Consider the following 139,113-nt stretch of genomic DNA (forward strand, 5'->3'; position numbering starts at 1 on the left):
AAAGGGGGGAAAAGAGAGAGAGAGAGAAAAGGAAAAAAAGAAAATAGCAGCTCTAGAATACAGGCCAGGGCTGGGGAGACAGCTCAGCTGGTAGAGTGCTTGCCTCGCAAGCACAAGGGCCTGAGTTCGATCCCCAGTACCGCAAAAAAATAAAAAATAAAAAATAAAAAAATAGAATACAGGCCACTGTTGGAGGAGGTAGGATCCGCTCTGCTATATTCACACTGGAAAATCGGTGTGTGGTTTGTCAAAGTCCATTTTAGAATAGTGTAACCAGTGATATTTTATGCGTCATTAAAATGATATTTTTTAAACATAAACAGTCATCCCTGGGTATCTTGGATTGGTTGCGGGACACCCCATAACCAAAATCTGCACATGCGCAAGTCTCTTGTATGACATGGTGTAGCATTTGCCTATAACCTAAGCATATATCTTTGCAAACAGTTTTTGGAGGTGCTGGGGATCCCACCCAGGGCCTTGTGCATGCTACAAAGGGCTCTCCCTCAGAGCTGCACCCCTAGTCTTCCCATAGACTTTAAATCATCTCTAGGTGACGTATAACACCCAAGGCAGTGTAAATGCTGTATAAACAGCTGTCATTCTGTATTGTCCAGGGAATAATGACCAGAAAGAAAGTCTGTGCACACTCAGCACAGATGTGACTTTTTCTCCCAAGTGTGTTTGATCCCGGTTGGCTGAATCTGCAGCTGCGGACCCTGTGGTTACAGAGGACTATACTTACCTGCATGGACATTCGCACGCACACTCTGGAATACTGTGTTCTAGCAGGAAAGGGCCGGCATTAGGAAAGATGTCGAGAGAAGTACTAAGGGGACGTCCTGGGTTCTTACTATGAATTCTTCTGATTGTTTTGTGACAACGTGTTCATGAATCAAGGAAAGTGAACTGGGAGTGGATTCTGAGACTGCCTTTTTCAGGGGGCAACCCGGTCCTGCCACCTGGGGTCTGGACACAGACTCTGTTCCTTTCTCTCCTCTGCTTCTCTTTTCCTTTGCTCTTCATGTTTTCCCGGGCAGTTCTGCGCCTGCCCAGTGTCTCCAAGGCTGGAATTCTCCTAACAGCTGTGAACAGCCAGAACAGTAACTGCTCCACTTTGTGCTTTGAATGGAGCCCTTAGTGCTCTGCTCTGTGACTTTTGGGTATCCGGGATTGACACAGGGGAACTCAACCACTGAGTCACATCCCCAGCCCGATTTTGCATTTTATTTAGAGACAGGGTCTCATCAAGTTGCTTAGGGCCTCGCTAAATTGATGAGGCTGGTTTTGAACTTGCGATCCTCCTGCCTCAGCCTCCACGGGGATGACAGGTGTGTGTCTCCGCCCCCTAGTGGAGAAGCTAACTCTTAAAGGAATCAGAGTTTGTATTTGTTTTAAAGTCTTTTAAATGATTACTTCATTGAACTGAAGTTTATGTGCCTTTACCTGCAAGATGACCAATAAGTGCTCTCTTTTATACATTGTGTCTGACACAGAAGGGCCACACTGCCACTCGAATACCTGTTTTCTTTGACTAAGTCAATTTCCGATCACTAACACCGTTTCCTTGAGGTATAAGAGATTTAAGGCTCTCCTTTGATGTTCGCTGTTCTGCTAACCCACGCAGACCTGGGATTATTGTCACCGCACACTATGCTTTCTCGATTTTAATTCAAAAGTCAAACTGAGTTAACACAAGGATGTCTGTGTAATTGTGACACATCACTGACTTCTTTGTATATTAGATGTATTCATGTTCAAGAATACAAGCTTTTTAAAAGATAAAGCTCAGGAGAGCATTTTACCGATTTGGTATCCTCCAAACTAAAATTATCTGTAGCAATAATCACCTTCAGATTTCTATAAAAGTAACAAATTCAGTTGGTATTTATTCATTTGGGGTACTGGGGATTGAACTCAGGGGCACTCAACCACTGAGCCACCTCCCCAGCCCTATTTTGTATTTTATTTAGAGACAGGGTCTCACTGAGTTGCTCAGGGCCTCGTTGTGGCTGAGGCTGGCTTTGAACTCACGATCCTCCTGCCTCAGCCTCCCGAGCTGCTGGGGTGACAGGCGTGCGCCACCGTACCCAGCATTGGTTGGTATTTATTTATGTCACTTAATGTTTTATGACTGGATAAAGGTAATCTGTTGTGAATAAGTTACATATAAAATTCTGTTACTCTTTACTCTGGGATGGGAATTTAAATGTAGTTTTGGGAGGTAAGAAGAAAAGCTCGATTTGTTCAAAGTTCAGCAACGTGGGCTGTGAAAGCATTCCGCCACCTTTTCCACAAAAAGGAAGATGAGCGCTCTCCTGTTCCCCATGTGACGCTGTGTTGCTAGCTGACGCTCAGACACTCAGGAAATAACGCGAGATCTTTGTAGAATGATATTTTTTTAAAGGGGCCAAGATCAGATTCAGAAATAAAACACTTTCAGTTCTGTTCGAAAGGTAAGATTTTCGTTGTAAAGAGTTCCCAAGAGTGATCGCTGACAATCTCAGCAGACTCCAACGGTGGAGAGAGAAAAAGGTCAGTTTTGACCAACTGGGACTTCAACACCTGGCAGGAGAGTAGGACCAAAACGCAGCAGTACCCAGACGTTTACAGGATAAGATGAAGCCGGGTGCAGCGGCCACGCCTGTTGTCCCAGTGACTAGGGAGGCTGAGGCAGGAGGATCGCAAATCCAAAGCCAGCCTCAGCAACAGCGAGGCCCAGAGCAACTCAGTGAGACTCTGTCTCTAAATAAAATACAAAATGGGGCTGGGGCTGGGGCTCAGTGGCTGAGCGCCCCTGAGTTCAATCCCCACCCCCCAAAAAAAGATAAAAACGATAGACAGTGGTCCTTTTACTGACGTTTGTGTCAGTCTTCCTGAAAGTCAGTAAAACTGTCAGCTATGAAGAAGGGATTTTTATACAGGAGTGCCCGATAAACCTCACAGAAAGCTCTGCCAGGGTCGCAGGCTCCTTCTGATCCACCTGAGGCCCCTGGGTGCCCCTTTTCTTCTGCGGGTCTGATTATTATGGACTGCTGCTCAGACTCCCCTTCTGGAGGCTGCAGTTCATCACGTCCATTTGGGCGACTTGACTTTATCAAGACCTGGAAAGAAGATGAGCCCCATCGGAGCCGGAAGGGACCTGAGCAGGTGCTCCTGATCCCCTGGACGGCCACCCGAGCTGCTAAGAAGGGGATCACCCATGACCCTGGGCGACTTCCCCCTCAGAAAGTCAGGTTAGCTAGGATGGATGGCAGTACCAAAGGGCGCAGGCAAAAATAAACCCGAAAGGTATAAAAGCAAAAGCGGGGGTGGGGGGCGCTTAGGAGAAATAGAAAGTCCCAGGGTCCATTTCCAGAGTGTCGGGTTTAACCTTGACTGGGATCTGAACACCCAGTCGTAGCCACTTTGAGCTCTAGTCCTTCCCTCTGCCCATCCCGGTATTTTTATTTGTTCTTATTATTTCTACCTGAAAGGTTGTGCAAGATAATATCCCTGCCATGTAGCCCCCAAAGAAAAATGGAGAGGGGGCGGCCCCAGAGGAGGGGTGGGAAACTAGCCAAGGAACAATGAGCCCTGGGGAAAGAAAGGGGAGGATACTGAATGTGGTCTCTAAACCTGGCCTTCACCCAGGGCGAATTAGTCCTGAACCAAATCACAGCGAACACCAGTGGGCGAGATCCGAGTGCTCAGCCCTGGGACCTGGATGCTCATCAACCCCGACGACACTGAGTTTCCACCTTTTCACAACCACCTTCCTCAATTAAAGTCTTAACCTGTACAAGGAGCCCCCGTTCAACGAGTCAAGCCTGCACACACACAGCTCCCAGCGTAAAACCCCGTGAAACCAACGTCCCCTCCGTAACTGGGGGCCATTTTCCCATCTGGAAAGTGTGCCCCGCGGCGCCCGCGTCGGTGAGGGAAGCGAGGCCTCTCTGAACCCGCTAAGCCTGCCTGTCCTGCGCTCACCGTGCCGACAGGAGGGTGCATTCTGACGGGGTGCGCACCCTGGAATGTCAGGCCTCATCTTCTGCTTGGCCACCGTGTTACAGGGGTTGTGGGACCAGGTGGTGACGGTGGTCCGCGTCACCTCTGAGGCTTATTTTTAAAAGGGACCCGTTTTCCTTTTCCTCCCCTCCGTCTCCTGATGGTGAGGAACCTGATTACCCTGAGTTGTCTGCCAGAGGATCCAGGAAGTGACTGTCCCCAATGAGACAAGGCATCACAGGAATTGCTAGAGTTGTGTGTTGTGCAGTAATAATAAGCTGTATTTGATATTTGCCTGGACTTGTAAAACTAAAATAAAGGCGCCGGGTGACAAACTTGCTGTGTGGCGGATGACACTCCTGAGCAACGCGGAAATGAGCCTTGATCTGTGACTTGAGTGGGGGCTCCGAGTCTAGTCGTGTTCTGGTCTTTATCAATGGAGACCCGAGTGCGACTGGGCTGGAGATTTCTACTTAAACCCCCGGACTTCGGGAGCAAACACTCAGCACACCGTGACCACAGGACTCCACGTCTCTGTCTCTTCACTGGCGCGGCTGCTGTCCACTCCATCACTGATCGCCGATCGGCCATTGTCACCGAGGCCAGATGACTGACCACCTCTCCTGCGGCGACAACTGCCACCCAGCCTCTGGCTTATGGGACACCCAAGGACATCCGAAGACATCCGCGGAGCTGAGAGAGGCTACGGCTGAGAAGGGTCCCCGTGGTCTTGCTGGCTGACTTCTTGGCTAAGAGACGTTGCATGGACTGAGTCCGTGGGGTTGGACTCTAGGTGAACGAGGGAGCGAACCTTCAATGTACTTGTGACTTGCTGTTATCAGGAATGTCAGGTTGAGTGTGCACAGCTTGAATACAACCCACCGGTTGGCACCAAACCTGATTCCTCTCTTACTCGCTGCTCACGACACTATCTCCCGAATTAACAAGTGAGTCCTAACACACTATCAGGGACCCAGGCCCACTGCCAGGGAACACCCAGAATGGAGCCTTCGAAGAGCTCCTTTAAAATCTCCCTGCTCCTCGGGATGGGCAGAATCACGGCCCCTGGGACAGGAGTACCCTGTGCGTCTCCTTTGCTAGCAAAGCAATTAAACAACTTTTTCCTTTTTCTCAAAACTGGCACAAGGACCGAGCTTTCGGTCACAATATGTGCACGTAGGAGAGTCGCGTCCGGTTCATCTGTTCTCCCAATCCCATTTCCCCTCGTCTCATCCCGTGAATGTCCACCTTCCCCACCGGTTCCCCCTTTATTGTGTCAGCATCTGCACATCAGAGAGAACAGTCGGTTGGCTTTGGGGGGTTGGCTTCTTTCACTTAGCGTGATAGTCTCCAGCTCACCCCAATCTTAACATCCGCTGATGGCAGACACGGGGACCCTGAGCTCCTATCAGGACAGGGACAGCGCCACAGTAGGGGTGAGGGCAGGCACTGGCTTCTGCGAGGAACAGGAAGTCCAGGGCCCGTTTCCAGAATCGAGTGTCTCGCTTTCAATGTGAACGGGTTTGGGACGTGACAAGGGCGTCCAGGAGGAAGGGGAGAAGGAAGGGGGACCTGAGCGACAGATCCACTGTGTGCGCCACAAGGCACTGGACCAAGGGCCACAAGGCACTGGACCAAGGGCCTTCCCGCCACCACAGAAGGGAGGTGGTTTCTTTAAACAGCCCAGCAGGAGATGGTAGACCTGGGCCCCAGAGCACTCAGCCATGAGGAACCCAGAGGGGTCTCGCACTCCAGGGGTAAAACACCCTGGGGGGCCCTGACCACCGGGCACCTGATCTTGCAAGACGTCCCCAGAGCCTTGCTTTCTGCTTTCTTGTGGCTCAGTCCCTCCTCTGGGCTTGGACAGGTAAGAAGTCTCGTCCCGCCCAGGTGCACTTGTTGGCTGGCCGCAGCCAGTACTTCAACTCAGTCGGGAGCCCAGACTCCGGGGCTCCGGTTGTTCCGGGCTGGGGCCTTCCGGCATCGGAGGTAGCACCAGTCAAATCGCAGTTCTTGCAGTCGAGTTAGATTTCAGACACGTGACTCCGAGTGACCAGCAGGAGTGGACTGAAGGGACAGGGAAACAGGGGGACACTCAAGGGAGAGGAGGGTCCTCTCGGAGAGGAGAGGGACAGCGTGCCTCTCCTGCTTTCCAGTTTTCTTGGGGATCCCAGAGAAGTTTCCAGGGAGTCCCACCCAGGCCCACCTTTTGACTCCTGACTGACAGCAAGATGACATCAGACTTTCAAGTCCCCTCCGCCATGACAACTCTAGGTCATTTTGGCTCATGCTGATCAGTTCTAATTGGATTTTTCTTTTTTTTTTTTTTTTTTTTTTTTTGCTACCAGGGATTGAACCCAAGGGCTTTTTATTTTGAAACAGGGTCTCGCTAAGTTGCTGAGGCTGGCCTCCAAATTGCTATCCTCCTGCCTCAGCCTCCTGAGTTGCTGGGATCACAGGCATAAGCCACCAGGCTTATAATTGGATTCTTAACCATAAATTCTTACAGACTTTTATTGCTAGGAGGAATTATCCTTATCTTTCCGAGTTTCGGGGATCTGGTCTGCGAATAGGGACACAAAAGTCCTCCTCCCCCTTCAGGGTACCCTGGCATGCATTTCTCCTGCAGATAACGGGAGTCTGCTGAGGACTGTGACATCATTCTGTCACTTAGGCCAGACAGGGCTGCAGGGTGAATTGCTTCTTGGAGAAGAAAGCATGTGGGGATCAGCCCAGTGGGTCCCTTTTAGAGAATGAGTCCTTTGACCTTGGGTTCCCGCCACTGTCCTCTGTCCCCTCTCTGGGCGAGCGCCCTGACTGGCAATGTTTCTCCCTGCTGTCAAGCGTCCCTGCAGGGACAATGAAGCAGGTGGCCCATCAGGACCCTCAGGGAGGAGGCGCGCGGCCTGGCCTCTGCTCTGTGGCCTTTCCTGTTCCCCAGGGCTCCTCTGGTGTCACAGTAACAACCACGAATAGGACAGTTCCTCTGAGTCCCCGCAAATCACTAGCCCTGAGCCTGGTCTCGGGGTACCGGACATGGGGATAGAGCTGTACCTTGTGCGGGCGTGTCCTCTGGCGTCTGCTTGTCACCAATCCACGTGACAACTTGACCTGGGCACAAAACCTATTCACTCAGGGAAGTAGGGCAGCGACGAAGGAGACTCTGTTCACTTTATTCAAATAATTCTTTTTCTCTGTTAAACGGAGTCGAAGTGGGGAGAAATCAAAGAAAGCCTCATATATTAAATTCTTAAATAGATTCTTTGAATTCAAAGTTAGGGTCCAAAGGAAGAGGCACAGATTGTGGACCTTGTCCCAGCCAACAAAGCCACCGAGGCCGTCCCGCAAATGACGGAGGACCACGGCAGATCCATTTCTTTAAAAAAGGGGGAAAATATAAAACACCTAAGTTCCAAAAGCCGGACCACGCCCACACTGGCTCTGGACGTCCAGGGGGGGCAGGAGGCGGCTGGAATGATCCCGGTTTTTGCAAACATATGCAAATACATTCTCAGGAGGGTCCTTTTTGGTGACTGATACAGCAAGCAATATGCTTGGATTAGAGGTCCGATTTCCACTCGGATGCGGCTGCTTCTTCTCTTGTCAACAAAGCCATTTGCAGAGATCTGAAAGGGAAGACCGTGTTGAGTCCAGAGTAACAATTCCGAAATCGAGATTTTATATTTACAAATGCCGAGTGCGGAACGCGTGGCCTTCATCCACGGGCGTGAGCGTGCCAGGGCTTACACACGCATCCCAGCCAGCAGGACAGGATACTAAACCATTCCGTGGGTTCTCGCCCGCGTCCCAACCCGCATCCATCTGACCTCCAAGATCCACTTTTCTTATTTATTTATTTGGTACCGGGGATTGAACCTAAGGGTGCTTTAACCACTGAGCCGCCTTCCCAGCCCTTTTTAAATAAATTGTGTTTAGAGACAGGGTCTTGCTAAGTTGCTGAGGCTGGCCTGGAGCTCACAATCCTCCTGCCTCAGCCTCCGGAGCTGCTGGGATGATGGGCATGCGCCATCACGCCTGGCTATTTTTCTTATTTATAAAGACCAAACGGCAGTGATTATGGGATAGGGCTCCATGAAGAGGCCGGGGAATGATTAGCATTTGTTCAAGGTGAACTCTGCCTGGGATTAGCTACTGCCCTGTGCATATAGCATCTCATTTAACAGCAAATTAAAGAATAAACCTGGTTTTGTAAAAAAGGATGGGAATTCTACTAACGAATCTACAGAAAGTTGGCAAAGAGGAAAAGAGCTAGGGAAAGCATGGAGGGGAGCAGTTTTCCATGGGAGGGTTCTTTTCTGTGGAATTAAACTCTGGGATCTCAGCACAACTCGAGATGGGACGCCTGGGGATGGAGGGCAGAGCCTCGGTGTCCCCAGCCTGGCAGGCTGGTGTGAAGTAGCCTCAAAGACAAACTCATAAATATTCTGATTATTTAAAAGTAAGAGAAGGATAGTAAAAACAGGCCCAGGCTAGAAGCTCTGCTTCAATTTAAAGTAACAGGGAGGGATGGGCTGCAGCTCAGTGGTAAAGCACTTACCCAACACTGTTAAAAATAATAATAAAGGAGAGTAAAAATTGGCCTGTTCTCTGTGGGGTTCCTCTCGCTTCCCTTGAGCCACCCTGGGGGTGTCAGGAGGCCAGCTCACTTGCTGCAGCCTTAACTCCAGGCCCAGGTCAGCACTGCCACCTGGGTCAGCTCCCCTGTCCCTCAGGTGGGTGTCGATGAACCCTCACCCTCCAGAGATGAAAAGGAAGGTGGATGGACCTTAAACCTGGAGTTCTTACATGCCGGAATTTCCAAGTTCAAAATCCCTACCCCTTAGCAAGATATGGATGGGTGACCATTTGGTGGCTGTGTGGCCTTGGGTAAGTCAAAGGCCCTCTCTGTGCTTTGGTTTTCTCCTTAGTCAAATGGCAGAACTGTGTCCCCTGCCTCCTAGGGACACTGAGGTGAACGTTCAATGAGGAACACAAAGATGTACCTGGCCCAATGCCTTGGGTGTTATTCTGAGAATAGAACTGCTTGTGACTATTATTAGGTCATTAATTGCTTTGGGCCAAACCTGATGCTGTTTCTGGAAGTCCACAGGCGGCATTTTGTGCGGAAATGGTTCCAGAAGCCCCATCCAGTGGTCCTTCCTAGCCCTCCCCAGGGCTGGGGAACCTTCTGGTCGGTTCAGCATGGCTCCCTGCCCCCATCCAGAGCTGAGAGGAAGCCTCCCTTCTATAAATAGCTCCCTTCACCCATCACCATGGAAACCTGGATGGGCTGGGTCAGCCCACCTGAGTGGACACTGCTCCCCAGGGAGGTTCTGGAAGGACAGGCATTTCGGGACGGTGGCTCCCGCTCTCAGCAGCTGCAGGAGCCCCAGGAAGTGGGCAGGTTTACCTGGAAATCACGAGCTTCCCAGGTGGGCGGAGGTGCTGTTCTGGTTCACCTGGGGGAGACAACGGGCAGAGCGGGGGTCAGGCCACTGTGAGGTCCACCCTTCCGCGCGCACACACACACACGCACACACACACGCACACGCACGCACACACGCGCGCACACACACGCACACACACGCATACACGCACACACACGCACACACACACAAACGCACACACGCACACACACACACGCACGCACACACACACGCACACGCACGCACAAACGCACACACACGCACACACACATGCACACACGCACGCATGCACACACAGACACACACACGCACAAACGCGCACACACACGCACGCACACACACACACACACTGACTAGGGGCCAGGGCTTGTTAGGGACACAATCCTGTCCTTGCGGGGCACAGGGTGCCTCTGGCAGGGGACAGTCCCTCAGTCACACACATTTGTAGGACAATGCCAAGCCCAGGCAACACCAGGGGCGAGGGGCTCTGCCGAAGGACATCTGACCTGGGGAGGTAAGTGTGGGTCTTTGTCCCTGTTCCTCGTCCCTGGCACACTGCTTAGGGTCTACCTCCTCTATAACAAGAGGGTCTTTTTTACGCTAATGGACGCCTGGTGCTGGGCCCTCAGAAGCCTTCAGCCTGAGGGTGGTCACCAGAAAGACCAGCAGGATCAGGGGCTGGGACGCTCAGCTGATCCCGGCTCCCAGGAGGTCAGAGGGCAGGAGACCAATGGTTTTATCAACCCAGCCCAGGAAAGGGAATCGCCTCCACAACCCAAGTGACAGGTCTGGGGCTTCCTAGCTGGTGACTGACAGTGGCCTGGAAGCTTGGTGGCCTGCCACCTCCCCCTGTGGACGGCTTCCCTCTGGCTGTTCCTGAGTTGTGACCCTCCTGATGAACAGGCTGGGCTCCCACACAAAGGGGTCGCAACTGACACCAAGATGCTTAGGCAGGTGAGCAAACAGAGGGTCTCCAGCTTAAGCAGCTGCAAAGATGGGGAGATTCAGGCTGGTGTGACCCCCCACCTCTGCTTTGGTTCCTCGTTCTTGCTTTCCCTTCTTTTTTTTTTTTTTCTTGGTACTGGCCATTTAACCCAGGGGTGCTTAACCTCTGAGCCACCTCCACAGCCCTTTTTATTTTTATTTAGAGACAGGGTCTTGCTGAGTTGCTAAGTCGCTGAGGCTGGCCTCCAACTTGCAATCCTCCTGCCTCAGCCTCCCAAGATGCCACGATTACAGGCTCACTTCATTTTTTAGGTTAAAAGAAATAGCACATGGGGCTGGGGATATAGCTCATTTGGCAGAGTGCTTGCCTCACAAGCACAAGGCCTTGGGTTCAAATCCCCAGCACTAGAAAAAAAAAAAAAAAAAAGAGCTGATTTTGGCCACATTTTCTAGCCGTAGCAACTTTGGATCTGTGACTCTCACAGAGTGGGTGCAGACCCCCTCCCCAAACACCCAGGAAGTGCTCAGACTGTGGTGGTCCCCCGGGGCACTCGGACTCATTCACTTGATAATTGAAATGGGGACCGCCATTGGGCGGGCTATTCTTTATTTTGCCCAATTAACTAAAACACACACACAAATGAAAACTACTAATTTTAGCAACACTCCCTCATCTAAGAGGAGTTATTTTCACCAATAAATTATAAGCCTGAGATTCTGCAGGAAGGCGCAGCTAGTGGCTAACGAGACGCCTTTGTTTGGCACACACTCCAAATCGCTTACATCTCCCTAATGAAGCTATTTAGGCAGCTGGTATTTTTTTTTTTCTTTCTTAATTTTTTTCAATCGTTTTAAAAAATTTTTTTAGTTTTTTTTTTTTTAAATTGTTGGTGGACCTTTATTTTTATCTGTTTACATGTGGGCCTCACACGTGCTAGGCGAGCGCTCCACCACTGAGCCACAACCCCAGCCGCATCTGATGGTCTCAAACGAAACGTCAATCAAACGCTGTGCTCTGTATGTGACGCACTGTTAAGATCTGAGCAGTGCTTGGTGACTCAGAGGCTAAGATTTCCCAGGCTTTCTGAGTTGCTAAATGCATTTCACATAACAAAGCGATCGTGGTGGCAAAACCCCACGGGCTAGCGCGGAGCTCCGCCCTATGCCCTGTGCATTCTGCGATTCTGAGATCACAGAGGCCTCGTGTCAAACACAGGTTTAGTGTGTATTTTTAAGCGACTCTACGACAACTGGACTTCGTGGAGACCAGGGCAGCCCGTGTGGACGGGTAAAGATCTGTCAACCCCACTGGGCTCCTAAGACCCGCCGGGTGACACCAAGCCACACCTGGAGAGACCGAGGTTAACAGGGGTCAAAGAGGCGTGGCTTTCCACACCGGCACCTCCAGTGCTGGCCACCGTCCCTGCGTGTGCCCAGGCCTGTCCCTTACCCACAGTGACAGGGCGCACGGGCCACCCTGTGGACACGCCCTGCGGGCTTGGGAGGCAGTCAAGGGACACGCAGGGCTGCGGGAGCGGCCTGTCTGCGTTTGCGCACACACGGGCCTCCGGGACCCCGCGCCCCTCCCCCCTCGGGAGGGGGCATGGCTGGGGACCCCCCTGGGCCTTTGGAACGCCCACCAGCAGGTCGCTGACCCGCCAGCTGCACTCACCCCAGGAGACCGGGGGTGGCCGGACCGGGAGAGTTGCTGATGGGCCCCAGCTGGTCAGACCCTCGGCCGACCCTCCAAGTTTGTGATGGGGGAATGTCAGCGTGGAGCAGTGACGCGTCCACAGGTAGACATCGCGCTAGTGGCACTGCCAGGGAAAACAACGTGGAATGCCCCTTGGGGTTTCTGACCTGAAAATGTCCCTTCAGATTGGCTGGTGTTTTATAGTCCCCTTTCAGGACCTAGGAAGAGAAGAAAATGTCACCGCGGTGGGAATGACCAGAGAACACCATCTGGTGACCTGGCGCGTCACCCCGTCCATCCGTCCACCCTCTGCCCATCATCCCCAGCCGTCCATCCGCCCACCGATCAATGTGCCGTCCCTCTCTACTCCTGCCCCCTCCTTCCCCGCTCCATCCGTCTGTCTGTCCATCCGTCTGTCCATCCGTCTGCTCCTCCAACAGTCATTGAGCTCCTCTATCCCAGGCACGGGGCGAGTATGTCCAACCAGAGAGTCAAGCTCTTGTTCTCCGGGAACTCCCACTGCAGGGGTGCTGTTGCCAGGTGACACACAATGACACTCGACACACACAAGGACACGTGGAGCTGCGGGAGCAACGAGTGACCAGGGACTCTTTTTTTTTTTTTGGTAGCAGGGATTGAACTCAGGGGCACTCAACTGCTGAGCCACCTCCCCAGCCTTATGTTGTATTTATTTAGAGACAGGGTCTCACTGAGTGGCTTAGGGCCTCGCTAAGTTGCTGAGGCTGGCTTTGAACTCGCCATCCTCCTGCCTCAGCCTCCCAAGCTGCTGAGATCACAGGCTTGGGCCACCGCACCAGGCTGTGTGGTTCTATTTTAAGGAAGGGCCTAGGGACAGTGATTTATAGAGACTAAAAGTAGATCAGGGGTTGCCTACAGCTGGGGGTAGGGGTGGGCGTTAACTGTGAAGGGTCTACAGGGGGTGTTTTGGGGTGACTGAGATGTCCTAAAACTGTACTGCACACAACTTTATAAATCTACTAAAAACAGTCGTACCCTATGATCAGTGAATCTTATGGTACTTTATTTATGCCTCAAAAGAAAAAAGAGAGGAAGAAGTATAAAGTGAATCAACTATGGAACTTTACACTTTCCTTCTCCTCCTCTCTCATTTTTCCCTCTGACTGTGGCTAAGCCCAGCGAGCTCCATCCCCGGCTTATCTATGTATCTATCTATTTATTTATTTTTGCAGTGCGGGGAATTGAACCCAGGGCCTTGTGCTTGACAGGCAAGCACCCTATGAACTGAGCTACATGCCCAGCCCACCCCTTTGTATTTTGAGACAAGGTCTCGGTGTGTTGTCCAGGCTGGTTCTGAACTTGTAACTCTCCCTCCTCAGCCATGCCTGACACCACCTGAAGTTTTCTAGTGGCCACAGGAACCCATTCCGTCTCAGATATGGAACACCTGCAAAACCTTAAATTAAGCGCCAACTGTACTACTTACGGGAACTTTGAAATCACATATGAAGCTGGTGAGGTGGCACACGCCTGTCATCCCAGCGGCTCGGGAGGCTGAGGCAGGAGGATCGTGAGTTCAAAACCGGCCTCAGCAAAAGTGAGGCCTAAGCAACTCAGTGAGACCCTGTCTCTAAATCAAATACAAAATAGGGCTGGGGAGGTGGCTCAGTGGTCGAGTGCCCCTGAGTTCAATCCCTGGTACCAAAAAGAAAAAAAAAAATCACATTTGAACACTCATTATGCTCGCAGAATTGAAATCCTGGGACTGACTGGGTTAAAACATATGATGAATGCTAGTGACGTCTTTTATTTAACCTGATGTATTAAAAATATGACATACCCTACAACAGAGGCGTGCTCCCTCACATGCCCCTGTTAATGAGGGGACTCAACTTCATGGTCACAGCAAAGCCACCCTGAAGATACCCTGGGTGTCTGGCCCTTGTTGGGACTTGCAGACCCCAGAGAAGCAACCTCTGTGCAGAAATCCAGGGACATTCGGTATTTTAAACAGAAAAGCTCCCAAGAGCTAATCTTAGCCACCAGTGCTCATTAGAGTTATTTATATCTTATAAAGTACACAAAGTCCAGCCTCCTCCAGGGGTTTCTGGCACAGTTGGGACCAAGCCAGACCAGGGGCCGCTTCCCCCCACCCCCAGTACCAGGGATTGAACCCAGGGACACTTAACCACTGAGCCACCTCCCCAGCCCTTTCAAAATAGTTTACTTAGAGAAAGAATCTCGATGACTTGCTTAAGGCCTCACTAAGTTGCTGAGGCTGGCTTTGAACTCCAATCCTCCTGCCTCAGCCTCCCGAGTCACTGGGATGACAGGCGTGCGCCATGCACCTAGCAAGGGACTCCACCTTTTAAAGAGACCCCAGAGGAGCTGCTGCTTTCTCCGGCTCCAGTCCCCATCTCTAGGGAAGCACTGGGGGTCTGAATTTCAAGATCACCACCACACTCTTCTTTATAACCCAGTCAATACTTGCTACCTTGGCAAAACGGCACCTCGCTGGATGTACGTGTGTTTTCTGTGGCGCTGGGGATGAAGCCCTGGGTAAGGCCCCCCTGAGCTGCACCCCAGCCCGTTTTAGTTTAACTGGTATCTGCGAGTATGTACTTGTGGAGCCCACTCTGATGTTCTGGCGGTGACGTTTTTATTGTGAAGTAGAGCGAGTGTATGGAAAAGGGCAGAGAAACCTAAGTAGACTTTAAATAACTCCTAATCAAAGAAGAGTAATACGATAAAAATCCAAAACCAAAATAAAATAAAAGTCAATAAGTATTTATAACAAGAAAATAATAACAAAACCCCACGTCCGGAGGTGAAAGCCCCCCATACCAGTGCAGGCTGGCTGTGTTCACCGGATCTCTGAGCGTCTCTGTGACTGTTTTGCAAAGTCAACTGAAGGTCAGGGGGAGAAGGAGCGCACGAGCCCCAGAGATGGGTTTATACCTGGGTCACAAGGGCAGAGCCTGTGCAGGTGAGTGTCAGTGAACTGCCCCTTGTTACAAACGGAAATTAAGCCGTTAATTAATGTGGTGGGGCACACCGGGAACAGCAGCAGCTCGGGAGGCTGAGGCAGGAGGATCGCAAGTTGGAGGCCAGCCTCAGCAACTTAGTGAGGCCCTAAGCAACTCAGCGAGATCCTGTCTCTAAATAAAAAATAAAAAGGGCTGTGGGTGTGATTGACCCGTGGGGTCAATCCCTGCTACCAAAGGGGGAAAGAAAAAGAGGGAGCGGGCGAGAGAGAGAGACAGAGGGAGAGAGAGAGAGATCAGCAAGTGTTGAGACTTTGAAGCCTACTCTGAGGGCAAGCTGGGCCAGGTGGTGCACCTGTAGTTCCAGGTACCTGGGAGGCTGAGGCTGGAGGATTGCAAGAGCCCAGGAGTTCAAGGCCAGCCTGGGCAACTGAGCAAGACCCAATCGATATAAAATTTACAAAAGGACTGGAAGAGTGGTTCAGGGGAAGAGCACATGCCTAGCAAGCACAAGGTCGAGGCCGAATCCTCCGTACTGCCAAAAAAAAAAAGGAATTTAAGCAGCTCTGATCACCCGGGTGTTGAAAACTCAACACTAGAGCTTATGGGACAACAAAGACTTGAAGTGCTACACAGCCAGCCAGCCAGTCAGGGCAACAGGAAAGGAAGGGTCCCGAAGAGCGGAGAAACGAGAGGAAAAGGGCACACAGATGCGCAGCTCCGCGCCCAGAGCCGGCAAGGGCTGCCAGTTGGGGTTTGGGTGGTTGCTTTTTGGAACTGGGGATTGAACCCAGGGGTGCCTAACCACTGAGCCACACTCCCAGCCCTTTTATTTTTTATTTAGAGACAGGGTCTTGCTGAGTGGCTGAGGCTGGCTTTGAACTCCAATCCTCCTGCCTCAGCCTCCCTAGTCACTGGGATTAGAGGACTGAGCCACCGTGCCTGGCTTCACCCATTGGTTTTGAGCTTCCCAGCAGCCCAAGCCAAAATGGAAATACAAGCAGTCATGAATTTACCTCCTCCCTCAACAGAAACGAACCAGAGGCTCAGGAATCAAGAGCGGAAACGTTTCCTCGGGGGACTGGAGCCCCGACTCCTGCAGAAGCCCGGGAGCGCGTCTCGTGCACACTCACCCGCTGCGTGTTGTTGATGACGATCGGATCGGGGTTGCCGTAGTTGGGGGGGTTGGCATAGGGGTCGTAGCCCAGCCGAGCCAGCATGGGGGCGATCCGGGCCATGTCCCTCACCACGTCCCCGGGGATGTGCCCGGTCCACTTGGAGAGCGCCTCCAGGTTCACAGGCTTGATGACCTGGTCCGTGGACCGCTCGATCCTGGGGAGAGGACAGTCGGGTCAGGGCGGGGGCAGGCTCCCCGCTCAGCCACGCCGGGGCAGCAGGACAGGCAGAGGACCCGGCTGCTGGCCGGCTCTGCCCCTCGCTGGGGTCTGCGGGAGAGCCTTCGCCTCGCACCTCTCTGTGCAGGGCCAGGGCGTGTGGCCGGAGGGCGGGAGAGAACAGCAGCGCATACTGTTGGCGCATAAATCCTGCTTCCTTGACTTCTCTAACACTTATTTGCTTGTTTTTGCAATGCTGACTCGGGGTGCCTCTCACACGCCGGGCAAACACGACCCCTGAGACATGATCCCCGCCCTTCTCGACTTCTGAGAAATCACTGTTTATGTCTGTGACGAACAAGAAATTTTGTCCTTAAACAAACAAACCAAAAAGATCAAACGCTGAAGTCCCCACAGTCGGATCCTCACACGGGGGGCCGGTCTTAGCAATCTGGAGCACACCCTTCCCACTCTTTCTCTGCACTTTTAAATAAAAGAGTAGGTAAGAGCTGACTCCGGAGCCAGACCTCTGAGTTCAAGTGCCAGCTGTATCAACACTAGCTGTGTGGCCTTGGCAGAGTTACCTCGCCTCTCTGAGCCTCAATTTCCTCATCCACAAATGGGAATGATCATAGTACCGGCCTCGTTAGACTGTTCTGAAGAATAAATGAATGAATACAAGGAAAGTTCTTAATAGAGTATATGGTTATCAATGCAGGTTAGCTCTCTGACACACACAGGGGAAATTTATGGTTGTTTGCTGTTTTTAAAATAGAAATTACACAGCACGTGCAGTGGTCTTTGACTTTTTTTTTTTCACACAATGCTTCATTCTTTTTACTGGCTGAGTAGCATTCCACAATGGGAACAAGTCCCAGCTTATTCTGTCCATTCCCCTGAAGAGGGACACTTAGGTTGTTCTCAATTTTTTGCCCTTATAACAGCGCTACCATCATCTTCCACTCCTGGTGACAGGTTACCAAGTCTGCAGAACCACAAAGATCTCACCAGTTACACTTCCATCCGTGTGGGATGAGAGGTGGAGAACCCCTACGATCAAAGGCACATTTCTAGATGCTTCCACCCCACCTAAGAGATGCTGGAGGAAGAGGAACAGAAAGATGTAGCAAAAGGAAGCAGCGGGAAATGAGGAAGGTGAGGGTGTGGGGTGGGAAGAACCTTCCTTCAGCCTGTGGACCTCCATCTGAATGGCAACTGAACTCGGTATGTCAAAGACCTCCAATATGTACACGGCTTTTGCCTGGACCTTTATGTCTGCAGGACTTCACAGCAGGGAAACAACATGGCTACATCCCAGAACAGAATGGGAATGATGCTGGTAACATCAATAAGATCGGGACTAACCAAGGTGCCCAACAGCAGGGGATCACACAGCCCATGGTCATCTATAGTGGAATATTACTCAGCCGTTCAACATGATGGCACAGCAGAATTCTGGGTGCCATGGGCAAGTGGTCCCATATACAAGGTGGAAAAGAAGAACGTGTTCAACATGATTCTAGTTTTCTGCCCCCAAAAGGAACAACGCATAAAAGAAAATCTGAGCAGAGGGATCGGATGTGGTTTCTCAGTTACAGTTTGTTGCGTAGTCCTGATTTTCTACAGTAAAGATGTATTCCTTTGGCGATCTGATTTTCTTGTCCTATCACCTACAAAACCCTGGCTCTGGGTCCACCTAGCCAGAGTCCCTGGAGCCCAGGTACCCCACTGATCTTTGAGCTGGAAGCTGGGCTCAAGGCCCCAGAGTCGTGGGGATGGAGCCCGGCAGGCACTGGCCAGCAGACCTGGGCTCCAAACCGAGCACACATGTCCTTAGCTGTGTGGTCTCAGGCCTGTGACCTCTTGCTGTGATTTACTTTAGATGGGGATCAGAGCAGTTCCCAGGTCCTGCTCTTGGGGATCGAAGGTCATCATGTCTGCTGGGGGCTTCATGAATACCTGACGCACAGCAGGCCTCATACAACGGGGGTGACGGTGAGGCTAACAACAGTGTCTAACCCGCATTAACCTACGGGATGCTCTCGGGTAACTGTAAGATAGATATACTGCCCTGTTACAGGGGAGTAAGCAGAAGCACAGAGAGGTTGAGTCACTTGTCCAAGGTCACACAGCCAGGAGGTGCCAGAGCTGGGGTCTGAACCCAGACTGCCTGGCCTTTTCCTCTAGTGCCCTAGTACAAAGCCTCATCAAAGTTTGCTGATTCGCCTAGAAAAAAGGGGTGGCTGTCCCCCACACTCCCTCCCTCACTCGTTTTGAGAATGAAAAGGGCCTACGCGGTGTCACAGAGCGCTGAGGTGGGGGATCTGGGGCGGGGCTCTCCCCCATTATAACAGGGGCTGAGGCTCGAGGAGGAACGGAGACCCGCCCCAGCCACACGGCTCGGGAGGGGCCCCGATCCCGCGCAAGCCTGGGAGGCAAGGGCGCACTCACTTGGACAGGGAGACGCCGCCGGGCTTGCCAATGAGGTCCTCGTGGTGCAGCACCGCGTCGCTCCAGGCGATGCCCAGGAAGTCCAGGATGAGCTTGAGCGAGCGGCGCGGGTGCAGCACCAGCTGCTCGTAGTAGACGGGCAGGCACTTGTCGGCGCCCACCTCCAGGCACTGCGCGTACATCACCTCGATGGCCTTGTTCCACTTGGTGAGGCAGTCCCGGTAGCTGCTGAGGTCGAAGCCCGCGATGGTGACCTTGCGCGTGATCATGGAGTGCACGGACGCGCGGCCGTCGCGCACCATGAGCAGGAACTTGGAGTTGGGGAAGAGGCGCGACAGGTAGACGGAGGACTTGAGCGTGAAGGGGTCCTTGTTGCACAGGACGCGCGCCGGCTCCCCGTGCTTGGCGATCACCTCCAGGATGAAGGCCTGCATGGCGGCGTCTAGCACCTCGTCCGTCACGCCCGCCTCATCCAGCCGCAGCTTCTCGCGGCCGGACTTGGACCAGGACTGGCGCATGGCCAGCACGCGGGGGATGATGCGCGTCTCCTCGCCGCAGCGCACCTCGGGGTGTGCGTCCAGCATGGCGCGCATCAGCGTGGTGCCGCTGCGGGGCACGCCGCCCACGAAGATGAGCGGCATGGCCTGGCTGTAGCGGTACTGCACGTGGTCGGCGCCCACCATCACCAGGTCCTCCTGCTCCCGCCTCATGGCCCGCCGGGGGCTGCGCCGACCCGCCAGCACCGCGCGGCACTCCAGCGCCTGCTGGCCCAGCTGGACCGCCAGCACCAGGGCGAGCGCGCAGCCCGCCGCCAGCAGCGCCCGGCGCACCGACAGGCGCATGCTGGGCCGCGGGCGGGGCAGGCCCAGCCTGGGGGGCCGCTTCAGCGACAGGTCGGCCGGTGGCGCGCTGGGCTCACATCTGGGGAGAGAGGGCACACGCGTCAGGGAGGCCCTTGACTCTCAAGGTGGCGCTGGAGACCGGAGGGACAGCAGGATTCACAAGCTTCGGCTACCCCACTCATGGGAAGAACTGTCACTCCAAGGGGCTTCCGGGACCCTCAGGGACTCAGGCCTGACTGCCTGGATTCAGATCCTCTCTTCTCTACTTCCTAATGTTCCAGCCGTCTGGATTCGCAGTAGAGAGTGAGGATCACTGTAAAACCTACTATCAAAATTGGCACATTTACTATCAGAACGTGATTGACAGATCCCCAGGGCACTGGGCTGAGGTCCTGGAGTGTTCAGAGTTGGGGGCACCTAGGCTAGAATCCCAGCTGGGCACTTCCTGGCTGTGTGAGCTGGGGCAACGGACTTAACCTCTCTGAGCCTCACCTATAACATGGGCCTCAAAGTGTCAACCTGAGAGGGCTGTTGAGGACAGTCACACCCTCCACACGGCAAGTATCTAAGAAGGCACCGGCACAGAAGCAGCCTTCCAGAGACTGCTCATGGCTTCTACCATGACCACTGGTTATTCAGTTATTCCAGCATTTAATGAGCACCTCTTTGTGCCGGAAGTTGGGCGATAGAGCTGAGAAATGCAGGCTCAGGGGCCTGGGGGTATAGCTCAGTCGGTAGAGTACTTGCCTCACGTGCACACGGCCCTGGGTTCAAATCCCCGGCACCAAAAAATAAATAAAAATAAAAAAAGAAATACAGTCTCAGCCTTCCGGGTCTGCCGGCACCACAGCTGGAATGACAGGTCCCTGAGCAGTGACGGAGGCCCTCTGCAGGAGGCTGGCCTCGCCCTGAGCTCTGACCAGTGCCAAGGGAGCAGGTAGGTGGAGAAGAAAGGAGGCTGTAACTGGCAGAGGCAAGAGCCACCGCGAAGGCACAGGAAGGAAAGTCGCAGCTAAGCGACGCTGGAGGGTCTGGTGAGCCAGAGGGGAGGAGCATTTTTTTTGGGACACGAGGTTCAACTCCAAAGCCAAAAGCACCAAAGCCTGGTGCCCGCAGCTGGGCAGGCTACCCACAGGGCGCGGGCGCCTGCGCCTTCTTGGCTGCTGGGAGTGGAACAGGAACACCGGAGCAGGGGCACCGCAGTCCCAGGCCTGGGGTGGAACCTGCTGGAAGGCTGGGCTCATCCCAGCCACGGGCTCTGGGAGAGGCACTTCCCCACTCGGAACCACAGGCTCTTCGGCTACAAAACAGGATGGAGGATCCGCAGAGCTCGGCGGCTGGGAGGGGTCCAGAAGTGGCTGACCCCTCAGGGCCTCTCCCTCTGCTCCGGAAAATGTGGCTACCGCTTCCATCTTGCTGATGATGTCAGGGGTTCACTGGTGGCCTCGACTCAAGGTCCACAACAGGGACAGCTAACTCCCGGGCAGCTTGCCAGCGGGGAGGGAGGCGGGACGGGAGGCCACAGAGAAGTCCCTCCAAGGGCCCGCAGCCTCTTCAAGTGCTCACCGAAACTCCCCCGAGGCCTGAGGCGGAAATTCTGCCCAGGAGGAGGATTTTGGTGCTGATATTCCCGGGAGCTGCCAATCATCCCTAGCTTGAATTTAGAACAGTCACTCTTTTGGGTGAACAGATGGAGATGGAGGGTAATCTGGAGACTGAAAGTTGTTTCCAGAAAGGGTTATAAGCGCGCATGTGTGTGTGTGTGTGTGTGTGTGTGTGTGTGTGTGTGTGTTTACTCAGGAGCCTATTTCGGGGCTGGCGATTTAGACAGTGCACTGCAAGGGAGAAGCCCTGGAGGAAGGGAGACCCAGGATGAGGAGAACGTGACCAGCTGGCCACGGTGGCTTCCCGCACATCATCTGGCTTCCACGTTTCCCATCTGGTAAAGGCCCCGAGCTGTGCTTTTCCTTTGGCAGAGTGCGCACGCTGCCTGAGAGTTTTCCACGCACGCTCGGAGCTCAGAGAGGGAAGCGAGTTGCCCACGGTCACACAGCCAGAGCGGCAGCCGTGACGGGACAGATCGTGCTGCCTTCCAGGAGAAAACAGCCCCAGGAGGGCAGGCTGGACGTGACAGGAGGCGGCAGGGAGCGGCAGGCGGCTCCAGCAGCCACTGGGGTCCCAGCAGGGAGGGTTCCAGGCTCAGAGTCCTGCGGCCCCAGGTTTGAATCCCACCTCTGCCTCTCGCCAGCTGTGACCTGCCCTAGGGACTCATCTCTCTGAGTTTCTGTTTCTTCCTCCCAAGAAAAAGGAATAGTGAGGATCTGTTCTCGAGAGGGGAGGGTGGCCGGGCCCCGATGGCCCTGCTGGGTTGTCCCCTCCCCGGACACATGGCCTCCTCTCTCCCTCTTTTTCTCACACTGGATTTCTGGCCCGCTGGCTGGACAGAGAAGGGGCAGGTCGGGACTGTGCTTGGTCGGTGACAGCGGAGGCCGGGCGAGGAGGAGGCTGGGAGGGTCTCCCTCGGGCGCCTTCAGATCACTTACCTCCCCTGGGCGCTCTCATCTTTGGGGTGCAGCCCTCGTGCCTGCTCACCAGGGCTCCCTGCCGGCAGCGCCCTGCAGAGGCAAAGGAGACGTCACGTCAGGGAAGGTGCCGTGGAGCAGGGCCGCGCCCTTGGAGAGGCAGAGGGGCTTTTGGGCTCCCTGAGGCCTCTGCAGGTGACATTTGTGGGAAGGACGCTGGGAAGATGCTGCACCCAGGATCTGACGTCACCTGCTCCTACAGAGAATGAACTAGCTTACTTCCAGAGCAGAGGCGTGCGAACCAAGAGGACAGGACTCGGAGGGCCCCGGGTCTCTGCGGGTAGGCCTCTTCCCTCCCCTTTGGAGTCTGGAGTTCAGGAAAAGTAAATAGAGTGATAAGCAACAACTGTCAGCACTATGTCCCTATCACCACCTGGGACTCGTGGGTACGGCTGATCAGGCTGTGCACTGCTCAACTCCAGATACCAGGTACCCAGTCTGTGATAAATATGGCGCCCCCTGGGGTTGGGCAAAGTCCTGCCACTACCACCTAACACTAACCAAACGCCTACTAAAGAGTACCTTGTGGCATCTTAACCCCCAAAAGAGGCCACAGATGAATAAACAGCACCATGAGGACAAGCAATTGACAGAGGAACTGACAGACCAGCGACTCCACCCTGAGCCGAGACCCCAGGACCCAGCTCTCAGCCACATCACAGGAACAGGCTGTGTCCACAGAGAACATGTACAGCACAGGCAGACGCTGGCCCTCATGGGACCAAGGGGACCTGGTGGCTTGCGAGCAGAGTACATGCATCGCAGTGCTGCATACCGACCCCTCAGGATGGGAGAATTTTTAGTCCAATTCTCTCCCACCCCCAGTGAACAGACGGGCCAGGAGGGAAATCTCTTTCCAGACTGAGTCTGGGGTTCAAGTTCTGCCCTCAGTTCTGTTCTGGGGGCGGGGTGATTTCCAGCTGGACGGCTCCTGGACTGAGCAGATTATGCCTCCTCAGAGCCTCCGCTTTTCTATTCTGTAAAAGGGCTCTTGGGAAGCTCAGGTGAGATAGTAGCAAGCACTTACAAACATCAGCAAGGATGATGAGAAAAGTGTCTTAACAGAAATAAATAGGCTGAAGCCCTGCACGGAGGCACATCCTGGAATCCCAGTGGCTCAGGAGGCCGAGGCAGGAGGATGGCAACTTGGAGGCCAACCTCAGCAAAAGCAAGGTGCTAAGCAACTAGGTGAGACTCTGTCTCTAAATAAAATACAAAATAGGGCTGGGGAGGTGGCTCAGGGGTCGAGTGCCCCTGGGTTCAACCCCTCGTACCCCCGCCAGGAGAAACTGGAAGTCACTCTTGGCACCTCCCTGTCCTCCCTCTGTCCTAGCTGTCATTTCCCCTATTCCTGAAGCACCAGCTCAGTGAGTACATTTAGCACCAACAGAGAAGGGGATTCCCGCAGAGCCACCAGCCCCTGCCCCTCCGCGCCCGCTACAGAGGCTCAGGCCAGGCCCTCCGCCCTGGGATCCCGGCCTGCCCTCCGGGAACAAAGAAAACCAACCAGGGCTGCGCACCTGAGGCTCTTCCGGGGCGAGGGCACAGGCCCTTGAGATGCCGGGAGCCACAGTGCCTGCCAGCGGGGGTTCCTACGGCCACCACCCTCCCCCGATGGCTGGCCCAGAGCCGGGGACCTTCAGGGATGCGGAGCCCCAGGTCCCCCCAGCAGCCCTGAGGAACTGAAATCCAGGTCCCGCCGGAAGGAGCAGAAGGTCGCCTCGGCTGCTGGCTTGCCCGGGCCACGTTCCGGTGGCCAGAGCCGCGGTGGCAGTGGCCACTCCACAGGACTGCACAGGGCTGGAGTGGGTGTCCCCCACCAGGTGCCCAAGCCGCAGCCAGCCAAGCGTGGTCTGCAGTCAGCGCCCCAGTGGCGGGTTCCGCATCCCCAGACTCAACCGACCCTGGTGGAGAACTGGAAGAACGGATCGGGCCTGCAGGAGCACGGCGGGGTCCCCTAGGAAGGCAGCGTGGGGTGTGGCCTGGCTTTGATGGCCCGTGTCCGAAGTGGCGGAGAGGTGGCTCCGGGGTGTGCCCAGGGGCGCAGGAGCCTGACTGAGCCCCGGCAGGCGCGGGCATCGACGGCGACGGCGAGGCGGGTGTCCTGGAACCAGGGCCCCACGGTGCCCAGGGACAGCCAGACGCTTTGTCACGGGGAGGGGAGGGAGGCAGAGGGAGCAGAGGAGACTGCAGTCGCAGCCTGGAAGCAAACCATCCAGAGCCACAACCCAAGAGTCACGTAGGGCATTTAGAGGCTGCTGACCTGGCTCTGGGGTGTCCCCGTCACTGCAGGTTCTGTTGGACAGTGCTCACACAGGACGAGTGACAGGCAGGGCTGGGGGCCAACGAGCCCTCCTCTTCTGATAGGACATCAGTAATAGCGGCCAGCATTTATTAAGCACCGCTGTGTATTTCGCACCAAATCTTGGTCTCTAGCTGTGTGTCCCTGGCACATGTCTTAACCTCTCTGAGCCTGTTTCCTCATCTGTGACATGGGGATGACGATACCTCCTAGGAGGTGTACACGTGGCTTCAGGGCACTAACGTGGCCAGTGCCAGGAGGAGCTCGGCTCCCGGGGGTGCTGGGAGAGGAGAAGGCGGGGCCACACAGGAGCGCTGTCCATGCAGGAGCCTGCGACGCGCACAGGTTCATCCCCGTTTGACAAGTGAGGAGGTCAACTCCAGGGGATGATGGATGTGATTAGAAGAAGCCCTGCCTCCGAGAGGCCATCCGTGATTTGGCGTCACTGTTCTGGGTGGGGGACAGCAGGGGAGGGTGGGGGCCCTGGAGATGGCGGAGGCGAGAGGCTCCTGGAGGCCGAGACCCCGAGGCGCCCCTCCCACAGCGCTGGCGGAACGCCCACGACGTGCCGCCTCTGCTCCTGCTGGTGGGACAGGCCAGGGGGCGGCTCCCTGCAGGCGCCCCCACTCCAGGGGCGGCGGGGCTCGGAGGACATGCGCACGGGAGCGCGCACTCCCCGGGGGCGAAGGGGCGCAAGGACTCGCTGGAACTCACTGCGACTTTCTGAGTTGCTACCGCTGGCCCCAGGGCCCAGGGCCCGCTGAGAACGCAGGCCACCGCTGCCCAAAACGCCCGGCCCGCAGCCCCGCCCCCCGGGCTCCCAAACTTCCCATTGCCATGGTGACGCCACGGCCTCCCACCCGCCGGCCCCCAGCCTCGGTGCAGGGCGGGGACGCCCCTGAGCACCGGAGACCTCTGACTCCAAGGGTGCGGGAGGAAGGGGACAGTGATCCCGAGGTCTGGGGAATGGGGGAGGGGGCGGCCCGTCTGCTGCCAAAGGTCTTAGCTCACTTCTGAGCACCGGCTGCATGCCGGGTGCTGACCAGGGGTTCCCCTCCATCATTATAGTTTTTCCTTAACCCCCCCCCCCCCATGACTTCATCTGACCCTCCCTCATTAACCATCCACTTCCTGGAGCTCAGAGAGGTAAGACAACCTGCCCAAGGCCACACAGCAGCCTGGTTGGGAAGCCAGGGAGAGAGCCCTCCTCCTGAACCTGACTCTCCCCCATGGCTCTGCACGGTTCAAAGCAGGTCCCAGTGCCACCCGCCTCCCTCTGGGGGCATGAGGAGCAGATCACACCTGGGCTCCTTCACTCAGGCTGCATCTGGGGAGTCTGGGGCGCCCAGCCTCCACCTCTCCCCCAGCAACGCTTCCTCGGGCCTGGCAGGGTCCACGCACAACAGTGTCGGCATCTGACCTCCCGGCGTCACACAGGCGAGGACTGGAGGGGACACCTGCTCCACCCTCCACTCGGCACACGTGGGGCTGCGTTCCAGGGAAGCGACTCCACCCCAGAGGGCTGTCACTGGTCAACTCCCCAGGCCGCGGCGGCGTGGACAGCCATTGGCAACACAGGCCCAGCGCAGGCTGACGCGGGAGCTGGGACTGAGATCTGGGTGGGTCTCAGAAGGACCAGCAGGAGGATTCAGGCGGCCAGCTTTGAGTGAATAAGAATCAGGGAGAATTCCAGAAAACAAGCCCACACACGCACAGGGGGCTCTCCGACACCCTGTCCTCTGTCGCTAAGTCCGCTGGGAAGTCTTGCATGTTTCGGTGCTGACGAAACCACAGGGCACACTGAGGCTCAGAGAGGTGAAGCACTTTGTCAGAGGTCACACAGCTGCTAAGGGCTCTGCCTGGTACCGGGGCCCAAGCTCCGAGGCGCGTCCCCAGCCCCCCACCCCACGCAGATGCAGATGCTGTTTGCCCCGGGCAGGGGCTGCCTCAGGCCCCCAGCTTTGCCTAGTGCCTGGACGGCCCCCATGGGGCTTCCCAGAGAGGAACAGGACTCTTCTGCCTAGGGAACTAGGCAAGCGGGAAACGGCCAGGGCGTCCTGTGCCCCACCTCCCGCCGCGGGACCCTATCTCCACTCCACGCCAGGGAGCGGGTACTGAGCCCTGGAGGAGCCCCACACCTGGCCTGCGTCCTGGCTCTGGAGCAGCCCCGTGCCAGGTCCTGTCTGGAATGCCAGGGGACACCCTGAGCGCATGGTGCCCGACCACCCCATGGAGTGCCGTTAGGTGGCACTGGTCCCTTCCCTCTAAGGGGATTCTGACGTGTCACTGTGCTTCGGGGGCCCCGGATGGCAGAGAGGCCGATTCCCCGCGCCTGCCCCAAATACAAGGGCATTTCGGTCCACAACGGAGTTCAGAGACCCAACAGCAGAGCACAGACGCGGCGGAGTGGTCTGTGAGCCCAGGGGGGAGCCGAGTTCATCGGCCACCCGTCCTGGCCACTGCAACGTCACAGCATGTGATCCCAGCGACTCGGGAGGCTGAGGCAGGAGGATGACGAGTTTGAGGCCAAGAGCAGGACACTGTCTCGAAAATTTTTAAAAGGCTGGGGTGCAGCTCAGTGGTTCAATTCCCAGTGCCAAAATAAAATACAGTAACAAACTAAAACAAAAGCGTGGCCCATAAACTCACGCACAGCGCATGATGCTTGATGATGCTGACAAGTGATCGACTGTGATCCCAGCTTACGTCTCCCCTGCTAGGCGTCTGACCATGATTTTGATGGAGTCCTTCTGCTTACTAAAACCAAGTTTGGGGTGAAACAGTGTGCAGGCTTCCTCCAGCGCTTCCTCTCTCTTTTTTCGGCACCAGGGGTTGAACTCAGGGACTCTTGACCACTGAGCCACATCCCAGCCCTATTTCATATTTTATTTAGAGACAGGGTCTCACTGAGTTGCTCAGGGCTTCGCTGTTGCTGAGGCTGGCCTTGAACTCGCCATCCTCCTGCTTCAGCCTCCCAAGTTGCTGGGTTGACCAGGCACTGGTCTTGACCGCACGGTGAGGTGAGACCACGTTGACAGACTGACCCACCCCACACCACGCAGGTCAGTACAAGCAGCTCTTTGATCTGTGCACGACAAATAAGTCAGCAGTCCTCTTACCAAAACACGCCCCACCATTACGTGCGACAGTGTTCTGATTTAGAAGACCGAGGTGGGACCAGGGGTCTGTGGGTGCGCCCTTCCCCTCCCGTATGACGTGCCTCTCAGGGACCTGAACCCGGCATTCGAGGTCTACTCACCTGGCACCCCCAAGGCTGGCCTTGGGAAAGGCTACTGCCCTGTCTTAGGAGGGTCAAGAGTACGCGTCCCAACCTTGGACAGACTCGGTGTGTCCTTGGCTTGACTGTCCACTGGCTGTGTGACCCTGAGCCAGTGACTTCCCCTCTCTGAGCCTGTTCCAAGATGAGTGTGAAGACAGCAGCTGCCTGGTCAAGCCCTCAGGAGGCTGGCCCCAGCACGAGCCCAGTGACGTCAGCTACCACTGAGTACAGAGCTCGCCCTGACGGTCCTGCCCCCGGGGAGCGAGCAGAGCGGGGCGGGCGTGTGGGTGGTGGGGGGTGGGGGACACAGAGCAGCACTGCCAAGTCCTGTCCAGAGCACCAGGTGACACCCGGCGGACAGACAGACCGCTGCACGGCTCACCTCCCCCACCAGGTCACCAGTAAGAGACCCAGAGCCAGAGCCGGAGCTGGGGGCAGCCCGAGGCTCCCGAGGGGCACCTGCGCCCGAGCCTAAAGATTCTGTGACCTTTGGTGCCACAGAGCGTCTGGCTGCCTGGGACACCCGCAGGCTCCTTCCCTGAGTCCATCTTTAAATGAAGGAGGAGGAGGGAGTCAGCGGAGCGGACTGGCTGAGGACAGAGCCACAGGAAAGGCTGGGGACAGCGGCCCACAGGCCCTCCATTGAAGCAGCAAAGACCAAGGTCTGGGGCAAGTCCAGGAACTGCAGCAATGGAGACGCGGCACAGGGGACACAGGGGTCGGCCTGCCACTGCCATGGGCCACCTACAGTGAAGGTGCGACTTTCCCTGCCCTCGTTCCTGGGCCCCTGATTAGCAACCCCTGCAGGGACCCAATTCCACTGTGGACGCAAGGCCTGCAGCCTCCCTTGGGGTCAGGAGCTGTGGCCCAGCCTCGTCTGCCAGCCCACTACTGCTCTTCCCAACCCCCACCACACACTCAAGAGTGGTAGGGGCTCCAGAGGCTGAGGCAGGAGGATCGCAAGTTGGAGGCCAGCCTCAGCAGCTTAGCGAGGCGCTACGCAACTCAGTGAGACCCTGTCTCTCAATGAAATATAAACAAGGCTGGGACGTGGCTCCGGGGCTAAGCGCCCTGGGTTCCATCCCGGGACAGAAACAAGAAAGTGGTAGGATTGGCGTGGAGTGCCGGGTGGCGGACTGAGCTGGCCCAGCTTTACTGTAGAAGCCAATGTAGCTGGTGACAGCGATCGTGCAGGGCACACCCGGCCACCCAAGCTCTGTCGCACGCCAGCAAGTGGCCCTGGGTGTTCACAGGACAGCAGGGACCACAGTGAGGGTGACCTTGGCCACAGATCCCATATACACGGCCCCTGGGGAAGCGGAAGGAGGCTCCACGTCTCAACCCGTCAACAGTGGACAGAGCCCGGGTGGGGGTCAGCGGCTTGGGTGTGCTCCTGCCTCTGCCCCAGGACCCCTGCAGTACCACGTCCACCCTGGGTCTCAGTGACTCGACTGCTGGGTGAACAGCTCAGCCCCTCTGGGGTGGACCGCGCCGGCCTGTCAATGGGCAGATGCCCTCAAGTGGGGAAGGGACAGAATGGCCAGGGAGAGGAAGGAGCTGGGCTGGGGGCACAAGGAGCTGTCCTGGAGCAGGAGACTTAAGGGGGCGTGGGTAAACTCAGGAACCAAGATCAATCATGTTTAATGGGATCTTTTTAGATTAGTGCCAAAAGTCCCATGATAAAGAGAAAAATCCAATTTTTTTTGTGGGAGGGACTGAAACCAGGGTGCTTAGCTCCTGAGCTGCATCCCCAGCCCTTTTTTATGTTTTATTTAGAGACAGGGTCTCATTGAGCTGCCTAGGGCCTCACTAAGTTGTGGAGGCTGGCCTCCGACTTGCAATCCTCTTGCCTCAGCCTCCCGAGCCGCTGGGATTACAGGGGTGTGCCAAGGTACCCCAGGGAAATTCTGCCTTTCCAGAGAACATATGGCGGTGCGGTGCCAAGCTCTGAGTCTCCTGTAGAAGGGAGAGGGACCAGGCCCGCTGCTCCTGCCGGTATCTGACATGCTGCTGCATGGCTCATCATGGAGATTTGTGTACAGTTCACTTGTTCTGTATGAACTCAGTCTTGAGGTATGATTGACATGCGACCTGCCACAAGCCCCGCAGCCCCGACAGCAGGGGCTCCTGGGGGCCTCCTGGGCACGAGGTCCACATAGGAGACCCACGTGGCTCGACAGAAGCAGGTTCCTTCGCTGTCAGCCATTCTGCCTGGACGGGCCCAGGGCAACCCCACTGCAGCTTCTACTTTGCGATGAGCATTTACTGAGCACTGACTGTATACACCAGGCATCACCTCCCCACAGAGCTCCATTTGAAGCACCCACTGAGGCAGGTGGTGAGGAGGGAGTGAGCACAGGGAGAGTCGGGGGCCGTGGAGTGGGTCCGTCTCTGCTGCTCCTGGCTGTGCAGCTGACACGGCTTTCAGGGGAGCCTGGCTCCATCTCCCCTCAGGGTCGCGCCCACCTCAGCAGCTAGAACCGTCTCTGGTTTGACACCTGAACTGCCCCCCACCCCCGCGCGCACGCGCCTGAGGTGCTAGGATGGAGCCCAGGGCCGAGCATGCGGGGTAAGCGCTCCAGCCCTCAGCCTCGCCCCCGGCCCCAGGCTGTCCAGGGAGGGCCACCCCCCAGAGCATGGCCTCTTGCTGACAGGAGGATGGAGGTGGCACGACCCCATGTCCCAAGTGCGCAGGAGGTCCTGGCCACACCACGTCCCCGACAGGTGTGGCCTGGTGCTCCCACACGCCCGCTGCCCGGGACTCCCGAGATGCAGGTGACCCCATGCTGGAAGCAGTGTGGCCCCTGGAAACGGAATCCACTTCACACAGCTATTCACTGGGCTTGGTGGCTCAGGTTGGCAGCTGCGGGCAGCTACATACCCTGTCCCCAGTGTCCCCAGCACCCCAGTGTCCCACTGTGCCCTTCCCCCTGGAGAGGACTCGGGACCACCTGGCTGAGTCAGTCTGGACTCCCCCTGGGCGGTTCCAGCAAAATCCTGCAGGCGGAGCTCCTCAGCCACACGGCCTGGCGCCTGGGGGCACAGGTCAAGGGCTGAGAAGTGGCCAGGAGGGTTCCGCCAGTGGACTCCAGCAGCCTCGGTTTTCCCGTCTGTAAAACGGGCTAACCCGCCTGCCTCTGAGGTTGGCGGCGTGGCCCGAGCCAGGGCAGGGCGGGGCTTGGCAGAGGAGGCCGGGTAGCTGCCAGCTCCTAACCCTCCTCTCCCCTAATTAGCCGCTGCTTACACGTTCCGCCTGCGACTCTGACGGAACCAGATAGGACCATGAGATGAAAGGAGCCGTAACCGCAAGATGCCAGGATAAGGCGCCAGGTGGCAAGCGGCTCTGGTCCCGTTACTCATGTGGGGACCAAAAGCCCAGGAGAAGCACCTACAGGCCCGGGAGAAGCACCTACAGGCCCGGGAGAAGCACCTACAGGCCCGGGAGAAGCACCTGCAGGCCCGGGAGAAGCACCTGCAGGCCCGGGAGAAGCACCTACAGGCCCGGGAGAAGCACCCACAGGCCCGGGAGAAGCACCTACAGGCACGCCAGGGCTTCCTGCCGCGCCCGCCTGGGCCCTCGGTCTCCTGCCCATTCACAGGCGAGACAAGGTGTGAAATCAAAGAACCGGCAAAGAAATGGAGGTGCTTCTAGAAGGGCCGCGCGGCTCCAGGGCCTGGAGGGGGAGCCGGCAAGGCCACAGGCCCGGGGTCCTCCTGTCACCGACAGTGCACTGGCTGACGCTCCTGACCAGCTCAGGCAGCACGTGCTGGACAGTCACCACAGATCCTGCTGGGCGGCGAGCAAGGGGACCCTGGAAGGGACCTTGACCTCTGCGGGCCTCGGTTTTCTCATCTGTGAAATGGGAACCAGCAGCAGCAGCAGCAGCGCCGTGTGGCTTTGGTAAGGCCGGAATAGACATCCTGGCCGGCAGAGCTGCCCGGACTGCCAGGCGAATGGGCGGCACCCTGTCCTGTCACCTTCGTCACGGTCACTACTGCCAGCCCAGGCGGAAGGTCCCTGATACAACCTGACCATCAGTCACAGGAAACCTGGGCCCTGACCCGGGGTAGGGAGTTCTGAGTTTTGGGGCATTTCGAGTTCTGGCTCGGGGTGCTCAACCACTAGGGCCTCGGCAAACATTCCCAAATCAGCGCGTGTGGTGAGGGAGGGTGAACTGTGCTTAGATTCAGCTCTCGAGGACTGTCCTTCGTAGGACAGACAAGGCCAACCCAGAGGCACGAGGAGGAAGGTCGAGATTCGGGTACGGGGGAGCCGAGGCCGCCACAGGCGCTTGGGCAGCAGCGGAGCGCCATGAGGCTGGTAGCCAGGGCCCACCTACGCGCAGCTCTGCCAAGGCCTCCCTCGCGGCTCCCGGTCCCTGGCCTTCCTCCCAGTGCCGCTGGGCACAGCCGCAGCTCCACCCCCGCCTGCTGCTTCTTGGGTGCCAGGCTGTGAATGCCAAGCAGGCAACAAGCTGGGGCGACCAGGAGGCCCAGGAGCCTGGAAGGGGCCACAGGGCGGAAGAGGCAGAGTCATGAAGACTAACTTCAAGCCTGGCTTCTAGTTTGCTGTGTGGCCTTGGGAAAGTCCCTGCAGTCTCTGAGCTCCAGTCTGCTCATATGCAAAGAGGGTCTTCACTGCCTCTAGGCTTCGGGGCTGCTGGAAAGATGCACCCCGATAAAATAGCAATGGCTTCTCGGAGTTGAGTGGCCCAGGAGCCAGGCCTGCGCTGAACGCCAGGGGGTCGCTGCACCAACTCCTCTGGAAACCAGTCCTCCCACGGCTGCTCGTCCAAAACTGTACCTCGGTCGATCAACCCCGTTACAAGAACCGTCCATCTAAGAAGAGCGAGGGACCGAAGGCCCGCGTCTCATCGCAGCGACGTCTCTGCAGAGTGGGCGGGGCCCCACTCCTGCTTCTCCAGGGGTTCAAGGCCGCAGCACGCGCGCACACGAGTGCTCCTTGCTTAGGACCCTCTTGCCACCCCCACCCTTCTGCAGGGCTCCACTGGTGGGGATCTGTCCCTTTCCAAGCCAGCACCCCTGCCCCGTTAGGCAGCACACACCGCCAAGCACCTACTCGGTGTCGCTGACCCCAGGCCAGGCAGAGCCCTGTGCCCAGAGGGTACTGGCGCGCATGCGCGCCCTCGCTCCGCAGCTCTGCTTCCCGGCACCTCCGCAGGGACGCGCGCGCTTCACCTAGACAGAGCTTCCCAAAGGACACCTGCGCTTTCACCTTTGGCGCAAGGACACGCCTGTCACCTCTCTTGCCCCGGGTGACAGATGCCCTGGGCCTTGCCCCTGTGCAGCAGGTGACAGTCGCTTCAGGGATTGCCAGGTTCGTCCTGGAAGCGCTAGAAAGATTCGGCACCCCCGCACCCGTGGCCCCTTCTGCAGAGCCATGGGACATGTCCCCTGGCACTTGGGGCCCTGCCAGCGCGCACACCCGCCCAGTCCCTCCGGCGGCAGTGCGTGAGCCCCGGGCACCCACTTGGCGTGGTCTGGGGTTGCTGCGCCCGCCAGGCTGGCGTCTCCTCTCATTTTCCCGAGGTGGAGGTGCAGGCTGCGCGCCGCGTCTGGGCAGCCAGCGCCAAGGGCCAGGGACCTCGAAGGCCGCCCCCGCGCCGCGTCTCCCTGCCACTTCCTGCCCGGCTCCTCCGCAGCCAGAGCCGCTTGGGGCCAGGAGGTGGAAAGGGGCAGCTCCCTGGCCAGGGAAGGAGGGCCTGCCATTGCCCTGGCCGCCCCCTGCCTGCTCGTGTCCAGTCAAGCAGGAAGAAGGCCCGGCTGGGCACAGGGACGCAGCCAGGCCCCACAGTCCGCTGCGGGGACGGGGCTCCCAGCCAGGGGCAGGCATGCCGTCGCGGCTGCACACCCGAGCCTCAGTCTCCTCTCCTGGAAAATGCCCCTGGTACTCCTGCAGAGGACAGAAGTGCCAACTCACACGTGGCTCAGTCGACGGATCGCCTGGCTCATGTTCTGCAGCCTCACAGGGAGGCTGGATCAGCACACAGATGAGGAAACTGAGGCTCATAGAGGCTCCCGGGATCTGGCTATGACTAACCTGCAGAGACGTGGCTGTGGGACGGGTGGCCTCAGAACCACCAGTCAGCGTAACTCATCTGACCTCTGCCGCAGAGCTGTGTGACCCTGGGCAAGCTGCCTCACCTCTCTGAGCCTCAGCTTCCTCAGCAATGAAACTGGGACACAGAAATTAGAGAGGGGAAGTCCCTGCACACTGAAAGTAGCACATGCTTTCCCACAGCTGGGCTCCATCACGCTTCCCCGAAAGCAAAACCCAGCCCGGAAACACCTGGTACCTGTGGCTCTTTCCAAGCACCACAAGCAACATGGGAGAAGGCCCAGCAAACCCCCAGAGAGGGAAAGACCCTTGTTCAAGGTCACACAGCTGGGAAGTAACTGAGAGCAGGCCTGGACAGGAAGAGGGCACTTGAACCTAAGTAGGGAGCAGCAGCGGGTTCAAGCTGGGCAGTCTGGAAGCTGGCAGTGCCCAAGTTCTCCCCCGTTGGCTGCTGACTATGAGGACATTTTAAAGGACAGGCCAGCCTGTGCTGAGCTGCCAAAGGCAAAGTCTCCTCCTTCCCCCAGGCGCTGGTGGGCTGCTCACCGAGGGAGCAGCAGGAATTTTCTCAGTGGCCACTGCTCAGACTTTCTGGGTCACCCTCTCTCCTATGACCCGACGAGCCCCACCTACCAGAGACCCTACTATGACCTTCCCTGCCAGAACCTTCCATGAGGTCCTAGCTCCTTCCCCAGCTGCAAAAGCACCAGGCAACAGAAATCCACCACAGGTCTCGACTTGCCAGCAGCTACATGAAAGCAGTCGACCTAACTTTGGGTTTTGAACCCAACACACAAAATTACTATCATTTATCAGCCAGGCCCGGTGGCGCACGCCTGTCTTCCTAGCAGCTCAGGAGGCTGAGGCAGGAGGATCGCCAGTTCAAAGCCAGCCTCAGCAACAGCGAGGCCCTGAGCAACTCAGTGAGACCCTGTCTCTAAATAAAATACAAAATAGGGCTGGGGGGGTGGCTCAGCGGTCGAGTGCCCCTGAGTTCAACCTCTGGTACCCCCCAATATATATATATTTATTATCACTAATCAAATATTATTGAGCTATCTTACTTTTAAAGTTTTTAAGTACAGCTTTGAAATCTGAGCTAGAGCTGCTCTCTGCACATCTCAGTTTGGAGGCTGAGTCTTTGGTGGAAACACCTGATGGATTCTTAGATGCCTGAGGACTTGGTTCAAAGTGTCCTCAGTCACTCACATGGTCCCATGCTTGCTTAAAAGGCTTCCAAGAATGGACCCGAGTCTCTGTTTCAAACTTTAAGGTTTTAAACTCAGTTCCTCAGTCCCTGGCCACTCTGCAAGGCCTTGTGGGTAGTGGGGGCTCCTGCAGGACAGGCAGGGCTCCCCGTGACCTCGTTGACCATCTCAGGGTTCCTGAGCCTCTGCACCAGACAGCTGGGCTGGCTCATCCTTGGAGGCAGAGATGATCCCACGCAGGACAATGAGTCCAGCAGCATCTTAGGCTCCCACCCACCAGTGGTCAGCAGCCCCTCCCCGGATGCAAGAGCCAAAAATGTCCCCAGGCAATGCCAAGTGTGTACTGGTCACCATCAGCCCTGCCAGGATCCACTGATAGGCGGGCAGGGAGGTAGGCCCATCTCTCACCTGCAGGTGCCCACCCAGTGCATGATGCACAGGGATGCCCGAGCCCGTGCCCGGCAGAAGAGTGCTGCCCCACTGTGCGCCAGCTCCCCAGGGAGCCTTCTTCATGCCCTGCCTGGTCGGGGCTTCCCCTGGGCTCCCAGAGCACCTGCACCCATCCTGGTACAGCTCCCTTCAAGCGTAGGAACTACTGGATGCTCAAAGCCTAGCTTCAACACAGGTATACAGCAGGTACTTAATAGATCTTCGCAGAATTGACCTGAGAAACAGGAATGGCAGATTGAACAGCTGCCTGGGGCCAGTTGTGTCCATCTTTAGTTCAAGGCTTTCTCATATCAGCAAAGGTGCTAATAAATGTGGCAGGTCTGTTTACACTCCAGGCAATGGGCTAGCACCCTGTGGGGTTTCGAGGGAAACTGAGGCCCACACAGGAGAGGGGCTTGCCTTGTGTTCCAGTCAGTCATTCTGCAGTTCAAAATCCCTAGTTCCTTCTTTTAATGATCATAATGAAATGCCACAGGAAAAAGGATATACACAGTACATATCTAACAAGGTATTTGTGTCCACAATATATAAAGAGTTCTGTGGAATCAATAAAAAGGGCAGGCAGGGCACTATACAATTGGGCTATTCTGAAGAAATTCTTCCTAAAGGAGGTTATCCAAATGGTCAATAAGCATGAGAAAGGGTGTCTGATCTCATTATCCACCAGGGAAATAAATCAGAAGCACCTGGTGGGATCTATACATCTGAATAACTAAAACAATATAAAATATCACAATAGCAATTGCTGGCAAGGGGTGATGAAACCAGAACTTTCAAGCTTTGCTGGCGGGAGGGTAAAACCTGGCACGATCCCTTTGGAAAATTCTTTGGCAAACGCCGAACGTGCAGATGCTCAATGATCCAGTGATTGCACCCAAAGGCACGTGCAGAAATGTCTCAGCAGCACTGGAGGCAGTAACCCCCACTGGAGGCCGCCCGCACCCCCATCTTACCCCCCCAGCCCTGGTCCCTGGCCACTGACTCCTCACTGGCCTCCCTGATTCTCCCCGAATCCTCAGTGAGCAGCCGGCGTGGGTGACCTCGTGAACACCAGTCATGTCCTCCGTGGCTCCCGCCCCCTCAGGACCGTCCCGTCCCTGCAGGCCCCACAGGGAGCTGCCCGTGTGGCTTGTTAGGGCCCAGGACCACGGCGTGTGCGCAGCCTGAGGACCTGCTCCAAGCCTCCAGCTCTTCCTACCCTGCCCTCAGTCCACTCTGGACTCCAGGTGACCTGGGCCTGGCCAAGCAGGCCCTCCATCCCTGGCTCAGGAGGGCTGTGTACGGCCTGAAGGCCTGTGGGGTGGCGGAGAAGGTGACAGAACTGGAGACGTAGGGCCAGCTCCAATCAGCACCTGCAGCTCCAGCCTCAGAACAAAGCCAGGCCAGGAGGCAGAGCCGGGAGACGGAGACAGAAACCCCGATGCTGGCTGGGCCTCTGGATCCAGCCATGCCTGACACAGTCCCCGGATGTTTTAATACGGGAACCAACAAATGAGCTGAGTTCCACGGAAGCTGGGTTTCCATCTCTGCCAATCAGGAGTCCCAATGAGCTGTACATACCCTCCCCCCAGCCTTATCTCGGGGTGCCTGCTGTCTCCTCAAGCCTCATCTTCTTCAGGAAGCCTCCCGTGACCCCAGCTAGATCAAGCAACCCTGCCGGAGTCTCGGTCCCCCGTGCCTGCCCTTGGCTTCCCTTGACCGCAAGTCTCATGGGCCGTGGGCTGTGCGGTCCCTTTGCTCGTGTTCCTTCCTTTGGACGCCCACGGGCACTCATCTTGTACTTTCTGAGTCTGCCTCACTGATTCATAGCTTCCTTGCATGAGGGCGAGGGGAAAAGAGAATAGGTTTTATGGAAAAAGAGACCTGAGATTGAATTCCCCACCTGAGCTTTGTGACCTTAGGCAAAACACTTAACCTCTCTGGGCCTCATTTTCCTTGTCGGTGCCATGGGAGAGCAGCTGAATACACCGAAACCCGTGACAGCACATTGGAGTGGGACAAAGCCTTCGTCGGTGCCAGCTCCTGCCGCTGCCGTCTGCGCCAGAGAAGAAAGCCGGCCTGGTTCTTCGTTCCTACCACCAATGCTGTGGGCCTCTGCCAATCTGCTGTGGAGGACACGCTCTCCAGTCCCCGTGACCAGAAGGTTGACCCCGTGCCCCGGGGCAGTGGCTGAGGCCTGGCTGGTTAGAGGGTTCAGACATTCACAGATGAGCACAAGACTCCTAGTGGAGAGATGTAAGTCCCAGAATTTTCAAGAAAGGCTGAGAAAATGGCTCTCCTCCAGCTGAGACTGCTAAACTATAAGCCCACAGCTTCTCGCTGGGGAGAGCATTCCTGAGAATGAAACCACCACCAAAAACAGCCCAGCTGAGACAGTTATACACTGGAGCACCTGGATACAGCTATACCTGAAGGTGATCTGTTTTTGGACTTTCCATTTCTCTGAACTAATAAGCTGTTTCCTTTTCTACCTTAAGTTGTTTTGACTTAGGATACCTCTACTCACAGCCTGACTCATCCAGGCACATAGTAGGCTCTTACTGACTTGAGGTCTTCTCCCAGGCCTCAGCCTGATTTTCACAAACATCGGTCCTGACAAAACTAAGCAAAATTGATTTTCAGTCTTGTTTGAAGAATCGGGGCAATGGCTGGGGTCAGCTAACTGCTGCTACTCCTGCCCCAAGGAAGTGGATCTGAGTCTCAACACAGGAAGCTGACTCCAGAATATTTTTTACAAAAGGGTCAGAAGGTTATCAGATATTCTTTGGCTTAGGAAATCTCTGGCTAGCTTCCTCCTCCCCCCAGGTTGTGGCTTTCTGGATCACATGACCGCCCACTTCACTGCTGTGGGTGTTTTCATGGCCAAAGGCCAAGAGCTTGGCCAAGAACAGGGCGGAGTGCCATTCAGTGGCTGGGTGCAGTGCTCCCGTGCCAGAGCATTAGGTTTCCACCCTCTGATGTTCTGGGCCTACTGCTGCGGGGCGGGACTCAGGTGGGGTCTAAGAGGTGAGCTGTCAGCCCCGGGGCCCCCAGGTTCCTGCGGCATGCATCTCCCCTCCGGACCAACCAGCGGACCCTCTTCCTCCTCATTTCCTCCTGGAAACAGGGAAAGCAAGATTCTCAAAGATTTCAAGAGCGGCTCAGAATAAGAACACTTAACACACCACGGGGTCCCGGGAAGCAGCAGGCAGGGACAGACTGAGAGCAGACGCCAGCTGCCTTCCACGGGCTCAGGGCTCTCGGGGCAGCCGAATCTGCAGACCTGCCTGGTCACTGCCAAGAAGCAGGCTGCCATGGGGAAGGCCCTCACTTCTCCACGCCTCAGTTTCCTCATCTGTGAAATGGGTCAAGAAAGGCAGAAGCGGCTGTGCTGGGAATGACTGAGCGTCCCTAGGCGTCGGGTGCCCCACGGTGGTGTCTGTAAAAATCAGGTGTAACGCCCGTGAGCAGGTTGCTAGGATGGTCCCTGTGCTGTGGGCAGGAAGCTGAGAGAGAGGCAGCCTCCGGCCCTGGGTCTCGGGTGTCTGACTTGGAGGCCACCATCTTCCTACCCCTCGACCTCCTGTCAACCCTGCCCCCAGGTCCGCCCCACACGAGAAGAGACTCCCCCAGGCGCCTGGCTACTCAGGAGGCCAGAGGCACATGAGAGATGCTGGCGGGCAGGGGACAGTCACATGTCCCCGGAGCCCGCGCTACCTCCTCTCCTGGGCTCTGGGCCTAAGTGAAGAGGGTGCGGAGAGCAGAGCAGGAGGGAGGAAACCTGAGTCCTGCTGACTGCCCGAGGGCCCCCGCCTCCCGCACCAGGACCGGGGCTCCCAGCCCCCCGGCCGCCGCCCACCTTCTGACCGGCAGGCGGCAGGTGGGACGTCCTTCCCCAGCCACTCCCACCCACTCTGGGCAGGGCCTGCGCCAGACCTCCTGGGTGGTCAGTGTCCCGGTTTAGGTATGAGGCGGCCGAGGCCCCTGTTAGGACAGCAATGTTCAGAGGCAGGTCACCTGGTCCGCAGGAGCCTCCCTAATGCGCGCATTCTAGGCCAGCGAGGGTCCCTGCGGGTGCCCGGGAGCCCCTTCCCCACCCTCCGCTTCTGATCCCCAAGAGCAAGAGCCGAGCGGCTCTCCTCCACCGGGACCCTCCCCAGGGCGACCCACTTGGGCTCACTGGCACCCCTTGGGGCTCGCCTTGGGCCCGGAGCAATGGAGTCGCTACTCGGACTGAGCCCACCAGGATAGCCCGCTAGCTGCTCTTGCTCCGGGAGAGGAGGCGCCTCCCTAGGGGCCAGAGGAGGCTGCACCCAGGAAGCGCCCCCAGAGTACGGGCCAGGAGCGTCCAGCCACCTGGCTGAGGCGACCTTGAGCTTGACCGCAGGCGCCTGCTGGCCCCCCTGCTCCAGCACGACCTCCCCTCCGCTCCCACCCTAACAGCCAGGGTCAGCTCACAGCAGGCACTAGCTAGACCGAGGACAGGCGGTGAGGCCTCCGACTGGCCAGACCATGACCGGCGCTCCCCACGACCACCTTCTCCCCCTGCAGTCAGCTCCCCAAGGGTGGGGACGGGGTCTCTCGGTCAGTGCTGGATCCGCAGTGTCCTGCAAACAAGAAGCGCTCCATATGTGCAGAGAGACCCTACAGAAGGTCCCGGGATGGTCCCTGTTTAATAGGCGAGGAAACTGAGGACCGAGAGGAAGTCACGGACGCAACGTCCACTTAAAACGAAGATGCAAATAAATCATAGTGGCCAAAGGCCACGCCGTGCCACACACCTAAGGACAAAACCTAGACTTGAACCCAGGGTGGCCGGATGAGGACCCCCACGCTAGTTAAGGACGCCCCGCAGGCCGGGAATCCTTCTTATAGGGCACTTGAAATGCACGAGCTCATTTAACCCTCACAAGTGGTCTCCGGGGACAGCTGCTATCCACCCACTTCACAGACGGGGAGACTGAGGCCCGGGGAGGGAAAGTCCTCGCCGACACCTCCCAGCAGGGCAGGGTGCTGAACCTGCCGTCTGGCCGCGCCACACCCTGCGGCCGCGCATCTCCAAGGAGGTTTCTGCAAAGGCAGGTGCTGCGCCCCGCACTGGGGTGGAGGCTGCGGGGCGGGGCGGGGCGGGGCGGGGCGGGGCGTTCTGAGGCTGCGGGGCGGGGCGGGGCGGGGCGGGGCGGGGGGGGGGGCGTTCTGCGGCAGAAGCGCCAGAGGCTTGGCAGGCCCTGCAGGTGGCGCTCTCTGCCTCCCAGGAGGGGGTTCCCCGGACAAGCACAGGTACATCCCACCCCCTGCCTCACCACTCCGGGTCCCAAGGACCGGTGGGGTGGGGGATCCAGGCTCCGCTCTGGGCTGCAGAGCTGCAGGCCTGTCCTCGGCCACTCACCGCACTCTCTGGGCCTCAGCTTTCCCATCTGCAAAGGAAGGAGCTGCAGCCCATTTTCGCCCTGTTTTCGCACCCCCAAAACTTCCCAGCCAACAAAGACTGCAGGCAGCCGGGGACGGGGCTGGGGGCTCGCAGGCTGCCCAGGGCCACACCGCCGGCTGCAGCTGGGCCAGGGCCCCAAACCAACCCCGCAGCGCCCACGCTTCCTCTTCCTCCACCAGAGCCCTGGCGGGAGGGGAGGAGGCCCCTGGGCACAGGGAGGCAGAACCGGGGCCTCCTTGGTCCCGGCCTTCACCTGGGCCTGGGCCACGCTGCCTCCTCCCACACCTCGAGGGGTGCCTGACCCCGATCCTGGACGCCGCCAGGGACTGCATGGTGCTGTGGCAGGATGTCACCCCGAGCAAAGGAAGTGGGACGGGTTTCCAGTGAGAGAAAGGAAGGGGAAGTGGGGCGGGTGGGAGGAAGGAGACAGAGCCAGCGCATGACGGAGATGAAGGTCGGGGATGCAGATGGGGAGAGGCAGGGACAGGACGGAGGCCCAGAGGGACAGGGCGGCCCCGACCCAGCTCTGCTCCCTCCACAGCGCCAGGCTCCACCAGGTGGCAGCTGGCACAGCCCTGCCCCTCCCCCAGGCTCCTGGGCGGGGGTGGCACATCAAGAGCGAGGTCCCTGCAGGCTCCACAGAGCCCAAGCGCCCACCTGCAGAGGACCCCCTCAAAGCCTTTTTACTCTTATTTAGTTTTGTGAAATGAATTCACTATTTTAAAAAGATTTTCAAAGGAAACTGTAACCCCCTGGCTTCAATGAAAACAAAGCGCCCTAATTAAAAAGTCACTAGAGAAAAGGGCGCCAAGGAAGCCACCCTCCGCCGAGCCGGGCTGCCCTGTTCCAGGGAAAGGAGCCGCCCGACCCAGCAGCACCTGGGAGACCGTCCTGGGAGGCCATCGAGGGTGGAGAGGAAAACTTCCTGGGTCTTAACACGCCCCACAGCAAGGGCGGCCACCAGGGTAACCCCAGCCTCTGGCCTGACACCAGCGGCTCTGTGGTGGCTTCCTTTCCCTGCCTCTAGTTCCCACGCCTGTCCTGCCGCCCAGCTCAGATGGCACCATGAACTCTACGAAACCCACCAGGCCACACTGCCTCGCCTCTCCTCACTCTGGCGCCTGTGTCCTCCCCCCTGAAGAGCCCTGCTTGCCGCCTCCTCCTGGCACATGCTGCAGCCTCCTCCAGGAAGCCCTCTCTGATTGCCTCCCATCCTTACAGCGGTGGCCCCAAGGGGCTCAGCTCCCTGGGTGGCCTCCCTGCTTCCCGGTGCAGGGCTGGGACCCCATTACAACCCCCACATCTTCTCAGGACACAGCACGGCCCCCAACTCCCAGCACAGTCTCCCTGGAGATCTGAGGACTAAATGAGCTAATAGGTGGGTGAAGAAACCAAAGGCACTGTGCTCTCCAGCGGGACACAGACCCCTCTCTGGGCTCCAAAAGCGTTCCTGCCAGAAGATCCTGCCAACACCAATAAGAAGCCCTGGCCCAGATCAGCCCCAGCCACTCGCTGGACCTCGGGCTCTGAGCCAGTGACCCAGCTTCAGGAGCCTGGGTGTGTCCCCTGTGCAAGGCAAACAGAGAGCCACCGTGCGCTCAGGAACACACCTGAAGAGCTAAGCCCCAAGAGGCACTCAGACACTGAGTGCGGTCGTTAGTATTTTTACTACCACTGAAAACTCACCAAGCCACAAAATTTTATGACTTGAGGGGACTTAAGAGATGATCAGAGCAAGGCTTGTCAGACCTTTTCTGTGTAAGGCCGGATGACAGATAATTTCAGTTTTGTGCAGCTGCTGGTCCCCGCTGGAAGTAGCTCCCTGCCTTATTTGTAAGGGGCCCATGTTCCACAACTCCCAGTGGATGCCGGAAGCTGTGCCTCGTCCCCAATCCTATATTGTACATACATGTGATCAGGTCCAGTTCACAAATTAGGCCCAGTAGATTCACAACTGACAATAAAAACAGGGCTACATGGGCAGGAGCACTGAGTCCCCCACAGTGGCTCTGAGAGCTGAGATGGCTACTGAGCGACTGTCGGGGAGGCAGCATATACAGCGTGGATACACTGGACAAAGGCGTGATTCAGGTCTGGACGGCACATGTTTTCATCATGCTACTCAGAAGGGTGCCTAATTTAAACTTACAAAGTGTTTACTTCTGGAATTTTCCATTTGGTATTTTCAGACCATGGTTGACACAGGGTAACTGAAACCACAGAAAATGAAACCAGCACAGATGGGAAGACTACTGTATTCCATTGTGCTATCGCAGCACAAAAGCAGCCATAGAGAAAATGTATTAAGCATGGCTGTGTTTCAATAAAACTTTATTTATAAAAACAAAAGGTGGGCCAGATCTGGCCTATTCATGGAAACCTATTAACTTCTAACCTAGTCCCTGTTTCAAACGTGGTCCTTGGACACCGGGCTGCTGGGAACATAATCCAGCCTGGCTCCAAACCTGCTGATCAGAACCTGCACTATAAAAGGTCCCAGGAGTTTTGTGAGCACAGGAAGATTTGAGAGGCCTGAGGACCCAACTTCCTGGGTCAACACCTCAGGTCAGGAGCGTGGTGCTCTTGCCATTTAGGCCTCTACGGGGCACCACTCCAGAAGGCTGCGGCCTCGCTGCTTCCTCAATCCCACCCAGCCTGCGGCCGGAAACCCGCCACGCGTCCTCATTCAACAAGCATTGATGGAATGGCTGGTGTGTCCGGCCCCGCCCAGGTGCATGGGACGTGGCAGTGAGCGCCCAGCCAGGGTCACTGTGGCGTGGCGCTGGGATGGACGTGCGCCTGGCTCCCGCAGGCAGGCAGCCTCCGGAGCTGGACAGGGGCTGAGGATTCCCCCGCTGCACTTCCTGGTAGCCAACCTGCGGGACCGGCCTGGTGTCCATCCATGGGTGGACGGATAACTGCGCTCGGCAGTTCCAGCCACAAAGGCGACGCACTACGTCACGCACTACGTCACGTGCAGGAAAGCGGTGGAGGCTGGAGGGCAGCATTAGGGGCAATACGCCGACCTCGGAGCCAGGGCGCGCGTCTGCTCTGCTGGAAGCTGGGGAGGAAGAGGAAGGGAAAGGCGGGCGTCGCAGGAGGACCACGGGGAGCGCAGCAGAGCAGAGGCCAGGGGCCGGGGCGGCAGTACTGGCGAGTGGCAGTGGCCCAGTGACACGGTCACACTGTGTGCAGGTTCGAATACGTAGCAGTGAATCCCACATCACATACACTAAAACACCAAGAATCCCAGTGCGTCCCAAGAGGCCTGTGTGACCTCAGGGAAGTGGCTTGACGCGAAGCCCCAGCCTCAGCTTCTGGGAAATGGGGAGGTGGGTGGCAAACACCTCCCGCAGCTTGTGAGGACAGAGCAGGGGAGGGGCCGGTGTCGCACTGGACGGGCGGGGGACCGGGGGATCGCACGTCCGCTGGCTAAGACTCACTGTGGAGGGGCCTGGGTGGGTCCCGAACATCTCTGTGAGTTAGGTGGGGACCTGAGCCAGGAAGGCAGGACGTGGGAGCCAGAGTGGAGGGGACAGACTCCTACCTGAGGGGTTTGGAGTGGCAGGCGTGTCCGGAGGTCGCAGACAACCCCAGCGCCCCAGGAAGCCCCGCAGAGCACAGAAGACACCAAAATCAGTGATAAAAAAAGTTGTTTGTGAAGCAATGGAACTGTTGTTCAGTGACACGAGGCAGGCCCCAGGCCACCTCAGAGCCTGGAGGTCTGTATCAGGCCGTGCATGTGACAGGGTGGGGCGCGGGGCTACAGGGGCCAGGAGAGCCCAGGACACCGCAGGGGCAGCTTCAGACCAAGCTCTGAGTTCCCGCAGAAGTGAGAGATCAAAAGTTTTCTTTTGAAATGTCTGAAAGGTGGCTCAATTACAGACAAAAACCACGTCACAGGCTAAAGCCACCCAATTAGCAGGTAGGGAAACTGAGGGTCAGCGGAGGAAGTACCCTGCCCAGCCTCCAAGGGGATCTGGAGGGACAGTTGGGCCCTGATTGACTCCACACTCCTGCCTGCTGCTCAGCTCCTCTCTCTCCTACCTCCTAGCTGGGTGACCTTGTGCCAATCACTTAACCTCTCTGTGCCTCAGTCTTCATCTCAGGACTGTACCTAAGTGCCTAGGCCAGTGCCTGGCACTCAGCAAGTCCTTTGATACCAGCTGCCTTTTGACAGGCGGGAAGCTGAGGCTCAAAAAGGACATGCGCAAGATCCCAAAGGGCCTGCCTGACCCCAGGGCCTTAGCTTCAACCTGGCCTCAGGCTTTACCACCATCTGCTGTACAGGTACCTGTACCTGTTTTACAGAGATGTGGTCCCCAGCTGGTCGCTGGCTCCTAAGTGGAGCAGCAGGTTCTGACGCAGGCCTGTGTCACCTAGCACGCCACCCCTCTGCCCACTCTCTGGCCACAGCAGCAGCCTGGGTCTGCTCAGTGCAAGAACTCACTTGGCAGACAGGCTGGCAGCCTGCCGTTTGAGGATGCAGGGACAGGCGAGGCCAGCAGCCCAGACGCTCCCTGGCACATGGCACTGCCCTCCCAGGTGCCCCCCAGCCCAGCTCTCTGGCTGCTCTGAATGAATCATCCCCATGAATCCGCCTCAGGTTGCAGCCTGGGGTGCGGGAGAGCTGAGGAGGCGGACAGGAGGGGCAGCATCGGGGACCTCTGGGACCACCCAGGAGGGCAGATGTGGGTCTGCAGATGGCAAGGTGCCTGCGGGCAGCAGCAAGAGGGCCGACCAGTGGCCGCTGTCTCCCAGGGAAGCCTCTACAATGTCACATGGCCAAGGAAAGCCACCCAAGTCACATCGGAAACTCCAAAATGCACATCCTGATCACCAGACCCAGGCTGAGCGGTACCGGACTTGGTACGTCTGCTCCAAATTCATCTGCGGAGGCACACTGATGATGCGCTTGGCCAGCCTTCCTGGTCCTGAGGCACTATCACCCGTGCCCATTCCCCAGCAGGGCTCACTGAGGCCCGGACCGGCAGTCCTTGACAAGGTCATCTTCACCGTCTCATTTCCCCAGATGCAAAATCGCTCGCTCTTTCTTTCTTTGGTACTGAAGATTAAACCAAAGGGCATTTTATCACTGAGCTACAGTCTCTAACCATTTTTACTTTTTATTTTAAGACAGGGTCTCACAACTTTGCTGAGGCTAGCCTCAAACTTGGGAGCCTCCTGCCTCAGCCTCCCCAGTTGCTGGGATTAAAGGCATGTGTCACCGCCCCTGGCTTGATTACCTTCTTAATGCTCAGGAATTGAGGATTGGAAAAGGACAAGCGGGGCAAGATGGCAAAGCTGCATACAAGCAGGCGGGGTGGACACAGGTGTCCCTCCCAAGCAGCAGCAGCCCAGGAGAGACCCGGCTGGCTGCTGGGAACCCGGATGGTGCAGAGGGATGCTGGTTTAAGCGCCTGAGTCAGCTGACTGCAGGTTAACCTTGGGAGAACTGACCACCTTCAGGAAACTTCGTTCCTCCAGGAAAACGCGGAGCTCTGACACACAGGGCCCTGCGGGGAGAGATGGGAGATCGGGGTGTCTGGGGCCCACTCAGGGCATTCGGAACGGCTCAGTTCAAGCCTGGGGTGGCACCTCTAGAAACAAGACTCGGGCTCCTCGTGGTGGCCACCTCCTGTGGCTGCTGGGGAAGTCACCTTCAGAGTGAGCATGGGGTCTACCTATGGTACAGGCAGGACCAGGCCTGACTTCAGGACCAAGAGACAGGACTTAGATGACAGGTTAGGAAACCCAGCAAGGGTCTCCCTGGCCTCCTAAGCCTCAGCTGTCACGGGGGCTCTGGGATGACCCGGAGAGGAAAGATCTGAGCTGGTCACACTCCCCGCCCCCCATCCCATGCAGTGCCCAGGTCCCTCATTCCCTCCCCCACAATCAGCAAGCATGGCTCTACTGGGAGGAACGGAAGTGTACACATATCTCATTTAATCTCTCTGCAGAGGCTTCATCCAGACACCAAGCCCACATGCTTGGTGACATGTAGGACATCCTCATTGTGCTAATGAGGAACTTAATTGAATGTGAATTAGAAAATAATTTATAACACATCAAAGTCAGAATGTCAAGGATTCTGACTGTTTAAGAGACTAAATTTATTTAAGATTCTCAGAACCTTCATAGGCTACTGGAAAGAATGTAAAATGGTGCAGTCACTTTGGGAAAAGTGTGGCCATCCCTCAAAAAGTTAGAGTCACTCTAAGACCCAGCAACTCTACTGTAAGGTACCCAAGAGGATTGAAAATATGTACACACGATGACTTGTACATGAATGTTCATAGCATATGTTTGTGCACAAGAGCCCAAAAGTAGCAACAACCCAACTGTCCATCAACTGATAAAGGGAAAAATAAAATGCACTAATAGCAGTACAATGGAATATTATACAGCCATGGAAAGTGATGAAGTACTAAAAAAAAGAAAAGCAATGAAGTATTGCTAAATGTCACCATGAAATAAGACTTGGAAACATTATCCCACGGGAAAAGGGCCCATCACAAAAGGCCACACAGTGTCTGAGTCCATCTATCTGGAATGTCCAGCAAAGGCAAATTCAGAGAGAACAGATAGTGGTTGCCAGGGATGGGGACAGAGGAGTAGAGCATTTCTTTTGGGGACGATGCAACTTTTCTTAAATAAGATCCTTGGCAACGGATCAGTGAATATCCTAAAACCCACCAAGTGCATACATTAAAAGGGTAGACTGTGTGGTATGAATGATACATATATTAACCAAGTAAGAGCACAATTGGGGTTTCATGGGGGGAATGAGCACAAATGAGGGCACAATTCCTTTAGAAGATGTGACAAACCCAATTTGGGCGTCATGGGGGCTGAAGCTGGGGAGGGGCAATGACTCACCAGGCCACATCACTACTAGACCAGGTTTTCACACCTGGATCGGTCCCAATTCAGATGGCTGGCCTAACCATCAGGCCACCCCGCTGGAATGAGAGGAGTCTGGGATGGGGAAGCGGGAGGGGGTGGGCAGCCCAGGCCAGGAGACACTCACAAAGAAGTTGGTAAGGAAGGAAAGGGTCCCCTGCCTCCACCAGGGTGGGGGTTCAAAACAGGAAGCACGTGTCAGGGCACAGCCAGAGAAGACTTCCAGGAGGTGGTGTTGCGCAAGGGGCTTCTGAAGGACGAACAGGAGTTCGCCAGCCCCCATTCCCAACATCCCTGCAGCACGGGAAGTCAGGAGGCGGGAGGGTGAGCTTCACCTCTCCCCGTCCTGAGTCTTAGGTTTACAGGCATGTGACCTTCCCAAGCCTTGGTTTCCCCAGCTGTAAAACGGCAAGGGGGCAAAGTGACAGAGAGATTGCCATTTAAGGATTCCATCCTCCCTCCGCGGGGGATGGGCCTATGAGTGGGAAAGCCAGACCTTGATCTCCGCTCACATAATAAATGACTTTGCCAGGTCAGGCGTCCCCGCCTCGGTGACCGTGTGCCCCTGCCAACCCCGGCTTCAGGAAGCACCTCCCGTGCGGCTCGCACCGAGCGCGAGAGGTCACCTGCGGGCGGGATGGCTAGGGTCCTCGGGCCAGCATCGCGCCCCCTCCTCACGGGTGACCTCCGAGTTCACCGGGGCTCCCCTTCCTCGAGCTCGGCGCTCCCCTCCCGGCCGGCAATTCCCGCCTCGCTCCTCCGCGGCGGCCGCAAGTTAACTTCCACGCGCCCGGGCGGCCGCCGGGGGTCCCCGCGCGCCGGGGCGGGGCCGGGGACTCCGAAGGCGGGGACACGCCGCGGTCGCGCCCGCCCGCCCGCCCGCCAGCGCACTCTCGGAGCTGAGCGCCGCCCCGGGCGCAGGGTCCCGGGCGGGGGCGCGGTCGCTGGGGCCCGCGTGTGCCGCGCCCGCGGGAGGCGCTCGGGGCTCCGGGCGCGTGCGGAGCCTCGGACGCCCGCCCGCCCGCCTCCCGGCTCGCAGCCCCGAGCCCCGCGGTGCGCCGGGCCCAGAGGAAGCCGCGGGACCCGGCTCCCGAGTCCGAGGCCGCCCCGACCCACCCGCACCCGCACCCCGCAGCAACCCAGGCCCCCGCGCCACCCGGGGCCACCTACCGTGCCAAACGCCGCGCCGCGGCCGCGCGATCAGCGCTCGCCAGCCGCCCCGCCGGGGAGGGGCAGGCGCCCGCGCGAGGCGGGGCCGCGGCGCCGTGACGTCACGAGGGGCTGTCTCTGCACGGCCCCGCCCACACCAGGCCACGCCCCCAAGGCCGCCTCCCCAGCGCGCGGAGCGCCGGGGAGGGCGAGGGGCGGGCCTTGGGCCTCGGGGAGCCCCGCCCCTCGGTCGAGGGAACCAGTTCTGGGAGCTGTCGCGCCCCCAGCCAGCTCGCCGCTCCTACCCCGCTGCCCCGCCGAGATCTGTAAGCAGCGAAGGGGAAGATCGCCAAACAGTGGTGTCGAGGAAAAAACTAGAGCGTGTGTTTGTGCCACTGTGTGTGTAAAACAAAGATCGAAGAGGGCGGGCTTCGGAGGACGAGTGACAGCATCAGCGGTTACCGGGAGGCGACGTTACCCTGACATCCTCCCGCCCCACCCTCGCCCCGAGGTTTGGCAATTTTGGGTTGTTGCAACTGGGGATGTGGCAAGGGGGACTGCTGACTTCGAGAGGGTAGAGAGCCCGGTTCCTGCAGTGCCTAGGACAGCGCCCCCCGTCACTCACACACACACACACACACACACACACACACACACACACACGGAACTGTCCAGCCTAAAACATAAGCAGTGCAGGCGTTCGAGAAACCCCGACATGCAAGAATGAAATAAAACTCCAGGCTGGCCAGGCGGGTGGCACTCCCTGTCATCCCAGCGGCTCTGCAGGCTGAGGCAGGAAGATTGCAAGTTCAAAACGAGCCTCGGCAACTTAGCTAGGCCCTAAGCAATTTAGAAAGACCCGGTCTCAAAATAAAAAATAAAAATAAAAGGCCTGGAATGTGGCTCCGTGGTTAAGTGTCCCTGGGTTTTAATCCCATAAAAAAAAATAGAAAGAAAGAAAGAAAGAGAAAAAGAAAATAAATTAAATGAATAAAAAATTAAAATTCCAAGTTGGTAAATCTCAGTTGAGTCTAAGACGTATAACCCCTGTGTCTGTTTCCATCTGCAAAATGGAGAAAATAATAGACTTATCTATGCATTACATGCATATCCACCGAATACCTGAAGCAAAGGAGAGAAAGAAATGCTTACTAATTTGTCACTTGGGACCTTTGTTCTCTTTTAACTTTTTTTTTATACTATGCAGATATATGTATATTACCTATTTAAAGTGAATTTCTGTGATAGTTACAACAGCAAACACACACACACACACGCACACACACACACAATCAAGGCACACAGATAGTAATGTAACCACGTGTCCAAATTCATTCCTGTGTCCAATAAAGATTGCCTGCTGTGTTGGAGGTGCCGATGGACAAGATGAAACCCACTGCCTCGATTGAACAGGTTTGTGTTGGTCTGGAAACAATAAAACAGCATTATGTAGTATTTACTGAGTGCATATTGGCGACTTCCTGTGACTAATCGGACGGGCACACATGTTAAACACTAACTGGGAACCTTGTATAATGTTGCTTTGTGGGTCAAGAAGTGGAGATCAAAGAAAAGGGGTCAGAATGAGGATCTCTGTTTAATAGCACTGTAGAAACAACATTTGCTGGTCACTCAATGCTGGATGCTGAAATTCAGCAGATAAGAGGAGGACCAAACAGGGGAACTGGACCCTCCTGCAAAGACATCCCAGAAAAGTGAGTACGTGGAACTCTTGAGGCTGGAGCTGGGGACCTGATCCAGGGAGGAAGAGCCAGGGGTGTTTACGCTGCCGCCTGGGCTGGGGTGTGGGTGGATAGATGCAGGTGCTAGGGCCTCGCAGGAAGGAGGTGAGCAGGAGACCTTGCAGGAAGTACAGAGTGGACAGGATGTGGTAGAGGTGAGAGAAGAGATCAGAGGGGTCTGCACAGCTGGATGCTGCAAGGCTTCATGGGCAGGGGAAGGAGTCAGGGCTTTATCTTGCAGCAGCGGAGAGACAGGGAAGGTGTTTCCTAGGGAAGGGTGTGGTTATGCTTTCTGCAAAAACCCTCTGGCTGCTGCATGGAGGAGCAAACTGGGAGATGATTTGGGAGGTTGTTGAAATAACCCAGGGTAGTGGGGTGTGGTGGTGCACGCTTGTCATCCCAGTGCCTCTGGAGGCTGGGGCAGGAGGATCTCAAGTTCAAAGCCAGCCTCAGCAACCTAGGGAGGCTCTAAGCAACTCGGCGAGACTCTGTCTCTAAGTAAAATACAAAATAGGGCTGGGATGTGGCTCAGTGCTTGAGTGCCCCTGAGTTCAATCCCCAGTACATCCCCCCCCCCCGCCGCCAAAAAAAAAAAGTAAAAGCCAGGACAGGTTAGCCAGCCCAGCTAGGGGTTGAGGACAAAGAGGAAGTGTTCTAATTTCAGAGATGTTTGGGAGACAGAATGGGCAGCTCTCAGCTTCAGGGCTAAGAGAGGAGGATCAGAAGGGCCCTTTAGGATCTGGGTCAGGACTTCTCCTTCCAGACCTCCAGCTCAGCAAACCATGCAGGTCTCCATCTGCCGCGCAACTCTGTGAGGAACTCTAACCTCCCCCCACCCACGTCATCCTCATGTGCTGGACACTGGACCATGCAGTCCCAGAATTTGATGTGACTTTGAAGTCAGATGAAAGAGCTCCTTCCTGTCTGTATCCCCAGCCTGGGAACACCCAGAGTGGGGGTCTCCTCTGTCCTCTCCCCAAACATACCTCTCCAGCACACAGACAGAGCTTGGCACTCAGGAGGTCTTTAGTATTTGTCAAAAGCATGATGTAGCAGAAAACGCATGGATTCTACAACTCTTCCTGCTCTGACCCTGAAGAACAGGTAGATGCTTTAACAATAATGACCCTTGCTTTATGCAGTTACTCTCCACTTGACTCCTCAGTGTTAGAGTCAGGCTGATTACTGACTCCTCTCAGCATGCTTCTGGGGTTTTATGATCCTTTCTGTCCATTTTACAGATGGAAAAACAGAAGCTTCATCGGGTAATTGGACTTGACCAAGGGCAACAGCTGGTAAGCATCAGAGCTGGAATCTGAACTTAGGTCTCCTTCCGCCTTTCCCGCACATTGATTCCCACTTTCTCACAGTGGCAGGAAGTGAGGGGAGGGGGACAGTTTCCTTTGGCTGGAAGGAGGTGGGACCACCATTCCTAGCTGGGTACCCAAGTTATCATCATGGATCCCGGGTATCTGCCCCAGGTGAAAGGTTGTCATGGAAACACGGTTCTCAATAAGATGCCCTTCTCTTCAGAACGTGCCAGGGCCCCCAGGACCACACATTTCCCCTGAAACTCAGTTGCTGTGTGTCCATCAGCATCCACTGTCTGCTCAGCAGTGGCCAGTGCCTCTGATCCCTTTGGGAGTGGTCTTCCTGTCCCCGTAGCATAGGCGCACACTGTGGCCTTGGGTTATACCTTCAGTGCCTGAAAAACAGACTGTGGGTGACCTTCTCTTATCACGGATGGGAACGGATGTTCTGTAACTCAGGTGCTTTGTCTCTCCAAAGGCCTGTCAATCAAAGATCCGGGAGCTGGGGTTGAGCCTTGGAACATGCAGGTGCCAGGCTTCTCCAAGCTTGGAGCCCAAAGCCGCTGTCCAGGGCAAATTCCCCGCAGGGCTAAAACCACCAAGAGGGGGATGTTTGGCACTTATAATTCCAGCTTTTCTGTTTCCTCCAGTATCACCCCCAACCACATTTTTTTTTGAGCTGGACACCTGATGAAATTGAAACTGGAAGTTTTCGTTTCAAGACAAGAAGGTTACTGATCTTTGAGGTCAGCAATTGTGCCCCAGGTGGGAGCTGGTCCCATTTCTTTTTTTACATATCTACTCTCTTATTAGTGCATATTTTATGCAGAATGGTGGTTTCATTACACATGTTCCCAGCTGTGTATAAACACAGCTGGATTTCCCGTGCCTTCCTCCCCTGACCTCCCCCTCCCCCACCCGTCTCCATCCTCATGGTCTCCCTTCTGCTATTATGGTATCCTTTTTGCCCCCCTTAACTTCCACATATGAGGCGGGGACACTTTTCTGAGTCTGACTTATCTCACTCAAATTTACAGTCTCCAGTTCCATCCATTTTGCTACAAATGACATAATTTGGGGGGGGGGCATACTGGGGATTGAACTCAGGGGTACCTGACCACTGAGCCACCTCCCCAGTCCTGTTTTGTATTTTATTAAGAGACAGGTGTCACTGAACTGCTTAGGGCCTCGTCATTTCTCAGGCTGGCTTTGAAGTCACGATCCTCCTGCCCCAGCCTCCGGAGTCACTGGGATGACAGGCGCGTGTCACCGTGCCTGGCCAAATGACATATTTTGTGCTTCCTTATGGCCAAATAAAACTCCATCATGTATACACACCACGTTTTCTTTATTCATCCATTCAGTGACAGACACTGAGGCCGGTCCTGTAGTTTGGCTACTGTGAACTCTGCTAATGTGAACATGTCACTGGAGGAAGCTGACCTGACTCTTTGGCTCAGCACGGAGTGTACAGCTGGGTCCAGTGGTGGCTCTACTTTTGAGCTGCTGCCATTTGGAGGACTGGTTGGCAGGGACAGCAGGGGTACTGCTCCTATGTGACACGGTGGCTTCGAGATGTGTTTCACTTGTTTTGTTTTGTTTTCAGGTTTCTTATTTAATTTTTGCTTCTATTTTTAAATGTTCTTTGTTTTGATGACAATATGTTCTATGTGTTCGTCATCTCACTATCCAAACAATACATTAAGTAAAAAATGATGGCTTTGCTATTTCCTTCCGGGCTGGGTGTTCTGGCGAGCATAGGCGACTCGTGCCAGCAAGGCTGATACCCCTTGTTTCCCAGGTTTCTTTTTTTTGGGGGGGGGGTGCTGGGGATCGAACCCAGTGCCTTATGCTTACAAGGCAAGCACTCTACCGACTGAGCTATCTCCCAGCCCCCTCCCAGGTTTCTTTAGGTTTCCAAAGCCTTAGAAAACTCAGGTTGAGAATCTTTGGGAGCTTGGCTTAAAAAAAAATCAAACTTACAGAAGATTGGAGAGAAATTACAGAATCTTAAGACACCCTTGGGGCTTTGGAAGCAGAATGCCAGCTTCAGAGTCTTGGGGCTGGAAGGACATTTGAGCTGCTACTTTACCAAAGGAAAGAATGAGACCCTGGGACTAAAGCTCTTCACCTGACACTTTCCACCACCTGACAAAAGAAGAGAATTCACACATGCTTTCGCTCTTGGTGCTGCAGGGCGCCCCAGTATAGCTGTTCAAGTTGGGCACTGTACAAGAGTGCCACATGGACATTTTAGACAACACAGATTTATACCAATCATTTCTGGCAGATGGCAGTAAAATATCTTGAATTAGAGACATCTCTTTGATCATCTGTACAAAGGTGTCATATGGGGCAGCAAGGACCCTGCTGTTGGCTCTGCCTGGATTACCTTCCTTGTTCTCCACCAAGCCAGCTCCTGCTTCGGCCTTCAAACATTCTCTCCTCCATATCCATAGCAACACCCCTGTCCCTCCAGGCTCCCTGTATGGATTCATGGCTAATGTCAACTGTTGACACAGAAGTCAATAACAACGGGTGGGGATTTCCAAAACAGAAGATTCTAGGTGGCACCTGGACCCAGATTAAACAACACTGAATCAGATACACAAATACAATGCTCAACCTCCATTGATTAAATCAGGTGGCGGTCGGGGGGTGGGTACAAGCGTCTTTGGCACTTTTCTCTGATGCTTGCTAAGCCAAGGAGCTAAGCGGGGCTCCAGTTCAGAGCTCAGAGCCTCAGTGGGCAGTGCTGTCTGCTGAGAATTTGATCCTTCTTGAAATCGTATTTGATTTATTTTTATGATTGCTTTCTATCTATGGTATCAGATACTGACGGAATACTTCCTGGAGTGTTATAAAGTTTTATTTACAAATCAATGCATTTAGGTACAACATCGAGAGTCTGTTTAAATAAAAATATGGAGTACATAACAGACCAGGTGGTATTCAGATAGAGTAAAAGAAAATAAAGTAAAATAACCCGGGTGGGTGCGTGAAGGGTCGAGAGTTTGCAAACACGGATTTGTTGAAGAGTGCAGGCTGCCTGGCTTCAAATCTAAACTTGCTAGCTGTGTGACCTGGGCAAGTCGCTTCCCCTCTCTGAGCCTCAGCTTCTTCCCATGTGAAATGGGAATAATCGTAACTCCAACCTCCTGGAGTCTATGGAATGGGAATAATCGTAACTCCAACCTCCTGGAGTCGATGGAAAGATACATCGGGATGATGTGTGCGAAGAACTTTGCCCCTTTGCCGTTTTATTTTTGTTGGGACTCAGGCAAAAGAAGTCACAATGCAGCAACCCAGGGGGACCTGGTACACTTGGGCACACAGACTCAGGAGACGTTAGGCTTTAGGAACTTTTATTTGCATGGGAAAGAGGGGTCGGGGAGCCTGAGGCTGGGGCGGCTGGGGTGCGGGCGGGAGCGGACTCACTTGGGCGGCTGGGGTGCGGGCGGGAGCGGACTCACTTGGGGGGCTCGGCGGCCAGCACAGGGAAGCAACCCTCGCGGTGCCACTGCCTGTCACGCAGGCGACGCAGGGCCTGCATCTGTGGCTGGAAGGCCCCCCACTCGTTCCAGTGCCGGAAGTCGCCGGGCTCCAGGAGGTACTGGTATCCGCGGTAGCCAGGATACTGATAGCCGACCCAGCTGGGAGGGGAGCGAGAGGGCCGCGTGGAGAGAGCCAGCCTCTGCCACATGCCCCTTGACCCTGCAGCCCGTTGGGGACCTGGCTCATCTGCCCCGGCTCTGCCCCTTTCTGCTGTGTGCCCTTAGGTAAGGTCCTCACTTCTCTGATTCACCTCCATTGCCTCCTCTGGAACCCGGCCTGGCCATTGTGGCTGGTTTATTTATTTCTTTGTTATTTTTATTTTTTGGTACTGGGGATGGAGCCCAGGGTGCTCTATCACTGAACTACAGCCCCAATTTTTTATTTTCTATTTTCAGATGGGGTCTCACTGAGTTGCTTAGAGCCTCGCTAAGTTGCTGAGTCTGGCCTCTAACTTGCGATCCTCCTGCCTCAGCCTCCCAAGCTGCTGGGTTGCCTGGCAGGAGCCACCCCGCCCAGCTGCTGGTGGCTGGTTTAAGAAGGGTGTTTGGGGGGGTGAGATGGAAAAAAAAAAACACACCTACAGCGTTTGCTAAGCCCATTGCCTGAGTGTAGTAGGGAGACTGGTACACACCCACTGCACGTGAACCTAAGGCTCAGGGAAGAATGGAATCAAATACACGTGGCTAGGGCTTGGGGACTGGTTTCAAAAGAAGGGTTTCCTTTGGACGTAAGTGAAGCTGTGTGTTGTGACTGTGAACACACGTGCCAGAATCCAGACACACCAGGGCTTGGTTCCCAGCTCTGCCATCCACAGGTGGTGGGAATCCAGGTGCACCCTGCTTGAGGTGGGGGTGATGAGGATGTGCTAACTCTCCATTTAAAGGGGCTGGCACAGGGCTTGGTCGGTGGGGAGCACTCAACAGACTTCGTATTATCAGTGATTCATTTCCAACCTCTGCCATCACCTCTGGGGCCTCTCTCAGACCCTCACTTCATCTTTCAAAGTCTGGCTGAAGTTTCAGCCTCTGCACATAAACCCTCGCCTGCCCTCCGCCTGACAACACAGCCCAGTTCCCGAGACTGTCCCGCCTCCTGCGACCTCCTGCACAGAGGGGCCTTCTCTGGGTCAGCCCTTCCTAGCAGGGCTGGACACCATCTCTAGGTCTCCTGGGGCCTCCCTGCTGGGCCCAGGAAGCCCCTGGAGGCAGGAACAGGGCTTTCTTTTCCCTGTCCCCTGGGTGGGTGTAACCACCAGCGTCCACCTCTCTGAGGAGACTCAGTATATTTCAGGTGGCTTGGGAGACCGGGATTCCATTTTCAGGGAGGAGAAGGCCCAGCCCCTGAGACTACTAGAAGAATCTAGCAAGAATCTGGAGGTGGAGCTACAGAAGGTCAGAGGAGACCAGGGCGACCTGGCCTGATGGTTTGGGGGCAGGGAGATGGAGACGGTGACCTCTCTGGGCCTGGGTCCTTCTCTGTGTTCTCATGGACGTAGGGTCATGGGGCTCCCTGTTTGGAAATCTTTAGCTCTTGGGACTTGGGAGCAGAAAGGGCCCTTTCAGATGAAAGTCACGTGCTCATTGTGTAGGGAGGGGACAGTCGTGAGGCTCAGAGCGGGACAGGAGCTCACCCGGGACCCTCAGCAGGTCAGACTCAGGGTCAAAGCTCCCTCCGGAAAGATTCACCTCTCTGAGGTCATTCGGCCCATCTCCGCAGGGACACCAGGCTTCCCTGCTATCCCTTGCCACCGGGCTGGCCTGGATATCCACACAGCTGTGACCTTCCTGACTCCATGATCCCCACCTGACTCTCTCCATCGCCCCTCGGAATTCCTCCCAGCCTGACTCTGTCCCCCTGAGGCCCAGCGCTCCATGGGCGGGATCCCAGGGGCGTGGCCTTTCCCGGAGCCCGCGCCACACCCCCTGGGCGGGGCCGGGGTCGGTGCCTGGCTGGCCGGGACCTGGCAGCAGGGCGCTTACGTTCCGCTGGAGACCCTCACGCTGCCCACGCGGTCACAGAAGCCGTAGACCCAGAGGCTGGGCACGTCGTCCTCCTGGATCTCCACGGTGTTGCCCTTGAAATTGGCTCCTTCGAACAGGCTGATCTTGTGCTCTTGGGAGTCCTGGGGAAAGAGCCTGGATCAGGAAGGCACAGGAAGGATGGAGCAGGGAGAGCATTCCGTGGGGGCCTCCTAGGCTGCAGAGAGAGGGCTGCGTCTCCAGGGATCCCGACTACCTGGCCTCATCTGTGAAAAGGAGACATCACCCCCTGTGTCGTGGGATAGTCACAAGGACGGAGTGAATTCGTCCCTATGCAGCACTGAGCACGATTCTTGGCAGGCACTAAGGGCTCAAAAATGTGTTCACTGTTTTTGTTATTGTGGTGGGGATACGGGGGTTCAGAGAGGTCGACTTTCTTGATCAACGACACACAGCCAATGAGCTGCGGAAGCTTTTCGAGAAATCAGTGTCTCTCTGCCAAAGGGCTTTCTGTCAGGGTTCTTAGAATTAAGAATTGACCCTGCAGTCAGAAGGGCGCTAGTGGAACACAGATCTGGATTCGATTCCCACCTGTGACATTTATGTGTTGAGGACCTTGGGCATATCTCGCCGCCCCTCGGAGGGAACCTCCTTTGTTCATGCGTAGAGTGGACTTTCAGTTGTCTCAGTCTCAGATCGTGAGTAGTACCTGCTCAACTCAGGGCTGGCTTGCACTGGCTGTTCATGTTTCCATGACCCTTGAGTCTTGATTTTTAAGCATATCTGTTATTTCTCTTTCTCTCTCTCTCTCTCTTTTTTCGTTTTTTTTGGTACCCGGGATTGAACCCAGGGGTGCCTAACCACTGAACCACATCGCCAGCCCTTTTTACCTACAGACAGGGTCACACTCAGTCATTAAGGCTAAGTTGCTGAGGCTGGCTTTGAACTCACGATCTTCCTGCCTCAGCCTCCTGAGCAGCTAAGACTACAGACATGTGCACTGTACCTGGCTCATACCTGAGAGCAGGTATCGCTAATCTTTTCAAAAGAGCTATTCTAGCCCCAGGGAATGAGTCACTGCAGAGATGCATGGGCCACAGTAGTGAGTAATGCCAACTTCAAGGGTCTCTGGGGTCCAGAGAGCTGAGTTTAAATCCCAGCCTCAACCCTGACCAGCTGTGTGGCCATAAGCCCTTCATTTTGAACCTCTGTTTCCTTGTTTTCCAACATGATTGTTGTGTAGCCGCTGCTTCCTAGGGCTGTTGGGGCTCCTTGAAAGGCAGGTAAAGCACCCAGCATGTAGTAGGTGCTCAATAAATGGGTGCTGTGATTATTTAGTATTGTTTGCCATCAGGAGGAGGAGGAGGAGGAGGAGGTCAGGATGCAGGATCATCTCTTTACGAAAGACTCCATAGAAGATTGTAGACAGGAAAGTCGGAGGGCAAGAAAGGAGATCAGGGAAGCCTTTGCTCAAGAAAGGACACTGGAGAGGGGCTTTGTCAGTTAAGTAGGAGTGTGTGAGATGGAAAAGAGGAGACTGAGGCAGAGGAGAAGCCCGGGGGGAGGCTGGGATGTAGGGCTGTGCGAGGAGGTGCATTGGAGGTGCCTGGTCATCAGGGCATAAGAGGCCAGTGCGTGGTGTAGATAGGACACCGGACGCCATGGAGCCTCGGCACGAAAAATGCCCATCAGCAGCCCACGGTGACCACTGGGTGGGGACAGCCATCACCTATCTGTCATGGACCCCGAGGGCCTTGGGAAAGGGCAGCCAGCCCGCGGCTCCCTGTGGCTGGTGGGCTCGAGACCAGACTCCTCCCTGCGGCCCGTCGGACCTTGCGAGACCTGGCCTCTGCTGGTGTCCCTCCGCTTCGAGTCCCTTTCCACCCGCACCCTGCTGCAGCCACGCTGGCAGTGTCTACTGTCCTGGCCACACTGCGTCACGCCATGTCAGGAGCTTTGCACATTCTCCACTCACTCTGCTCGCAGACAGTTCGGTCTGCAACCTTTGGGAGCAGGTTTCCCTGACCACTCCCGGCCCCCAACATCAGAGCCCCGACTTCCTCTCTTGACTTCCTAGCAAGACTGCCCGGCCCTGGACAGCACCTACCACAGTGTCATCACAGGCTGAGTTCCACCATTGGGTTTTCATTAGCCGCCTCTTTTCTTTTCTTTTTTTGGTACCAGGGATTGAACCTGGGGTGCCTAACCACTGAGCCACCTCCCCAGCCCTTTTTATATTTTATTTAGAGTCAGGGTCTCACCGAGTTGCTTAGGGCCTTGCTAAGTTGCTGCGACTGGCTTTGAACTCACGATCCTCCTGCCTCAGCCTCCTGAGTCACTGGGATGACAGGCATGTGCCACCACACCTAGCTACTTGCTGCCCCTTGAGCATAGTGTAAACCCCTGGAGGACAGGGACCTTGAGATTGTGCAGGACCTAGAACAGGACCTGCAGAAATAGACCCCGTTCCAGAGATTTGCAATTCATTGGTTTGGGTGGGTTGGAGGCTCTGGGGTCTAATTTTATTTTTTCAGCCAGGCGTGGTGGTACTCACATGTCATCCCAACGGCTCAGGAGGCTGAGGCAGGAGGATCAAGCGTTCAAAGCCAGCCTCAGCAACTTAGTGAGGCCCTAAGTAACTCAGTGAGGCCCTGTCTCCAAATAAAAAATATAATGGGCTGGGGAGGTGACTCAGGGGTTAAGTGCCCCTGGGTTCAATCCCTGATACCAAAAAAAATTTTTTTAAATGATACAATTTATTTAAACAAATGTATCTACAAATATTAGAATTTTAAGAGGTGACCCCTATAATATTAACATATCTTAACATTCTTCAAAACACGGTTTTACTGTGTATCCAAGCCCAGGTCTGTATTAAATCTCAGAGCACCTCTCCCTTCAGAGTACCAACACGTGAGTGTTCGATAGCACCAAATGGCTGGTGCCTACTACGTCAGGCGGCATCCTTCTGGAACTTACCGGAAACGCCCTGGCTGACCACTCTTCCAACAAGCTCCCTGGCAGAGATGGTCATCTGAAGCTTATTCAATGACTGGGAGACAAATCTAGGGATTCTGCAGCCTTGAGTTCTGAGAAAAACGCTGATCCCAAAGGTAAATTTGGCAATGGCAACACACCTGATCCTCGGCCCTGACAGTTTCCAATGGACATTCATGAAAATTCCTCATGAATTTTCCGTCTCGAGAGAGAGAAGCCAGTTACCTTCAGAGACCATCGTGAGGAGAGTTGGTGGGTTGGTGACTCACCATCGACTCATGGTTCTGGAAATACCCCGCATCACGTGAGGCTGCCTCCATTCACCCGCTCTGGGTCCTCTGTGTGCTGACTTAGAGGCCCATCTAGGATGTGGGCTAAGTAGCCCGAAATCCCAGCTGCCTTCCTACAAACGCCCCTTTGTGAGCCATGCCACAAGTTTCCACGGGCACGTTTGATGTTTGGGATGGCATTGGGATCTGAGAGCTTCCCAGGAGGATGTAAGGTGGGCTGGAGGATCTGAAAACATCCTCCAGAGAAAACGGAGACAGACACTGAAGTCTTTGGCTCTCACGGCTGGAAGGCTGACTCCGCGCTCCCCAGCGTCGGATGAGGAGAACACCTGCTTCCGAGGCTGCGCTTGCCCAGGGTTCCTGACACACAGCCTGGTACACATTGAGTGTCTGGGTGCTGGACAGATCGATGACCACAGGGCCCCACAGGTTTTTGACAACTCAGGGTCACCGGCTTCTCTGTCCATTGTTCCGTCTCTCTTTCCCTTGCCCACCAAGGGGGACCTAGGACTTGCCTCTGACTGGTGCCACCGATTCCCCAGCCCCTTGCCAGAGCCCACTCACCATCCTGATGGGCCGGAAGGACATGAGCCGGTCACTCCGGTAGCTGCTTGACCAGGTGTCCCAGCGTGGGTACTCCCCCTTCTCCAGGATGAACATCTCCCCGCGGAAGTTGGACTGCTCAAAGGCGACCCAGCTGGATGTGGGAAGGATGGTGACGCACAGACACCAGGAGGACAAGAGTGGTCAGCAGATGCCCACTTCCAGATGCCTTCCTGTCCCCCTGGCAAAGCAGCCCTGAGCCCAGGAGAGAAGTCCCCAGTGGCCTAAGGCGCCTGGGCTCATTCACGCTTGTCCTTAGACGGTGTGGCTACAGGCAAGTGACTTTTCCTCCTCTACACTATGACACCTATTTTCCTGGACTTGGTGAAGGATTAAAGGAGATAGTGAGTGTAATGATCTCCAGATCACGAGCTTTGAGTTCTACAAAGACCTGGGGTCCAAAAACTCCCCAAAGAGAGATTTCATAAAAGCCAGATAACAGCTAAGAGAAAGTCTCTGATGCTAATGTGTCTTTAACGATGACCAATCTCTCTTTTCCAAGCAAGGGAGAACAGGTTACTGCCCCATGGATGAATGGATGGGTGGATTGATAGACGGATGGATGGAAGAATAGATGGATGGATGCATGGATTGATGGATGGATGGATGGATGGATGGATGGATGGATGGATGGATGCATTAATGGGTAGATGGATGGATGTGTGGATTGATGGGTAGATGGATGGGTGGATGGATGGATGGGTGGATGGATGGATGGATGGATGGATGGATGGGTGGATGCATGGATTGATGGATGGATAGATGGATGGATGGATGCCCCAGAACCTTGAGCAGGCAAGACTATAATAGTGACATCTTCCCATTCCTTGTGTTATTTTTTTATGGATACTTTTTACTTCTAACAAGTGATAATAGCTTTCCACTTAGAAAAAGGATGAGAAGTTTCCTCTAAAATATATGTATTTTTGTTTTAAAAGAATCCCTTAAAATGAAGCACTGTGAATAGTGGAGACTCCCAGAGCTACAGAGCAATGAGGAAAATGGATATGAGTTTGACAGACTGGCCTAGTAGCCAGGAGACGTTCAGGAACTGGTGTGGGGTAGTGGGAGAGAAGGTGGCCATGGCGGAATCTCCTACACCTGTAAGAATTATTGCAACACACCATTAGTGCTTTGCAAAGACTCATTAGGAATTTGAAGTTCAGTAGGGCTATTTCCCATGTTTCTCCGTACATCCTGATTACGGATGGGAAGTGAACTTGTGTTGGATGGGCCAAGGGTTCTGGGGAGAAGGCTAAGGAGCCTCTGGACCTTTCTATGGGTCTTTTATGTTTCCAGGGACAAGAGGGGGCTGGGGGCATGGCTACTAGCATCATCTCCCTGGGGGCTGCTGGGAATCCTCTCCCCAGAAGGACGGCAGTGATGACATGTCATCGTGGACCAACCTTCAGGTCCTGGTCTCAGGGATGAACCAGTCACACTGAAGCGAAAGAGGTGGAAATGTGGGCATATTCTTTCAGAAGGCAGTTGAATCTGCCTCAGCTCTGGTCTGGAGTGGAAAGAAAATGGATGAATGGATGGGTGGATTGATAGATGGATGGATGGAAGAATAGATGGATGGATGCATGGATTGATGGATGGATGGATGGATGGATGCATGCATGGATGGATGCACTAATGGGTAGATGGATGGATGTGTGGGTGCATGGATGCATGGATGGATGGGTGGACAGAAGGATGGATGGATGCATGCATGCATGGAAGGGGGGTGGATGGATGGGTGGATGAATAGATGGATGAATGGATAGGATGGATGGATGGATGAATGGATGAATGGATGAATGGATGGATGGATGGATGGATGGATGGATTGATGGATGGATAGATGGATGGATGCTTGCATGGAAGGGGGGTGGATGGATGGGTGGATGCATGGATGGGTGGGTGGATGAATAGATGGATGAATGGATAGGATGGATGGATGAGTGGGTGAATGGATGAATGGATGAATGGATGGATGGATGGATGGATGGATAGGATGGATGGATGGATGAATGGATGGATGGATGGATGAATAGATAGATGAATGGACAGGATGGATGGATGGGTGGATAGATGAATGGATGGATGGGTGGTGGATGGATGGATGATGGATGATGGATGGATGCATGCATGCATAGGTAAATAGATGATGGAGAATAACGATAACGGTCCGATGGCTGAATTGATTGATCTGTAGGCAAATGAACAGAAGGGTGGGAAAGGAGATGGATGAAGAATATATGGTTGGATGGATGCACAGGCAGATAGGGAGAGAGGCGTAGAAGATGGTGCTTTGTTGGTGTTAAGAATATACTATCTGGGGCTGGGGTTGTGGCTCGGTGGTAAAGTGCTTGCCTAGCACACATGAGGCGCTGGGTTCCATCCTCAGCACCACATTAAAAAAAAACAAAAACAAAACAAATAAAGGTATTGTGTTCATCTACAATTTAAAAAATAAATAATATAGAAACTGGAAGCAATCTGAGTCTTAATCCCAGCTTACTTTTTTTTTTTTTTTCTTTTCTTTTTTTCAGTACCAGGGATTGAACTCAGGGGCATTCTACCACTGAGCTACATCCCCAGCCCTTTTGAAGCAGAAGAATCACAAGTTTAAGGCCAGCCTGGGCAACTTAACCAGGCTCAGCTTACCATTGATTTGCTGTGTACTTTGGGGCAGTAACAGAAAGGAAATTTTTGCAACTCCCTTGTCAGAATGTTTGAGGTCCTAAACAGCATGCATGATCAGTCCTAAACAGAGTGATCGTAATAAATGATATCATTTATGATTAAGGAAGAAGGGAAGCGGCAGCGGCAGGTCTGAGCTTAAGGAAAGATAGACGCCACATGGTCTCACCCTCCTGCTCACCCTCCTCCGGGGCCTTCCAGGGAGACTTTGCTAGAAGAATAAGAATTTTTGGTTTTGGGTTTTTTTGGTACCTGGAATTGAACCCTGGGATGCTTAACCACTGAGCCACATCCCCAGGCCCTTTTTACTTTTTATTTAGAGATGGGGTCTCACTAAGTTGCTTGGAGCCTTACTAAGCTTCTGAGGCTGGCCTCGAATTGCCATCCTCCTGCCTCAGCCTCCCAAGTTGCTGGGATTACAGGCTTATGCCACTCGCCCCAAATGAAGAAGAAATGTTAAATAGTCTGTCAAAGCCTCTTCTCATTATTCGAGCTCGCCAGCCAGCAGAGGAAGGGATGGAAAATTTGGTTCCCTGATAGGGAAATTGAGGTTCGGGGGGTGACATCTCTAGCGTAAGGTCACACGGTGGGGTCAGGTCTCCAGCTGGCTCTCCCCCACCCCCACCGGCCCACTCCATCTTTTCCTTCTTTTCTTTTTCCCACAGTCCTGCTGGCCTTGACCCAGGCCTCTGGACCACAGGGCCATTTCTATCCCCTTTGGGCACAGCCCTGGAGCACACAGCAGACACCAGCTTTATCTCCGAGGAGAAATACTCTGGGTTTGAGTCACCAGCACCCAAAGCAGCTTGAAACCCCAAGCTGGCCACATCCGGCAGTGTTTGTTCCCAGCTGGGCCGGGGCCGGGTGGGGCTGAGGCTGCGCTGACCACAGCAGGGCGGAGCGGGCACCCGCTGCCTCCAGCCACCCTCCTGGGCTTGGGTGAACTCACAGGGCCGCGGCAGGGACCTCGGCTTCCCACGGCCCCCTGTGTGACCCACGCAGACCTGGCCCGGTTCTGCATCACCACCCACGGACCTGAGGATGGTCCCTGAGGGAGGGGAGGTCCCGACTCTCCCAGGTCAGCCGCGAGGAGACTGAGGTCGCGGGTCCAACCAGGCAAAGGACAGAGTTGGAACGTGAGCCCAAGTGGGTCTGACCTGGAAATCCACCTCCCAGGTGCTGGGAATGCAGGCTGATTGCAAGGCCCCAAGCAACTCAGTGAGACCCCGTCTCTAAATAAATACAAAACAGGGCTGGGGAGGTGGCTCAGGCGTCAAGTGCCCCTGAGTTCAATCCCCAGTACCAAAAAAAAAAAAGGGACTAGCTCTTTGGTTCTACTCATACTGCAAGCTGTTGCCATCTAGGTAAGCCCTCGATCAGTGCCTGGCACCTACTGGATACTCTACTGATGCTCATTATTACTTCCAGGGCAGGCTGATGCCCCCAAGAGGGGACAGCAGGGGACGCTGGATTCTTCACCCCCTGCTACTTTCAGAATAGGCTACGAATCCTTCTGCAGTAGAAGCCGCATTTCCTGGAACCCAGACGTGACCTAACTGGATCACCTCTCTTAGGCTCAGTTTCCTCATCTGTCAAATGGGAGGAAAAGCGCGTCTCCTCCTTAGGTTTGCAAGGAGCGTTGGGAAAACGGGAGGCGCTCGCCTGGCCAGGCCCAGCACAGTGCCTGGTGAGTGCGGTTCTATCGCGATGCTGATGGCCTCAAATGGCAGAGCCCTCTCCCCCCCCACCCCACACTCACGGTCCAGAGGTGACCAGGAGGCTGCGGACTCGGTCGAAGCCACGGTCTCCCAGGTTCAGGCACTCCCCGGTGAATTCCACCCGACGGCCCTGGAAGTTTTCCTGCTCAAAGACCACCAGCTGCAAGAGAGAAGCCCCCAGGCAGAGGGCAGGGGCGGCCTGAGGTCCAACCAAACCAAACCAACCTGGACAAATCCAGGTGGAATATTCCCGAAGTCCTTGAATCGGAGCGGGACTTGCACGGGGCACAGGACTGCACTCTGAGCCAGATTCGTGGAGGGATCCTGTCTTCCCGTCTCCTCCTCCTGAACCTAAGATCTGGGCCATCATGAGGAACACTTGGGTCTCCCTTCCAGAACTTTCTTGGTGTGGTTCCTCGAGGCTGGAATGCTCTCTCCCGCACCCTCCCCCATCCCGGAGCGCCCACCGCCCGACCCAGGTTCCAGACCAGGTAGCACGTTCCCATTTCTGCTCTAGGTTCAGATGTCTCCTCCTGCAGGAAGCCTTCCCGGATTACTCCTCCTCCATTCTGGAGTCCCCCACAGTGCCACCCACTGTGCGCACCCCTTAGCAGCACCAGTAACAACACTGCCCAGTCACTGCTGCTTTGGGTTTGGGTCTCTCCCTGTGTCTCTCTCTCTCCCTCTCTTCATCCCTCTCCCCTTTATCCAACCCTTCCAAATACAAAGGGCTCCTCCACAGCAGGAATGGGCTGATCTGTTTCTTTTTTCTTTTGGCCCTGGGGATTGAACCCAGGGGTACTTTACCACTGAGCTATGTCCCCAGCCCCCCACCTTTTCTCTTTTTAAGTTTTGTTTTGATTTGTTTTAATTTTGAGATAAAGTTTTGCTAAGTTGCTGAGGCTGGCCTCTAACTTGTGATCCTCCTCCCTCAGCCTCCTGAGCTGCTGGGGTTACAGATGTGTGCCGCTGCATCCGACCTGATCCTTGTCTTTATCTGCAGCCCCCGATCCAGGAAATGCTGGCCAGTCTCCCCTCTGCAACGAAAGCGAGAACTCGATCTGACCTCTCCTCACCGAGTCCCACCTTTGGGTTTGGGATCCATTCACCGTCCCAAGTTGGGAAGACGTTGCCTTTCATTTGAACAAAGGCAGCAGTCTGCCTTCTTTGAGCCCCTGATTCCCCAGCTGCATAAGAAAGAGACTCCCCTAAGCTGGTACCTCCATGACAAGGTCCTGCACTAGCGTCCAGGGAGGCAGGGATTGGAACATCCCACAGCGGAGATGGGTATAGTGGGGTGCACCTGTGGTCCCAGCTACTCTGGAGGCTGAGTAGGGAGGATCCCTGGAGCCCAGGAGTTTGAGGCCAGCCTGGGCAGCACAGGGAGACCCTGTCTGAAAACAAGCAAGCAAACAGAACATCCCACCCACTCTGTTTACGAACAAAGCCGGGGCGAACAGATAAGGTCGAAAGTAAAAGTCACACTGTGGACTACCCTACGGCAGCCCAAAAGGAACAACCCGAGGGATCTCATAGTAGGTGACAAGAAAAAAGAAACGCAGAGAATCACATGCAAATTTCAGCAAATTAAAACCAAGCAATACTTCTAAAGGATCAATGCGTAAAAAATAAAAGAAAATAAAGCCAACAGATAATGGGCAGGGGGATGGGTGTTTGCTTCCGGGAGTGGGGGGGAGAGGGCGGGCTCATGGGGGCGCCTTAGGTAAGGCAGAGAATTCTCACCACGCCCCAGGCACACGGATCCTGGGTTCGCAGGAGCTTGCTGCATTATTAAAAATTAAAGTGAGCCTGCGCGGTGGCCACGTCTGTCATCCCAGGGGCTCGGGAGGCTGAGGCAGGAGGATCGCAAGTTCAAAGCCAGCCTTAGCACTTAGTGAGGCCCTAAGCAACTCAGTGAGACCCTGTCTCCAAATAAAATATAAAGAAGGGCTGGGGATGCGGCTGAGTGGCCGAGCACCCCTGGGTTCAATTCCTGGTACCAAAAAAATAAAATAAAATAAAATAAATGAAAGCAAATTAATGATTAAATAAAAGGACACAAATAAAGGCCAGCTATGTGGTGAATCAAGGGTGGTTGGTTCTGTGCGACCTGAGATCCAAACCCAACCCCACCAAAGCCAGTCCCGGGCCTGGAAGCCTCGCTCTCCAGGACCCGTTTCCAGGAGGGCCTCCTGCTGCCTAGGGGGGCCCTCCCAGGATTGGGGCGCCTGCTGCTGAGCCAGCCTGTTCCCCTTCTCTGTTCCTGGCTTTTGACACACTCTGAGCAAAGGCTGTGCAGGCTGGCCACCCTGGCCATTGTCCCTTTCCTGGCAAGTGGTGTGTGTTCCTTGTTATGTCACAACTCTGGAAAGGGTCCCTTCTTTCCAGGCGTATTGAGACCCCTGACCGTTTTCTGGGCCCGACTGACCAACTGGGCACCTTCCAGTCTGGGAAGGAGGAGACTGGGAGGGACAGGAAGGGAGGTGGGAAGGGGAAAGGAGAGGAAATAGGTGAAGGAGGAAGGGAGGAGGAGGGGGAGAGAGCAGGGGCACAGAGGACGGGCGGAGGGCGGCGGACGCGGGGTCCTTACCCTGTAGCTCCCGGGAGGCACTTCCCCCGCTTTGGCAGTGGGCACGGGCACGGCTGCTGGGGCCATGGCGGGCCCGGGGCCGGGGGCTGGTCCTGTGGGCGGGGTCCCCTTCCCCTTGCCATCGGGCCCAGGGTTCACTGCTGCGGTGGCCGAGGCCTTGGTGGGCTGAGACATGGTTCCCTCCTGCAAAGGCCAGGAGGGCGCAACAGCCTTGGTGAAGTCCCCGCCCCTCACCTCCGAACCCACGTCGGCTCCTTCTCCTCAGAAACCTGTGCCTGGAAGGTTTCTTGGTCCCTTTCCTATTCTCCAGCCAGGCCTCCCCCCTGGGGTCCTCTCCTCTGTCCTGATCCTTCCTCTGGGCCTTCGACGATGCTGTTCCCTAGGCCGGCCATGCCCTTCCCTCTGCCTGCCTACCTTCCGGTCTCCTGGACCCTCCTGCAGATCCTCACACCTCCTCGCACCCTTCCTGGCGTGTGCGATCTCTGTTCGTCGCACCAGAGGAGGAGCAGCGAGGAGCTGCCTTGGGGAACACTTCAGGGGTTCCAGGAGGGCCCATCGGCCTGGAGAAGCTGGGCTCCTGGCCTCCCCCGAGCAGTCTGAGGCTGCCAGAGAGAAGGTGCCCCGCCCAGGGCCACAGGGCGGGAGGGCCCCACTTTCAACTCAAGCAGGTGGACCCGGCCATTGGGTTATAAAGGCTCTGCCATCTCCTCGCTCTGATTTATTCACCCCTGGCTCCCGGCACTTGGCTCTGTGCCTGTCGCACAGGAGATTCTCAATGGACGGCTCAGAGAACGGGCGCTCCCACGTCCCCTCTCCTTCCTGGGCTTCTTCGTCTGGGGTCTCTGGGGGCAGGTGCTGGGTGCAAACACAGGCCTGGACCTGGGGCCTGCAGGGGGACCCAAGAGGGCGGCTGGGTGCCCAGCCAGGGCTCTAACTGAGGCCTGTGGCTGGGTAGGCGTTGGGTGGAGAGGGCTTTGGTTAATTCCAGTGGTTTCTCGTTGCATGGGACTCTTTTGAGTAGGTGACAGAGGCCTCGACTGTCTCTGGGAAGTGGGGGGGATGCTCCCTTCAATTCTGCAGATAATTGAAAGACCCCTGAGGGCACAGAAGAAGAGCCTGTGGTCCGGCTGGTTCCTGAGCACCCTGTGGTTGGGTGAGCAGATCCCTCTCCCAGCCTCTCTGCCTCCCAGGAAGACTGTGGTCACTCTGGGGTGCTCTGCCACCCCTGCGGGACGGACATCTGGGCCACATCTGGGGCTCAGTCATCCCTGCCTCCGCTCTGTGGCCCACCCCCCTGGGGCTGGATTCCTTCTTTGTCCCTGGTTTCATTCTTTCTCCCCTGTCCCTCCTCCTTCTCTCTTCCTGTCTCTCGCTGTTGACCTCCGTCCTCTCTCCGCCTCTCCCTCCTGTGCTTGTTTCTGTCTGTCTGTCTGGCCCTGGGATCCTTCCCTCCGGGTCCGCCTGCCTGGCTCCCGTCTCTCTCCTCTCTGCCCCTTCCTGCCCTCATCTTGGACGTCGAGCCTGGCCGCCGGCTCCCCTGCCTCTCCTCCTCCCCTCCCCTCATCTCTCAGCCGCGTGGTGGCTTCCCTCTTACCTGGGGACTTGCTACTTCCTGGCGGAGGACAGGCGGGTGCTGTGGGTGACCAGGGGCCGACCCCCCATTTTATAATCTGGCAGACATTGGGCCCCTCTGGTCTGGGGCACAAAGCGGGAGCTGGCTCAGCAGGCCGGGCGGGGCGGGGGCCGGGGCCAGCCTCGCCTGGGCCCCTGCAGAGAGCAGCACTTTCTATTGTGATCCCCGCGCCCGCAGAAACCCTGGGCCGCAGCACTTCACCCCCGGCCCTGCCCGGGCCCCTCTCTCCATGGCCCCAGCCAGGGATGGGCCCACGGGGCCCAGCGTGGGGCAGGGAAGAGGACAGTCCCTGAGGAACAGGAGCCTGGGCAGCATCTCGGCTCAGCCACTGTGCTGTGCTGTGCGTGGATTGGGGAAAGTCCCTGTCCTCAGGGGACCCCTGTGTCTGCAGCGTCCCTAATGGGTGGCACAGAGCACAAGACCCACTCACTGAGCGGAATCTTCCCTGTGCTGAGCACGGTGCCAAAAGCTTGGCCACTGTCACCTGCGCCAATCTGCGGGACCACCTGTCTTACCTGGCACTTCCTTTACACCCATTTCAAAGATGAGGAAAGCCAGGCACAGAGGCCAGAGCTGGGGCAGGCAGGCTGGCTGGCTCTGGGCCTGGCGCTCCATTCTCTCCCTGTTTGTGCTTGATCTTGACCTTGACCTTGACCTTGGCCTGGCTTCCTGATTCTAGGTGGGAAGCCAGGCCTCCCGCGGCTGAACTTCGGAGACTTGGGTCCTGCTTTTCTGCCCCCTCCTTTCCTGGCCCGCCTGTGCTGCCTCTGTCCCTCCAATGCCAGGGACAGAGCTGGTGGCCGGGAACAGGATGGCCCCTGTCAGCGCCTCCACCTGAGGAGCCCAGGGTTAGCCACATGCTGGTCACCTGTGGCTCCCCACCTGCCGTGGGGCCTGGCCCGCGGAGCGCCCTTCGTGGAGATCTGGTGACTGAGGGTTGTTGAAGTGGATCGGGATGCAAAGTGGGGTGCGGGGGGGGGGGGGGGGGGGGGGGGGGCGCCCAGATTGGGGGAGGGGAGAGGGTGGGGACCCAGGCAGGGGGCCCTGGGCTCAGGGAGGGTAGCAAAGACTCCCAACAAGGTGACAGGTGACAAGCCACATGGTCCGACTCCCTTATTTCTAAAGTGGAGAAACTGAGGCTGGTCTGGAGCAAGAGGCTCCGACGAGGTCACATGATGTGCCCTCTGCCCACTGGGGGTCAGAGGGACCCAGGAGAGCTGTGCCGCCAGGTGGCCTCCAGCCTGCCCCGCCCCAGGGAGGGCGGGTGCGTGTCGGGGTCTCTACAGGTCCCCGCCTCTTCTTCGGGGGTCCAGGACCACCGAGCAGCTGGCTCTGCCTTGCCAGGGCCCTGGTGGCGCCCCGCCCGCCCGGCCCAGGCTCCTCGGCTTCCGCTCAGACTTTCATCCTGGGCCAAGGCCTGGGAGGGGCAGGCGGACCCGCAGGAGGGGGAGCTGCTGGAACTCGGCCCGGATCTCGCGGTGGGGGCCACCCACAGGTCTGCACCGCAGGGCCAGGCGGTCCCAAGTCGTTCCGTGGCCCCCTTGGCCAGGCGCCATCCCCCAGGGGGTGGGGGCGGGGACAAGGGACAGCCCGCCCTGCTGGGCACCTCGGCTCTGAGCAGTCGGTGGACTGGGCTCCTGTCCCCTTCGCTGGGAGGGTGGAGGCTCTGGAACGGACCCCCGCACAGATGAGAAACGGAGGCCACGCCCACCGACCCCTCAGCCTGCTTCTCCTCTGCCACATGGACTCGTAACCAACCTCTCTGCAAGTCCTGCGTCTGAGCTCTTCCAAGCCAAGAGCTCCTGCTCTTCGTGAAGAATGATTTAATAAGCACTTTTATTATTAGCGATGACGACGGCAGAGCTGATGGAAACACCTGATGTTTTTTATGTCCCTGGAACAGTTACACACGCTATTCACCAGTGACTCACACACGAACCGCACCTTACAATCCCCCTCTCGCTCAGGTTAGACCCGGTTCACCCTGTTACACTCATTTTATGCCCCAACAACCCAAGGCTGCAATATTAATTAATCAATTTTTTTTTTTTGTAACAGGGATTGAACCCAGGGGCGCCTAACCACTGAGTCACATCCCCAGCCCTTTTTAATATTTTATTTAGAGACAGGGTTTTGTTGAGTTGCTTAGGGCCTTGCTAAGTTGCTGAGGCTGGCCTCCCTCGAACTTGCAATCCTCCTGCCTCAGCCTCCCGAGCTGCTGGGATGACAGGCAAGAGCCCTGCTGAGGCTGCAGTCTGAATTTTTATTCTTCCTTGCAACCCTTCATCAAAGTAATGCACACGACAGAGCTGCTTTTAACCCCTCCAGGAAGGAAGGGACGTGCGCATTGCAGGCCACACGTGAGCAGGGCCCGGGTATCCTCTGGGTGACCCGGATGGCAAGAGACAGGGCTGGATTGCGCCCTGAGAGATCTGATTCCCAGCCATGTTCTTTCTCCTTCTCTGTGAGGTGGAAGGTCGGGTGCAGGGAGGGGACGCCCACAAGGACTCCGCCAGCCTTGGATGCTGGGCAGGTGGGCCAGCCTGCAAAGCGCCTTCATGAGCATCAGCTCCTGAGTCACCTGGGACTGTGCCCAGCCTGCCTGTCCCCTCGCACTCCCTTTAGGACCTCCACGTCCCAGCCCAGAGGGGTGGCCAGCTCTAAGTTCCCCGTTTGCCCATCTGCTCAGCTTTCCATCTCGCTGAGTGCAAATCCTCCCCACTCTTCCGAGCCTAGTTTAAATGCCACCCCCTACACGCAGCCTGCCCTGATTGCTCCCGCTGGAGGACAGAGGCGCGTGGGAAGGGCAAAGCAGCAGGTGTGCTTACTGGGTACCGGGCAAGGAGTCTGTCGCCTCAGGACCCCGGGATGGAGTTTATTTCCAACCCATCCTATAGGCACAACTGGAGGGGAAATGACCTGCCCAAGGTCACACAGCGGGGCTCAGACTCCTGCTTTGCTCAGGAGCCCCGCACAGCTGATGCAGGCAAACCTGGCCCCTCTCCCTTCTCCATGGTCCATTGCTGGGGGAGGTGGCCTGACCTGTTCCCTCCCAGCCGAAACCAGAGCTGCTGACGCTTCTGCACTGGGCTGTGGCCAGCGCTGGCCTTTGTCTCCCGGGCCGCTTGCTGAGTCGGGGCTTTGTCCCCCGGGGGCCCCCTCTCCCCGCCCTGCCTATAAGAGCCTGACCTCGGCTGGTCCCAGTTCTGACATGTTCTCTGGGCCCATCTCGGTAAGTCCCCGCTGGAGGAAGGGTGGGATCGGAGCCCTGGGACAGCACCCTGAGAGGGGGAGCCCCCGTCCCCAGTCCTGGGATGGCTGTCTCTGTATCATCCCGAATGCCGGCCGTCCCCTTCCTGACCAGGAACGGGCGTCCTGAACACCCGGGTGGGGTCCCGTGACCCTCATTTAAGAACGGTGATTCTCGTAACTGGGTCTCCCCGTGTTCACCGCGACGGCCGCCTCTCTGGGCGGGGGTCGCCTTTGGAAGGGATCATGCAGGTTGAGGACTTTGGCACTCGCTGGATGAGGCTTCCACCCGCCGGCCACACAGTGTCCCACAGTGAGCAGATGAGACAGCGCAGAGTGAGGGGGTGAGGGCGGATGGTCACCCTGTTCTTCTCCTGCTTAGGAAGGGGCCAGCATGACCCTGCAGTGCACCAAGTCTGCGGGACACTGGAAGGTAGGGAGAGGCCCCGGGACCCGGCGGGAGGACGCGGGCCAAACCCCAAGTCCCGGGGACCCCCGTTCCCACCTCCACTGACCTCACCTGGGGGAGGGGTTCACAGATGACACGGCCGAGGCTCAGGCAGCAGCAGGACCTGCCCAAGGTCACACACAGAGCTTGAACTTGAACTTGGGTCTTCTGGTTTCCCAACTTCAACTGCCACAGTCTCTGGCTGCCATTAGGGTTGTTGCTGCCCATTGGAAGAGGCAGCTCTGTGGGGGACGGTCATCTCAAAACGTCCCTCTGGGACATACATCGAAAGCCAACATCGCTGACCAAAAAGAGGGGGTCACTATCCAAATACAACAAAAACGTTACTGATTTTGAGCCTAAGAGTGTGACCTGAGAGGCTCAGCGCGGTCTCCTTCTGGAGAGAGACAGACAGAGGCAAACGAGCTGCGGGGCAGGGGACACGGTGACACAGCACCGAGACCAGCATCATTGGGTCACAGATCTCCATCCCGATTTCTTCCATCCGGTCTGTGTTTAGGGGGGAAAAAGTGTCACGTTAAGAACTCAGAGGTTCGGATTTGGAGAGTGTCGTGTGCGTTCCCACCTGTCAGTCATCGGTCCTGGACAGGAGTCCCGGGGCCCCTGCTCTCGGGGGCCCTCGCGCCGTGGCCAGCCTGGCCCTGGCGCCGTCTCTTCCTGTTTCACCTGCTCTCTGGGACCCTGGGCCGCGGGATTCTGATGCCCGCCGTCTCCACCTTTCTTTCTGGCGCAGATGGTGGTGTGGGACGAGGAGGGCTTCCAGGGTCGGCGGCATGAGTTCACAGCCGAGTGCCCCAGCGTGCTGGAGCTGGGCTTCGAGACCGTGCGATCCTTGAAAGTGCTGAGCGGGGCGTGAGTCTGCGGGGCTCTGACTGCAGGGCGGGGGCGGGGACCAAAAGGCACCTAGAGGGGAGCTGGGACTTCCACATGCTGCCAACCCTATCTTCTCAGGCTCTCACTGTACTAGGGCTGAGGAGGGTGCAGGGCTGCCCTGCAAGGTTATGCATGTTGTGCACTGCACAACTGGAGGGCTGTCACTGGCTTAGTCACCGCTCACTGGATGAGGCAGCTTTGTGGGGCACCATCCTTAGAACTGAGCGTTGAGTCTAAAAATGTCCCTTTTGGGCACAAATTGAAAGCCACCATCATGTACCAAAAATAGGCAGTAACTATAAAAATACAGTAAAAAATGTTATTAATTTTAAGCTAAATACTATTGTCTGAGAGACTACAGGGGACCTTTTTGGAGACATAAAGAAAGAGATTAGTGAGCTGTTGGAGTCGGGGAAACACAGTGACAACACACTGAGACTTTGTAGACCAGCATCATTTTGTCGTCTTTTCTGCCCCTGTGAAGTTCTCCACCTGCACCGCCCAATTTCAGAGACACTGGCCACGCGTGACCACTTAGGATTTCAAATGTGGATAGTGTGGCTATCTGAATTGAACTGAATTATAACTGGGCTTGGTGGCGCACGCCTGTCACCCCAGCAGCTTGGGAGGCTGAGGCAGGAGGATCACGAGTTGAAAGCCAGCCTCAGCAACTTAGAGAGGCCCTAAGCAACTCAGGGAGACCCTGTCTCTAAATAAAATACGAAATCGGGCTGGAGGGGTGGCTCAGTGGTCGAGTGGCCCTGAGTTCAATCCCTGATATCTGCCCCTCTCCCCAAAAAGGACCTGAATTATTTAATTTTAGTTAGTTTTCATTTATTAGTTCAAATGCAATCAGCTGCCTGGGGCTAGTGGCTATCATAGTAGATAGAAGGTTCTAGAGGGTTGGAAAGTAGCTTGGAAGGAGAACAAGGTCTTTATGTGATCCCAGTCACTTAGAGCTAAACCTGTGAGTGACACTGAGGTGGCCTCGGGTGATTAGTCCTTTAGCTTCTGCTTCCTACAAAAGACCACATGGGGCTCAGGTGGGAAGAGAAGAGGAGAACCTGGCAGATCCAGATCCTTCGTGGTCTATGCAGACAGCAGAGGAGGGTGCCCACCTCCCTGCCTCCAGAGTCTCTTTCCTTTAGGGGGACACAAAACTGAAGGGGCCAGATGGCAGGCAACCAGAGTGGTGGGCACCTGGTAGCCCAGGAGCCACGCCCATGGCAAGAGACAGAGTGGGGTGGACAGAGGCGGCTCAGGGCTCCACACAGGACCGCCCCACTTGCCAGGTCCTGGCAGAATCGCCAGGGACCCCACTGAGGTCAGCCTGGGACGTTCACGGAGCCCCTCGCGTGGAGCAGTCCCCCTACCTGCGGGACTATGCACGTCGGTGTTCTGGGGACCCTGCTGGGCGCTGCAGGACGTTCGGCAGCCTCTGCCTGCCCCTCCCCCACGGTGACACCTCCCGGCCCTGGCGAGTCTCTGAGTCTCTCCCGGGGCATGTCAGGTCCCTGGCCTCCCGCTCCTGCCCTGCGCCCTCGGTCTCTCCGCAGGTGGGTGGGCTTCGAGCACGCCGGCTTCCAGGGGCAGCAGTACGTGCTGGAGCGCGGCGAGTACCCGTGCTGGGACGCCTGGAGTGGCAACACGGCCTACCCGGCCGAGAGGCTCACCTCCTTCCGGCCTGTGGCCTGCGCTGTGAGTCCCACCGCCCCCGGTTCCCAGGGAGGCCTGAGCCTCCCCGTGGGAATCAAGTCTTGTGATGCGGGCCTTCTCTTCCCTCTCTGACCCTCAGTCTCTTCTTCTTAAAATGAGGTCCCAGTCCCCATGTCCTGGGGAACGAGGACACACGGCACCTGGCCAGACCCTGCCATATACTCTCTACTCCCAGCAGCTTTGGTTAGGATGTGAGCCCCTGTGGACCCATGTCCCTCTTCTCCTGGGAGAAGGCGTAGGGAGGGTGGGAGTGGGGGTGGGGAGGAAGGAAGCCACGCCCCACTCCCAACTCTTCACGCCCTCCCGATTTTATATTTTGCTGCCATTTATGGAGTAGGGTGGAGGTGGGCAGTTACTCCATTTACAGAAGAGAAAAGGAGGTTCAGAAAGATACGTCACATTTTGTTTTCTTTCAAAACAATTTCATTCATTTCGAGTTGCATAAATCACCTTATTTATTATTCAAAATTCAGGGGGGAAAATTCTGATGTGGTAGAATAAGAGAATAAGTTGCTAATAATTAAACCTCTGAGACAGAAGCCTACTGTCACAGTCCTGGAGATGTTTCCCGTTCTGGCTGGTGACTGACAGATTACATCAGGTCTATACTTGTACCTATTCCTGTATCTGTCCTTACCTATATCATCAACGTATATCTAGGTACAAATATTTCTGTTATAAAAATGAAATTATAAGCTGGGTGTGGTGGCGCCTGTCATCCCAGCAGCTGGGGAGGCTGAGGCAGGAGGATCATGAGTTCAAAGTCAGTCTCAGCAACTTAGCGAGGCCCTAAGCAACTCAGTGAGACCCTGTCTCTAAAGAAAATACAAAATAGGACTGTGGGTGTGGCTCAGTGGTTGAGTGCCTAGTACAAAAAAAAAAAAAAAAAAAAAAAAAAGAAAGAAAGAAAAGAAATTATAGGAGCTGCAGATGTGGCTCAGTGGGTAGAGCACATGCTTAGCAAGTGTGAGGGCCTGGGTTCCACCCCTAGCACCAGCAAAAATAAAAACAAAATAGAAGTCATCATGAACTTCAGGTCTGGAAACCTGCTTTTTTCACTAGGCAAAGATATCACAATCATCCTTCTGGTAACTTAAATCTCATTTATGACATCCTTTTTCACTGCTCTCTAGTATTCTATGCTGTGGTTAAGAAGTCCATTGGTTCCTGTGGTCCACAAATGACTGAGGCACTGAGCATGCAATGTCCTGTGTCAGGCTGTGATGGGTCCAATCCTTCATTCCATGTTCACCACACCTGATTTTATCTAGCCCTGAAAATGACTCTGAGCAGTAGGTGCGGTGGTTCTGTCTTATAGTTATGGAAATGGAGGCTCAGAAACACCATGTTATCCGTCTAAGCTCAGCGTCTGGTAAGTGGTAGAGTCAGGACTGAAACTCAGAGGTTCCCATCTTTCCTCTTACCCATAATGCAACACCCTAGATTACCATCTGACCTCCTAATGTTGGACAATCAGGTTGATTTTTTTTTTTTTTTAATGATGAATATTCTTTCTTCCGATTGTTCTCTTTGTGGAAATTTCTGGAAGGCTAACTTCTGGAAGGGTGAATGATGTATATCTTATAAGGTTGCTGCTCCCCAGTTCCTTGGTGCCCTTCCACAGGGTGGCTAAGAAGGCTGAGCTGGAAGCCCAGGGCAGGCTGTGGGGCATGGCAGAGGCTCCTGGGTTTCCGGCAGGTTTCTGACCCTGTTCCCTGTGCCTGCAGAACCACCGCGACTCGAGGCTGACCATCTTCGAGCAGGAGAACTTCCTGGGCAGGAAAGGAGAGCTGAGCGACGACTATCCCTCCCTCCAGGCCATGGGCTGGGACGGCAATGAAGTGGGCTCCTTCCACGTCCACTCTGGGGCGTAAGTGTGTCCACGGCTCCACGTGGCAGGGCAAAGAGAGGAGGTCGGGAAGGGCGGACACCTCCTGTGAAAACTGTGTGCGGGGGGCTGTTGCCACATTCCAGCGGAGAACAGGGAGGCACAGGCAGGATGTATGGGGTTGCAGCTGATGGAAACCCGGACCAAACTTCTTTAAACCCAAAGAATGTTCAGGGGCCCCCGTAATTGGCTTCAGGCACCGCTGGAGGACGGAGCTGCCTTCCCTGCTCCTCCTCTGCCCGCCTCAGTGTGGCCATATTCTCGGATGAGCTCCTCCCAAGCGAAGGCGATGGTGGCAGCTTAGTCTGTAGCTCCAGCCCCGGGGCAACAGGGCTCCCTTTCTCAATGATTCCTCCCGAGTCCAGGAAAGACGCTCATTGGTCCAATGTAGGTCATGTGGTTCCTTTTGAACCAATCAGGAGGACCATAAGAATGGGAGGCTCTGATTGGCTAGGCTGGGTCACGTGTTCACGGCTGACCGCCTCTCCGTTTTCCCACGTTGACTGTCATGGCCCCTTGTGGTTCTCGAGAATGAGTCCCTCTTTTACAGAAAGAAAAAACGGGGCTCAGAAAGTAGACACCAGTCCTTGTCCTGAATACTGTGGGGACCAGTGAATTGAAACAATAACCCTGTTCTTGGAAGTGCCTCCTGGTAAGAGGCGAGAGGAAAGGACAGGACTTCTTATTCATTCATTTGCAGAATATTTATGGGGCTCCTCCTGTGTGCCAGGCATGGGGCTGGGCCCTGGGGACAGTGAGGTGCGCACGTCCCTACACGAGGAGCCTGCCTGGTGGCAGGGGAAGCTGACATTTTATAAATAACCTTCAAATTATACGAATACTTCAAAGATAGAGTCAGGGACTGTGGCCTGAGCTGGGGAATGGGTCCGATTGCCCTGATACGAAATGAGTCACACTGGGATCCGAAGGACACACAAAACTGGGCCAGGCGAAGAATCGCCGGGAGGATGTTCCTGGCAGAAGACACAGCATGATCAAAGGCGCAGTGCCAAGGGTGCCCCTCCAGGGCAATGAAGTAAGGCGAGGATGGCTGGGCTGCATTTGCAGCGTGGCTCTCTCCCACCCTCTCTGATGAGGGCGCTGGTGCCTCTCTGTAGGGTAACTGTCTCTCTCTTTTTCTAGCTGGGTTTGCTCTCAGTTTCCTGGATACCGAGGTTTTCAATATGTGCTGGAAAGTGATCACCACTCGGGCGACTACAAGCATTTCCGGGAGTGGGGCTCCCACGCACAGACCTTCCAGGTGCAGAGCGTTCGCAGGATCCAGCAGTGAGCGGGCGCCCGGCACGCAAGAGCGCATGCGTGCGTGTCTGTAATGGAATAGCTCTGGTCGTGGCTACCGCCGCCTCTTCTGCCTCCCCTCCGAACCCCGTGAACCCAGCACCCGTGTCAGCCAGTCCATGAACAGTCAGCACAAAAAACTCAAAGTAATAAAAAAAAAAAGAAAAGAAAAGAAGGTCCACGATTAGCCGTGCTTTTCAATTTGACTAATCTCAAAGAATCAACTTTTAACTTTCTGCATTTTCTTAGTGATTGGTCTGTGCGTTTTATTTTTCACGTTCCTATTTCCTTTCTTTTATTTCTTTCAGGTTTACTTTGTCTTTAATTTTCTGGCTTTTTTAAGGGTAGACTCTTGGGTCTTTAGTTTTCGGTTCCTGCAGTATTAGCTGCTTTCTCAACATTCTAATTTGATATGTTTGCACTATCATTCAGTTTGATATTTTCTAGTTTCTCTTATGATATATTTTTCCCTTTGACTCATGGGTTATTTAAAGATGTATTTTCTTTCTTTTTTCTTTCTTCTCTCTCTCTCTCTCTCTCTCTCTTTCCTTCCTTTCTTTCATTGGTACTGGGGATTGAACCCAGGGACACTCTACCACTGAGCTACACCCTCAACCTCTCTTTTTTGTTTTGAGACAGGGACTTGCTAAATTGCCAACTCTGACTTTGAACTTGTGATCCTCCTACCTCAGCCTCCCAGGTAGCAGGTATTACAGGCATGCACCACCATGTCTCATTACAGGTGTGTTATCTAAGTTCCAAAGACTCTGGAATTTTCTAGATACTTTATTTTTATTTAATTTTTAAAATAGTGCTGAGGTTTGAACCTAGGGCTGTGTGTCTGCCAGGTAAGCGCTCTACCATTGCGCTCAACTCCAGCCCTATTTTTATTAATTTTAAAAAATCCAGTGTTGTCAGAGAACATATTCTATAAGATCTTACTCTTTGGAAATGAATTGAGACTTCATTTATGGCTGTTTATAGTCTATCTTTGATGGACTAGGAGGTGAACTTGAAAACTCTGTTCTATCATGAGTTAGTGTTCTTTCAATCTCAGGTCAAGTTGGTTGGCAGTTGATTAGATTTTTCTTTATCTTTGTTTATTTTTTTAAAATTAAATTTTGTCAATTATGCAGGGAGGGCTATTCATATCTCCTACTACGATTGGGATTTATCTTCTTTTACCGTTATGTATTTTGGCTACTTTTTCTTCAAGAATTTTGAAGCTCTATTGTTAGGTGTACATTTATTGATGATCACTATTTTCCTGACAGATTGCTCCTATGATGGTTTAAAAAGCCACACAGGCAGGGAGCCAGTTGTCTCCCACAGCAAAGCCTCTAATGTCCCTTTTCTCTCTCTCCTCAGTTCTCTTACATATATCATCTAGTAGCATCTCTTTTAACACCCTCGACCTTCTGAAGAAAGCCCATAAAACAAAGAAAGTCCTACGGGGTGCTGTAGTGCACGCCTGTAATCCCAGCAACTTGGGAGGCTGAGGCAGGAGGATGGCAAGTTGGAGGCCAGCCTCAGCAATTTAGCAAGGTCCTAAACAACTTAGTGAGAACCTGTCTCAAAATAAAATAAAGAAGAAGAGCTGGGGCTGTGACTCAGTGGTTAAGCACCCTTGGGGTCAATCCCTGATAGCAAAAAACCAAGCCCATTTTGCTTCCAGCCTGAGTAGAGAAAGAAAGTTTCTCTCTCCTTCTCTTTTTCTCTCTGCCCCTCCCCCTGGGTCTCTGCACTTTCTTTTTATATGAATTATCTGAACCTCTCTTCTTCAGCCCCCTGGCTCTTTTTCCTGGATCCTGGGGCCCATGTTCCTCAACCCACCAACGTCCCTAATCAGTTTGAGAGGGACAGGAAAGGGTGGGAATCTGAAGAGCCTGCAGCAGAAGATAACATTCACTGCTCAGGGAGTGTTTAGAAATACTTGCATTTCAGGAATTTTTAACCCTGCCTCTTATCATCCCAGGCAGACCATTTGCCTGGGACCTGTAGGGCGGTGGCGGGAGGCCCTGGGACGCCAGCGGTTAACGAGACACACAGAATCCTTTTTCTCACCCAGTTTGAGGGGGAAGACAGACGCGCACGTAGCAGATGGCAGGCAACCTGTGATAGGAACCGTGGTGGAGGGCCCAGGGGACACATGGGAGACTGGTGATAAGCAGAGGGCGGGTTGGGGACAGGCCCTCCTTGGTGCTGGCCTCTGCTCAGACCTCCCCACGGGGCTCCGTCCCTGGACATCAGGCCACCCTCGGACACCTTCACGTGAGACCACGTGCAAGTCAACCAGAACCCGTCCCAAATTCCACTTTTAAAATGCACCGGGGCTGGAGGCTGAGAGAGCCTGCCTAGCACGCCCGAGGCCAAAGCAGCACCGGAATCCAATGGCCGCCACCCTCTCCGCTGCCGCTGCACTGGTCTGAGCCCCCCAGCCTCTCCCCTTGGTGGTTTCTCTACTTCCACGTGGGCACTCGGCAGCAGGGCGCTCTGGATAAAACCGCGAGGCAGACCTAGTCTCTGGCCTGCTCCGACCCTCCCACCCTCCCTCTCCTGTTCCCAGAGAAAAACAGACACGATTTTCCCCTGTCATCTGTCTTGCCCGTGGGGTCTCTGATCTCAGGCCCCTAGGCTGGTCCTGCTTTGAACACACCAGGTGTGTCAATGGGCTCTGCACAGCTGGCACAGCCTGGGGGCTCACACCGGGGCTTACTTTCTCCTGGCTCTGGGGGCTGCAAGTCCAAGGTCAAGGTCTGAGTCGAGGCCTCTGTCCCCGGCTCCCACATGCTGCCTCCCTGGTGACTTGGCCTCTTTTTATAAGACCACCTCTTGGGTACCCTGCCTCCTGATCTTGACCAGGCCTCCCTTGTAACATGACATCCATGACACATACTGTGTTTCTCCCTTTCACCTGTGAAATCGTTTAAACCCCACAGCAACTGCCTGACCTTGTTATTGTCTCTTTAAAACCCAACAGAACCTTAAGGCTCAGAGAGGTAAAGCAACTTGCCTGAGGTCACCCAGCCTGTAAGAGCATTTAACCTACTATGGGTTGTTCCAGATTTGGGGAGTGTATTAAAGAGATTACAGGCACGGGTGAGATGTATAAGTAGAAAGTTGCTGGGTTCATGGCTTCTCTTAAAAGAGTCAAGAAAGTAGCCTCTCACACTTTAGTATGAATAAGGGCGCAGCTTCTTATCCACCATAGGAATGTGCCCCGGGGGGCTAAGCAGGGAACATTTGCTGAAGGAAGGAAAGAACCTCACTGGAATTGGATGGTGGCTCTGTGATGAGCCAGCTCCCATGAAAGCCAAGAGTGAGACGGGCAACCATAAAAGCCAGGACCCCAGATGTGAGGTGACCCGGCAGGGACAGGCTATTCAGAGACAATTTGTCAGGGGTGATCTTGGGAGGGAAGGAAAGAGGCTGTGAAATTATTCTTCATATCTTGCCAAGAGACCGATTTTCCTCAGTGATCAAGGGAAGGAGCTTCAATTATGGAAGCTGTTTGGTGAGAAGCAAGTGGTCCTCACGGAATACCCACCATCCAGAACGCGCCGCTCAGCCAAGAGGACTGACCACAGGTTCAGGACTGGGGATCCCAAATCTCTTGGCCCAGAGAGGGGCAGGGACTTGTCCAAGACCACACAGCAAGCCCCATGGAAGCTGCCGCCTCTGGCCACTCACTGCTGTCCCTCTCTGCCCCTTGTCACTGCCCAGGAGCTAAGTCTTCAGCAGGAAGCATCGGATCAGAAGGAAGGAACTACCACGTAGCATGCGGAGGGCCTCCTTGACCAGGCCTCCCTCTCACACCTGGGAGGAGGAGGGAGAGGAGAGACCCAGCACCAGGGAAGCGCTTTGCCGAGCATCTATTTATTATTAACGAGGCGATGCTCAGCGCCGGGCCCTTCCTGCGACGCAGAGACTCGGTGCCGGGCACAGGGCCAGGCGCTCAGGCGGGGCGCCAGGCCCCCAGGGCCGCCCGCTTCACCCGGGAGCGGAGGGAGCAGGTGCGGAGCTCCGCCCAGCTGCTTCCTGCAGCCTCTGTTGACAGCTGCGGCAATTACCGGATTAATGGAGGGGAAACACGGGGGAGGCCAGCCTCCTGCAGCCTGGCCGCAGCTCCCTGCAGGGGGCCCCCTGGGAGGAGCCGCTGTTGGGGAGCTGAGGACGCCCCTGCCTCCTCTGGGAGGGGACGCACTGAGCGAGATCCACCCATTCCGATTCTAGACGGCAGGACAGAACCCAGGTCTGGCCCAGGGTTGTCACTGTGATTGGGTCAAGGATGGTGGACACAGGACCCCATCTGAGCAGGAAGAGGGCTCTGTGGAGCCCTGGCTGGAGCAAAGCGCTCTTGGTTCTGGGCTTGAGGAGTGGACAGGGGCCTGCAGGTGGCCCTTGTCCCCAAAGCCAGCCTGGATCACCATTCTGTGCCCCATGTACCTTTTAACCTATGAGCCCCCCAAACCCTCTCCCTGACTCTTAAAGAAAGGTTTCTGGCCGGGTGGGGTGGCCCACGCCTGTCATCCCAGCTGCTTGGGAGGCTGAGGCAGGAGGATCGCAAGTTCAAAGCCAGCCTCAGCAACTGAGTGAGGCTCTAAGCAACTCAGCGAGATCCTGACTCAAAATAAAATAGAAAATAGGGCTGGGAATGTAGCTCAGTGATTTAGCAATTTAAAACTAAAAAAAGAAGGGTTTCTGTCTCATGAAAATCAAAGAGAGATCAACAGAGGAAAGGGACCTGCGTGCGCGGTGGAGGCGGGGAGGGAGGCAGGCGGTGCTGAGGATATTGGGTATTGGCCAACTTGTATTGTTGTGTTGTGTGTGTGCACGAATATGTAACAACGAATTCATCATCATGTACACTAGAATGCACCCAGGAAAAAGTGGGAACATCAAACAGAAATTAAAATAAAATGTGAAAAAAAAAAGAGAGGGTTCCTTCGTTTACCTCCGAACACGTCCTGACCTTACTCTCCGGAACCCACCAGAAGAAACAGATAGCAGGTCTCTTCCCTGCCCCTCAGCGGGGCCCAGGTGGTTTCTACCTGGGCAAGACAAGTGCCCTATTTCCTCCCTGTAAGGAGAGGCTCTGGGTTCTGGGGGGAACCACGTCCGGGTCTTCCTGCCTCTCTCTTCCTCAGTGCACATCACTGGGCCCCGCCCTGGCTCGACGAGGATACTGAGGCTGAAAGAGACGCTGATGTGCTTGAGTCTGCACACAGAACCGGAAGCAGAGCTGCGGTCCCAGCCTGGACCTCGGACTCTGTCCCAAGAGACAGATGTCTGCATCCAGATTCCACTGGGTGGGAGATTGACCCCTTACTGAGGTTCAACCAAAGGCCTGGCACCAGCTCACTGAGGTTCCTTTAGTACCTGGGTCACCTCCTGCCCACCTGGGTCTTCCTGGGCACAGGTTGTCCCTGATGCCAAAAATGGGCCTCCAGAGACCTGCCCCACACTGACACCTGGTGGTCAGATCTGGAAATGCACCCGCTAACCCTCTCAGAGGATTGAAGTCTTGCTCTGGGGTGGTGGAGTTGAGGGATGGGGGAAAAGGGATGAAGAGTGAGTTCCTAGGAGGTTAGGAATCTGAGAGGAGATTAGGGGCCGGGGTCTCCTTCTCCGTTTTCAATGTAGGGTAATTGTCTTTTGGCAGACCTTGGACACTTGTGAAACGAATCGCTTTCCCTTTTCAACTTGGCTTCCAGGAGGCTCAGAACCAATGTGCAGTTCACTCTTAGTAACTGCATGGAACTGATAGACAGAAATTTGAAAAGAGAACTTTATCTCTGGTTTTATATTCCTTTCCTTGGACTTTATTTTCCTACCTTGTTTTTGTTTTATACCGGGGATTGAATCCAGGGGTGCTTAACCACTGAACCACATCCCCAGCCCATTTTTTTATATTTTATTTTGAGACAGGGTCTCACTAAGTTACCTCATTTCTGAGGCTGACTTTGAGCTTGCCATCCTCCTGTCTCAGCCTCCCCAGTTGCTGGGATCACAGGCGCGTACCACGGCCCCTGGCTTCTCGGCCTTGTTTTATACTCAGTTTTCTGATTGAGAAATTTCTCGTTGTTGTGCTGAACTTGGGGTATGCTAGGCAATTGCTCTAGCACTGAGTCACACCTCAGTGTCTTTATAGCCACCTAACTCTCCTCTTTTTTTAGGGACGAGGAGGGACACAGCAGGGTGATTCTTTTAGAAAGAGCATGCTTATCTTCTGGAAGCTTCTCCCTGAAAATGGGCACAAGAGTCACTGCCTGGCAGGGTGTTGTGTGGATTCAAGGAAGTGCTGAGTGGTCAGCGTCCACTCTATTGCCCACCTCCGCGTGCCAGGGCTCTCTGCCGCTTGCCTCCTTCTGGCCAGGATGCACAGGTCACTGTCGAGCTGCACTGTGCTGGGCAGGCCCAGGCGGGGCTCCTGCTACGGCCCGGGGCCCCGAGGCCAGCCCCTGCCTCTGCTCCCAGAGGACTTGGGCTCCAGAACCCTCCACCTCCCCACCCGGCGCCTGGTCTTCACAGCTCGTCTGCAGAGAGCCAGCTGCATCTCATAAATAAGGACTGCACTGTTCTGCAGAGCAGCCGCAGCGTGGCCACGCGGGGCGGGCGGGCTGCACCAGAAGGAGCCCCGGGAGGCCGGCAGGACCGTGCAGGATGCTTGGGACGTCTGAGAGGGCAGGGTGGGACTGTGGCAGGGAGGGGCCCCCTGTGGGAGCACCCGGATGCACGCCTGGGGGCCAAATCGCGGCTCAGAGACTCTCTACCTGTGTCTGCTCTGCCTCAGTCTACCTGTCTGTAAAGTGGGGAGGTATCATTCCCTGGTGCCCCTGGGCTCCTGCACTTGTGGCACTAATCCCAGAACCTGGCACACAGTCCACGCTCGCTGCGGGTCCTTCTTCACCCCAGACTTCCTTAGCGTTTCTCCTAAGAACTTTGTGTTTGTACCGGGCCGGGGGCGGGGGGACAACCCAGGACATGGAGTCCCAGGGAGAGGGCAGAAGACAGTAGAGCGTCCTGAGACTACACTGTGGTCATTTAGAGCGGGTTCTCCTGGGGACCTGTTGGTCCAGCATTTTAAACCTCAAGACTCAGTGTGCTTGACAAACGGACCTCAAAGGTTAGCAGACTCGGCCAGGTCTGGTGGCGTGGGATGGGGGACAAACCGGCTGTCCCCCAGGAGCGTCACGGGTCAGGGTTGCGTGTGCGCGCAGCAGATGGGCCCACGGATACAGAATGCCACCTCGGACTCAGCCTGGAGGAGCGGGGTCCAGTCGCCCAGGAGCAGGTGAGCCTGCAGGAACCCGCCGTCCCCGGAGGTGAGAGGAGGTTTCCTGGCGCCCCTGGGGCTCCGGCTGGGGGCGCCAGGTGGGCCTCGAAGGCCATGTTAGGTCTGCTCTTTACCCTGAGGCCAGCGGGTGGGCAGGAGAGCTCTGGGCTCAGTTTGGTTTTTCCAGAATCTTCTGGCTTCTTCAAGGGGACAGATCGGAGGGGTCCCATAGGAGGTGACAGGGCAGGGACCTTGGGGGCTGCTGGGGTGGGGGACTTGGAAAATGTTCCAGAGGACACGTGGGTGGGCTGGGGTGAGGGACAGGGCGGGGAGGAGGCTGCGGTGGGGGGTCTGTCCCAGCTCGAGCTCCTTCTGGCCCCGCCGCCCCCGCAGGAGGAGGGACGAGAATCCTCTCTTGCTGCGGGAGCGGGCGCGGTGGCAGAGGGGGAGGCGAGGAGGCAGCTGCCGGGCACTGTGACCTGTGCCTCTCTCTCTGCGGCGAGGCTGGCGGGCGGCAGCACCTGCTGGCGTCTGGGAGCTGGGAGCAGGTGCGGGGCGGCCGGGTCTGTTTGCAGATGGAGGACGAGCTGGGGCGCCCTGTCCCCTGCCCTGCTGTCTGTCTGCACACAAAGACCAGACAAAGCAGCAGCAGGGCAGGGGACAGGGCCCTGCGCTGGGCACACGCAGGCTGGGGACAAAGGGGCGGGAGGGGCAGGGCAGGCGGGAGGCTCCCCTGACCCGGGGAAGGCCTCCTGGCCCCACAGCCTCCCTCTGGGCACCAGAAAGTGAAGCGCTTGGGCAGCAGGGGTCCCTGAACTTTGCCATCTGATGGTGAACCTCTTTCTTTTTTGGGGGTGGGGGGCGAGGGCAGTACCTGGGATTGAACCCAGGGCCGCTGCTTAACCTCAGAGCCGTGTCCCCAACCCTTTTCATTCTTTTTAAATTTTTTTTTAATTTTGTGACGCAGTCTCAATACATGGCTTAGGGCCTCACTCAATGGCCGAGGCTGGCCTCGAACTTATGATCCTCCTGCCTCAGCCTCCCAGCTCTGATGGTCTCTCTCTTAAGGAAAAGAGGTCCGAGCTTCTGTAAAGCAGAAGAAACCCTTTCAGATCCTGCTGATGGAGGAGAGGCCCGCAGATAAAAGGTGACCAGGAACACCGTGTGACATAAACCCGTGTTGGCGTCAATTCAACAGCATCTGCTCACGGGGGGGGGGGGGGGGGGGGGGGGGACAACAACTGCCTTGGTGGGCAGGACGCGGCCCCGTGCGGGCCAGCAGCACTCACCGAGCGGCCCTGGACGGCCACGCTGCTCGACGCACGTCGCCGAGTTCTGCTGAGTCCTCCCGGAGGGGTTCTGCTAACCCACTTTGCAGAAGAGAAAATTGAGGCCCAGAGGTATGCAGTTCCCCGCCGGAAGCGGCATGGTGAGTAGGGGGTCGGGGGCGGGGACTCAGACTGGGTGCGCCCGCCTCCTGCGCCTGTCCCGCTGACAGGAGGGAGAGAAAGGCGACCAGACCAAGGGCTGCGGGCACAGGGTCCGGCGGCTCCTGGGGGCTCCCGCCCGCTGCTCCTGCAGACAGAGGAGGCCCAGCCCCGGCCTGACCCTCGCCTCCTGGCCTCAGTTTCCTCATGGCACCACAGGGCCTGCCTCCGGTGCCGTTGTGCCAACCGGGCAGGTCCTGTCCCTGGGCACAGAGACCCCGCGGCGTCCCGGAGCGGAGCAGAGCCGGAGCGCTGGCTGCCGGGGTCGGCCCCCAGCCCTCGCTCCCGGACAGAGTGACGTTCCCCAAAGATGTCCTCGCCCCAAGGCCTGGCGCTGGCGGCTGCCCCGGGCCCTGCACGAAGGACCCGCCAGAGGCAGGGAGGTCACCTCCAAGCGGAGTGGCCCAGGTCCTCTGGAGCGGGAGCGGGAGGCGGAAGAGAGGGCAGAGGGAGGGTGCGTGGGAGCAGGGTCAGAGCCACGTGGGGGACGCGGTCACCCCTGCTGGCCTGGAGAGCGGAGGGGAGGCCGCGAGTCCAGGGGCGCGGCAGCTGGAAAAGCCCAGGAGACAGATGGCTCCCAGAATGACCAGCAAGGGACGTCGCCCTCTCGGCCCCTTGACACTGTCCCCGCGAGGCGCGTGTCAGACTTCCAACCTCAGGAACTGGAAGGTGATCAATCCGTCGTGTCTTTGGAAGCCACGGAAATGGCACTAACTCATCCCAGCAGCCCGAGGACACCAGCGCGCACGCTGGCGTGCCGGTTCCTGTTCCTTTTATGGCGCAACCTTGTCTTTCTTCTCCCTCCTTCCTTCCTTCCTTCCCTCCCTCCCTCCTTCCGTCCCTCCTTCCCTCCCTCCCTCCTTCCTCTCTCCCTCTCCCTCCCTCCTTCCTTCCCTCCCTCCTTCCTTCCTTCCTTCCCTCCTCCCTCCTTCCCTCCTTCCTCCCTCCTCCCTCCTTATTCCCTGTTTTTCCCTCCTTTTCGTTCTTTTTATTTTCCGCCTGCATCTCCTCCTTCCCCCTTTCTTTCCCTCCTTCCCTCCTTCCTTCCTTCCTCCCTCCTTCCCTCCTCCCTCCCTCCTTCCCGTCCTTCCTCCCTCCCTCCCTCCTTCCCTCCTTCCTTCCCTCCTCCTTCCCTCCTTCCCTCCTCCTTCCCTCCCTCCCTCCCTCCTTCCTTCCTCCCTCCTTCCCTCCCTCATTCCGCCTTCCTTCTCCCTCCCTCCTTCCCTCCTTCTTCCCTCCTGCCTTTCCATCCTTCCCTCCTTCCTTCCCTCCCTCCCTCCCTCCTTCCTCCCTTCCTCCTTCCCTCTCCGCTCCTTCCCATCCCTCCTTCCCTCCCTCCTTCCTTCCCTCCCTCCCTCCTTCCCTCCTTCCTTCCCTCCCTCCCTTCTTTCCTTCCTTTCTTGTCCAAGGAATTTATTTTTAATTCGTTCTTCCTAGGTGTGCATGCCAGTAGAGTGTATTTTGACATCATGCACCCGTGGAGTATAACCCGTTGCTGTGGTTGTGCGCGATGGGGCGTTTCACTAGCCGTGTATTCTCACGCCAATGTGGGAAAGTGACGTCCAGTCCATTCTATTGTCCTTCCCGTTCCCATCTCCTCTCCCTTCCCTTCATTCCCCTTTGTCTAATCCAATGACCTTCCTTTATTTTAATCCAATGAACTTCTATTCTCCACCCCGCTTTCTGTGTTAGCATCTGTGTATCAGAGAGAACATTCGGTCTTTGACTTTTGGGTTCTGACTTATTTCACTTAGCATGATATTCTCTCGTTCCATCCATTTACCAGCAAATGCCACAATTTCATTCTTCTTTATGGCTGAGTAATATTCCATCGTGTGTGTATATATATATATCACATTTTCTTTATCCATTCATCTGTTGAAGGGCACCTACACGTTGAGTTCCTATCCCATGTCTCGGTTCATAGGCGTGTGACCTGGCATGGAGAGGGCGTGGGCTGAAGCTGAAGTCACTAAGCCAGGAGATGGTGAGCTTGGGACTGCCCAGGGGCTTTGGGTCACTAGCTAGGCAGGTCTTGCCTCTGAATGAAGCAGCACAGAGACTGGTGACAATCAACAAGTGAGGAAAGACAGGCTCCTGGTGATGTCTTTTGAGCACTGCTGTGATTTGGGTGTGGCTGAGTGTGTCCCCAGAACCCAGAGGCTCAGGTGCTGGACACTTGGTCTCCAGTGTGGCCATGTAGAGAGGCGTAGGGTCTTTAAGAGCCGGGGCCTGGTGGAAGGTGTTTTGGGTCACTGGTGGCACTGCCCTTGGGAAGGATTGGTGGAGTTCCCAAGGGACCCTGGTGAGTTCCCACGAGAGTGTACTTTTATGAAACGAGCAAGTCTGATCCCTGAATGTCTTTCGCTTCCTGTTTAACCAAGTGACTCTTTTCTCCCTCTCACCCGCTCCCACCATGAGGACATCTGCTGTGTTATGATGCAGTGAGGGGCCCTCACCAGAGGCTGAGCCAGGCTGCTTGACTTTCAGCTCCCCAAACTGTTTATCTGGATAAACCTCCTGTCTTTGTACATTACCTAACCTCAGGTATTTTGTTATGGCAATAGAAAGTGGAGCTTAGGTGTGGCTTTTCCTGAAACCATGCATTGTCTTGGATTTGTTTCTGCTACTTGAGACCCAGAAGGTCCTGGGGGAAAAAAAGTGATTGATGCAGTTAATTCTCAGCAGCTGGTAGAGTGTCTAGCACTTTAAAAAAAAATAATACTACCAGTGCTGCTCAACCACTGAGCCAGATCCCCAGCCCTTTTAAATATTTTATTTAGAGACAGGATCTCACTGAGTTGCTCAGGGCCTCACTTTTGCTGAGGCTGGCTTTGAACTCACGATTCTCCTGCCTCAGCCTCCTGAGCCGCTGGGATGACAGGCGTGTGCCATCATGCCCGTCAATTTTCTTGACCACCAGACTGGTTGTGTCACTAATCTATGTCCCCGCAAGCCCTCTGGACTTTGTTAGGACAAAAATATCAGTGGTTCCACTTGCAGGCTGGCTTCTGTCATCTCGCACAGGTGTTGGCTCTGGAGGGCAAAGACGCTCTCTAATCCGTCTATCACATGCCAGGTTGGCAGGTGATGGGTGGAAGCTTCTCAAACCAGGTAGCCCTTAGGTTGGACTTAGGGTTGGCTTTATGGGAGAAGGCTGGGCTGTGCAGGGATGCTGGGGACATAGACGATCCACTGTCCCCCCGTGGACATCCATTCCCAGGAACATCTTACTGCAGGTGCCTGCAACCCTCTGCTGGTGGCTTTCTCCATCAAGGGCACATGGTTTGTCTGTGCCTGCAGCAGCCTGGGGGTGGCGAGAGGTCAGAGCACAAGGAACGTCCTTCAACATGACAGGGGACAGCGGGTAGGTGAATCGTAGCTTCCTCGATCGCAGGTGGACCTTCTCTCTCAGACTCCCAGAGTCTGGAGGCAGGTGGGGTGTGGTTGGAGGAGGTGGGAATTGGGGTGCAGCTTCAGGGCGCATATTTTGTATCTGGAGAGTGGAGTCTCGCTCTCCTTCTGATGGCCATGTGAGCTGCTTCCCTCTTCCACACTCTTCCGCCACGATGTCCTGCTTTACCTAGAGCCCCAAGGAATGGAGCCCGCTGTCCATGAATTGAGACCTCGAAAACCATGAGCCCCCAAATAAACTTTTCCTCCTCTCCAGTTGTTCTGGTCGGATCTTTCGGACCCAGCAGCGAAAAAGCTGACCAGAGCAGCATATTCTAGGGATATTTATACCAGTGCGATTTACAACAGCCAAGTTACGGAACCAGCCTGGGTGTCCGTCAAGAGATGACTGGGTAAAGGAAACAAGGTGCCTATACCCCGTGGAGCCCTACTCAGTCATGAAGAATGAAACGATGTCATTTCCAGAATGACGGATGGAACATCACACAAGCCAGACACAGAAAGTTAAAGGTTGTGTTTTCTCTCACCTGTGGAAGAAAGAGGCGGGGGGGATCTCATGAAAATCAAAGGGAGAAAATGGAAGGGTAGCGGAAGGCGAGGGGAAGAGAAGGGTCAGGGAAGGTATGGGGATGAAACGGGTCAAGCTGTGAGCTGTGTCGTGTGCATGGATGGATACGTTGCAGGGTCCCGCTGCCTGTATAATATAGTGCACCACAAACCAATGATGCTCCTTCTAAATAGAGGCAGAGATGGATCAGCCCAGGGAGGGGGGCATTGAGTGCAGCCCAGAACCAGTCGAGCATGGCTCCCGGTGCAGCTAGCCACGGATGCTGCCCGGCTTTCCAGGGGAAGGATGACTGAGCGTAAGTGCAAAGAGGGTGACGTTTGTGATCTTGGGACGCGCTCTTCCATGTCCTGGGTCTGCTCACGCCCTATGGTGGGGGTCGGAGTTACACTGATGGAGACGTGAGAGGGATACAGCTGTAACTTCCAAACTAGGTGCCAATCCCAAAGGAGGTTGTGCCCAAAGAGGGCACTCTGGGTTCCTGTCACAGACTCACTGCGGGCTGGCCGACTTTGGATAAGCTACTTTCACACCCTGGGTCTCACTTTCCTGGTGTGTTAGACAGAGGCGATACCAGTACAGTCTCAGAGGGTTCTGGGAGGGGCCGGGGCGGGGGTGAAGCACTCACAACAGTATCCACCGGTCAAGTTCAATGCGTCTGAAGGTGGGGGGAGGGGAGGGGCAGGGAAACTTTGTAGCTGCATAAAAACTGTTGAACACGTATTCTCCTGGGACACCTCTCCAGGGAGACCCCTTTCCTGGTTACGTTGTCGGGGTCGGAACTCCCCCCGGGGCTGCAGTGTGGTTTTGTGAACTTGAAGACCATCTCATCTGCGGGCCCAGGAAGCCATGATGCCTCGTGGGAACAGGGCAAGTGACAGGTCCATCTAAAGGTGAGAACTTGATTCCGAAGCGCATCTTCGGAAGTGCCTGATGCTGCCTTCTTCTGTTGTCATGGCAACCATAAGAAGCGGCTCAGGTCATTTTCAAGAAAGGCAGAAGGGGGGACATGGGCTAGTCTCTTTGGGATGCTTCTTTATCTGCTCATGGGATCTCGGGGTTCAGGTTCGGGTCAGCTGTAAACGTCACCTGCGAGGCTGAGCTCCTGGTCAGTTGTAGCAAGGGTGACGTTTGTGATCTTGGGACGCGCTCTTCCATGTCCTGGGTCTGCTCACGCCCTATGGTGGGGGTCGGAGTTACACTGATGGAGACGTGAGAGGGACACAGCTGTAGCTTCCAAACTAGGTGCCAATCCCAAAGGAGGTTGTGCCCAAGCCCGAAGGAGATGTAGGAGGCCACGGAAGTCCCCAACTCTCCCTAGGAGAGCGGAGGACACTAGGGAAGATCTGACTGACCACAGAGGCACTCACAGAGGGACAAAAGAAAGTCAGAGGACCCTCTGGATCCCCCAGGAGACGGAGTTCAGCTTGCCCCATTGTGAAGAAATGTGCATGTTAGAGACCTGGGGACAGATGACAGCCAGGCAGGCCCATGCTGGTTGAGGGGTCTGAGGACGAGGGAGTCTGTCCCCTTCTTGCATTGCTGTTTGTGGCTCACCCCACGTCCATCTGAGTGAGGCATGCTCTGTTTGCAGGGGCCCCTCTGCTCGCCCCAGAAAGACATTTCTATCATCGAGGGAGCTGGGAATAGGATTCATCGCTGCTGGTCTTTAGGAAGCTTCGGGTAAAAGGAGTGTTACGGCCGGCTTGAAGGAGGGCAAGTGCCTCCATTTTCTTTTTCCAAATCGATCTTTGAAATGATGGGTTGAGACTCAAGAGAGTTTGGGAACAGGTTTTGAAATAAGTGACTTGGGAGTATGCAAAAGAGAAATCGGCCGAGACGGTGCGATGCCAAACCCCATTCTGTTTGCAGCCTGGGGACACCAGAACGTGACAGAGGCGGGCTGATGGGTGGGCTGCACGCTCTTCCTTGCTTGCGCTCTGTTTGCTGGGGGTCTTTCCTACACTCCGCCCTGCCAAGTGGCTGGCACCTTTGAGCTCCCTGCACTGATGTGAGCTGGGTGCGTTAGGAATGTGCTGGAGGTTCCTCAGATTTGACTGGGATGTTCTGAACATCAGACTGGCGGGTTCCGCCAAGATGTGAAGACAGAGCCTATAAGGATGAGCTCACCCGGCACCCCGGGTCCCTCAACAGCGTCAGTGAACAGCTCTCCTTGCTTCTCATGGTCACTTTATCTGGACAATGACGACGATACACCATAGACAGCGTGAAAAAGAAAGGAGGCGACCAAGTCTACTAATAAAAATGTTTTGAGCGCCAGTCACTGGGCCACGGACCCTCCCTTATTTTGTCCACACAATATGGATTTTGCATGCTTATCTCTACTTAAAGGAACAGAAACTGAGTTCCAGGAAAGGTATGTGGCTTGCCCAAGGTCACACTTGTTTGGTGCATGGACAAACCGAAATTTAAACCCAGGACAGTGGGGTTCTAGAGACCAATGGAATGTTCTGGCAAAGGGGTTCTCCAACTTGAATGTGCTCCAGCTTAGAATTCCCTGGTGGTTCCGTTAAAATGTGGATCTCTGGGTCTTAGAATTTTCGGGTCAGTAGCCTTGGGCCACCCCAGATTTTGGATTTCTAACATTTTCCCAAATGATGTGGATGGTTCTGGTCAAGGTATTGGCAGAATCACACGCTAGGGCCAGTTTCTAGTACCCCTGTCCTAGAAAAGAGTAGGTACCAAGGAGAGGGGAGTTAAAACTCCAAGCGTTCCTAGGACAAAAGGTGTGTATCAGAGGCAATTGCGCCATCGTGAAGCCAAAGCTCTGGATTCAAATCTTGACTGGGCTCTACTCACGCGCCCACCCAGCAAGGTTAACAGAGAGGCGCACCCCCCAGACCCTGCGGGTCCAACACTTGGTACTCCAGGATCACTCTCCCCTCTCTTTTTAACGCTGGGTTCGGGTTTCTGTTCCCCAGGTCTGCGCGCTTCCGACCTGAGCGCGCCTACCCAGCCCTGAGCTCTCCACCGCCAAGTCCAGCCCTGCTAGCGTTGCCATGGCAGCGCCGCGGGCTGGGATGCTGGAGGCTGAGCGCACCGCCCAGCTCGCCCCTTTGTGCTGTGGGGGCGGCGGCGCGCTCCCCCCAAGCCCGGCTGCACCTCGCCTCCCGGCCCGGGACTCGGGCGGGTGTGAAGGGGTAGAGGTGGGGCTGCAGGGGCGAGGGGACGTGGGAGGAGGGCAGAGGCAGGGCCGGGGGTGGGGCGCCTCCGCCCGCCAGCCGCTCCCCCATTAAAATTTCATGGGCGCTGCAGCAGCTACAAAGACTACGCCGGCTGCGCTCGGGGGACCAGAGGGAGGGAGGCTGCGGACGAGTGCGGGGAGGAGTTTGTGATGGGAGGCGCTTGCAGGGGCTCCCCCAGTTCTGCACTGTGAGCCGGGGCACAAAGAGCCCTCCGCACTCAGCCGCAGGACCGCGCACCCGAGGTAAGCCAGGGCCCCCACCCCGGCGGCCCTCCTCCTCTCAGCATCCTCGTCCCCGCGCGGGGTGTAGCTGGGTTCTCCGAGGTCCCCGATTCCCAGGGCAGGGTTCCGGGGATGGCAAACGCTGTCCGAAGCGCCCCGCATTTGATGGATGAGGAGGCTCGCACCCCGCAGTTGTCAAATGCCGCCAAGACTCCAGCCCGGATGGGGCGTGGGAAGGAGAAGGGGAAAAGCCGGGTGTCCAGTGAGCGGGGGTCTTGCAGTCTTGATCTGAGGGGGGAACAAAGACTCTTCCCTTCCCCCACTACCAGACAGACGTGAGGGTGGAGGACCCCAAACCATCTGGGCCCACCAGGTGGGTGGCTAACTGGCCAAACCAGCGACTGAGCCCAAGTGGTCTTGGAACGGGCGGGTGGGGTGGCGGGGCGGGGTCCTTGAGCTCCCCTTCTTGCCTACCTAGCCCTCCCCACCCCCAGCGCCTGCCGTTCCTTCACTTCTGGGACTCAAATCCCAGATGCTCAGCATCCAGTGCGGTTCCAGAAAGGATAGAGAGGGCCGAAATCCACCTCAGAGAATAATAACACATTGTTCATGATGGAAGATCCCACATCAGTTTGTGGAGCAGTCACTTGCCAGAAACCTGCTCGGTGCTCTGCCAGCATTACCACAACAGTCCCACGAGGGGGTAAGAAGCCCGTTTTAAAGACGAGGAAATGGAGATCCAGAGAGGTTTAGCGACCCATCCAAGGTCACACAGCCAGTGATTTTGAGTGGAGACATGATGGACTCTAAAGCCATTTGCGCCTCCAAAAGAGCCTGAGGAGACCCCGGAACCCACTGGCTCTGTTCCCCCACCTCTCCTTGGCTCTAGTACACTTGCTGGAGAGGCTGGGAATTTGGGAGGGAAGGGACCAGACCTCCTATCTTCTTCAGAGGAGGGCCCTAAGCTAGGGAAATGGTTTCTCGGGCTATGCAGACGGAGTCCTGGATTCCCCCTCTTGTCCCAGGCTTCAGACCAGAGGCTGCGGCGCGCCAGGAATTGCTGGCGCGCACACCCCACTGCGGTACCGCGGCGGGGGAATCGCCCCACCTGCTGCGGAGGTGGGGTGGGAGTAGCGGGGAGCCCAGGGGCAGAACTTGCAGGAAGCGGTTTTGTTTTTCTCCGGTCCAGCCTCGGGTTCCGCGGAACACAGCCCTTGCTCTGCGCTCAGTGCTTCGCTTCCCAAAGCGCATTTGAATTTGGGGGAGCACCGGGTGTGTGGCGGGGTGGGGAGCCGCAGGGCATAGATGAGTAATTCCACTTGACAGACAGGGAGACCTGAGCTCCGCGGTGCTCAGACTTGAGGGGCGTTGCTTCGGATGCGCAGATGTCCGGCCACGTGGCCAGGGGATGCGTCAGCAGATTTGGGGTGGGGCTGGGCCTCTGGGTGTTCACTCACGGTCCCTCCTCCTCCGCAGCAGGCAGGTGGTCAGAACAGCGGTCCAAGCACCGCCACCCGCCCGGCCTCGCTCACAGCCAGCCCGAAGCATGCCGCAGTCCCGGCAGTCGGTTTTCTGGGGCCACTTGGCCAGCTTCTGGCTTTGAGTGACATGGAACTCATCGCACCCCAAGTTTGGTTGATTTGAGCGTAACTTCCAGGTCGCCCCACACCTGCCTATTTGATTATGCGGCGACGCTTGTCGTGGAGAACAGTTCTGAAATCGACCCTACATCTTCCTGGATGCCATTGTAGCCTGGCTCCCCCCGTCCCTTAACAGGGGACAGATCAGAAGTCTCAGAGTCGTGCAAAGGCACTGTGACCCTGTACCACTAGCTTTAGGAGAATCCCTCTCTATGTCTGCATTAAAAAAGAGAGTTGTTATTATTTTTGGTGATTATTTTGGGTACGGATTTAGTAAATTTAATAAAACACATAATCACCAAAGATTTGAAAGAGTCCAACACACCAACACAGGGAAGAAAAGTCCATTTTCTTTTTTTTTTTCTTGGATGGGGGGATACCGGGGATTGAACTCAGGGGCACTTGACCACTGAGGCACCTCCCTGGCCCTATTTTGTATTTTTAAATTTACAGACAGGTTCTCACTGAGTTGCTCAGGGCCTTGCTGTTGCTGAGACTGGCTTTGAACTCACGATCCTCCTGCCTCAGCCTCCAGAGCTGCCAGGGTGACAGCGTGCACCCCCGCCCTGCTCTCTCTGATGTATTATCTCTGAGAATAATGATTGAAATTGTACTGTGTGTCCTGCTTGAGAGAGTCACCTCAGACGGATCTCTCTGTGTTATTACGATCTTTGCAGACATCATTGTAAGAGATGTTAGCGGCTCACGGAGGAGAGGGACATGGGTGTCTACTCCTTAGCTTCCGACCTCCCCGCCTACCAATCATTCCCCACTCCTCCACTCACAATTTCAGTTCCTTTTTGTGGACCCGATCCATGCTTCTTCCTGGGACAGGAATAGTCTTTGTGAGTTTGTTCATCTAAGCTGCACACCGCGGAGGAGAGAGAAGGAGCAAAGATTCAGAAATCTGACTGTGAAGAGTGTGAATTCTTCTCTCCACCTTCTCTGAGCCTCAGTTTCCTCATCTGTAGAGTGGGAATCATAACCCCATGTTTGAGGTTGCGGGCCAGTGCGTGTAAGGTGTCGGACACAGTGTAGGTGCTAGTAAAGATGGTGGCTGTCCCATGCAGCACCATATGCCAGCCGAGTTTGTTGCTCCTGATTCCTGCATCCATACTTGGCCATTTGGTTTTCTTTCTCTGCGCTCTTGGTGGCCTCCTGGGTGATCCTGGGCTGTTGGAGCAGCGTGTTTCTGGGGCACTGAGCTCATTGTGCAGGTTGCATGTGCTGGTGAATAACTTCAAGCCTAGCCCTTTGTTCCTAAGGGACCTTTCCCCTTGTCTCTGAGCCCTGGCTCATCTGTCACTCAGCTGCACAGAACAATAGCTCTAGAGGCCCAATCTGGCTGAGGGTGACATCTGTCTCCCCATCGCTTTCTGCCTGATCCCATTGGATGAGGCAGGTGTCCCCTTCTTCCCTGTGGTGCCAGGTGAGCTTCCGTGAAAGCGGGCGGGTGAGTCACAGAGGGGAGAGAGGCCTGACCTACAATGGAGCGGGCAAGGAAGGAAGCCAACCTCAGCTAATGCTGAGAACCGTTTGCCAAGGTTCTTGCTGGGTGCGGCCTCATGGACAGCTTGTGATAGGCTGGCAGTGAAAGCGAAGCCGGGCAGATGAAACACTGAGGTTCAGAGAGGTGAAGTGACTCACCCAGAGTCACACAGCAATTAGTTGCAGAATCAACTCTGACTCTGAACTCTATGTTTAAAACTACCACCTGGTGTCACCTCTCCCCTTAATCAGTTGCCCTGAGGTCCCCAGATGGCTTAGCAGTCACGGGACAGTTTTCCCACAGTAGTGGCAAGGCTAATGGCTGTGGCGTTTGTGGGTTGTAGGGACCTTACTTGGATCTTTTCTCCTTTACTTCCCACCCCCAAATTTGAACCTATTTTCTGCTCCTTTGGGGTCCACGGGTCTGTTGAGAACCCCAGCAGTGCCATTGTCTAGCTGGGCTTCCTCGGAGCAAGGCAATCACTCTCCCTGAGCCTTGGTTTTCTCATCTGTAAAATGGGGACAATAACACCCAGCTCACCGCCCTGTCATGGAGATGAAGGTGGCCCAGTTAGTGCCTGTTCTCGGCGAAGGTTTAACTTCTTTTTCTCCATTTTGCTGTTCTTTCCTCTCTGCTCACTTCGGGGGCCCTTTCACTGGGGGGAGCCTGGATAGTTCGGATCTCCTCTCTAATGGATGCGGCATTTGAATTCACAAAGCTGGGGCTTTCTCCTCTGCAGAAGCGCCCCGTTCCCTCCGCTGGCTTCCGTTATCTCTGGGCATCTTAAGAAATTCGGGCCAGCGTCTCTCAGAGGCTCAGATCTCTGAGTCAGGGAAAAAGCCACGCCCGGAGGGAACCTGAAATGCAGCCTCTGCGTGTTTCCCTGGCCGCTGTCCCTCGTTACCAAGATTAGTGCACATGGTTGGGGGCGGGGAGGATGTTCCCCGGATGATGGTGGTGACCATGGAAACGGTCAGGATATAAGGGAATAGCAGAATGCAAGTCAGTAGGTGAGACTTCCCGTTTTATTTAGTGCTCACATAGACCTGGGAGGTGAGCAGCCATCCCGCTTTTGTGCCTAAGACCGAGGCTCAGAGGGCTGATGGGTTTGCTCAAGGTCACACGGCGGGTGGGGTTCATGCCACCCAGTCCGCCGGGCTTCCCAAGGTGTTTGGAGATTTGATCGACACTGTCCAGACCGGAGCCCTCCCGATTCCTTTGTTTGCTCTGGACCCGCGTCCCAGGAGATGGGTTTTGGCAAATGCTGTGATTTAATAACAACAATTAGCGAACTCATTAATTTAATAATTATTGATAATTAATAGCGTGGGCCTTATTCTCCAGTGTTCCCAGCCTTACCTAATTACTCACTTCTGTCACTTTCTGTCTCAATGGCAGCTGGAGGCTCGTCCCTGCTCACCCCTGTGGTTCCAGACACGTTCGTCCCACCGCCTTGACCCCAGCCGCATCTGAGGAGTACCCAAGGTGACCCTCCGTCTCCTCCGTGTGTGCTGTGAGGTCAGGTCCACTCCAGAGCCCCTCTGTGCCGAGATCCCCTGAGTCTCGGAGGCTGGGGAGACCTCTGGTGACCCTCTGGCCCCAGCCCCTCCCATCAAGCTTCCCCCCTCTGTGGGCTCCCTGGGGGGGTCCCATCCATGTGGCCTGGTGGAGACGACAGGCTGCCCCCCACCCCCCACCCGCACCTGCTCGGGGTGGGCTCTGACCTGACGCTTCTTAGTGCTGATCCTCTTTTGTCACATACAAACAAGTCCCTAAGAAATGACCCCGCCGAGGTTCTGATTTCCATACCAGAAAATGCACCTATTGGAAGCACACATTTCTGAGCATTTTGATCCGTGACCTGTGTCAGCATCACCAAGCAGGATAAGGCTTAAGGTGCATCACCCTAAAATGTCCCATCTTGTCCCCGTCAGTCCCCCGGGACCTCCAGGAGACCAGTGATGGGCTTGCTGGGGAGACAGGCCAGACTTGCTGTTCTCAGTTTCCACACGTGGAAGGAACCTTCTGTATTTGACCTCTGAGGCTCAGCACAGTGGCTTGAAAGGTTCCTGGCGGACGTATCTGTGGTTTGTTCCTTTCTGAGTAGATTCCACTGGGCGACCCTTCACTAACCCATTCACAGGGGATCCCAACTGGATCCTGCTTCCTAACTGGGCATATCTAGCCTAGGGGGCAACAGAAGACCCCAAGAGAAATCCAGTTCTTATTTCTAGAACCCAAGTATCACACGGAGATCGACTCCAAGTTTAAATCATGGGTTGGTGGAAATAATGAAACCCCTCCTACGTACCAGGCACTGGCTAAACTTTCCGAATAATTCACTTTAAGTTACAGATTGGGTCTGTGGGGTTGGGGAGATAGGTTGCTCTGACCCTGGAGCACATGACCCTCCTCCTCAACCCAGGGGCTCAGTGTCCCTTGAAACCTCTATTGTGTTAATGACATTAATGACATCAAGCATTCCGGGGTCCACAGGGCCAGGATGAAGGGTCATTGTGGGTCAGGCAAGGCTCCCCTGAGCAGCTTGGGGTCTGTCTGCAGAGTGGCAGCAAATTCCTGGGACAGAGAGGAGAGGAGGGACTGTCCAGGCCGTTCAAGGACTTCACGGGCACCCCGCAAGCTGCCTTGCAGATAAGTATTCACGTTTACCAGCCCATGGCCAACCGGCCTCTGGCCTCCCAGTCTGCCCTTCCTGGTCTCCAGAGGAAAATGGAGTGTCCTAGAATCCCAAAGAGGGAGGGGGAGTCAGAGAGCCAGCCCTACCTTTATTTCAGGAAGAAAGAGCTTGTCCCATTTTATGGGACTCAAAAAAAAAAAGGTGATTTTCACACCCCAGTTTTGCTAGTGTTTTATAACCTGCTGTTGGGAGCTTTTATATAGCTGCTAAATGACTTCATCTCTGTCCCTGTGGATCTGCTGTTAGCAGGGGCGGGGGACTTCCTGGGGATTTGGACTGGCCCTTATCTTCTCAGGGACCTTTGGTGACCACATTCCTGAACTCGGGTAGGGGTCCTCAGCCTTGAAGTGAAGTGGGGACACAGCACCTGTCCCCTAGGGCTCTGGGCTGGTGTCCCAGGTCCCAGGTGCCAACAGCAAGTCTGAGAATACACCGGGTGGGCCTGACTCCCCTGGCTCAGGCCTCTGGTACCAAGATGGCGACCATGCAGCTGGTACCAAGAGCAAAAGCCAGGACTGGGCTCAGAGCTAGTGGGCGTTCCCTGGCCTTCTCCACGCTGTGGTCACAGCGTGGTCCCTGGGGTCCCCCGAGGTTCCTCTGGTGCAGGTCTGGGGAGGCTGAGCCTGGGCAGAAGGTCCCCCTGCTTCTCATCCTTTGTCCCAAATGATGGGCCACCGTCGGGCTCCTGGGGCACATGTCCGGGCTGAGGGGTCCCAGTGCCCGGAGAGGCGACAGGGCCCCACAGTGTGGGGGTGGAGCCGGCTCAGAGTCCACATTCCTCTGAGCGGTGGGAGAGAGTCCTGCTTCCTTCTGGGTCACGCTGTCCTGCTGTGGGGAGGCGGGCGGCCTCCTGGCTCCCGTCTGGCCTGGGCCTGGGTGCAGTGCTCTCCTGTGGCGTGGGTGGCCCTTTTGTCTTCCAGGTGGGGCCTGTGGGGTCAGCGTGGGAAGGAGCTGGGAGCCTGGGCCGCTGTGGCGTTGGCTGGGTGCTGCCAGGTAGGCCCGGGCGGGGTTGGCGCGGTGGCGGGGACTGTGGGAGCGTCCCCTCCCGCTCAGGAGAAGACGGCCTGGGAGCCAGGCACCTGGAGGGTGGGCCGTGTGGCCGGGCGGGGTGGTGGGAAGGCCCCCAGGCCCTGCGGGGGCTCAGGCAGCCGTCCCTGCAGCTTCTTCCCTCACTCAGCACGGACACGGGCCAGGCGCCTTCAGCCAGGAGGACGCTGGGATGGGAGCTGGACACCAGAGACGCGGCCCGTCCTCTCTGATCCCACGGAGATCACGCGGGTGAGCCATCCAGGGGGCGCCGTGGTGTGTGGGGGCCCCCTGGGAATATTGTAAAGGGAATTCAAGGGCCTGAGGACCCTGAAGGCCTGTCCACCCCTTGACCCCTGCCGCTTCCCTACCCAGGATGCTCTTGGCTCCATGGTTGCTTTTCTCCGGTCCCCTGAGCTAACAGGGCCTGGGCGGGACATTATGGCTTCCTTCCTCTATATTCCTAAATTTCTTCTAAAAGATTTCAGTGTCCCAAGCCCTTGTGTCCACCCTCTGTGGCTATTGGGGCCTGGAAGCAGCCCGAGGGGCTCTGGATGTGTGCCCCTCGCATGGGGGTTGGGCTGGGGGCTGCAGCCTCCCCCTCACCTGCTGTGCACCGCCCTCCCCCTCCCCTCCCCTCCCCTCCCCCTCCCCCTCCCCTCCCCTCCCCTCCCCCTCCCCTCCCCTCCCCCTCCCCTCCCCTCCCCCTCCCCCTCCCCTCCCCCTCCCCCTCCCCCTCCCCCTCCCCCAGGCGCTCTGCCCAGACCTGGGCCTGCTCTTCTCTGTGGTGCCTGCGTGACCCTGCGTTCCGGCTTCGGCGACCCCAAGGCTGGCCCATGATGGCTCAGAGACCGCAGCCTTCCCTACTCTTGGGGTGGAACCTCTGGCGGATCCGAGCCCTTCTTGGTAGATGCTCAGCTGAGGACCGGATCCCGGCTCTGCGGACGGCCCGCGGGGTGTGAGAGGCCGCAGCCCACCCGTCTCCGCCTGTCCAACAGACACTTCCCACCTGCTGTGCCCAGCCTCCTGGGGCTGGAGGCTGCTTCGTGACCCCGTGTGGACTTGCTTTCACCTCCAGCCCCCACCATGAGAGAGCTGGGCCTGGGCCAAGGGCCCCCTGAGTGCCCCCCGCCCCAGGGCAGGGTCTCCAAGGGTCCTGCAGGATGGGGGTGGGAGGCAGGATGGGCGTTGAGGCCGGTTACCAGTGGGAGGCTGGAGTCTGTCCTTGGGTGCTTTCTGCATGGGTGACCGTCATTTTTGGTGGATGCTGACTCAGTTGGGCTTCTCCACATTTCTCTCCCTCGTGGTTCCCGGGAGGAGGCTGCCGGGGTCTGGGGGGAGCTGGGCCTTCCCCATAGGGTGTCCATCTCTGGGAGGCGTGGGTGGTCCTGAAGCGAGAGGGCTTCTCAGAGATGGCGAGGCCCAGGCAGGGAAGCCCGTAGACACCGACAGGCAGCTCTGGGTCTCCCTCCTCCATCCAGCGAGGACCAGTCTCCCCTGAGACTTCTCGGGTCACCGTGCCGCCCAGAGAGACCCGGTCCTGCTCCTGGGCTCCTTGATTCTGTCCTTGGGATCCGAGGCTTGCGGGACACATGACTTCCTGCCTGTCCCATTTCCCCGTAGGCTCACCTTCCGTTCCCCTTCTTGGTGACAGTTTGTTACAGAGGGGACGGTCCCAGCAGGAGAGCAGCTGGTGGCCTTCCTTAGGCCATTTAAAAGCCGGAAGTTGTTTTCCCAGGGCGGGGAGGTGGCCTGCGTCCGTCCCCTGGCGCTGTCCCCCAGGGAGACCGCAGCCTGCGTGGTTTATTTCTCCCGGTGCTGGAGGCTGGGCGGCCCAAGATCAAGGTGCCGGGTTGGTGGCTGGTGAGCGCTCTGCAGAGAGGCCTTTCCTCTGGAGGGACAGCAAGCAGGCTCTGGTGTCTCTTCTTATAAGGACACCCGAGTAGTGTTAGGGCTCCACGCTGTGACCCCATTTCACCTTAATGGTGTGGTTAAAGGTGCAGCGTACATTTAACACGAGGGGTTAGGGATTCGGCCTGTGGGTTTTGGGGAGACAGGGTTCAGTTCCAGAACAGGGCAGTCAGCACAAACAGGCAAAGCTGGGGTCACCGGCATGCCCACCCCCGCAGGCAGGAGAGGAGCAGGCGGGTGCTGTGCTAGGGTGGGCCAGGGATGCCTCGGGGACATGCAGAACTGGCTGGACCCCAGTGCAGGGAGCGGGGACGGCCAGGAAGGAGAGAAGTCCTCAGGAGGGCTCGGCCCTGCAGCCAGGTCAGTTCTCAGCTGCGCCCTCTGCTGTTCAACCATGGGCACGTCCTCTCGGCTGCGTGAGCCTGGACTTACCCTGACCTGGAAGTCCGACACTGGGTCTCCCGACGGGCACTGGGAGCGGTCAGTGTGCTGAGCTCTTAGTAGTTGCTCAGTAAACACCCCTGTCCATCTAGATTTAGGATCAACCACATCTTGGCATGCCAGACCGTAAAACTCGGCATCTTCTGACCCAGAGGCATTTCTGATTAGATCTTCCTCTGCCTTCTTTCTAAGGTCCCATGTCGTGGCCCCTGAAGTAGCTCACTGCGATTCCTGGGGCAAATTCCTCGCCTCAGAATTGAGTACCTACTTTGGGCTCTTTCTTGTGCCAGCCCCTTGGGGAAAGATAGGTCAAGATCTGACTTTGGTTCCAACCTTTGAGATTTTGTTGTCATGACAGGCGAGAGAAAATCGGCTCCCATGGAGAACTGGAAACTTAGCAGTGTCTTCAAGAGTCTGTTGAGGCCCAGGTTCTGAGTGCCCAGAGGTGGGGTGGAGTGGGCGTGAGACCCCACAGGGAGCGACAGCTGTCCGGAGAGGCTTCTTAGCAAGCCAGGGCCTTGGAGGATGAGAAGATTGTGGCTTATCTGAGAACTTCAAGGAGAAACTGGAGAAAGATTCCCAAATGTCCGCAGGTTTGTGTAGGACACAGGACTTATCAGAGTCTTTAAAATGCTAATGATGGTTTCAGATATTCAAGGAGGAGATAGAGGAAGCGTTCCCTGACTTCTCTGGCCACAGAATCCTTTTCTAACCGAGCATCATTTAGCACTGTGGGAGACACCAGGCTGTTTTGGGTGGGAGAGGGTAAGGCGGGAGGTGACCTTGCGAGGGTACACTCGGGTGCTTGGCGATTTGGCTGGAGAGGAGGCAGACAGGGAGGGGCCTAGGAGTCTGAACTTGGTTCCAGGGTCAAGGTTGATGCCACTTTTTTAGGGGTGGGTGGGGGTAGGCCAGCAGTGGGGGCAGCTAGGGGCCTGGCAGCTGGTGATGCAAGAGATGTCCACCAACCACGGTGGCTCTGGGGCAGCTTGGTGTGTGTGTGTGTGTGTGTGTGTGTGTGTGTGTGTGTGAGGGTCCAGCTCTCTGGGAAGGGGCTGACCAGATCCAGGCAGGGGGTTTCCACCTAGAACAAGCAGGGTCCATTTTTAGGGGCACTGAAATGTCTCGGGGGAGACGGTCTTTGAGACCCACAGACAAGAAATAGAGAAGCGGATGCTTCCGGGCGGGGTCCAGGTGGCTAGGCTTGATTCTGGTGGGGCGGAGGGGCGTGGGGTGCTGGAAGACCCCCTGCCCTGGTCAGGCCCACAGGGAGGCTGGTGGGGCAGGAGGCCCCTGGCGCGGCCGCTGGAGGCCCCGGGCAGCATTGCATGGTGTGATTAACCTACTAACCCAGGGCTTGGCCAGGACGCTGTGGAGCGTGGTGAGGTGCCTGGCCTTCTGCCCAACGACTAACCCACTAACCAGGCCCGGCATGCCCTACTAACCCCGCAGCCAGACCCTACTAACCGAGCAGCTCATGGGCCTTCACAGGGGCTGGGACGTGGAGACAGACGAGGCTCCGCACGCCCTGCCTGCGGGCTGGGATCTCTGTGCAGACCCACAGTGCAGGACCGGCTGGCCCATCGGGCTTCCTAACTCGGCCGCTTCCTGTTGGGTGACTTGGAGCAAGTCTCCGCACCCCTCTGAACCCCGATTCTTACCTCTCGAGGGTGCTCGCAGATAGAACGGCCCTGGTGCATGGCGGACACTTACCAAAAAGGGCGTGGGTGAGGCGGGGAGGGAGGCCCAGGAAACTCCGCCCGGCCCTGCCCCTGCCTGGCCCTGGTCTCCCCGGGTGCTCTGCACACGGACCCTCCGCCCGGGGCTGGACGCCTCTCCTCCCGCCTTCTTCCTCTCTCCCAGCTTCCTTCTCCGTAGACGGCTCTTTTGTACGATTACTAACTCGTCTAACCTGGGGGTGCCCCCGCTGCACCCCGCGAGCTCTAGACCTGTGTGTGTGTCCCTCCTTCTCTCCTAGCGGCTCCCGTGTCTGTCTGCTGAGGTACCCTGCGTGCTGGCGCTGTGCTCTGACTTACTAACCTGGCCCTACTAACCCTGTTTCTCTCTTACTAACCCCAGTCCTGCCGAGCTCTGGGTGCCCCCGGGGGCTGGTCCCCCTCCTTTTGGCAAGCAGATGTCCCACTCTGTCGCCTCACATTGGCTGCTTGGGAGATCAGAGTCCAGCGGGCCAGGTCAAAGGCAGGGGAGGGTCTTTTGGACAGCGCCCAGAGGAGGAGGAGGTGGTCCTGAGGCGGTGGGAGGCTGGACTGAGCATGACCTCTCCCCTCTGTGCGGAACTCTGGTTGCCACTGGGAGTGGGTGGGACCAGGGAGCCCCCTGGGGTGTGACTGTGGAGGCCTTGGGTCTGCAGCGTGGAGGTCTGAGCTTTCCCCAGCCAAGGGCGTGGCGAGACGGGGCCTGTGGGTCCCTCCCTGCAAGGAGGCCAGGTAGCCTTTCTGCACTGGGCCGGAGCCATCTTGCACAGGAAGGCAAGGCAGGGGCCGTGGTCCAAATCAGAAGTCAGCAGAGGGGATGGTCCCAACCTGTAGTCCCAGAGCGGAAGGGAGCCAGCGGAGGCTTTCCTGGAAGAGGGGAAGATCAGACTGCAAGATCCCTGAGGGAAATGGTCCCTGAGGGAGGCACCTCCATACCTGAGGCTGAGGAGAGGGGAGTCTGGACAGGAAGTCAGAAACACGGCTTCCCCTGACCACTGGGCCAGAGGAGGCTGGCCAGCAGCCAGCGTAAGGGCCCTCTCCTCCGCGGGAGGTCAGCCAGAGAGGCCTCTCTCCATAGCGGAAGGTGGGAGAGGCCGGCCCCTCACCTGGAAGCTGGAGGGCGTTAGCTGAGTGGTCTCAGGAAAGTGCATGGCCAGGACTCAGGGTTCGCAGGGGAGGGCATCCCAGGAGGTCTTTCCGCCCGGCTCTTGCCCAGCCTCTGCCCCAGCCAGCCTCCCCCAGAGCCCGCCAGCTGCTGAGCCGGGGCCACACCTGGGGGTGACGTCTTGCCTCACCTCCAGTAGGCACCTTGGTCTCTCGCACTAACTCTGCTCCTACCCAGCTAATCCCTGCCTGGCCCTGGCTGTCCCAGGTGCTGACCACTAACAGCCGGCCCTGCCCGCCGGGGCTCCAGGCTCTCAGTTCGCCTCTCCTTCCCTCGACTAACTCCTGCCTTCCTGGTCTGTTCCTTTTAGCAGAAACTAATGGCTTGTGGATCCCTCTCTGACTAACAGCAGGTCTGACTTCTCCTCACCGTTACGATTAACAGCTTGGTGGCAGCATGGCTGGGGCGGGGCTAACCCGGGTTTGGATCTTGACTAACACAGGGAGAGCTGCCGCGGGCGATGCCGAGTGTGGGGTCCGCCCTGGGTCAGGGCTTCGTGTCAAGGATGCTCCTGGTTCTCTAAGCGAGATGCCGGGGACAGGGAATGGCCCAGGCTCCATGGAGGGGTGGTGCCCCTGGAGGAGAGGTTAGACGTAGAGGCAGCCTCCCGAGGCCACTCGATATACTCTACTAACCCCTCATAATCTGTATTTGGCTTCAGTCCTTTTAAACAGTAGTCCCATAGTCCACACGAGTTGAACCTTCAAATGTGTCTGGGGTGTATAGAGGAGGTGCTATTATGTATGGAGCCATCAGTCATCAGACAAGGGCCTATGGTCCTTGTTTGGGGGATTTGAGAGTTAGTGCCAGGACAGAGAACTTCAGATAGAAGCATCCAGAAGGATTCTCATTCTATCAGTCATTTACACCTTAGTGTAAATTAGCTCAGCATCTTCTCATTTCCATCTCTTCTAACCTAATTCTAAAGCAAGATAGCCACATTGAGGAGATGGTGTTTGGCTGGTAGGGAGTTTGGATCTCTCTAGGGCTGGGGAGAAAGTTCCTTGGGATCAGAGAGGGGTAGCCATGAAGCCATGAAGGGGTCCCTGAGGTGGCACCAGATTGAGTCGGGAATGGGAAGAAGGACTCTTCTCGCTGGCTCAGTCTGGTAGTCAGCGTTGATGAGAGAGGACAGATTACAGCCCGGTGGCCTTCAGACAGGTGGCTGGGGTCAGTGAACGCTGTGAACGGCCTCTCTGCCATGGCCACAGGCTCAGAGCTAACCGTGTGTAGCTGCCTCTGGGGCCCAAAGGGGGATCTAGAAGGCAGAACTGCAGAGGAAACAGGAGAGGCCTCAGGAGCAGCCTTAGAGTCCCAGGCAGGTCGGCCCTGCAAGGGAAGCGCCCCCTGCGCCCCCTGGTGGCTGCTCTGCCTCATGTCACCCACCGCACAAGCGGGGAAACATTTCCTGTCCAACCATCTAGAAGCTCCTCTGTGTTCAAGTACAGAGACTGAGGCTGCTGAGGACCAGGAGCTTGTGCAGCTCAGCAGGGCCCGTGCTGGGCACCGGGTGGGGACAGTGCCGCCCGGCTGGACTCCAGGGGCCTTAGTTCTAGTGCGGTGGATTCAGAGGGCGGCGTGGGCCGGGGGCATCTGGGGTGTGGGGTGGGCTTTCTGAGGAGGGAGCTGTGTACGGGGGACTCTGGCTGGTGAAGCATGGGGACAGGTTCCAGCCAACCCGAAGGGCGGACCCAAAGCTCTGGGGATCAGGGAGCACCAAAGAGGCCCTGGAAGGTTCCTGGGGAGCCCAGCAGGCGCAGATGGGGGAGCAGCCAAGTGTCAGGACTGGATGCCAGGAACCTGGACGCGGCGCACTGGGGAGGGGTCCGAGGAGCGCAGAGGGGGTTGAGCTTTCGCGGGGTCCCAGCTGGGACCCCAGGGGCTGTGTGTGAGCTCAAGTCGCAGCAGACTGATTAGGACTCTTGGAAACCAGGAGGGCCCGTGGGTCACCTGGAGGCCGTTCTGTGATGGCCTGGGAGGCACAGAGGACCAGGTGACGTGAGGACTCGGGCCAGGCAGTGTGGAAAGGGGACGTGCCCTGGCGTTCTAGGGTCCTGGGAGGAGATGGGGGAGACCCTGTGGGTCACAAGGGACTCGTCAGGGAGGGAGCCCGTTGGTCTTGTGTGGCCGCAGCGGAGATGCCAGCGTCCAGGAGGCTGGACCTGGTCCCAGAGGGGAAAAGACATCTTAGTGGGTAAAACGAAGCTGCTGTCCCTGGAGGCGGGAGGGTTGGGAGCAGGCCAGTGTGGACAGTGACGGTTCCGGGACTCGTGTGTGTGTGTGTGTGTGTGTGTGTGTCCCTGACTCCACGTCAGAGGCCGCAGAGCCCAGCCAGGTCCATCCCCTGGACCTGTCAGCCCTGAACCTGCAGCTGCCTCCACTCTGCCCTGTGGTCCACTCCCGGCGGCTCCAGGCTGGCCAGGGGTCCTTTCCCAGGAGGGAGGACCTGCCCGAGGGCCGCCCGGCGTCATGGGGGTGCTGAGTGGGAGACTGGTCCATCCCGACAGGAGCCCCGGGCCCTCGCGTCGCCGGTCACTTTCAAGGTCGCGAAAGGTCTCGGGCTCTGCGTCTTCCCCTCCGAATGTGCGCCCAGAAATTCTGCTGTCCATTAAAAATCAGATGCTCACATGGATCCAGAGGGGGCGTCCCTTGTCTTCTCGGGTGTCACACGAATGTAGCGGCTTTTGTGTCAAATACCATTTTGATATTAAGGGTCCGTTTGCACCCAAAGGACCGCTGTGGCAGATGGGGACAGAATGGAGATGTGGTTTGGGTGGAAGGGGCGGCCGGTGGCAATTTCAAGGGCAGGGGTGGACTCTGTGGGACAGCCGGTCTTGTCTTGAGACGAGACCGTTGACATTCTTACAATGGAGCACCTATTTTTATTTTTAACTGTAGTGAAATTCTTGTAACATAAAATGTGCCACCTTAACCATTCTTGAGCGACTTGACTGATGGCATTAAGGATATTCGCTTTGTCCTGCAACCTTCAACAGCATTGATTTCTTTTTATTTTTTATTTTTTTATTTTTAAATAGCTTGACTTTGTGCTCAGGCAGTTCGTCAGAGAAAACCCAGGTTCTTACTGCCAGGGAGCCCCAGCCTGCCCCTTTCCTGTCCCTCTTCGTTTCCTTCTCGAAACTTAGGCCTCAAGGGAATACAGTCCTAATGACAGAGAAAAAAAGTGAAGTTTAGCGTGTGGTCCTGACAGATTGGGGAACCTAGAGCGCACACATCCCCTGTCTCCCTTTCAGCTCTCACAGCAGACATTGCTAATCGATCACCTACCTCTCTTTGGGAATTTGGTGCATCTTCAGGCTCTTTCTGGGAACAGTGTTCTGGGCAGCCAGAACGTGTCTGCCAGGGCATGCTAAATATGGAGACTTCCGTTGGGCACAGGGGCACACACCTGTCATCCCAGTGGCTTGGGAGGCTAAGGCAGGAAGGTAATGAGTTCAAAGCCAGCCTCTGCAATGGCGAGACCCTAAGCAACTCAGCGAGACGCTGTTTCTAAATAAAATACAAAATAGGGCTGGGGATGTGGCTCCGTGGTCCCGTGCCCCTGAGTTCCTCCCCTTGGAGACTTCAGGCAAACTGCAATTTGGATCCTGGCTTTGGCAACTTGATGTGCTCAGATCTTGGGGACTGCTCCTCTCCTGTGAGCCTCCCTCTGACCTGGAAAATGGGGGCTGTTCTCTCACCTGGTGGGATTGTTGGGGAGGTTCACAGGGGCTCCCCAAGAGCTGAGACAGGGCCTGATGCCTTCCCGGGGCCCCTCTGAAGCCCCATTCCAGGTCAACATCGGGGGTGTAGGCTGGGGCGCTGTTGGGGGGTGAGGAGGAGTTGGGTGGGGAGGGAGGGCTTCCTGGAAGAGGTGTGACTCTAGGGGAATCCTGGGGGATGGGACAAAGGTCAGTCAACTAGAGGAAGAGGCCCTGCTGGTGCCAGGGATTGTGGAGAAGCTCTTTGGGATTTGCCAGAGTTCTACAGGAGGTGGGGCTATGGACAGGACGGTGGTGGACATTCTGGAGGAGGTCACCGGCTGAGCTAAGAGCTGGAGGCCGCCCAGTGCGGCTGTGCAGGGGGCGTGGCCGGAAGCGTTGGGAACCTGGGTGGAGCCTGGGCCAGGCAAGCAAGGGCCTCCCATTGGAGGGGGCGGAGAGAGAGAGGTTGGTGGTTTGGTGGAAGCACTGGACACTGGACTCCGGGGGAAGGGAGCCTGAGGCGAGGGCAGAAGCAGAGCTGGGAGCACCCAGCACATTCCCCAGGGCCTGATCCCCCACACACGTGCCCAGCTGTCAGCTCAGAGCCCGATGCCCCTAGGATCTTGTACAGCCTAAATGGCTTCCACAGCTAAATGGCTTCCTGTATAGTGGACCTCGCAGGCCCTGGCGGGCTGGCTGGTGGGCCCACTGCTGCTCCAACGCACCAGGCGGCTCTCTTCTGAGCACCCGTTGCCCCGCCGGTTCCCTTCACCTGGAACACCGGACCCTGGGCTGTTCAAGTGGCTGGCCACTTGGTGGCCTCAGGTCTCCACTGAACACCACCGGCTCAGAGAAGCCTCCTTGACCACCCTACTCCCTCACTGCAGACACCTGGACCTCAGGATCGCTTTCCCCTCTTGCCATACGGCAAATGGCTGCCCTAGTGGACATGGCCACTGTCCCCTCACGAGGCTCCACTAATTTCCTTTTCATTGATCAACAAATGCTGCTGACCCTTACTCTATGTCCAGCAGGGTGCTGGTGCGCAGGGTGTGGCCACGAGCAGGCAGGCAACGTCAGCTCTGTGGAGCCAGCAGCATGGATGGTGTTAAATGAGCAACTAGATCCAGACAGGAGGTACGAACGAGAGAGAAACCCGGATAGAGAGAGTAGCTCATTGGAGACTAAAGCAGATGCTTCAAAAAGGAGTCACTCGCTAATTCATGAAGAACAACAATAATAATAAGCCCATTGTATACTTACATGAATGTCATGCTTCATGAAAAATAAATATTTTACAAAACACATTTAGTGAGTAGACGACATTGCTTTTGTTGGACAAATATCTTCAATAGAAGGCGAATCCGGGTGGATTCTGGTATCTCCTTCTGCTTTCAGTCTGTTGCAATGTCCGGCGTTGTGTGGCTCCTGGAGGGGAGAGTCCCAAAGCCTGCAGTGACCAAGCGGGACTTGTAGTTCACAGGAGCGGCCAGAAGATGGCGGCATTGCACCAAAACCCGCCGCTGCTTTATCCCGGGTTCTTGGAAACCGGCTCCTCTCAGAGGCATTTGGGATTCTCAGCGGGGACACTGAGCTTTTCTGCGTTGGGTGGGATCTGGCATGGCTGGGAGGAGGGAAGGGTCTGGAGCGAATGCGGTGGAGGCAGAAACTTTGGAGAAGCTCTGCATATTTTTGTTGAGAGGCTCTGTTCCTGGCAAGGCCAGGCGATGTCCCCTCTCTGAACCTCAGTTTTCTCTTCTGAAAAACCGGCAAAATATGACTTTTGGCTTCCATTCCCACACGCTGCTCTTGGCAAGGATCACCTTATTTTAATAACACTGGTATTCTCTGCAACGCAGTCTCCCCAGTCTTCTCCCGCTGATGCTGGGGACTCTGCCCGCGGGCTAGACCTTTTCATCTCGCGACACCTCCAGACCCCTCGCCTCCATCCATCTGGATCGACAAACGGGGCTGTTGCCAGTTCCTGAAGGCTGGGGCCAGGCTCTGTGCCACATGGGTGGGACCCAGTGATTCATGAAGGGCTTATGGCAGCTGAATTTCATCACGTCCATTTCAAGGGTGGGGGCGCCGAGGTGCAGACAGGTGGGGAGACCCACCCAGGGAGGATCGGGAAACCTGGCTTCAAGGTGGCTGCTATACCCCAGGGGCACGTGTCCCCCCAAATGCAGCCTCCAACTTCTCAGTAAGATTAAACCCGTGCTGGGGTGAGCTCACGCAGAGCACCCGCCTAGCACACGCGGAGACCCGGGGCCCATCTCTAGCACGGTAAAAAATGCAAACGACGCCGACCAGATGGACCCTCCGGTGTCAATCTCTCCTGTGACTCCAGCCTGCGAGGTGTCCCTTGTCCTGGGAGGATGGAGTGTGCCTGGCGGTTTGGTATTTATCTGCTCACCTACCGCCTGGGAGCCACTGGGCAGGGGCGGGGTCTGCCTGTCTTCTGGCAGAACCTCTTTACCCAGCTCTGCGCATGCGTGGCACAAGGTCGCTGTCACCAGCATGCGGAGCTAGTGAAGCCTTGCAAGAGGGCGGTGCCCAGACGGACTAGGGAGAACCCCAGCCCTCGCTGGTCGTGTGGCTGAGGTCTGGGGACTTTGCCTTTGTGGCCCTCAGTTTCTTCATCTGTAAAATGGGAATAAGGTCAAAGAGGTAGTGAGGATTCCACAAGGGGGCGTGCGCACACAGCAGCAGGCAGCAAGGTGGTGTGTGAGCCCGGCCTCCCCATTCCCTGAGCCTGCGCGGATGTGAGGATCCAGAGACAGTCGCCGCCGGCCATTCCCCACGGCAGACAGATCCTCCTGGGTGAAGCCCTACCACAGGGCCAAAGCCACACAGCCCGGGAGCCTGGCTCCTGAGGAGCGAGGGTGCCCTTCAGCCGGGAGCCAGGCTGCCTTCTGGCCTTCATGCAGGAGGCCTCTGCTGTGGGCGGGGCCTCCTGGGGGCACGTGCTGGAACGCAAGGAATGAGCTGGGGCCTCCAGCGCGGCCCAGCACGGAGCTTGCCTTGGAAGCGCAGGGCCGGGGGCACTTTCCCAGCAACGCAGGCCACTGGGCCACCAGGGAATTCATACCAGACGTCCCCTTGGAGCGCAGGGGTCAGGCTCAGCAGCCTGCAGACTTTCCCAGGTTCCCAGGCTACCGGGGGTGGCGCCCACGCTGGCCTCTCACGCTCGTTGATTCGGGCCCCTCCCCCCACATCAGCACCCCTGGGACCCAGCCGTTCGGGTGCTGGGCACTGAGGTTCTGCCCGAGTCAACTGCAGGGGAGAAAGATGCAGAGTCAAATCTGGGCCCAGGTCCTGTGTCACTTTGCCCAATCCACGTCACCTTCTAACATGTCCCCACGTTAACATGGGGATAACACTGGAGGATCCTGCCTGCGATGGTGGTGGAAGGAAGGATCCAGGTCAGGATGGGTCCTGGTGCCGTTAATCGTAGCCGTCATCGTTACTGCAGTGGGCTGTTTTCTCCAAAAATGGCTGTGACCATCTCTCCCATCTCACGTGTTCTTATAAGGTGACTTTTGACCTTCTTCCCTTTGAATCCTCCTGTGCAAAAGCACCCACAACAGGGACAAAGCCACCCAGCTAGAGGGACAGAGGCAGGCGTGTGACCATGGTGGATGTATGTGGGCTGGGCCGTGAAGGAGATTCTGCACTCACGGTGCACAGCCACCATGCTGTGGGGAAGCTCAAGCAGCTGCACAGAGGCGCGAAACCCTGCAGCCCCACCCACAGCCCCACCCACAGCCCCACCCACAGCTGCCGCCAACTGGGCCATCATTTGCTCAAAAACCATCTCCAAGGTGGGTCCCTCAGCTCGAGTCCACCCGCCCCGTGGATGCTGTGTGGAGAAGCAGCAGCCAACTAGCCCCGCTGAGCCCGGATTGCAGGTTCACGAGCAGAATAAGAGGTGTAGGTGGTATGTTTTTGTATTTTTTTGCAATGACCTCTTCAGCCCTTAGACCTTGGAGTGGTTATTATGTGGCAGTAGATGACTGATACAGTTCCCTTTGAGAAACATCTCGGCTTCTCTCAGCTGGATTCAGGCTCTTTGCTGTTTGCCTGGTCCTCTTTTAGCATGTCCTCCCCAACCCCCATAAAGCACCTGTGGTACAGTCTCTAACCCCGCCCTGTCATCTTCCTCCTGGACACCTCTCCATTCTGTCCACTTCATCCCATCCCTCTCTCTGGGCACTCTGTCTTGGGCAGCGCTGGTCATTGCCTCCCAGGTCCCTCCCATTTCCTGTGCAGAACAGGGACTTTCCATATACAATGACCCATGGACCAGGTACATCTTAGGACCTTGAATCCATCTGCTGTGAATGTCCTGCTTGCCTTTTCCTGGAGGACCATCTCATTCCCCTGAGGAGCCCAGGAGGAGCCCTGGGGCCAGCAGGTCCTGCCTGTGCATAACACCCACCTCAGCTGAGTCTCAACCAGTTCTCTCTCTCTCTCTCTCTCTCTCTCTCTCTCTCTCTCTCTCTCTCTCTCTTGTTTTTGGTACCTGAGATTGAACCCAGGGGTGCTTAACCCCTGTGCCACATCCCCAGCCTTTTAAAATATTTTATTTAGAGACAGGATCTTGCTGAGTTGCTTAGGGCCTTGCTAAGTTGCTGAGACTGGCCTCGAACTTGCGATCCTCCTGCCTCAGCCTCGAGAGTTGCTGGAATGACAGGGTGTGCCCCGCTCAGCCGGTTCTCTTCCTACTACTCTAGGCACGTGGGTCCTGCTTTGCTTTCTCTCCTAGGTCTAGACTTCGGATTTGCATTCCACAGCCAACATGTTTGTGTTGAGAACCAGCTGAGGGCCAGGCACTGTTGTGGGCTCCTGGAATAGAGAGGAGAGAAGAAATGGATTCTGTTCTCACAAGATCCACAGTCCGGAAGGAGAGACACACGTTCCAGCCAAAACCAAAACTGCTAAATACTTTGGGCCACTGTGTAACACAGGACAATGGGAGAGCATGACCCAAGGCTGGGGTGATGTGCAGGTGGACGGTCAAAGTCACATTATGGGATGGGAGTGGGCAGGGAGGGCTACTCTGTGGAGGTGACAATTGAGCTGTTGAGCAGGAGTTAGCCATGTGACTTGTTATTGTTTGGCTCTGAAATGTCACCTGTGCCTCATGTGTTAAATGCTCAGCCCCCAGGTTGGTGCCATTGGGAGGTGGTAGGAACTCTCAGAGGTGGGGTCTAGGGGGAGGCTGTAGGACATCGGCGCACGTGCTTGAAAACTTCTCTGCTGCCATGAGGGGAGCCGCTTGCCCCACCCCACCCCACCTCACCCCACAGGCTCAAAAACAGTGGGGCTAATTGACCAAGAATGGAGACCTCCTAAACTGTGAGCACAAATAACCTTTCCTCTTTTTAAGTCGATGATCTCATGTATTTTGTGATAGTAGCAGAAAGCTGAGTGCAACATGGAATTGGGAGGAAGAGAGCGTCAGGTAGGATGTGAGCCAGGGCAAAGGCCCGAGGCAGGAATGAGCTCGGTGCGCTGGAGGCACAGGGATAGGGCAGGAGTAGAGGGGGCTGGGGGACATGAGGCTGGAGGGGCAGTGGGGGCTGGTCATTCAAGGTCTGTTCAATCACGATAAGAAGACCTAATGTGTCCCTCTGTGCGTCTGGAAGTTACTGGAAGGTTTGTGCCACTGAGTGGCAGTTCTGATCAGTGCTTTAAGCCTTGGCCAGCTGCCGGGTGGACCGTAGTTTGGAGAGGGGAGGTGGGGACACTGAGGAGGAACCAGGGGAGAAGCGGCATTCACACAGACCCATCTGCACGAATGTCCTTGGGCCAGGGGCTGCTGTCCCTTTGCTATGGGCCCTGTCTGGGCTGGTGGCCATCGGTCACCTCTGTGTGCTCTTCTTTCAAGAGTTCTTTCTTCTTCCCTCTGAGGCCAGGGCCTCTTGACAGATGCCTTTCAACACCGGGAGAGTCTTCTGGAAGCCAGACCTGGTGCCTCAGTCAGGGCCCTCTTAACCCTTGAGCTGAACCCCTGCCCCCGTCTCACCTGTCCCCTTGGGAAGGCTACTGTCCCCGAGTAGGTGGCTGCAGCCCTGCAGAACTCGAACGTAGAACTTGTGTTCTTGCCCAGGGGCACTGGGGGATGGGACCTCCAGCAAGTTGCGTCCCCATCTCTGCCACCTTTCTGGGGTTGCCGTGTCGACACAAGATGATTGACAGCAAACGAGGGCCATTTGGATGGATCCAAAGTTACTTCTCCCTCTGCTTCCCTGACTAGGTTACTGGCCCCTCGAAGGGCAGAGACAGGCGCCCGCTGGCTTTTGGTGGGACTGGACACTGCCGTGCATGCCATCGGTGCCCATTAAGAGTGACCTTTTATGGGCAAACTGTTGTTCTAGTTCACCTTGGATTTCCTGGTCAGATCCAACTGACCTCCCTCTCCTTGTTCCCCAGTGGACTGTGGACAAGCTCTGGCCAGGTCCCCAGAGCACCGACTTATCATTTACCTTGTGTGTCTCAAAATGAGGTTCCCAACTGCATCCGAACTCTGGGGTGCGGGGAGAGGGCTTGTTAAAATGCAATCCGTGTGAACTGGGGTCTCCGAGTGGGGTCTGGGGTCTGTCTTTTTAGCAAGTCACCTGCCCAGGCCTTCTCAGATCGGGTGGCTTAAGGACCACCACGTTGCAGAATGAGGTCCCAAGGAGAGGGGACCCAAGTGATAGAGGTCACCTTCTCAGGTTCCCTGCACAATGCTCGTGCCCAGGAAATAGGTGCTGAGCGACCCAACGGGTGTCAGGCAGGGACGTGCTGAGAGGAACTTCCTTCCTCCCGGGACCCTCCCCAATCACGGACTGTCCCGCGTTGGACCCAGGGTCTCACTTCATTTGTCTGCCACTGGAAAACTCTCCGGCAGGAATTCCCTCACCCCTGCAGCATTATCTGCTCATTAATACACAGTATTGTAAAAGTGATCTATAATTAGATGCTAACCGAGTTTGCCGTGAGATTGGGTGGGCCAGGTCAGCGAGGTAAGCCGGGAGCCAGCTGATTGTTATGATCAATCAATAACCTATTTATTTCCCAACATTTCTATTAACCTCTGCCAGCCAATCACAGTTTCAATTTGAAAGGCTGGGGTCCGCTTTGCTGACTGGACAAGTCTGATTGAAAGCAGGCCCCCGACATGACCCCAAGGGCGAAATCCAATTAAAATCATTTTCACTTGTAGATTAATATTTTTAGCATGTTCTACATCCTGGGATTCATCATTCTTGGCAATAAGTAATGTCTTGTGACATCAGCAGGTGGACGGGCACCGACATCAATAATAATTGTGATTAATTAGCTCGTCCGGTCCTAGGATGGCTTTGGGGTGGCGGTTGGGGTGGCGGTTGGGGCGGCTTCTGGGGACAGAACCACTGGTTGTGGGGACGTCTCTGAGATGCGTCGCTGTACTGGTCCTTTCTGGAGGGACGTGGACAACTGGGTGGGTATCACTGCTCTCAGCAGGTCACCTACTGCTTGGCATGTCCAGTCGCCCACAGTTACAGTACGGGCTGCCATATTGGTGAACATGGCAGCCCCATTGCATGCTGGTGATCGGGTCAGGGGCTGGTGCCAACCCAGGCTGAACCCAAGATAGCCGCCTGCACCCACCTCGGGATGCTACTGATTGGACGAAGGATAGGAGGACTCAGTCCAAACTGGGCTAAGGACTGTCTTCCACAGGAATTTAGGATCAAGCATCACGGAGGGGCTCCCGCCGGCCAGTTTGGTGTTTATCTGCTGGTGACGACCTGTCCTGTGGACAGGGAAGAGGTTAGAAGTGATGCCAAGGGAGGACAAAGGGCAAGAGAAGAGAGAAGGCGCTTCTTAGAGTTCCCGATACATCCCAGTGTCTGTTTCCAGATCTTTCCAGAGATCCGGAAGTATTCTAGCTCCTGGGTTCTCTGCCCCACCCTTGCAATTTCATAATAGTTCTCTCTCCCCGTCTCCCCAGCCTGAGTTAATCTGAATGAGTTTGCTACATTCAACCAAAAGTATTGTAGCAAGTGTAGAGCCCAAGAGGTGTCCAGTGTCCCACTGTAGGCTGGTGGCCGATCTGGCTTCTTTCTAGTGGCCCTATAATACACAGCTTTTTGGGGGAAGCAAGGAACAATGAAGAGGGAATAACTCGTATGTGTTTGAAGATCTACTAATTATGGGCCAGGTGAGTTGGAATGCCCTTTCCTGTCCGAGAGGTAGATTGTATTTTATTTTATTTGTACCTCAGATGAGGAAACGGAGGCTCAGAAATATTGAATAACTTGTATTGGTCAGCTTTGTGTTACTAGAATGGAATACCCAAGGCAGCTAACTTTATAGAGAGAAAAGGTATATTTAGCTCACAGTTTTGGAGGCTCAAAGTCCAAGATCAGGCAGCCCTAGGGGTTTGGCTCTGGTGAGGGCAGTGGATGGTGGCAGGTCATGGAGGGAGAAGAGATAGGAGCAAGTGGCCCCATCTCAAACAGGAGCAGAGAGCGGCCAGGCTGGTTCCTTTTAGAATGCTGCCGTGAGAACCCAAGGGTTGCCCGAGGACTATCAAGAGGTCATATGTGAACTGCCTTCTGAGGGTATGGCCCCAAATTCCTGAGGACCTCCCCCAAGGCCCCTCCTCCTACAGTCCCACTAGCTTCCAAGAGCACCGCCCTGGGGATCAGTCTTTGCCCTTGGTCTAAGACCAAGCACCAGTCTAGAGAATTGGGAATAGTATCTATTTCAGCAAATTCCAGGACTGCCCATATCTTCCGCTGCCTCTTAGGAAGAGGGTGCTGTTTGGCTGTAGACTGGGGACTGGGGCTGCTGGAAGAGAGGGAGTTAGCCAGGGGCCCCGAGGAGGAAGTCCAGGGGCACACTGAAGATCTGCTCCTTAGAGTCCTGTAGCGTCCAGGCAGGACGGAGACTCCAGACGGGGCCCAGTCTCTGCCATCTGCAAAGAACTGTCCTTCTAGAACCCACTCTTGCTTTCTGAATGCTCTAGCGCTCCCTGCAGACAGCTCCACCTCCAGCCCCGAAGCTCCACCTCCAGCCCCGAAGCTCCACCTCCGGCCCCGAAGCTCCACCTCCAGCCCCGAAGCTCCACCTCCAGCCCCGAAGCTCCACCTCTGGCCCCGAAGCTCCACCTCCAGCCCCGAAGCTCCACCTCTGGCCCCGAAGCTCCACCTCCGGCCCCGAAGCTCCACCTCCAGCCCCGAAGCTCCACCTCTGGCCCCGAAGCTCCACCTCCAGCCCCGAAGCTCCACCTCTAGCTCCACCTCCAGCCCCGAAGCTCCACCTCCAGCTCCACCTCCAGCCCTGAAGCTCCACCTCCAGCCCCGCAGCTCCGCAGTGAATTTTTTCCCTGCCTTTCGGGTAAACGCCAGAGGCTCTGCATAGGCCAAATCCCGCAGAGCAGGGTGCATGATCCCATCTGTCTCCTAAAGCGGGGCTCAGGTGAGGAGGGTGCGCCAGGTTCCCTTAACGAGCACATCTGGACTGGCCTGAGATTCCCACAGCAGCTCTCTTGCAGGGGCTGGAGAACAGCCAGGAAACACACAAGATGGATCCAGACAGCTGCCTGGACGGAAGGGTTGGGTAGGTACCAAGGGACACGGGGAGGACTCAGAGAGGCTTGGTCGTCTCAGATGTCAACCTCCAAATCAAATGAGCCACCACCGACAAGCACGGAGTCTTTCAACGGCGCGGCTGCGTCTCCTGACCTTGACCTTCAGATTCCCACTCCAGACTGCTGTGGTGGTCTGTCCTGAGAGACTTCCCCGGGTCTCTGTCAAGCAGACAGGTTGAGAGGCTCACGAGGCGCACAGTCCCATTAAAGGCACTGGCAAGTCCTGCAATGAAGACACCAGGTGACTGCGTCAGGCCCAGTGTGGCGAGGCTACTCCAGCGCGGAGCCGGCCTCTGTTTCCTTTGGTTCACAGCTGCTTCTCCAGGGTCCTCTCCTCGTTGTACCCTGTCTTCTGCTCCCCGAGGGCAGGAATGCAGTCTGCCTTAGCCATAGCCACCAGGAGCGCCTCAGGGTACAGAGGGGCTCTAAAATCACCCCTGAGCAGAGGGCACATCCTCCTGCCTGCCGCTGGCCACAAGGATTTTGTGGGGGAGGTTAAATCTCAGGTGGGGGAGGGTGATCTCCCTTGTCCTCCTGTTTCCAGTGCGCAGCGGGCGGAGTCAGGAACCCGGCTCTATGCACAGATGTGCGCCTGCGCCCAAACCCCCGCCTGCGCCCCAGTACCCGCTCTCCTCCTCCCGCCGCCCGCCCCTCCACCTTCTGGGATTTGCCTCTTGACAAACTTGGTTCCCAGGTGATCTGCTTAAAGCAAGGACCGGCCCGCTTCCCCACTGCCTTTCCTTTCAGCCGCTCGGGGACCCAAGAGCGAAGAGCCAGCCCTGATGTGGGAAACTGGGTTCAACTGGGCCTGCGCACGCCGCTGGACGGGCCCCTGCACCCCAGGAGCATCCAGAGTCCACTGATCTTCCGTCAAAGCGAGCAGAGCGCGGTGTTCATCCCAAAGGCCCCGGGGCGTCTGGAAGCCAGGAGGGGTTGGGGCCGTGCACATCGGGGCCTCAGTTTGAGGCCATGGCAGGGCAGGGGGCCCCCCGAGTCCTGCACTTGGCACGTGCACGGCACTGTATTTATGTATTTAAAAATTTTTTTTAGTAGTCCATGGGTCTTTTTATTTATTTATATGCAGTGCTGAGGATGGAACCCAGGGCCTCACACCTGCCAGCAAGCGCGCCACCACTGCGCCCCAGCCCCGGCCCCGCGTGCTCCGCACTTTAAATACATTGCTCCTCTCTTCCACCCTCTCCTATCACGGATGAGGAAACCGAGGCACAGACGCGTTACCCACCGCGCCCGTCAGAGCCCGGGAGCCAACGGGTGGCCTGGTCACTTTAGCCTAGTTGGAGAAGAATTTAATGAGCGGACCAAGGGGGCTGAGGGCTGTGGTTGCCTTTTCTATGGCCACAAGACACGTGTCCACAAACTTTGTGACTTTGGACAGCACCCACCCCTGGGCACACAGTCCTGCAGGCTGAAGCCCGATGATGGTGTCCCCAAGGAATGGAACCCAAGTTTTATGTCCAAGGTCCCACAAGGTGGACATCGAGGTGCAGTGGGGACAGGGATCTTTCCTAAGGTTCCCTTCCATGCTCATTCAAGGTGTTGGCAGAAATCAGCCCCTTCGGGTCATAGGACTGGAGTCCCTGTTATACCAGGGACAGCTCTCAGTTCCTGAAAACCACTCTCAGTTCCTGCAGTGGGTCCTCCTCCATGGGCTGTTTACCACTTAGACTCTGCTTCTCCAGGGCCAGCAGGTGGCGCTCTCAAACCTCTGACTTAAGGGTCACCTGATTTGGGCAGGCCCACCCAGGCAGATCTTCCTTTTGCTTAACTCACCATCCACTGATTAGCAACCCACCGCAGCGTGAAATTCCAGGGTAGTCACAAGTCCAGCCCACCCTCGAGGGGCAGGGGTTAGACAGAGTGTGCTCATCAGGGGGTGGGAATCTTGGGGGCCAGCTTAGTCCTTTGCCTCATGTAGACAGGCTGTAGGCGACTTCTGGAAATACTGGAGCTCCTGGGGACAATGGTGATGGGACCCAATTACCATCCCTGACCATGAAGAGCTGGGGAGACGAGCAGGATGTGTGGACAAGGCGCCATCGCTGAGGGACACAGCTGGTCCACCCAGCCTGCCAGGAGGGACCCATGCGAGGATATGAGCGGACAGCTGAGTGACGGTGGTAATCAGGCTCCTTTGGACCCACCCGTGATGGTACCTGGTTACTTTCTTTCCTGTTGGGATCACATGGAAGCTTCCCCCTTTGGGCATCTTAAAAGGATACAGTATGGGGACCTGCCCAGCAGTAGGTTTGCAGGATTTATTTATCTTGCAGATTTAAAACTTTGTAACCTCTGATCAGCAGTTTCTCTGCCCCTCCCCCACCCCCATTCTATTCTCTGCTTCTCTGCTCAGGAGCCTGAGGCAGGAGGATCGCAAATTCAAAGCCAGCCTCAGCCATTTCGCCTGGCTCTAAGCAACTCAGCGAGACCCTGTCTTTAAATAAAAAAATATATATATATAAAAAAAGGGCTGGGGATGCGGCTCAGTGGTTAGGAGACCCTGGGTTCAATCCGTGGTATCAAAAATTATTATTATTATTATTTTTACTATTTTAGAGTCCCCCTTCGAGTGGCGTTGTGCAGTATCCATCTTCTGGGTCTGACATTCTGTTTTCGGAGGTGAAATCAGGGAAGGCCTGTCTAGGGAGGCGACGTTGGCAGAGGCCTGCGGATTAGTTAGCTGTGCGGGTCACGGTTGTCCACCCAGGTGAAGCCCCGCACATTCATTAACGGCAGGTCGGGAACCCAGGTACTGAAAGGCTGGCTTCCTCTTCAGATCTCACCTGCAGGTCTGGCCAAGGTGTCAGCCGAGGCTCAGGGGGAAGGCTCTGTGGCCAAGCCCACGGAGTTGGTGGCAGAGGCTGGCTCCTTGGGGGCTGCAGGATGGAGGGCCTCAGCTTCTCACTGGCTGTCAGAGGAAGCTGCCTGGCTGACCTGGGACCACTTCCGGTTCCTAACCATCTAGGATCCCCAACCATTTAAGCATTCGAATCATTTAAAAGTAGAGAGTTCTGTGGCCTTTGGTACGGCACCAGCTCATGTAAGGAGCATCACTTTTGAGTTCCAGAACCTTCCCATCACCCCAGAAAGAAATCACATGCCCACGGGCAGCCAGTCCCTCCCCACCTCCTGCAAACCTAGACAACCACTGCTCGACTTTCTGCTTAACATTTTGACTGTGATGGGTTTTTCATGTAGACGAAATCATAAGATAGCTGTCTGCTTGTCCCCTCAGCATGTTCTCAAGTTTCCTCCTCATAGTAGTGTGCATCCCTTTTCATGACTCAGTAATATTCCATTGTATGGCCGAACCACATTTTATTTGTATAAGCATTCATCAAAGGGTCTTCAGGTTATTTCCACCTTTTGACCATTGCAAACGACGCTGCCATAAATATTGGTACGAGGATACCTGTCGGAACACCTGTTTTCAATTCTTTGGATACACACCTGTGCGCTCAACTTGAATTGCTGGCAAACTCGAGGTGTGCCTCATGGAGAAGTCTCAACTGCTTTTCCAGACGACTGCCCTGTGTCTTATTCCCTCCCGTCGCTTCCGTTTCTTCGCCTTCTCTCTGGGACTTGGCGCTGTCCATAATTTGGTGGCCATTCCTGTAGACGAGAAGGGGGATCTTGCTGTGGTTTTGATTTTCATTTCCCTGACGACCGACGACATCATTTTTCACGTGGTTGTGGGTCACTTACTTGAACTTTTTGGGGAGAAATGTCTCCTCAGGTTCTCTGCCCATTAAAAAAAAAATTGGGTTGTCTTTTAGAAATTGTATTTATTTATTTGTTGCTTATTTATTTATTTGGTACCAGGGATGGAACCCGGGCGCTGAACTGCCAAACCCCAACCCTTTTCATTTTTTAATTTAGAGACAGGGTCTCACTGGGTTGCTCAGGGCCTCGCTAAGGTGCTGAGGCTGGTTTGAACTCGAGATCCTCCTGCCTCAGCCTCCCGAGCTGCTGGGATGACAGGTGTCCAGCTGTTGATCCACTGCTCTTACTCCTCCATCCCCAGGGGTCGGGACTGTCCCCCGAGTAGCCTTCTGAGAGGAGCCAGAGAGCCCCCAGGGCTTCTGGCCTCTGTCTGCCACCATGAGCCTGTGGCCTTGACGGAGTGGTCTGGAGCCCCCAGGCCTCTTCTTGAAACAGGCTGCATCCTTGTTGGGAGGAGCCTGTGGGAGTCTTTTGGATCCAGGCTTCCGCACTGGGTTTCTGAAGGGTTTCATTCCTCCTCCGGGAAGCCCTCTGGCCTCTCAGATTGCACCCGGTGACTGCCTAGTTACCTGGGTTTCCCTTCATTGTGTATTTCTCTGGTCGTGATGACTTCTTTCTGTCTTCATATGTCTCTCGCTCTTATTGGATTGTCACCACCTCCAGAGTGTCCACGGATTGTGCTGGATCCTGTCCAGAGCTCTTTGGGGATTTCCCATGACTTCAGGTGGAGACCAAGCCCTTACTCTGGCCTCAGCTCCCTGGATGGGTTTGCGTGGTCTCCATGCTCACGTCCCCTCTCCTGGGTCTCTCTGTTCCAGTCACAAGGGCTGTCTTTGGGTCCTTTGTGTTTCCAACCACAGGGCCTTTGCACATGCCATTCTCACCGTCCAAATGCCTTTTCCTTCCTTCTTCCTGTTCTTCACTCCTATTTCAGCCTTCAGTGCAAGCCATACTTTTTCAGGGACGCCTTCTTTCATTTTTAGACAAACAACTCGCTTCCCTTGCAGGGCTCCTTGAAAGCAGCCTGTTTGTCCTCCATGATAGCCCCAGGGCTAGCTCCGCTCCTGGCGCAGAGTAGAGATTGAATACATCGGTGCCCGAAGGCAAAAGGGATCTGTGTGCTCTCGGAGTCTGGGATAGGGCCTGCCACACAGGACTCACAGAACATCTGGTTCCATTTTTGCGGAAGGAGTGGGCTGTTCTGATTGGCACGTGCATTGGGAAGGAAAGACCTGAGTCTCCTCGGTTTGTCAGGGGCGTGAACTTGGGCAAATCTGCTCCTTCCAGAGCCCACGTCTGGGTCTGCCGACGGGGTTCTTTGCCAAGAGCCACTGGAAAGCTTTCACGGCTTACGGTTTTGCAAGTCCCGTTAACGGAAGCCCTTGCAGATGCACTTGAAAAGGGACTCCCTCCCCCAATGTCCTTGCACCGGCTCACTGGCCAGACCAAAGCCGGTGACCCTTCTCTAGGTCAGCCCTGGGAGCCTGTGGCTGCAGCCTCCGGGTGGGTGCCTCCCTCCCCGGCTCCCCTCCAGCCGGGCACATGATGAACTGCCACCGGCTGAGCTTCCCCGAGCTGAGTGACAGGGGAGAGGGAACACAAATTCGAGCAGCCCGGATGTAATTTCTGACTCCAGCACCTGCATCTTGCAGGCGGGAGGGAGGCGGGCAGATTTAGCTGCCGGGTGCGGGCGCCGCGGCTGGGCTCCTGTCTTCCTGTTTTATGGGCCTGATCTCCCCACCTGCTCCGGCTGCCCGACATCCCCGCGTCCCCACTGCGGCTCAGCTGGCATTTACCCCCTGCAGCGAATTTATTTTTTTCTTCTTGTTTCTTCTCTCTTAATTATAAATCAATGCATGGTGTGGTCCAGAAGGTTCCAGAGACACAGAAACATGTGAAATAGGAGGTGAGGGCTCTTCCTGCCCCGCCAAGTCCCATCTCCTAAGGAAACACCAGCCACCAGCCACCTGTCCCTAGGATGCATGTAAGTGACAAATGAGCACTAGCAACAGCAGAAACTGCTCGGTACGGAGCGCTCACGACGGGTCCAAGTTGGAAAAGTCAAATGAGCTCATTCAAAGCTGGTCGAAGCGTGGCTACCCTTTTGCAAATGGGGAAACTGAGGCCAATTTCTTTCTAGTGGCCTATTCAAAGTCACTTAATCGGTGGGGCCGTCAGGATGTAACTCCCTCTCCTGCGTGTTCGCACGCACGACATATATGCACACGTGTGCATGGGTACACGGGATGCTTTTCCACAAAATTGGGTGGCATGTTTTTTGATTCCGGAACTTTCCTTCACTTTGCAATGCATTGTGGGTATCTCTGCAGACCAGTCTGAATAAGTGCACGTTTAATCTTGCAGGTGTTTTGACATCTGAAGAGAATTCCAGAGATGGAAGGGGCTGAAATTGATGCAAGCCACCCCCCAAGAAGGAGACGCTGAGGTTATTTCTAAATTCTTGTTCCAAGAAAGGCACCAGCGTGACATTGTTCACAGGTGACTTTAAAATCAGTCCATCAGGACTGGGGATGTAGCTCAGTTGGTAGAGGACTTGCTTAGCATGCACAAGGTCCTGGGTTCAATCCCCAGCACCACCAAAAAAAAAAAAAAAAAAAAACTTCTCCAAAAAAAAAAAATTAAAAAAAAAATCAATCCATCAATGCTTTATGCACATGATGCTCATGTGAATGGCCATCAGGGCGGAAATCCCCAACTGTCCATCTCTCCACCCCCTCCCGGGGGGAATCCACCCTCAGCTGTGCCTCTTGGATTGTTCCAGAAAGACCTAGGCATTTTCTGTGTATCTATGTGCATCAATGTGCATATGAGCTTGAATGTCAACGTATATCCAGACGTACACAGCTAGATGCATTCTTAAACACCACTATACACACTGCTTAGCTTTTCTTAAATTATAACAGTAGAAGACTGTTATACAGCAGTCCATGTAGACCTCCTGCATACATAGCTCTGTGGTTTGAAGCAGTGTATTCATTGTTCATATACAGTCAAATATGTAAAATATATTTACATGTAATATACATGAATATGTTTGAAAGAATACAATGAAAAAGTTTCCTCCCATTCCATAATTACATAGCATCATCATGTGATTAGAATTATTAGTTTTCCTATCTCCTTATGTATTAGTTTCATATATTTATGGATATATATACATATACACAGGGAAATATATCTCTATTCTTACTTTACATCCTTAGTTTTAATTTGGTAGTGGGGATAAACCAGAGGCACTAACCTACATCCACAGTCCTTTTTTATTTGGAGACAGGGTTTCACTAAGTGACTGAGGCTGGCCTCGAACTTGCGATCCTCCTGCCTCAGCCTCCTGAATCACTGGGATAACTGGCCTCTCGGATGGGTTCATCTTTTTCCACCCCAAGCAGTGAGATGGGGATCAGCTCAGGCATGGATGGTTCTAGATGCGTCATTGCCAAGTTCAAGGGGACACGTATTGACAGTCTGATGGATGTTGCTGCGTGTACTTCTGAGGAGGTCCCGCTTACGTCTCTCTGGGGGTGCTTCCGTGGCTGTGTCTGGGCTGGCTCTGAAGGGTGGGGAAGGAGGGAGTCTGTCTCCGGGCCTTCTCCATCTCTCTGCTCTGTGCCCCTGCTGCCTAGATTTCATGACCAACCTTCTGTCCTGCTCGCTCCTGATCCCCCATCAAATTGAAGCCACATCCCCAAGCTTCCTGTCTCACCAATTCCCTGTGTCCCAGAGTCTCCGCTGGAACAGATTTCTGTAGCTAAACGGGTGGAGGGCAAGGATCGCTCCTTCTATCAAACGCACATGAGCAATGATGAACTAACAGCTAAAGTCCTGCGTTGCGGGACTTTTCAGAGCCTTTAACTCGCTAGCATACATCCGGGCCTCTAGGAGGCGTTCGAGTCTGTGGGCTTCCTTAGCCTGTTCGGAAAAGGCCCATGTGGTTTCACAGCTTCATTGTATCCAAGGAAAGCCTAAAGCCCAGAGAGGGAAAGTAACAAGTCCAAGGTCACAGAGCAGTGATGAAGATCCCCATTCTCAGTTCCACCGTGGTAGTGACTGCAATGAAGGGCGCAGTGCTCCTTCCTTTTAAGGGACACTAAGACGTGTGGCTTCATTACACTGTAAATCACTGAACGGTACCCTTCAAAAAAAAACCATGGCGGGGAAAGTAAGGGAAGGTAAGACACTGTCCCAGATGGGAGGAGACCAAGGGTCCTAGCAGCTGGTGCAGCCTGCTGTCCCCGGGGTGTCACTTTAATAGACAGATGGGTGAAATCTGACCTGATTCTGTGTCACAGTTAATAACTTGGTGCCAAGGTCACCTTCTTAGTTATATAAAGTCACTGTAACCACAGTGTTAACAGTGTGTGTGTGTGTGTGTGTGTGCGCGCGTGTGCCGGGTGTAGGGTAGCTAAGAACTCTTTGCATTAATTTTGCAATGTAATAAATCTAAATTGATTTTAGAAAAAAAGTTAAAAAAACAAAAAACCCTGCATGGCCAGGTGCGGTGGCGCACGCCTGTCATCCCAGCGGCTCGGGAGGCTGAGGCAGGAGGATCTCGAGTTCAAATCAGCCTCAGCAAAAGTGAGGCCCTGAGCAACTCAGCGAGACCCTGTCTCTAAATAAAATACAGAAAGGACTGGGGAGGTGGCTCTGGGGTAAGCACCCCTGGGTTCAATCCCTGGTACCAAAAAGAAAAAAGAAAAGAAAAAAAAAAACCCACTTTTGTTTGGTGGTGCTGGGAAATTGAACCGGGGACTCATGTCTGAAGCTGCCCACCACGGAGCCTCATCCTTAGTCTCTAAGAATGAATTCCTTCGTGTCCGCCTGAGATTCACAACACAGAGCTGAGCTACAGAGATAGACGGCCGAGAGGCGGCTGTGCTGAGGCAGATTCACACGCCTGTCAAGTTTGAACATTCGTTCGCAGGAGAAAAACTTTTTTCTTTTTGTTCTTTTGGTACCGGGATTGAACCCAGGGCGCTTAACCATGGAGCCACCTCCCCAGATCTTTTCATTTTTTATCTAGAGTCAGGGTCTCGCCGAGTTGCTCAGGGCCTCACTTTTGCTGAGGCTGGCTTTGAACTCGCAATCCTCCTGCCTCAGCCTCCCGAGGTGCTGGGATGACAGGCGTGAGCCACCGCGCCTGGCCAGCTTAGAGAAGACCTTAATGGGAAAGCTTCCCTTTAACTCTTTTTTGGCCAATACAGTGAATGCAGAGGATGGCACTTGTTCATTGCCGTGGCTATTTCTGGAGCTCCGACTGCGAGCGGGCGGGATGCTAAGTACAGGACAGGGGCCAGTCGCCTCCTTGAATGCCCTCCAGGAAGCACGGTCCCCATCACAGGGAGGGAGAGCCACTTGCTCGGGTGTCCCTTAGAAGGTGGGAGAGGTGGAGTCAGTGAAGGCCAGTATTTTTGAATTTGAAAAAACAAGGTATAATGTATATTCAGTGAATTGTTCAATTTTTTTTTTTGTGGGATTGAACCCAGGGGGTGCTTAACCACTGAGCCACACCCCCAGCCCATTTTATATTTTATTTTGAGACAGGGTCTCACTCAGTTGCTTAGAGTCTCGCTAAGTTGCTGAGGCTGGCCTCAAACTTTAGATCCTCCAGCCTCAGCCTCCCGAGCCGCTGGGATGACAGGCGCGCGCCACGGAGCCTAACTCGAATGGTTCAATCTCAAGGTCAGTTAGATACAGCCACAGGCACGGGGAACCTGTGGGGAGAGAGGGGAGGCATTTCCACCCTCTTAGGAAGTCCCCCGCACTCTTTCCCGGGCAACCTCCCCAACCCCAGAAACAACTGCCAATCTGATTTCTTCCCCTGGGGGTTAGTTTCTCCTGTTCTAGAACTTTCCATCAATGGAGTCATTCAGCCTGTACCCTCTTGCACCCGGCTTCTCTCCTTCAGCATCGTGTCTTTGAGATTCACCCATGTCCTAGCACGTGTCCAAAGCTCTCCTGTTTTCTTGCCGAGCCGCCGAGTTGCCTGTTTGTTTGCCCATCTCGGGCTGCTGGACATCTGAGCTATTCCTGGGTGGCGCCCGTCACAAATGCAGCCGCCCCGAACATTCTTGCCCAAGGCTCAGGGGAGATGCTCAATGTCCTTCTCATTTCTCTTAAATTCCTTGGAACAGGATTAGCGGTAGTTTCACAAGCGTATGTTTAAAGTCTTAAAGAAACCGCTGCCTAGGTTCTAAAGTGGCTGCACTCTTCTGTGCTCCCACTTGTGACACAGGAGTGTTCCGGTCCCTCCCCCTCCCTGCCAACACTTGGCTTTGTCAGCCTGCATTCCGCCCATCCGGCTGGGTTTGGGGGTGGAAAGGGAGACCCCTGCAGGGTCAGCCAGATCAACTGTGGGCAGCTCCCCAGCAACACCCCTGTTACCCAGGGTGGGCGATTTCCTTGACAGTTGCAAGGAAACGCGGGTCCCCAGTGGAGAGCCAGCTCCGAATGCTGTCTTTCTTCCTCTTCCCGGCTCCGTGCTGACAGCAGACAGCGCGCTCCTGGGGCTGGAGCCGGGAGGAAATCCAACTCTGATCTCCAACCTCTCCGCGGGCCGAGCAGGTAATTTCTTGTTTTGTTTTGACCCTGAAAATCCTCTTCTTTCTGTCTCTGTTGGTCCCGGGATTCCGATTCTTTCCAGAGGGCAGGACAGTTTGAAAGCCAGTTTGTCCGTGGCTGAGCCCAGATGTGCTGGTGGGTCCGAATCTTCGGTTGACGCATCCGGTAAGCGGCAGAACGAAGCGTTGTCACCAACAGGGACCATCCTGCATTCTGATCTTCCAGCCCAGCTGGGCTTTCTCAGCATGTCTTTTTTATTTTTGTGAAAACTCTCCATCCTGCTTGAAGCCACTTATGAATTTCCATTCCTGGAAGAAAACGGGGCACTGTCCAGAAAGCCCAGGTGACAACGCGTGGCTGGTTTTGCTTCCTCTCCACCTGATTTCTCTCTGTGCCTCAGTCCCTCTGGTGGCTCTGAGAGCCTCCAATGCACCCCGCCCACTCCTGCCTCAGGGCCTTTGCACTGGCTGTTCCCACAGCCTGGATACTCTTCCTCCCGTCCTCCATGACCGGATGACTTAACCTCGGGTCCCATATTTTCTGACCTTTCTGCCACATCACCAGAGATTATCTTCCCTGAACACTAGATCAAAATAAAACTATGTCCCCGGTCTTTTTGCTAAAAGAATCTAATAGAGTCCTGGTTCTTTTCCCAAATGCCTTTGAGGACAGGGCCAGTGTCCCTCTTATTTGACTCTGTCCTGTGCCTGCATCAGGGGAACGCAAACACGCCCGTAGCAACACGGTTGCCAGGGGGCCTGTCACCGGGCAGGGCCGTCATTGTCTTTGAAAGTCATTTTAACAGACCGTCGCAAGCCTCAGACTTCCCGAGTCTGTCTTGCTCATCCCATCCGTCCCGGCCCCGCGGATGAGGTGTGATATTCACGGCAGCCTCGCAGAGGCACCGAGAGGTGACATGGCACTCGGCAGACTGCTCTCAATTGCACATCTTATCCAGTGGAACTCTTTGAACTTGGTTCTGTGATCCAGGCCAGTGCCTGACCCACGGTCACTGTGGGGAGGGGAGTCACCCTGTCCCTCTCCTGCCGGGACTTCCTCTGTTAACCAGGAGACCCGGTAGTGAGAGGATCGAGTTCTGGGATTTCCCTGCGTCTTTTTTCCTTTTCTTTTTTTGTTCCGGGGGGAATTGAACCCAGGGTGCTTAACCACTGAGCCACACCCCAGCCCTATTTATATTTTATTTAGAGACAGGGTCTCGTTAAGTTGCTCAGCACCTCGCTAAGTTGCCCAAGTTGGCTTTGAACTTGCGATCCTCCTGCCTCAGCCTCCCGAGCCCCTGGGATTACACGCATGTGCCCTGCGCCCGGCTCATTAGCTGGTTTTAGAACAGCAACAAAAGTCCCAGAGCTCAGTTTTACTGGCAGAAATGGAGAAGGGGAGGATTAAAAAAAAAAGATTTTTGTTTTTCACCATCTAACAATGTTGAACCAAGCCTCACACCGCAGGAGTCTTCCAGAGAACTCGCCATCGTTTTATTCATCTGGTTACTTCTTTTCTGATTTTCCTCACTCAAGGGTGAGCTCCTCAGGGTCCCGGCTACGTCAGTCCATTCACAGATAGGACGCAGCTTGCGCAGAACGGTGCTCAGCACCCAGTGAGTGGGGGGACGGCAGGGGCGGCCCTGCTCGGGTGGCACTTCTGGGGAGGGGCCTCCCTGCAGCAGGAGGGGTGTCCTGTCTCAGCGAGTGCCAGTCTCCTTCCCCCAAAGCAGGCAAATTGCCTCGGTCTCGTCTCTCTGTCTCCCTTTCTCCTTCTGTCTGTCTGTCTCTGACCCTGTCTCTCTCTCCCGTCTGTCCATCTCTGTCTCTGTTTTCTCTGTCCCTTTTTCTCTCCCCCATCTATCTGTCTCTCCTTCGTGTGTCTCTTTCCCCCTGTCTGTCCATCTCTGTCTCCTCCCATCTGTCTCTCTCCCCACCTCTGTCTCTGTCTCATCTCTCCCCCTATCTTTCTGCCTTCTCCTTCCATTAGTCTGTCTCTCTCTCCCCGTCTGTCCATCTTTGTCTCATCTCTGTTTCTCTCTCTCCCCTTCCGTCTGTCGTCTCTCTCTCCGCCTGTTTGTCTCTGTCTCACCCACCCCCATGTGTCTGTCTCTGTCTCGTATCTCTCTGTCTCTCTCTTCCTGTCTCTTTCTCCCCTATCTCTCTGTCTCTCCATCTGTCTCTGTCTCTGTTTTGTCTGTCTCTGTCCTCTCTCCCCAGCTCTGTCTGTCCCTGTCTCATCTCTCTCTCTGTCTCTCTCCTCCTATCTGTCTCTTTCTCCCCTGTCTCTCTGTCTCTCTCTCTCCCCCATCTGTCTGTCTCTGTCTCTCCCCCATCTCTCTGTCTCTGTCTCTCCCCCATCTCTCTGTCTCTGTCTCTCTACCCCCTCTGTCTGTCCCTGATTCATATCTCTCTCTCTCTCTCTCTCTCTCTCTCTCTCTCTCTCTCACACACACACACACACACACACGTAACGTCCTCCTTCTCCACCTCTTGTCTCCAGCCCCCTCTTGGCACAGGGGAAAACGTCCCTCGCCACCAGGCAGGGTGACCTTGACCCCACAGGGCTCCTGTTTCTAGGATAACAACTTTTCTATTCTGACTCCCAGAGATGCTGTGGTCACAGCCAGGGGAGTGTTTTGAAAAGGATCAGGTGACCTCCAGAGGGCAGAGGGCAGCTGCCACAGCCAGAGGACCTGGGGTCCAGGAGGACCCTCCCTGCTCCATCTCAGGGCCCCCGGGCCCCAGCCGGAGGGGACACCATTCAGGCCACTGGTCTTGCCTGGCCTGGTCTCGTCTGCAGCTGACGTCCAGAGTCCCCGCCGTAAAGCAACAAAGTGGGACTTCCAGACAGGACGGTCACATTTACGAATGGAAACAGCACGCTCGGTTCCATCTGAATGTCATAGACACGGGGGATTTTCCAGAATATGTTCCAAATATTGCACGAGATATATTTATACTGAACATTATTTATTTTTTATTTTTTGATACTGAGGATTCAACCCAGGGGCACTTAACCACTGAGCCCCAGCCCTATTTTATATTATATTTAGAGACAGGGTCTCACTGAATTGCTTGGCACCTCACTAAGTTGCTGAGGCTGGCCTTGAACTCTCCATCCTCCTGCCTCAGCCTCCAGGAGGCTGAAATGACAGGCGTGTGCCACCACGCCCGGCCTGCACATTATTCTTGAACTCAGGGTGACTGGTGTCCTGAATTTCATCTGGCAGCCCTGTTTCCGTTGGACACGGTGGGGAACAAGGAGGCAGCTTTGAGGGTGAAGATCCAGATCACAACCCCTACTTACCTGATTTGAATCTTGATTTTCTCCCTTGACTTGGTAAACACTGTTCTATTGATTAAAGAAATATTTAAAGTGGCTCATGCCTGCAATCCCACTGACTCTGGAGGCTGAGGCAGGAGGATTGTAAGTTTGAGGCCAACCTCGGTGTATTGAGACCCTGTCTCAAAAATAAAAATAGAAAGGACTAAGGATCTAGGTCAGTGGTAGAGAATCCCTCGGTTCAGTTCCCATTACTGCAAAACCAAAACCAAAACCAAAGCAACCCCCCCTCCAACTTAAAATTATTGTTCCAGAGCTTTCCACATCCCTCACTGACCTAACCCTGCTAACCTCAAGCTTGACCTTCACATGCAAGGAGAAAGCCAGATGCAGAGGGCGTCTGTGATTTGGATGGCGGCTCCTCTCTTCTCTGGGCGCAGTTAGTGTGGCAAGAAGAGGAAAGTGCGCACAGGATCATGCAGACCCAAAGCCGTCCTGGACTTGGACGCTGGCATATCGCGCAAGGGATTCCAGGAGACAGCACCCTGAGCTAGCTGCTCCCAGAAGCCTCTTCGGTAAGGTGGGATGGAATCTTGACACCAGATGTGGGTCGAGGAGGAGGAGGCTGGTCCACTCTGAGGGTTGCAGACACAAAGTCAAGAGCAAACAGGGCCTGGGTCTGGGTTAGAAGTTCACATTCTCCGTTGGTCCCACCAGAAATCGACAGACCCTGGGACAACTATTTTGGTGCCAGTAATTGCAGGACAGGAAAAAGGACTCGGTACAGGTGCTCAAAGGAGCAGGTAGGCTCAGTCCCGCAGAGGGACCTCTGGCTGTTCCCTCCAAGGCGCGAGGGGGCTGGGGCGTTGACCCTCCTCCTCTGATCGGCCATTGGTGGAGGGCTGGGAGGGGGCGGGGTTAGGGACTTCCGGTATGTGCTGCTCAGTCCTGGTAGCCAGAGATGGCAGAGGATGGCAGGTGCTTGCGCTGGGGAACTGGAGGCTCGCTGGGAATGGGACTGGTGTGTGCATCAGCAACTCTGGGTCCAGCTCCGTGTGCTGCGTCCTCTGCGCAGGGCGTTATGGGCAGGAGTTTTAAATTCTCAGTGACCTTAGGACAGGGGTACGAGTGCTACCTTCAGTTTGCAGAGAGTCTAACGCAGCTTTTCTACCATGGCACAGTCAGCAAGTGAGGCATCTGGTATGCAAAGTCAGGTTGTTTTGCCTTTAAAGGTGAAAGTCAATGCTAAATCTAGTCTCCATTTTTGCGTGTGTTTGTTTTCCTTTGGACCCTCCCTCATCTGAAGGAAGGAGATGGAGACTCCGGGGCAGAGCATTTCTCTGGCACTGACTGATGACAGGATTCATGGAGTCTTCGCTCTCTGGCTTCCAAGAAGGTGTGCTGATTGTTGACCCCTATTTTCTAGATGAGGAGAACGAGGTTCAGAGAGCGCCGAGGGACTTGCCCAATGTTTCTGCTGTTCAGTAACCAAGCTGGACGTGGAACCCAGATTTCTTTGGGTTTTAAACACCCCTCTTGACAGCCTCCGTCTCCCTTTGTGTCTTCAGTTAAAAGAAAGGGAAACTCAGTGTCCTGGAGGTTGCCACGTCATTTAACCCAAGAGCATGGACGAGTGTGCTCCACCTCCTGGAGACTCGGCGTGGAGCTCCATGGAACTTCTAGAACCTGGAAGTTGGTTAGAAACACAGCCCCTTGGCCTGCGTTTCAGAACTACAGAGCCAGATGATGTGGGGAAGCCCTGGGCTAGACCTTGACTTCTTCAAAGGCAAGGATCCAACAACCTCAGCGCTGACTTTGTGATGAGCATGTGGCAGGTGCTCGGGTGGAAGAGCTGAGTGGGGGCCCAGCCGGGAACGCTGAGCTCAAGACTGTGGTCTGCCTGTGGGGGGACCAAGGGCACAGGAGACCTGCGGCTCTGCCGGACCCCAGGTCCTGCTGAACAAGAGCCCCCATGTCACTTCTATGCTCTGCGCAGCTACCGGGTCTCCAGGTGCAGAGCGGTCACTTTCCTGGGCTCAGGTCTGGACAGGGGCAGGGAGCAGGGAGGTGCAGACAGTGGGCAGAGAACGGAGGACTATCTTCAGCTCAGCTCAGACCCTTATCTATTGCTCCATGATGAGAGCCGACTGCTGTCACCATGAGTCACAGTCTGCGTGTCACAGCTGCTGGGCCTCATGGAGACTGTGGGATCACCCCGGCCGTGAAATCCCCGTCCCGGGTTCCACAGCCTCTGCCCTTGCTCTTCGGAGGCCTCATTCCCCCCACGTCGCCCCAGACGGAACCTGCCACGTGTCCCAGCCGAGAAGCAGGGAAACGGAAGTCAGGAGAAGCGTCCGTGTCATGGCCTGTCACAGGGAGCCAGAGGGACCCGGTGGCCACGGAGCTGGGTGCTTGCTTTTGAGGACTGGCAATGACACCCACCGGATTCTGTCCGTCACCAAGCACGGCCAGCAGAGGTCAAGGCTGGAGAGAGCGGCGTTGCTCCAGGACTCGTCCGGGTGGGGCTGAGGCGCCCGCCCAACTTACTTTCTAGTTTGAGGAAGAAAACGGGAGCGCTCTCCCCAGGCGGTCTCCCCGAACCTCACCTTTGTAGAGTTGGCCCTGCCCCTTGGATTGTCTTGTGTGCAAGGTTGGTGGGGCCCGGCCCGAGTTTGGGTTTCCCCAAAGTGGAACCTGAGACCGAGGCCTGGAGGCAGGGACTTGAGGTGGAAGGAATGCGGGAAGAGGGGAGGGGGCTGGGGCGGTGGGGAGCAGGCGGGCTGCCACACTAGGACGGAGGCGGCACGGGGGCCTGAGCCTGTGCAGGTGCACCTCCGGAGGTCCCTCTGCTGTGCTGTGCCCTCCCAAGTTCCCTTGTCGGACGCTCGCTCCCGATTCAACAGCAAGGGGAGGCGGGGCCTCAGGGGAGGTCTTTAGGTTCCGAGGGCTCCCTCCTCGCGGATGGATCTCGGCTGGGCACGCAGGAGCCGGCTCGGCATCAAACCAAGTTCGGCCTTCTTTCCTCTCTCGCTCTTCTCACCCACGAGAGGCTGTCGGCCGTGGTGGGTGCAGCAAGCAGACGTGTCCCCTCAGTCTTGGACTTCTCAGCCTGCAGAACCCCAAGCCAAGTCACCTTCTGTGTATTATAAGGCACCCAGTCTGTGGCGTTCTGTCGTAGGAGCACAAATGGACCAACACACCCCCTGAGGGTGGGGACATTTGTCCCCCCACTCTTTTCCCCCCTGGGGTTTTCTCCCTCACTTCCTGGCCACACCTACTGGAGTTGCTCCTCCAGTTCTTTTGGAGGCGACCCCAAGGCCAAAAAGTGGAACCGTTCTCAGCCTACTCCCAAGGAGAGAGGGGGCCAGAGTGCATGGAGCTGCCAGGGTGACACAGGCACTGGGGGTGGTTCCCGGGGTGTGACAAGAGCCCACAGTCCCCCACCAGGCACAAATACAGGACAGACTCAGTGCAGAGTCACCATCAGGAAGGCGAGACCTGGAGCCAGACTGCCTGGGCTCTAATTCCAACAGTGCTGTGTGGCACAGGGCCAGTTTCTTAACCTCTCTGAGCCTCCGTTTCCCATCTGTTCAGTGGAAACCACCCTAGGCCTCTGACCTAGAGTGGGCGTCGGAGTAAGACACGGGAAGTTGTTAGCATCGCTGGAGGCACAGAGAGCTCTCTGGAAACCTGATTGTCCATCTTGTGTGAGTCCCAACCTGAGGTCTCCGTGCGGGAGGAGGTGGGCAGGCAAGCAGATTCCTTTGGGGCGTATTCAGTGACACTCAGAAAGCCCAGAACCAAAGGGCAGATGATGAAAAGCTACTGGGGCCACATCCAGATGGACAGGGAGGGACTGTGTTGTAGGGGCTCGCGCCTGGCTCTGTCCTCGGACGCCTCGGGAGCACCGAGGACCCTCCCTCTGGCTGCTCTCCCTCCTCCCCAGGTCCTCACCCCCTCCCGCCCTGCTCCGGCCCCTGCGCCGGCTTCTGCTGGTCCACCGCACCGGGGCCTGTTCGCGGCCGCCCTGGCCCACCCTGATTTAAGTGGCCTTCGCGTCCCCTTTCATCAGCCCTGGGCGCCTCCTGCTGTATATCTGGCCGTTTTTCTCCCGACTTCCCTGCTGGGATCGATCGGGGAGGCTGCCGCCTCTCCTCTTCCGGGGAGCCGGGAAGTATTTCTTGCTGAGCTCCGTCTGGCCGTGTCGGGTTTCTCATTAGGGTCTGCCCGGCCCGGCAGTATTTCTTGTCCCCGCGGCGCAGCCTGGAGGCGCCTAGTAATTCTTAAACGGAGGCTGTCGAGGTGCATCTCTGGAGGGC

The 139,113-nt window shown here is 55.8% G+C and overlaps 3 protein-coding genes, 2 long non-coding RNA genes and 1 other non-coding gene across 7 annotated transcripts; 4 read left to right on the top strand and 2 right to left on the bottom strand.

The window, feature by feature from the left end:
* Window positions 1-7,141: 7,141 nt before the first annotated feature.
* On the bottom strand, window positions 7,142-49,103 carry Tpst2 (tyrosylprotein sulfotransferase 2). The gene is made up of 7 exons (XM_047562611.1): window positions 49,026-49,103; window positions 22,185-22,256; window positions 18,800-19,720; window positions 16,148-16,346; window positions 12,219-12,269; window positions 9,398-9,446; window positions 7,142-7,613 (listed from the first exon to the last, which is right to left on the bottom strand). Exons 3-6 carry the CDS (start codon window positions 19,639-19,641, stop codon window positions 9,405-9,407), a joined length of 1,134 nt encoding a protein of 377 aa, XP_047418567.1. The 5' UTR covers window positions 19,642-19,720; window positions 22,185-22,256; window positions 49,026-49,103; the 3' UTR covers window positions 7,142-7,613; window positions 9,398-9,404.
* Window positions 49,104-49,240: 137 nt separating this feature from the next.
* Window positions 49,241-53,083, top strand: LOC124991808 (uncharacterized). Its single transcript, XR_007109946.1, has 4 exons — window positions 49,241-49,515; window positions 50,357-50,417; window positions 51,988-52,041; window positions 52,707-53,083. It is a non-coding gene; the product is annotated as an uncharacterized LOC124991808 (long non-coding RNA).
* A 2,442-nt stretch (window positions 53,084-55,525) lies between these two features.
* On the bottom strand, window positions 55,526-68,650 carry Crybb1 (crystallin beta B1). Its single transcript, XM_047562510.1, has 5 exons — window positions 68,477-68,650; window positions 65,928-66,046; window positions 61,442-61,574; window positions 57,591-57,733; window positions 55,526-55,709 (listed from the first exon to the last, which is right to left on the bottom strand). The coding sequence occupies exons 1-5, from the start codon at window positions 68,648-68,650 to the stop codon at window positions 55,526-55,528; spliced, it is 753 nt and encodes a 250-aa protein (XP_047418466.1).
* Window positions 68,651-73,320: 4,670 nt separating this feature from the next.
* Window positions 73,321-79,595, top strand: Cryba4 (crystallin beta A4). Its single transcript, XM_047562480.1, has 6 exons — window positions 73,321-73,341; window positions 73,741-73,791; window positions 74,561-74,679; window positions 76,257-76,398; window positions 78,144-78,286; window positions 79,448-79,595. The coding sequence occupies exons 1-6, from the start codon at window positions 73,321-73,323 to the stop codon at window positions 79,593-79,595; spliced, it is 624 nt and encodes a 207-aa protein (XP_047418436.1).
* A 16,071-nt stretch (window positions 79,596-95,666) lies between these two features.
* Window positions 95,667-104,226, top strand: LOC124991196 (uncharacterized). Of its 2 annotated transcripts, none has more exons than XR_007109891.1 (5): window positions 95,667-95,793; window positions 100,300-100,386; window positions 101,398-102,592; window positions 102,777-102,877; window positions 103,377-104,226. It is a non-coding gene; the product is annotated as an uncharacterized LOC124991196 (long non-coding RNA). The 2 variants fall into 2 exon arrangements; XR_007109890.1 differs by having other exon boundaries at window positions 101,464-102,592.
* Window positions 104,227-127,457: 23,231 nt separating this feature from the next.
* Trnaa-agc (transfer RNA alanine (anticodon AGC)) lies at window positions 127,458-127,530 on the top strand. Its single transcript has one exon. It is a non-coding gene; the product is annotated as a tRNA-Ala (tRNA).
* Window positions 127,531-139,113: the final 11,583 nt, after the last annotated feature.

Source organism: Sciurus carolinensis, chromosome 8 (assembly GCF_902686445.1).
Source record: "Sciurus carolinensis chromosome 8, mSciCar1.2, whole genome shotgun sequence".
Lineage (NCBI taxonomy): Eukaryota > Metazoa > Chordata > Mammalia > Rodentia > Sciuridae > Sciurus > Sciurus carolinensis.

What these genes read in the sequence shown, in the direction of transcription:
- Tpst2 (XM_047562611.1), bottom strand. Translation starts at nt 19,641, where the DNA reads ATGCGCCTGTCGGTGCGCCGGGCGCTGCTGGCGGCGGGCTGCGCGCTC. An exon ending in GGCGGCGTCTCCCTGTCCAA is followed by an intron (nt 16,347 to 18,799) that starts GTGAGTGCGCCC and finishes TCCTCTCCCCAG; the next exon opens with GATCGAGCGGTCCACGGACC. An exon ending in ATCTGAAGGGACATTTTCAG is followed by an intron (nt 9,447 to 12,218) that starts GTCAGAAACCCC and finishes TGTCTCCCCCAG; the next exon opens with GTGAACCAGAACAGCACCTC.
- Cryba4 (XM_047562480.1), top strand. Translation starts at nt 73,321, where the DNA reads ATGTTCTCTGGGCCCATCTCG. An exon ending in AGTCTGCGGGACACTGGAAG is followed by an intron (nt 73,792 to 74,560) that starts GTAGGGAGAGGC and finishes TTTCTGGCGCAG; the next exon opens with ATGGTGGTGTGGGACGAGGA. An exon ending in TTGAAAGTGCTGAGCGGGGC is followed by an intron (nt 74,680 to 76,256) that starts GTGAGTCTGCGG and finishes GTCTCTCCGCAG; the next exon opens with GTGGGTGGGCTTCGAGCACG.
- Crybb1 (XM_047562510.1), bottom strand. Translation starts at nt 68,650, where the DNA reads ATGTCTCAGCCCACCAAGGCCTCGGCCACCGCAGCAGTGAACCCTGGG. An exon ending in TGCCTCCCGGGAGCTACAGG is followed by an intron (nt 66,047 to 68,476) that starts GTAAGGACCCCG and finishes TCTCTCTTGCAG; the next exon opens with CTGGTGGTCTTTGAGCAGGA. An exon ending in CCTTCCGGCCCATCAGGATG is followed by an intron (nt 57,734 to 61,441) that starts GTGAGTGGGCTC and finishes CTCTTTCCCCAG; the next exon opens with GACTCCCAAGAGCACAAGAT.